Below are 106196 nucleotides of genomic sequence, written 5' to 3' on the forward strand. Positions count from 1 at the left end.
AGCGAAGTTATCACTTTTGACTTATAAAGGTGCGTACAGATATACGCGCCGCGAACATGAGCAATTCACTTTTGATCAGCTGATTATATCTGTATTTTTACAGAAACGGTAAGATACAGAAAAAAAAGCTTGGCATCAGCTGATTAAAAGTGAATTGCTCATGTTCGCGGCGCGTAAATCTCTACGCACCTTTAGAGCCCAAAGTCGTTTTCTGTCTGTTTGTATGTTCGTCAAGAACTTTAGCGAGAATTCATCAATCAGCTTCAAATTTTGAACACGAATTCTTCGAACCTTTTCTCTGGTCAAGTATGTTGGGAAAATTGTCTCACTCCTTCGTCCAGGAGCAATTTCTGTTATTTATATATCTGGTTATTTATGTTTAACGAATCTCGAAAACGGCTCTAACGATTTTTACGAAATTTGGAACATAGTAGGTTTATGATATAAAGATTCGATTGCACTAGGTCTCATCCTTGGGGAAACTCGCTGAAGGACATGAAAAGGATAATAAATTCATCCTTGGAAAACAGAAGATATCGTGTCTCGATAACAGAAGATGCGTGTGCCTGTGTGGGAGAGAGACAGAATTATTTCCAGCTGTATAATCATTATCAATCAGCGAGAAATTTTATCTAGCTAGACAATTCAATCGACTTGATCAACATAATCTGATTTGTTGACATGACATGATAGTCCTAAACTAGAGTATATCATAATTTTCTAAGTTGATCATCATTTGACAATTTTAAGTGATTAGTGAGCGTTATTTTATTATTTAATTTGGTTTGTTAATAATCTAAATTAGAATATTTTTGCTTTCAAATGTTTGAACAGAAAATTGAACCTGAATTCAAGTGTATGGAACATAACCTACTTTCTGGACTATTTATAATAGTGTTAGTGTATAAATCAAAATTCGGGGAAGATAAACAGTTTAAAGCTGTGCCTGTTAGCCCTTCCCCAATAATTTTAAAGAATTGTGTTCGGTTTATCAAAAGTCAATAAATAAATAACGAGCAAAGCTCGATGCCCCGATATTAAACATGAAGAGAAATGCCAAACCGTCGACTTGAATTTTAGACCCCACTTCGCTCGGTCAATAATCTAAATTAAAACTTTTATGTTTTCAAATATTTGGACTGAAAATTTGAACGGAATTCAAGTGTATGGAACATAACCTGCTTTTTGGAATATTAGTTTATAAATCAAAATTCGGGAAAGAAACAGTTTTGGACTGTGCCTGTTAGTCCTTCCCCAATCATTTTGAAGAATTGTGTTCTGTCAAAGCCTACTATATAGATTATCTAAAGTAAGCCATGGTTCTGTTTATCAATTAATGAATAACGAGCAAAGCTCGGTGCCCCGATATTAACATTGAAAGTACATCATAAAAAAATCTGGTGTGGCGCACTCACACAACTTTCCTTGCCGTTATTAAAATTGATCACCTGACGCTAGTGTTTACGCGCATCTCAAGTCTACTTATAAACAAAGACAGGACAATAACGCTGGAAACATACGAGGTCTGCTATCTCTTCATAGTGAATCATTTAATAGAATCAACAGTTGCCAACAATTTGCAATTGGATAATCACATTTTCTCAAAATTCGAGCTTATTTTCAATTTTAGGTGAAAATGTTACTGAACATTAGGCCTACTTGTAGAGATTTTCATGCACAATCTTTTCCACTCGAATTTTTTTGATTAAATTGTATCAGAAGCCTGATAATTAGGAATCTAAAATCAAACTTTGCATAGATGGGGCGGAACTCCTGAAATTTTCACAGATATGGGACTTGTGGCAGTTGATAGAGATTATCAATGACTATTTTAGGTATGAGTTTAATCAAAATCGTTGGAGCCACTTCCGAGAAAATCGCGAAAAACCCTGTTTTTAACATTTTCGCCATTTTAGCCGCCATCTTGAATTGCGTCTGATCGAAATTGTTCGTGTCGGATCCTTATATTGTAAGGACCTTAAGTTCCAAATTTCAAGTCATTCCGTTAATTGGGAGATGAGATATCGTGTACACAGACGCACATACACTCAAACACACACACACACACACACACACACACACACACACACACACACACCTACACACACACAGACCAATACCCAAAAGCCACTTTTTTGGACTCAGGGGACTTTGAAACGTATAGAAATTGAGGTACCTTAATTTTTTTCGGAAAGCAATACTTTCCTTATCTTTATTGGTAAAAGGGCAAGGAAAGTAAAAATAATTGTTCTGATTGATAATTTATCCTGTGCAATATAATGCTCGTGATAAATTGAATCAAATGAAAAATGAGAAGCCGAAGGAGAAAAGTGAACCTTCACCTTCAACCTCTCATTCTCCCCGTTTGAACATGATATTACCTCCAACTGAAATAAACCGTTTGATGGCTCTGATATTTCAGACTGGCCTAGATTCAAAAACATCTTTTCATCATTGATTGTGGATGATAAATATTATTCTCCTGTTCATAAATCTCATTTTTGCATAATTTGTTGAAAGGCGAAGCAGCCAGAGTAGTAAAATCTTTCAGATAAGTAGTGATTTTGATTTGGCATGGAGACTCTATGCAAGCGTTATGAGAGTGATAGGGTGTTAGCTAACTACTACGTAAATGAGATTTTGAAAACTAGTTCAATCCCATTTAAACCTTCGTTACAATCGCTTCAAGATTTTCTTGTTAAAGTAGGTGATAGTATTACCACTCTGAAATCGTTGAAAGTTCCTGATTTGGCTGATTATATCTTGTACTCATTAGCTATCGTCAATTAGACAAAATATCACGTGAATCGTTTGAGCTCGAGGTAGCGATAAGAGCTTTCCTTCTTGTCAACAGTTGTTGATTCGTGAATAGAGAGTTAGATCTTACCATTATCTGCATCTGATGTGCCGTCTGTTAATGACAAAAATCTATCGAAAAGCAAAAGCCGAAAAATAAGTCTTTTCAGAAAAAGGTTGTCTTATCTACTCAGGCTGATAACAGCGTTCGAAATAAAAGCAGCCCAGTTACTTCTGAATTAAATGATAGTGCTGAAACAAAATGCTCATTTTGCAACTCAATGAATCATCGTTATTCAAATGTCCTGCTTTCTTGAAAAGAGATCAAAAGCTAGGAATGAATTTATTAAATCATTGAGAGTCTGTTTCAATTGTTTCTCCAAATTCACGCTGTAAACCAATGCAAGTCTAAATCGTTGTGTTATTGTGGTCGTATGCATAATAAATTACTTCATTATCCTCGTAGTAGTGATAATAGCCGTTCGAACTCCTGTTCGTTATCAGAAGTCTACTGATAACATCTCTAAAATGCTTTGAAATCGAAATCGTTGATTCGATCACTCAAACTGATAGCACTATGAATGTTGTGAGAATTCAAATTCTTCTAAGCATTGTGGTATCACTGATAATGTTATTGATAAGTCATCAATTGATAGTTTAATTCTAAAACGAGTGTTATCTAGGTACTGCTCAAGCAGTTATTAAAAATTCATCTGGTTCGTTATTGGTGTTCGTTTAATGATGATTCTGGTAGTACTGCCAATTTTGATCACTCAAACTGATAGCACTATGAAGTTGTTGAGAATTCAAATTCTTCTAAGCATTGTGGTATCATGATAATGTTATTGATAAGTCATCAATTGATAGTTTAATTCCTAAAACGAGTGTTATTCTAGGTACTGCTCAAGCAGTTATTAAAAATTCATCTGGTTCGTTTATTGGTGTTCGTTAATGATTGATTCTGGTAGTACTGCCAATTCATCAAAAAGATCTTGTTATGAAACTTGGTTTATCTGTTCATGATTGTCATCAAAATTTCTCTGGTTTGAATTCCTCGAGTGTAAGGAATCTTCTGGGTTGTGAAATGTTTGTTGAAACCTAAGGGCTCAAATCACCCTCGTCTAGAAGCTGAGGCTTACGTGATTGATAAAATAGTTGGTTCATTGTCCCCTATTTATCTCAGTTCGAAAGTGCAAAATGTTGAAAAATTCAACCTTGCTGATCCTGTGTTCTATGAACAACGCTCCGTTGATCTTGTATTGGGATGTCAGTTATTCAACAAAATATACGTCATCATAGTCAAGTCTCATCTAGTGAAGAGTGTTCGTTTGCGTGATTCCTACCGTGTTTGGTGACATTATTTTGGGTGAATTTCCAATCATTCCGGTCTTCTTAATCAGTCATTGACTGCATTAATGACGTGTCCCACCTCTGAGAACTCGTTGAATAATTTGGTTCATAAGTTTTGCAAAAGTGAAGAAATTCCTAATCATAAATTTCCTAGTCCCGATGATGAGTTTTGTGAGAACATTTTGCTGAAACTCACACGCGTGATACTGAAGGAAGATATGTTGTTCGTCTCCCTTTTAAAGTTGACACTAATCAACTCAAGTTTCATGAATCTCATGATGTTGCTTTAAATCGTTTTCTGTCGTTGGAGCGTCGTATGCTGCGTGATGCTCGTTTGAAATCTGATTGCGTATCATTTATGGAAGAGTATCTTCTTTGGTATCATATGGAAGTTGCTAAAAAACCAGGTAAATATTTATTCCTTATTTTGTGTATTCAATCCGTCATCACCACAACAAAGGTTCGTGTTGTATTTGATGGGTCTGCTAAAAGAGTCACATTCGTTGAATCAAGTTCTTCATTCAGGTCCAAAATTGTTAAATGACATATGTGATGTGTTAACTAGATTCAGACTTCACTCATTCGTATTCACGTGTGATGTTACGAAAATGTATAATGCTATCCTCGTTGATGAAGAAGATCGTTCTTTCCTTCACATATTGTTTCATGAAGATCCTTCCGATGATATTGTCGTTTATGAGCTCGAAACAATCACATATGGTTTAAAACCGTCTGGTTTTCTTGCTCAACGTGCTCTCATTCAATTGGCGAAAGATGAAGGAGATAAATTTCCGTTGGCAGCAGCAGCTATTCGTGATGACATATATCACGACGATTTTCTCACAGGTGCTATTCGTTGGAAGAAATCAGTGAAATAAAATCACAACTTTGTAATCTTCTAAACTGTGCTTGTATCTTCTTGAGAGTTGTGTCGTCAGAATCTACGGTGAAATGCTTCCTGTGAAAGCTAAAACTAAAGTTGCGTCGTTGAAAAACTCTGTCTATTCCTCGATTAGAGCTTCAAGCTGCGTGTTGCTTTCGCTATTGTGTTTCAGTTTGTCCTTCCTTCACTAAAAAAAATCAATCTTCAATCTACGTTTCTTTCAGTGATTCAACTATTGTTTTATCTTGGTTGCATATACCTCCTTACAAGTTGCAAACGTTTGTTGCAAATCATGTTGTGAGAATATTAGAGTTGACTAATATTTCAGATTGGAATCACATTGGTACTGATTTCAACATTGCCGACATTGGATCAAGAGGACTTTCTCCCCAAAACTTGTGCAATTCGCAAGATTGGTTCAATGCTCCAACGTGGTGTTCTAATTCGTTGTCATGTTGGCCGTTGTCATCTATGACTTACCCTGCTACTGAAATTCTGCCTGATGTGAAACAAAATAAAGGTGTTGTTTTGAATATCACTGAAGAGACTGCTGTAATTCAGATAACAAGTTTCTCCTCATACATGAGATTGTTACATTCCTGTGCTTATGTTTCACGTTTCTTGAATAACAGTAAAGCATCAATTAGTGGTGTCTGTCGTAAATCAGGCGCACTTAGTGTTCAAGAGTTGGAATGTGCACAAATTTATTGTGTTAAAATTGTTCAAAAGTGTCATTTCAATCGTGAACTCGACCTATTGAAAGAGGGTAAACCTTGTGATAAGAGTTTCCAAAAATTGTCTGTATTCTTGGATTGTGATGGTGTGATTCGTGTTGGTGGCAGATTGGTTAATAGTGCTTTAGGATATGAAGCCAAGCATCCTTGTTTGATACATAAAGATAGTCATTTTACTAAACTCCTCATTGAGTATTATCATATTTCTCATCTTCATGCTGGACCAAGAATAGTGCGTGCTCTTATTCAGCGTTATTTTTGGATTGTTGGAGCACACAGTGTTATCAGAAATGTGATTTTCAATTGTACTCGTTGCCGTTTATTCAATGCAACTCCTGTTGCTCCCGTCATGGGTGATCTTCCCAGCTCTCGTGTGTTCCCAGTGCTCCCTTTCTGAAGGCTGCGGTCGATCTAGCTGCTCCGTTCACTGTCAAAGAGAGTATTCGGCCCAAAGCTCGTACGTACAAGGCATACTTTGCACTGTTTGTCTGTCGGCAACAAAAGCTTGTCACATTGAGGTGCTTACAAGTCTTTCATCCGAAGAGTTTATTAACACTCTCCATCGTTTGTTTCTAGGCGTGGATTGCCTAAAGAAATATTCTGTGATCAAGGGACGAATTTCAAAGGTGCTGGGCGACAATTGAAGGAAATTGTTGAATTTCTCAGATCATCAGAAAATCAATCCAACGTCTGTGATGCGATGTCATCTGAAAGCATCCAATTTCGTTTTAATATTCCACATGCTCCTTTCATGATGGAATCTGTGAGTCTAATATTAAAAATGTGAAATTCATTTGTTTCGTGAAGTGGGAAATTCGGTCCTAACTATTGTTGAGCTTTCCACTCTGTTGGTGAAATTGAGGCGATACTCAATTCGAGACCGTTGTATGCGCCTCTCATCTCCTGATGACTACGAGGCGCTGACTCCCGGACATTTCCTTGTTCATCGCCCTCTGTTGGCGGTTCCTGAAATTGACATGAGTGATGTCAATGAGTACAGACTGTCTCATTGGGAAAAGGTAATCGCTTCACTCAGAGATTGTGGAAGAGGTGGGAGGAGTGAATACCTCCACACTCTTCAACAGAAGAATAAGTGGTTTGAGAGTGACACAAACCTTCAGGTAGGGCAGTTAGTATGGATTGAAGAGGACAATTCATCACCCTTATCATACCCGTTAGGTAGAGTCACCCAAATCATAAGTGATGCTAAGGGGTTGTGCGCTCAGCTCACGTGAAAACTAACTCTGGTGAGTATGTTAGGCCAGTTAGGAAACTTGCCCCATACTTCCCTATTAGTTTAACCCACACCCCTCCTTCATCCTCCCCGTTTATCTTTCTAACCACCACTTCAAGAATAGTGCTCGAGAAGTCAGCATCGTTTTTCGTTTTTGTTCCGTGGCGTTCGAGCTTGAACGCAATTAATTACCTCGTTTCGTTTCGTGATATATGTACAATATCATATAGGACTACGCATAAAGACAGGATATCGTCAGCAGTAACTTCTACACACGAGATACAGTCCACTTCCTCGCCAGTTCCAAGGTTAGTGCAAATTGAAGACTTACTTTTGGGGTTGTCGACGTTTTCGTGAATTAAGTCTTAACTGTACCCCAATCCATAGGTTTGGGGACAGGACGGGATTACCAAGTAGGTTTATGATATGAAGATTCGATTGCACTAGGTCTCATCCTTGGGGAAACTCGCTGAAGGACATGAAAAGGATAATAAATTCATCCTTGGAAAACAGAAGATATCGTGTCTCGATAACAGAAGATGCGTGTGCCTGTGTGGGAGAGAGACAGAATTATTTCCAGCTGTATAATCATTATCAATCAGCGAGAAATTTATCTAGCTAGACAATTCAATCTACTTGATCAACATAATATGATTTGTTGACATGACATGATAGTCCTAAACTAGAGTATATCATAATTTTCTAAGTTGATCATTATTTGACATTTTAAGTGATTAGTGAGCGTTATTTTATTATTTAATTTGGTTTGTTAATAATCTAAATTAGAATATTTTTGCTTTCAAATGTTTGAACAGAAAATTGAACCTGAATTCAAGTGTATGGAACATAACCTACTTTCTGGACTATTTATAATAGTGTATAAATCAAAATTCGGGGAAGATAAACAGTTTAAAGCTGTGCCTGTTAGCCCTTCCCCAATAATTTTAAAGAATTGTGTTCGGTTTATCAAAAGTCAATAAATAAATAACGAGCAAAGCTCGATGCCCCGATATTAAACATAAAGAGAAATGCCAAACCGTCGACTTGAATTTTAGACCCCACTTCGCTCGGTCAATAATCTAAATTAAAACTTTTATGTTTTCAAATATTTGGACTGAAAATTTGAATGGAATTCAAGTGTATGGAACATAACCTGCTTTTTGGAATATTAGTTTATAAATCAAAATTCGGGAAAGAAACAGTTTTGGACTGTGCCTGTTAGTCCTTCCCCAATCATTTTGAAGAATTGTGTTCTGTCAAAGCCTACTATTATAGATTATCTAAAGTAAGCCATGGTTCTGTTTATCAATTAATGAATAACGAGCAAAGAACGGTGCCCCGATATTAACATTGAAAGTACATCATAAAAAAATCTGGTGTGGCGCACTCACACAACTTTCCTTGCCGTTATTAAAATTGATCACCTGACGCTAGTGTTTACGCGCATCTCAAGTCTACAAAGACAGGACAATAACGCTGGAAACATACGAGGTCTGCTATCTCTTCATAGTGAATCATTTAATAGAATCAACAGTTGCCAACAATTTGCAATTGGATAATCACATTTTCTCAAAATTCGAGCTTATTTTCAATTTTAGGTGAAAATGTTACTGAACATTAGGCCTACTTGTAGAGATTTTCATGCACAATCTTTTCCACTCGAATTTTTTTGATAAATTGTATCAGAAGCCTGATAATTAGGAATCTAAAATCAAACTTTGCATAGATGGGGCGGAACTCCTGAAATTTTCACAGATATGGGACTTGTGGCAGTTGATAGAGCTTATCAATGACTATTTTAGGTATGAGTTTAATCAAAATCGTTGGAGCCACTTCCGAGAAAATCGCGAAAAACCCTGTTTTTAACATTTTTGCCATTTTAGCCGCCATCTTGAATTGCGTCTGATCGAAATTGTTCGTGTCGGATCCTTATATTGTAAGGACCTTAAGTTCCAAATTTCAAGTCATTCCGTTAATTGGGAGATGAGATATCGTGTTCACAGACGCACACACACACACACACACACACACACACACACACACACACACACACACACACACACACACATACAGACCAATACCCAAAAACCACTTTTTTGGACTCAGGGGACTTTGAAACGTATAGAAATTGAGGTACCTTAATTTTTTTCGGAAAGCAATACTTTCCTTATCTTTATTGGTAAAAGGGCAAGGAAAGTAAAAATAATTGTTCTGATTTATCATTTATCAGTCAGCTGGAATTATTTGCATGCTATTTCTGTATTTTTTTCTATTCATTCAAAGAAACTGATTTGGCAGTTGTCATACACAAACAGACTTTATGAGTGTATGTGCGTCTGTGTACACGATATCTCATCTCCCAATTAACGGAATGACTTGAAATTTGGAACTTAAGGTCCTTACAATATATAAGGGCTTGTTCACATGACAGCGACTTACGCTCGGTTGTCGCGCGGTTGGCAAATCGCTCGATTTGCCAGTTTCGTACACATGACAGCGATTCATGAGCGATTTGCCCTCGGTTAAGTCTGAGATTACAACCGCCGCGATTAGACGGCGACTACTAAAACCGAGCGATGCATGTGTACGGCACCATGTGTTTCCCTATACCTGGCAATCGCTCGATTGTAAAAAACAGTGTTTTTTGCGATTTTCTCGAAAACGCCTCCAACGATTTTGACCAAATTTATACCAAAAATAGTCATTGATAAGCTCTATCAACAGCCACAAGTCCCATATCTGTAAAAATTTCAGGAGCTCCGCCCCATCTATGCAAAGTTTGATTCTAGATTCTCAATTATCAGACTTCAGATACAATTGAAACAAAAAAATTCAAGTGGAAAAAATTAAGCATAAAAATCTCTACAATTAATGTTTTTAACATTTTCACCTAAAATTGAAAATAAGTTCGGAGTTCGAGAAAATAAGATTAGGTACCGTATTCAATTTGCAAACTGTTGGCAAGTGTTGATTCTATTAAATCATTCACTATGAAGAGATAGCAGACTTCGTGTGTCTGCGTTATTGTCCTGTCACCAGCTGGCTTAGATCTTTGAAGAGTAGACTCGAGATGCGCGTGAACACTAGCGTCAGTTGATCAATTTTCATAACGGCAAGTAAAGTTGTGTGAGTGCGCCACACCAGATTTTTTGTTCAGAGTGTTAACATGCTAGTAGAGGCTACTGCCCCGCAAAGTTAGTCTTCTATTGTTGACACACACACATAGATTTTTGACTTTTAAATCTTTACTCATAAATTTCTTATCTCACTGACTCACTGATCACGATTTCTGGAAACCTACTGGACGGATTGCAACAAAACTTGAAATATAGCTTCCTTATAAGTCCTAGGTGCTTACTAAGAAATCTTAAGGCGATATTTTAACTCTAAAGCTGCGTTTACACTGTGTAACTTTGTTATATGTAACTTTTGTTACAAAAATAAGTTATAAAACTTATAAAACTTTTGTTATACAACAAAAGTTTGATTGACAAAAAGGAATTTGTTACATGTTTTAGAACAAAAGCAAGTTTGTGGGTCTCTACAGTAACTATATATTACTCAAAGTATGGCCATTGACTGTCACGTGGTACAAATCCGCCATTAAGATTATAAACAAACTTTATAGTCCTATCTTATTTATTAAAAATTATTTGGAAATATATTGGAAATTTGAAACTTATCACTTCTTTTACCGATTGGAAACGTATTTTGAACTTCCGATGAGTTTGGTATGAAATTTTCTAAGGGAAACTGATTATACTTTGATAACATTAATAACGCTTAAAACATCAATTATTCTTCCCTCGGGCGCGCATGAGTAGGGTACACCTCAAGGATCTAAATTTCAAACACTCATAACTTCTGTCACAATGATCGGATGTCATTGTACCACAGCTCATTATTCTTGTCGGCTGGTCAAGGCGGTTCAAAAAAATGCTTCATGAGTCGAATTCGATCGAAAAATATGAAATTCATCCCTGAGTGTAGACTAACCAGTACTTCAATACACAAAGAAATGACAAATCAAAGCTATGTATCTCGGTAACCCATTATTATAAAAAAGACTTGATCTTGAATTTTAGAATTGAATTTGAATTTTTCCTACCAGTTTCAGTTGCTGCACACGGAAGAATATAATCGTAATGTAAGATTCGATCGTAAAAAATCAAGAAATCGAAGATACTTTTCTCATAAATTAACGGTCTAGGCAGTGCTAAGATAGTGAACAGTGATTCAAGATGAATTTTAGGCAATTATGAGCTCGTAGAGGATGAATTGTTTACAATTTGGAATCAATAATGAGTTTCTATGATGTATCAGACTCTTGATTAACAGAAAAATCGCGAAAAAATGAAAAACTGGAATCGCCCTTTTTAAAATCGGTTGTAACTGACTAATAATACTGGAATCGAGAGTATATTCTTTATTGTAGTGGAAAGAGGAAATACTTTTCCACATTTTGAAATTTTATCCGAAGTATCTCACAATATGCAGCTTAACTGTTTAAAGTACACTCAAGGATGAATTTCTCTATTTTTGGTCGAATTTCACATATAATGCGTGATTTGGAACCGCTCTGACATGCTTAGAAGAATGAGCTGTGGTACAATGAGATCTGATCATTGTGTCAAAGTCAAGAGTTATGAGTGTTTGAAATTTTGATTCTTGAGGTGTCCTTATACGCGCCTCTCCACTAAATTAAGAGCATATAACGGGTGATTCTCATATAGAACATGATCTAATGAACTTATATCATGGTGCGAAATCTGAATGTGATGACAATGGAGTTGCTGATGATGAATGAAGATAAAACTCAGGTGTTTTCCAAAATACAAGGATCATTGTTGTCAGGTTTATCTGGAAATCCATATATAAGATAGAGCCTGTAGAGCACAAAACAACGCTCAGAGGAATCTTGAATTATACATCTCAGAGGAATCTTGATTGTGACAATCGGAAGATATTGTAGATCAAAAACTAAAATTCATCAAAATGATTTTTTTTCTAATTTTACTTATTTTTGAAAAATTGTAAGTCAGTACTCATTGAGGGTAGAAAGTTCCGAATAATCTCATTTTATTAGTAATTTAATAATCTAAATAAAAGGCGGGAGCAAATTTTTCTGATTGATTACAGGATTTGGTGGAAATAACATAAAAAAGACTGGAAAATGAACCGAAAATACAAGGTTTTTGGGCCACTCCGTATCTAGTACAAGAAAATTTATGTACCCAAACAATATATTGAAAATCAGAACTGCAATATAAAATGCAAGAATAAATGTATATTTAAAGTACTATAGTTGCAGAAATAAGTATCATGACTTTAGCATTTAAATGAACAAGTTCAAAAATCTAATCAATTTCAACAAATAAAGCTCTCAAATGCTGTTTTCGATTGAAAACCTCAACAATTTTCAGGTGGGGGGTTCCCTGGACGCCTCCCCCCACCATAAGTCAGGGTCCTGGATTACGCGCCTGTAATTCAGCTACTTCCCCCACCACCTATTTCAACTCCATTCTATAACTTGTAACATGTTATAAGTAGTAAAACGTTCTTATAACACATGTAACATATAACAAAAAGTTATACTTTTTCTTTGATCTTTACCGACGAGTCCGACGTCGTGCGGGAAAGGAAAAACTTGTTATAAAACACGAAGTTACATGTAATAAGTTACATGAATTCATAACATTTTTGTTAAAGTTGTTATATAACCATAACGTTTTATAACAAAGTTATACAGTTCAAAAGTAGCTAAAGGAAAAACTTGTTATATATAATTATATAGAACACGAAATTATGTTTTAAAACACGAAGTTACAAGTAAAATGAATTCATAGGTAACATTTTTGTTAAAGTTGTTATATAACCATAATGTCTTATAACAAAGTTACACAGTGTAAACGCAGCTTAAGGGTGGTTTTAAAGGGTTTAAAGTTCGTCTTTTAGCATGTATATTTTTCTTATTCCAATCTCTTAATTATAATTGAAATGTCCATACCATATATGTTAATATAGAACTATGATCTAGAGAGAGTACCTCTTCGAAACAGTTGTTAACTGGTAACCAAATTAATAATTTTGTCAGGTTGGCATTAAGTTGAGTCAAATTTAGACCGAAGCTCCTACAGTATATTTAATAATAATAATAATAATAATCAGAGGAAACAGAAAGACAAAGTATGAATGGAAGAATGGAGTTAACAATGAGAACATAAAAAATCATGGGAAACTACTAGGAGCTCAGCTGAATTATTTGAAGCCACATAGGTCTACACATCATGAATAATAGTTCTTAGAATTTAATTCAGAGCAAGATGTTGATCAACAAGTACTGTAATAATAGTACAATAAATTATTCTTAGCCTATTACTTTTACCTCAATGCAATAACAAAGTATGTTATTGTATTAAGATTAACTCCCAAACAATATAAGTTCTTATAGATTTTCATCAATCTCTGACAAAAAAAAAATCGAAAAATATTGAGTACTGTACATATAGAATGACTTAATATCCAGTAGAACCAAAACTTCTTCAATTATGATTATTTTTGATAGCCGGGAGGCCAGCCACGTGACTAATTTGGAGGCGCTGAATCCGAATCTGAAATCACAATTTCTCGATCATAATTTTTACGCGTTTTAGGTTTTTGAAGTAGAGAATGAAACGCGGCTTGCCCGCCGTGACGTAAAGAAAGTGGCGTCCGGAATGCGTCAGCAGAGCGTACGCAAAGCGTAAACGGGCGTGCGACGCTGTAATGTGAACTGCTCCGTCCGGAACCCATATACTTCTAACAACTTTTAGAACGCCAGTGAGCTAGTTGTCGCTCTGGTCGTAAAACCGTGACTAGAAATGACGCAAGTGTGCATCGAGCCTTAAGGTCTTTGAATTGGTGGAAATATTAAAACTTAAAAAACTCAAATCATGATGTATTTGAGACAATCAATAATATCGCTAAAGTTCTTAATAATTGCTAAACTTATGCCGGTATTCAAATCTGGAAGAATCATGGCAAAAAAGTTAATACGGTATGGTATTATACGTTTTGATTTTTTTCCCCAAAGAAACAACTTAGGCTACCTGTTGTACTGCATGTAGACTAAACATTAAGTTTTATCATTTTTAATCATGATTGTGATAGGGACACAGAATAGGTACAGAATGGAAACTTGTAATCAAACGCCTATCTAAACAATGCTTTTTACATGACGCAAATACTAGACACGTCACGTGACCTTGGGGAGTTCCAATCCTGGCCTTCTGATTGGCTCGTGGCAGTGAATGAGATCAATTAATCCGGATCATTAAAGTGATCCGAACCTACCATCAATACTAGTACAATGCGGCGCCTCCTAACAAGATGGCGTATTTTTGCGTCAGGGTACTAGCCAAGTTTCCATAAAGTATGTATACTGTGATAGGGATACGATATCCTTCTATGATTTAATATCTAGATATACTAGAGGAAGTCGAAATATGAAGTAGGTAAGCATAACAGGATGTTTCAATATAATTTATATTATTTTTATTTTCTACTTTGCTCACTTACTTACTTATTTACTTCTTACTTCTGTTGTCTTCGCCGCAGTCTGCTGACTGGGGAATTGTCATTGGTAATCCCGTCCTGTCCCCAAACCTATGGATTGGGGTACAGTTAAGATTTAATTCACGAAAACGTCGACAGCCCCAAAAGTAAGTCTTTAATTTGCACTAACCTTGGAACTGGCGAGGAGGTGGACTGTATCTCGTGTGTAGAAGTTACTGCTGACGATATCCTGTCTTTATGCATAGGCCTATATGATATTGTACATATATCATGAAACGAAACGAGGTAATTGCGTTCAGCTCTAATGCCACGGAAACAGGAGAAACGAAACGAGGATGAAGGAGGGGTGAGGGAGAGAGGTTATCTTGCCTCTTTGGGAGAGGGGGAAGGGGAGGAAAGCACATACTAATCAACCCACAATCAAGGCTGCCGATCCTCCGTGAATCCACCATCTCCACCCGCCTTGGAATGCCCCATTTCCAAGAACATAAAAAAACTAAAATTTAAAAGTAAAAGAAAAAACAGAACAACAAGCACTGAATGGTAGGAAAGGAAAAACTAAGGGAAAAAGAATAGGAAAGGAAAACGGAGAACTTGGTGTGTGGGTTAAACTAATAGGGAAGAATGGGGGCAAGTTTCCTAACTGGCCTAACATACTCACCAGAGTTAGTTTTCATGTGAGCTGAGCGCACAACACCCTTAGCATCACTTATGATTTGGGTGACTCTACCTAACGGGTATGATAAGGGTGATGAATTGTCCTCTTCAATCCATACTAACTGCCCTACCTGAAGGTTTGTGTCACTCTCAAACCACTTATTCTTCTTTTGAAGAGTGTGAAGGTATTCACTCTCCCACCTCTTCCACAATCTCTGAGTGAAGTGATTAACCTTTTCCCAACGAGACAGTCTGTGCTCGTTGACATCACTCATGTCAATTTCAGGAACCGCCAACAGAGGGCGATGAACAAGGAAATGTCCGGGAGTCAGCGCCTCGTAGTCATCAGGAGATGAAGAGAGCGCATACAACGGTCTCAAATTGAGTATCGCCTCAATTTTCACCAACAGAGTGGAAAGCTCAACAATAGTTAGGACCGAATTTCCCACTTCATGAAACAAATGGAATTTCACATTTTTAATATTAGACTCACAGATTCCATTCATGAAAGGAGCATGTGGAATATTAAAACGAAATTGGATGCTTTCAGATGACATCGCATCACAGACGTTGGATTGATTTTCTGATGATCTGAGAAATTCAACAATTTCCTTCAATTGTCGCCCAGCACCTTTGAAATTCGTCCCTTGATCACAGAATATTTCTTTAGGCAATCCACGCCTAGAAACAAAACGATGGAGAGTGTTAATAAACTCTTCGGATGAAAGACTTGTAAGCACCTCAATGTGACAAGCTTTTGTTGCCAGACAGACAAACAGTGCAAAGTATGCCTTGTACGTACGAGCTTTGGGCCGAATACTCTCTTTGACAGTGAAAGGACCAGCTAGATCGACTGCAGCCTTCAGAAAGGGAGCACTGGGAACAACACAAGAGCTGGGAAGATCACCCATGACGGGAGCAACAGGAGTTGCATTGAATAAACGGCAACGAGTACAATTGATAAACACATTTCTGATAACACTGTGTGCTCCAACAATCCAAAAATAACACTGAATAAGAGCACGCACTATTCTTGGTTCAGCATGAAGATGAGAAATATGATTGATAAAATATGCGCCTGATATCTATCAAAATAACTTTTCTGGTAGCAAAATTAATGGAGGACCAGGTAGGCTGAGTCCTGAATACAACTCGTCCTACCAAAACAATAGGTAATGCGAATAATTGCAAAATCAAGTAGTGAATAATTGTTATTTTTATTGTTGAATTAATTGTGATGTAAGTTTCAAAATACATAAGTTGAATGTGATGCCAATTGTAAAGACTTTCAAATTGTAAGAAACAAATTGTAAAGAAACAAGATTCAAAAAATAAAATGATTTTGTATTCAAAATTTTGAATATTATTCAATGTCCTGAAATGACAAACTCTTTGATTGCCTTTGTAGGCACAGCTCATAAGTAAGATAAATCTATATAAGTAAATGAACAATAGCAGTATGAATGATAATGAATGAATGAAAATAGATAAATGAATGAATAAGAATGGATGATATTACAAATTTATGATGAATATACAATTACTCAACCTGAGTATCTTGAGGATGTCGAAAGCTGTCGAAGATTGTAGGCATTTGTAAGAAATGCTCTGGCAATGGAAATCATCATCACCATACCGGCCAGAGAGTGGGAGGGTATACGTAACCCCAAAGTGGAATGCTGAATTGCACAGTCGACCAAGTGAGTGGGAGGGTATATGGAACCCCAAAGTGGATGCAATTCGACTGTCAATAGAGACTGCAGACCTTATCGGTAGATTCGATCGTAGGTAGAATTGTAGAACAGATTCGGTAGCAGATTGATTCGAGAGATGTAGAGAGATTGATTGAGTTTCCCAAAATCCAAACTGTGGACAGAGGAAAAGAAAATACCCTACGGTAAGAAAATATGTTGACTGTAGCAACAGCGCTCTGAACTACACAGAGTTCAGAGTACAAAGAGTTTGAAAACAAGAATATGAAATAAAGATTTGTAGAAACATCAAGCAATCTTGATGATCTTGGATTTTTGCAGAAATGCAAATAATTGAATGCTCTTGAAACGTAATGTCCGAACAAAGACAAAATCGGAATAGCAACTTGACAAGTAGATCACTGAGAATTCAATGGAATCAAAATGCTAAATTGACATTTTTTTAAAAAGGATTGAAAAAGATGAACAATGTAAAATTGGAAAGAGCTTTAAACTAAATTCTAAAAATTGAGTTCAGAAAAGCGTGTTCAAATGGAAAGTGAGGTTACACCTACCAGAAGTTTGAGATTCAAACACAATCCATGAAGACATACAAGTTGTTTGATTGAATTAGGCCAATATTTATCGCAAATATGCCAATGAAACATGAAAGTATTGAATATTCAGCTGGAATAAATTCAAATTCGAAAATGAAAACAAGAGTTGGCCAATTTTTACATTTTGGAATCGAGTTGAAAACAAAGAAGCAGCACACCAGCGCCACGGCAAGCCGAGTGGAGCAAAACCTACCTACAACGATTTCCGCAAGTGAGAAATGCAAGAATAAAGATACAAAACACAAATATTATTCAAAAGCAAGTGAAAAAGGACAAATTAGAAATTAATCAAATAATACTAGACAACAAATTGAAAAGATACAAATATTGAAAACAATGCAGACTAAATCTGCCAAACGTTGGCTATACTGGCAATGCGCTAAGTTCAAAAATCAAGGATGATGCAAATTGAGTTTTAACAATGATAATTCTCAATGAGGAGTTTAGTAAAATGACTATCTTTATGTATCAAACAAGGATGCTTGGCTTCATATCCTAAAGCACTATTTACCAATCTGCCACCAACACGAATCTCACCATCACAATCCAAGAATACAGACAATTTTTGGAAACTCTTATCACAATGTTTACCCTCTTTCAATAGGTCGAGTTCACGATTGAAATGACACTTTTGAACAATTTTAACACATAAATTTGTGCACATTTCAACTCTTGAACACTAAGTGCGCCTGATTTACGACAGACACCACTAATTGATGCTTTACAGTTATTCACGAAACGTAAAACATTGAGAGCACGTTGAGCAAGAAAACCAGACGGTTTCAAACCATATGTGATTGTTTTGAGCTCATAAACGACAATATCATCGGAAGGATCTTCACGAAACAATATGTGAAGGAAAGAACGATCTTCTTCATCAATGAGGATAGCACGATACATTTTCGTAACATCACACGTGAATACGAATGAGTGAAGTCTGAATCTAGTTAATACATCACATATGATATTTAACAATTTTGGACCTGAATAAAGAACTTGATTCAACGAAATGTGACTCTTTTTAGCAGACCCATCAAATACAACACGAACCTTTGTTGTAGGTGATGACGGATTGAATACACAAAAATAAGGAATAAAATATTTACCTGGTTTTTTAGCAACTTCCATATGATCCAAAAGAAGATACTCTTCCATGAATGATACGCAATCAGATTGCAAACGAGCATCACGCAGCATACGACGCTCCAATGACAGAAAACGATTAAAAGCAACATCATGAGATCCATGAAACTTGAGTTGATTAGTGTCAACTTTGAAAGGAAGACGAACAACATATCTTCCTTCAGTATCACGTGTGTGAGTTTCAGCAAAATGTTTCTCACAAAACTCATCATCGGGACTAAGAAATTTATGATTAGGAATTTCTTCACTTTTGCAAAACTTATGAACCAAATTATTCAACGAGTTCTCAGAGGTGGGACACGTCATTAATGCAGTCAATTACTGATTAAGAAGACCGGAATGATTTGGAAATTCACCCAAAATAATGTCACCAAAAACGGTAGGAATCACGCAAAACGAACACTCTTCACTAGATGAGACTTGACTATGATGACGTAATATTTTGTTGAATAACTGACATCCCAATAGAAGATCAACGGAACGTTGTTCATAGAACACAGGATCAGCAAGGTGGAATTTTTTCAACTCATTTTGCACTTTTGAACTGAGATAAATAGGGGGCAATGAACCAACTATTTTATCAATCACATAAGCCTCAGCTTCTAAACGAGGGTGATTTGAGCCCTTAGGTTTCAACAAACATTTCACAACACCAGAAGAATTCCCTACACTCGAGGAATTCAAACCAGAGAAATTTTGTTGACAATGAACAGATAAACCAAGTTTCATAACAAGATCTTTTGTGATGAAATTGGCAGTACTACCAGAATCAATCATTAAACGAACACCAATAAACGAACCAGATGAATTTTTAATAACTGCTTGAGCAGTACCTAGAACAACACTCGTTTTAGGAATTTAACAATTGATGACTTATCAATAACATTATCAGTGATACCACAATGCTTAGAAGAATTTGAATTCTCAACAACATTCATAGTGCTATCAGTTTGAGTGATCGAATCAACGGATTTCGATTTCAAAGCAACTTTAGAGATGTTATAAGTAGATTTCTGATAACGAGCAGGAGAATTCGAACGGCTATTATCACTACTACGAGGATAATGAAGTAATTTATTATGCATACGGCCACAATAACACAACGATTTAGACTTGCATTGGTTTACAGCTTGAAATTTGGAGAAACAATTGAAACAGACTCTCAATGATTTAATAATTCATTCCTAGCTTTTGGATCTCTTTTCAAGAAAGCAGGACATTTGAATAACGAATGATTCGTTGAGTTGAAAAATGAACATTTTGTTTCAGCACTATCATTCAATTCACAAGTAACTGAGCTGCTTTTATTTCGAACACTGTTATTAGCCTGAGTAGATAAGACAACCTTTTTCTGAAAAGACTTATTTTTCGGCTTTTCGATAGATTTTTGTTCATTAACAGATGGCACATCAGATGCAGATAATTGATAAGATCTAACTCTCTTATTCACGAAATCAATCAACTGTTGACAAGAAGGAAAGCTCTTATCAGCTACCTCGAGCTCAAACGATTCACGTGATATTTTGTCTAATTGACGAATAGCTAATGAGTACAAGATATAATCAGCCAAATCAGGAACTTTCATCGATTTCAGAGTGGTAATACTATCACCTACTTTAACAAGAAAATCTTGAAGCGATTGTAACGAAGGTTTAAATGGGATCGAACTAGTTTTCAAAATTTCATTTACGTAGTAGTTAGCTAGCACCCTATCACTTTCATAACGCTTGCATAGAGTTTTCCATGCCAAATCAAAATCTCTACTTATCTGAAAAGATTTCACTACTCTGGCTACTTCGCCTTTCAACAAATTATGCAAAATATGAAATTTATGAACAGGAGAATAATATTTATCATCCACAATCAATGATGAAAAGATATTTTTGAATCTAGGCCAGTCTGAAATATCAGAGCCATCAAACGGTTTTATTTCAGTAGGAGGTAATCATGTTCAAACGGGGGAGAATGAGAGTTTGAAGTTGAGGGTTCACTTTTCTCCTTCGGTTTCTCATTTTTAATTTGATTCAATTTATCACGAGCATTTATTATTGCACAGGATAAATTATCAATAACGGTAAGTGATTGATATTCAGGTTCTTTAGTAGGTTCAACTTGAATAGAAAATTCATTGATTTCATCTAAGAGTGCAGAATATTCTTTCACAGTATTTTCAATAGATATGCTTCTTATAAAAAATTGAGATTGAATTTTAGGATCATTGATATCCTTCAACAAGTCATAAGCTTGTTGAACATGGCTAAACAAAGTTTCTTTCTTCTTCACACAAATAGTAAGCAAGGCTTGTGGGCTTGCCATTGTAACTAAGTAACTGATTAGATAAACAAGGAGATTTGGAAAGGAACTTTGCAACTGGATTTAACATGGATATCAGTGCATGTATCAACAAGTAACTCTACTATTAACGAATTGAAATTTTAATTGAAAAATAAATCTCTTGGAAATAGAACATATCCCAGGCCTGGTCGGACCATGTGGTAATCTCGTCCTGTCCCCAAACCTATGGATTGGGGTACAGTTAAGATTTAATTCACGAAAACGTCGACAGCCCCAAAAGTAAGTCTTTAATTTGCACTAACCTTGGAACTGGCGAGGAAGTGGACTGTATCTCGTGTGTAGAAGTTACTGCTGACGATATCCTGTCTTTATGCGTAGGCCTATATGATATTGTACATATATCACGAAACGAAACGAGGTAATTGTGTTCAGCTCGAACGCCACGGAAACAGGAGAAACGAAACGAAAACGATGTTGACTTCTCGAGCACGCTTCTTGAAGTGCTGGTTTGAAAGATAAACGGGGAGGATGAAGGAGGGGTGAGGGAGAGAGGTCATCTTGCCTCTTTGGGAGAGGGGGAAGGGGAGGAAAGCTCAAACTAATCAACCCACAATCAAGGCTGCCGATCCTCCGTGAATCCACCAGTTATTGTCCCTTGAACGGGGTTTTCCACGGCACTAGCCGCTATCTGAGGTGGGTGTATGTATGCTCCTCGATTTATTCTGCAACGGTATAATAAGGCCGGTCCATTAGGTACCTCTTCAAACCCTTTGCTAGCGCGTTGTTGTTTTCTAGTAGTTTTAGACTCTCTGGGAGCAAGTTGAACAGGTATGCCCCTGCATAAGATGGAGAATCACTGAGCTTTTTCAATCTATGTTGTGGGAGGTCTATATTGTGATTATGTCTTGTCCCATAGTGTGCCTGTCTTGTCTCAAGATTGGATTTGATTTCTTGATCAAAATAACGACTTCCAAGATATATATGGAGACTGCCGTTAGGTAGTATTCCTGTTTTTTGAAGAGGGGTTTGCAATGCTCAATATAGTTGGTTCTTAAAATATTTCTTATTGTTCTCTTTTTGATTTTCAGAACTCTCTCTAGATTTTCTTTTGCAGACGATCCCCAGGCAGCTATACCATACCTCAAGTGTGAGACAAATAGCGAGTGGTAGGCAGTCATTGCTGTTTTTCATCGGTAATATTTCTTATTCTCCTAATGATAAATGTTGCTGATGAGAGTTTTCTACATAGACTCTCTATATGCTGTTTCCATGACAGGTGATTGTTTAGAATGACATCTAGAAATTTGGTGGATTCGACTGTTTGCACAGTGCTGTTTTGTTGTTTGTGCTGTACATGGTGAGTCGGCATGAAATTTATGCTACTAATTACAGTCCAGGCGCTGGCTTACATTGAGGCAGAGGCAGAGAATTCGACTTCAGATCATTGTAACTTTTGTGTCTTGAGTGTATATGAAACTCGATGTCGTCACGTCCCAGGGTGGTTGACCGGGATATACAGAGTTTTCGAGGTAGCGATGTGAATAAATCAGCTGATTGAGTAGCATTCACTTTATCATGGTTTCATTCTTGGACCAGTTATAGAATAGACACGCTGGGAAGTCTAGCCTCTGAAGCCAACATCCACTACTGCCAAATCCACCCATCTTGAAGTCACAACAGTGACGTCACGCATCGTATGGAAAACTTTCAGATTGTGTCTATTTCAGATTCATGGTGTTTTTGGGTTATTTCTAGCTACGGGCAAAAACGATATATTATGTTAATTTATGATGTGTTATGTGATATCGGCTTCGAAGTTATAATGTGTTTTAAAAATAATAAGGTACGGTAGCCTACAAAACTAATTTATTGTCATGCTGCAATGCTCACCCTAAGGAACTATAAAGACTTTATAGTTCCCTAGCTCACCCGAGGCAAACGTACCGTACGTGTGTACACCGTTTAAGGAATATACAATGGGCCGTGTCCATTCTATAACTGGTCTAAGCTCTAAGGTTTCATTCAGAGTAGCTTCTCTTTGTCTCAGATACAGAGTACCGGCCAGCAACGGTCACAGTTATCACATAGTTATTCAAAAGTATTCTTTGAGTATCTATAGTGAGGTCCACGTTATAACGGCAGTATGTGATTTGCTATGGTGTTGCTATCCTTGTGTATCATTCAACAAAGCAGATGGCAGATCTCTTACACGCATTGCAAGATTGCCACATCGTATATCAACAATGTAGAAATTCAACTAATTGACAGAATAGGGTAAAGGGTTAGGTTTTATTAGGTTATATTTAATATCTAGATATACTAGAGGAAGTCGAAATATGAAGTAGGTAAGCATAACAGGATGTTTCAATATAATTTATATTATTTTTATTTTCTACTTTGCTCACTTACTTACTTATTTACTTCTTACTTCTGTTGTCTTCGCCGCAGTCTGCTGACTGGGGAATTGTCATTGGTAATCCCGTCCTGTCCCCAAACCTATGGATTGGGGTACAGTGTTAAGATTTAATTCACGAAAACGTTGACAGCCCCAAAAGTAAGTCTTTAATTTGCACTAACCTTGGAACTGGCGAGGAAGTGGACTGTATCTCGTGTGTGGAAGTTACTGCTGACAATATCCTGTCTTTATGCGTAGGCCTATATGATATTGTACATATATCACGAAACGAAACGAGGTAATTGCGTTCAGCTCGAACGCCACGGAAACAGGAGAAACGAAACGAAAACGATGTTGACTTCTCGAGTACGCTTCTTGAAGTGCTGGTTTGAAAGATAAACGGGGAGGATGAAGGAGGGGTGAGGGAGAGAGGTTATCTTGCCTCTTTGTGATAGGTGGAAGGGGAGGAAAGCACAAACTAATCAACCCACAATCAAGGCTGCCGATCCTCCGTGAATCCACCAGTTATTGTCCCTTGAACGGGGTTTTCCACGGCACTAGCCGCTATCTGAGGTGGGTGTATGTATGCTCCTCGATTTATTCTGCAACAGTATAATAAGGCCGGTCCATTAGGTACCTCTTCAAACCCTTTGCTAGCGCGTTGTTGTTTTCTAGTAGTTTTAGACTATCTGGGAGCAAGTTGAACAGGTATGCCCCTGCATAAGATGGAGAATCACTGAGCTTTTTCAATCTATGTTGTGGGAGGTCTATATTGTGATTATGTCTTGTCCCATAGTGTGCCTGTCTTGTCTCAAGATTGGATTTGATTTCTTGATCAAAATAACGACTTCCAAGATATATATGGAGACTGCCGTTAGGTAGTATTCCTGTTTTTTGAAGAGGGGTTTGCAATGCTCAATATAGTTGGTTCTTAAAATATTTCTTATTGCTCTCTTTTTGATTTTCAGAACTCTCTAGATTTTCTTTTGCAGACGATCCCCAGGCGCAGGCAGCTATACCATACCTCAAGTGTGAGACAAATAGCGAGTGGTAGGCACTCTAGGCAGTCATTGCTGTTTTTCATCGGTAATATTTCTTATTCTCCTAATGATAAATGTTGCTGATGAGAGTTTTCTACATAGACTCTCTTTATGCTGTTTCCATGACAGGTGATTGTTTAGAATGACACCTAGAAATTTGGTGCATTCGACTGTTTGCACAGTGCTGTTTTGTTGTTTGTGCTGTACATGGTGAGTCGGCATGAAATTTATGCTACTAATTACAGTCCAGGCGCTGGCTTACATTGAGCATACATGAGAGAGGCAGAGAATTCGACTTCAGATCATTGTAACTTTTGTGTCTTGAGTCACGGAAGAAGCATAAAAATTGTAGTGTTTCTTTCATCTGTGCTTGAGTGTATATGAAACTCGATGTCGTCACGTCCCAGCCTCCCAGGGTGGTCGACCGGGATATACAGAGTTTTCGAGGTAGCGATGTGAATAAATCAGCTGGTTGAGTAGCATTCACTTTATCATGGTTTCATTCTTGGACCAGTTATAGAATAGACACGCTGGGAAGTCTAGCCTCTGAAGCCAACATCTACTGCCAAATCCACCCATCTTGAAGTCACAACAGTGACGTCACGCATCGTATGGAAAACTTTCAGATTGTGTCTATTTTCAGATTCATGGTGTTTTTAGGTTATTTCTAGCTACGGGCAAAAACGATATATTATGTTAATTTATGATGTGTTATGTGATATCGGCTTCGAAGTTATAATGTGTTTTAAAAATAATAAGGTACGGTAGCCTACAAAACTAATTTATTGTCATGCTGCAATGCTCACCCCGAGGCAAACGTACCGTACGTGTGTACACCGTTTAAGTATTGTACACCGTACAATGGGCCGTGTCCATTCTATAACTGGTCTAAGGTTTCATTCAGTACTGAATCCTGAGAAACTGAAATCCTCCCAGCTGATTTTATAAGCAGCTGTTTCCTTTCAATTTGTATAACCTCAAAATACTTGTGTGTTTATTTAACCATTTAACGTTTATTTGTAATTTGAGTGTTTATTTTCGATTACTGTCATGGATTAGATTTCAAGTAGCTAAACCTGATCCAATCTTCTTCACCATGAGTTTGATAAATACTAATCTTTTCAAAAATAATATTCTGGTTTCAAAAGCGTGTCGTCATTTATATCAGAAACATGTTTGGAGGGATGTATGGGGCTATGAACAAATGCAATTCAATGACAAATACAATATTCTCCGGATAGTTCCCAATCCAGTTGAAGTTAGAGTTAACTATTCTAACAATAACTTGAAACGTTGCTGGAAATGTGGCAGTTCCGTTATGAATCATAATTTATTTTGTGATAAATGTAATTGTATCCAAGGACCCAACAAAGAAAGTAACTATTTTGATTTGTTGGATGTAAGCTCATCTTTCGATGTTAGAAATGATGAGCTTTCTAGGAATTACAGAAAACTGCAGTCTGTCCTCCATCCAGATAAATTTGGTAATAAAAGTGAGGTGAGTTTCTAAGATTTCATTTACATTGAAAATAATCATGTGAATTTTTTAAATTTCTGTTGCATAATACCATACCCTGATGATTAGGGTAAAAACTAACCTAGAGCCTATCCTCAATAATTAGGGCTTCATGGAAAGCGATTGGCTTAGTTGTCTTGTTAATATGTAAGTTTATGTACGCCGTTTTGGGTGTATCCCGTGGCTTAATTTTGATATATATTGTATTTTAAATATGTTTGGCGATTAAATAATATAAATATTCTGTCATTCAGTTAAAGGAGATGAGCCTTCAAGTCATAACCTCAGTTCATAAACGGGTAATAATAAACTCAGTTTCAAATTTATTTCAATTAGCCGGTTGACCACTTTTCTAATTTCTCTGGGCTTACTTGTACCAACTCCGTTATAAGCTTGTCATTGAGTTTGCATGAGCTTTTTGCTTGTGAGTGGGGAATGGCAATTGCTAGGGTGATTTGGTGAGAAGATCAAACGTGCTTGCTTATTCGATGGGATTCGAACATGCGACCAGGTGGCATTAGAAGACAGAAGGTTGCAACGCCTCAGTCGTCTCGGCTATTTTGGCCGGCAAGCTATGTTATGTTGAAGGCCCTGAAATTGATTAGGTTTGACCAGATAACTCTGACTCCAGACTGAGCCAGCCAGGTCACACGATTTTTTTTTTATTAAAAATAAAATGTCCCATGTACTCATGTTCCATGAGCTTTTGCTTGTGCGTAGGTAGGTATATGATAAATATCCATGACTCGTGCAGCCCATGTCCAGACTCAACGGTAAGGTTGAAGTTGCCATTTCTCAGACCACTTGGCTATAGTAAGATTCACGTTATAAAACCTCACTGATAGATCTGATCTGATATTAGGTAATTCTAGATTCTTGTTTATAACTATGAATTCTTCATCATATGTATTTTATTCGTCAATAATGTTTTATTATTAAATTATAGATTGTGAGGAGATAAGCAATTTTGTCTCTTCATCATAATTATTTCAAAATAGTCAAAACAAAAGATTTGGCTTGTGCCAATCAAACAGTGCAGAGTTGGAAAAGGTAGAGCTATCTTCTTCGTCTACTGACAGACAAAGATAGCAAACCAATGCTAATCAGCTAACTTACTGACATAACGTGAATCTCACCACTGACCAGCAAGTTGCCGACGATTGTCCCGAAAAGTGGCCCCACTATGTCCAGGGTATATTCCAAGCTGAATACAACAAAATTATTATCTTATAAATGTCTAATTTCATTCTGTATTTGCAAACACAACTAAACTAATCCTGTGGATAATAACTTACATGATTTTCATTTTTTATTAATAGATCATGATTCTATCTATGGCAATTATTTCTATCTATGGCAATTATTTCTATCTATGGCAATTATTTCTATCTATGGCAATTATTTCTATCTATGGCAATTATTTCTATTTATTGCAATTATTTCTATTTATGGCAACTATTTCTATCTATGTCAAAAATCAGCTTGGAATATACGTACCTTGGACATAGTGGGGTCACTTTTTTGGGACAATCGGCAATGAAAAATTCTATCTATGGCAAGAACATGCCTGTCAGGCCTGCTAAATAGGGATTCAACATTATAAATACAATTAATGCAATTGAAACCATTATCACAATTCAAAAGCAATTTTGCTGCCAAAATGATATTATTATAGTACTTACTGTAACTTGAGTACCTATGTTGTAAAACTTGAAAAATACACGGGAGATGTATAAATCAGTCTCATGCATTTTTTCAGAAGGAAAAAAGTATTTCCGAAGAATATTCGTCGTTAATCAATAAAGCTTACAATACTCTTCAAAATCCCCTGGATCGTGGTCTGTACATGTTGAAGCTGAAGGGCCTGTCAATCGAGGAAGAAAATACTGATCTCGATAAAGAATTTTTAATGGAAATGATGGAACGGAATGAGGCTCTGGAAGAAGCGACGCAGCCCAAGCAAATTATCCAATTAGATGCAGAGAATAAGAAATGCATTGGATCATTAGTTGCGTAAGTATAACTTGTTTTCTATAGGTTTCTCAGAATTTAAAATTCTTGTAAAAATTGAAACTAGTTTTTATAACAATATTGTTTTAATGATGACACAGGATGCCAAACTTTTCATGAGTACGCTTAATTCAATTTTACATCTTCTTTAGATAATTTTATAAATAATAAATAATTTTTATTGGTTAAAGAAAATTTTCAAGCTATAAAACAAGTAAGAAAACAATAGTTTCGTACTGTTACATACATGTGGTGTATGAATAATATACACATTATCGAGCATTAACATATGGTAGCAAAAAATACTGTCGCTGAATAATGTGGCTGATATTTTTGTCCATTTAGAGGTTTTGTTTATCAGTATCATAATTGACCGAGCGAAGTGTGGTCTAAGATTCAAGTCGACGGTTTGGCATTTCTCTTAATGCTTATATGTTGCGCATTCACGGCGAAACGCGGTAATAGATTTTCATGAAATTTAACAGGTATGTTCCTTTTTAAATTGCGCGCGTCGACGTATATACAAGGTTTTTGGAAATTTTGCATTTCAAGGATAATATAAAAGGAAAAAGGAGCCTCCTTCATGTGCCAATATTAGAGTAAAAATCAGACTATAGAATTATTCATCATAAATCAGCTGTCTAGTGGACTACCCGTTCAAAAACATCGAAAATCTTGTAAATGTATATTTCCATCAACGTTAGTAGACAGTTGACTATAATACTACCCGTTCAAAAATATCGAACATCTTGAAAATGTATATTTCCATCAACGTTGTAGACAGTTGCAGCCAGACCTGATAACTGCGCTCACACTCACATTCCGGGAAGACACGTCACGGTACGATAGGACAGAAAGCTCTATGTTTATTTAGGATTTTTTCTAGACATTTTTAATTGATAAATTATTTATTAAATTTTGAGAAACATAACAGGTCAATGTAACTTACTGAGCGCGAGGTCTACTGTTCACAGAACTACTAGTATATAACTTATAAATAAAAAAAATTATATTGCTATGTTAGTAATATACGAAAACATCTTAATTTATAAAAATTCAATTTAATAAAATTATAAACTCAATTTATAGAAAATATGAGTTACCGTGAGATATGTATTTGCCAAACTCCAAATTTTTTTATGCTTTCATGATTGTTATACAGAATTTTTCCTAATTATTTTATCAAAGCATAATATACGATGTACTCAACATTATCCTTCTCTTTTTCAGAGAACTGTCTGCTGCATTTGAAAGGAAAGATTTGAATACAGCCATTAAAATTGTTTCCAAACTCAAATACTTCACAAGTATAGATTCGAAGATTAAGGTGTTGAAACATAAACAAGGTATTTCTAGTTGAAAAAACGTTTCTGTAAATAAAATAGATTATTTAATTTTTTGAAACTTGTTCATATTATTAATCAACTGAGTCTTTAGACTTGTTGAATAAAATTTATTTGTAATCTGAATTCTTATTTTATTTTTGACCGAGCGAAGTGAGGTCTAAGATTCAAGTCGACGGTTTGGCATTTCTCTTAGGCGGGATGCACACCGGAGAAACGCGTTTCGTGAAAAAAGTTTCAGGAAACGTGAAACAAAAGTTGCTCGCAATCGACTGATAAGATTAAGCAGGGAACGTTTCTTTTGTATGCATGCGCGAGTAGAACGGATTGCATGAAACAAGTTTCATGAAAGAGGGCTTTACGAAATGCGTTTCTCCGGTGTGCATCCCGCCTTAATGTTTAAATGTTTATATGTTGCGCATTTACGGCGAAACGCGGTAATAGATTTTCATGAAATTTGACAGGTATGTTCCTTTTTTAATTGCGCATCGACGTATATACAAGGTTTTTGGAAATTTTGCATTTCAAGGATAATATAAAAGGAAAAAGGAGCCTCCTTCATACGCCAATATTAGAGTAAAAATCAGACTATAGAATTATTCATCATAAATCAGCTGACAAGTGATTACACAGATGTGAGGAGAGGCCAGTCTATTGCTGTATTTCCATAAGGTCTATAGTTTCAATCAGGTACTTGTGGATGAGAATACTGCGTGAGGTCTACTGTTCACAGAACTATAGTTATCTAGAAATATATAGTACGCCAATGGCCGGTTTCACATTCACAATATTGTCCTCTAAATGGCTATATCTCACCAATAGTGATTTTCAGGAAAATAATTCTGAGTGTCGGCTGAGGTGAATAGGAAAACAGCTGATGTTGGTTGCCTTGTTATATCGAACTCTAAAGGCCGTTTGTACAGTCAAAGCTTAAACAGAATTCAATCAGCTGGTGGCTTAAACTCAAAATGAACCACATTATAACAAACGAGACTTGATACGGATTTAATCCAGTTTAAAATGAAATTTAGTTTGAACTGTCACTGTGCAAACGGCCCTTAGCTTTCCATTGAGAATCAATTGTATCAAAAATAAAAAATATTGATTTTATGATAAACTAAATTAAGTTTGTGCACCACGCGTTTGGAAACTTTTTACTGGGAAAATGTTCAGAGTATTTGGATATTTCGAATAAAATGAAATGATTAGGAGCTCTCTATCTCTTTTGACTCCTAAGTTAGGCTGACCACTAACGGTAGAACATGCATGATACTCATGAAGTCATACACTGTTGTGTCATCACAGCGAAAGGCTCAAGCAAAATTTTTTGAGCTTAGGTTCATGTATCACCGATTTCTTGTTTATTTTATCTTCGCTGCTCTATTTGAGGTTTAATTTGAAATGTATGGTCTAATTATTACTGTTGTATACTTATATAACTTTAAAGTGAAAAACACTCACAGTCTTTGGTGTGGCGACGCGTTTCGTGCTGGTTTTGCACATTCTCGAGCCAAAAATATTTAAGGTTATGAGGGTGATTATTTGGTCAGTGTGGGGGTGGAGGGGAGTTTTGGCTGTTGATAAAGGAGGATTTAAATACTTTAGTTTCTGTTTGGCTTGAGAATGTGCAACACCAGCTCAAAACGCGTCGCCACACCAAAGAATGTGAGTGCTTTTTCACTTACAAGTTATATAAGAATACAATAGTAATAATTCCAGTGAAAACAAGATGGATAACCAAAAACGAATATTCTAATTACTTGATCAAGTTATAATCAACCTTGTTTGTCAGTAAAGTTTTCAAAAAAGACATTTGAAAGCCAGCGACGCTTTGCGTTGCACAGGTAAGGCTGTGCACCTCACTTTTGGAAACGTTTTACAGGTAATTTTATTTCTAGAATTTCGAAATGGATAATATCAATTTACCAAAATGAAAAAAAATTCTGAGGAAAAACTTTTTTAATATTTCAAATTTTTGAGATAAGAGCCTAAACTCTTGGGGGAGATTCAATTCCGAATCGGTAGCAATATAGCCTAGTCCAGTCACCAGATAAAACTTTGAACTCGCTAAATTTTTATGCAATGTATCTGGATTATTGGACGGCTTGGATTGGAAGTTGACTTTCTAGCCCAAAAACCTTGGATTTTCGGTTTTCAGATACTGTAATAAAAATTAGAATAAAATGAAATAATTCAAAGATCTTTTTATCCATTTGCTACTGAGTTACTTATTTCAAAAACGAGAAGTATTTAAATTTATAGGAATTTTCGTTTTTAATCGACTTCATCTTCCGATTTCCACTTTCTATGAGTCAAAGTCCCTCTGCGCATAATTGTTTGCTCTACAACCTGAGACCAGGTGAACAGTTTTATCTTAGATTTCCAGGTACACCTGATAACGATGTTCTTGTATTTCGAAAAATACCATATTTTTAGCTTCAACTATCTTCATTGTTCTCACATTGAAATTTCTGACAAAATGATCGGATCTTCTCGTACTACAGCTCATTCTTCTCGGCTCGTCAAAGCGGTTCAAAATCACGCATCATAAGTCAAATTTGGTCGAAGAAAACTTATTCTTGATTGTACTTTTGAGCTACATTTCCATACAGAAAAAAATGGCTAATTTCTATACCGTATTCAAAGATGCTTATTTCGAAAACCTATGATGATAAAATTGTAGAGCAGAATCTTCTCTTTCATTTGACGTGAATTATTCATAGCATAATCTTCTCTTTCATTTGACTTAAATTATTCATTCAAAATAAATTTGAAAAGTTCAATTAGCTCGTTACAAAAAAACTAGAAAATGAAGATATTTTTCTCATTTTCACGTTTTTGGTAGTTCTTCGATGAAGAATCGTGAAAAAAATAGAGAAAGAAATTCGCCTGGACCCCCCTGAAGTTCGAAACTGCATGGGTTTATTAGAACGAGTATATCTAGACTCCAAATGAAGATAACGAATCGAATTTGATTTCATCGTTTCAAGGATCTACTATTAATGTTCGTTTTAATTTTTTCGTATATCTATTGATTAGGAAGTTATTCCTACACAAAGTCAGAAAATGATTATATTTACGCCCCCTAATTTTTGTCGAATAAAAGTTAAAGTTTACGATTACAGAAAATTTCAGCTTGTTTTAAGAGCTTCAAAAGGATGTATTATAAAATTAGGTTACTACCATTCTAATGCCAATGCCCTATAATCTCAATTGATCAGTTAGGGCCAAGTCATAAGAAGGGGGTTTTCAGGCGTTTTTAGAGTCGGCAGGGCAGGAAGGTCTCTTGATTGGTTGGCGTTCAGGAATGAGCTGATAATCAGCCAATCTGAGAGCTTCTGCCCTGTCGACTCTTGAAAAACGCTTTGTATAGCTTGGCCCTAAATCTGCATAATGTACGATTTTCAGTACTTGATGCCTATTCAAGTGAAAGTACCACCAACCGTTGGTTTTATGGAAACCAACTGGTCAAATGCAAGAAATTTTGTTATTGGCTGTACCTGGAAATCTATGTGAGGTAGTACTAGTCACAGGTTGTAGAGTACAAAATTACGTCCAGAAGGATTTTGAATAATAAATTTGAATAGTGAAAATCGGAAGTTACAGTTGATTTAAAATAAAATTCCTCAAAATTTCGGTTATCCCGAAAATTTGACTTGTTTTTACATTCCTTGCCCTATACCATAGGTAAGGAAAGTATTGCTTTCCGAAAAAAATTAAGGTACCCCAATTTCTATACGTTTTAAGGTCCCCTGAGTTTAAAAAAGTGATTTTTGGGTATTGGTCTGTAAGTGTGTGTGTGTGTGTATGAGTGTATGTGCGTCTGTGTACACGATATCTCATCTCCCAGTTGACGGAATGAATTGAAATTAGGAACGTAAGGTCCTTACACTATAAGGATCCGACACGAACAATTTCGATCAAATGCAATCAAAGATGGCGGCTAAAGTGTTGTCAAAAACAGGGGTTTTCGCGATTTTCTCAAAAACGGCTCCAACGATTTTGATCAAATTCATACCTGAAATAGTCATTTATAAGCTCTATCAACTGCAACAAGTCCTATATCTGTAAAAAGTTCAGGAGCACCGCCCCACCTATGCAAAGTTTGATTTTAGATTCTCAATTATCAGCCTTCATATACAATTTAAAAAAACAAATTATAAGTGGAAAAGATTGAGCATGAAAATCTCTACAATTAATGTCTTGTAACATTTTCACCAAAAATTGAAAATAAGCTCGAAATTCGAGAAAATGTGATTATTAAATTGCAAACTGTTTGCAAATGTTGATTCTATTAAATCATTCACTATGTCACAAAGTGCATTTTTGTGACGGATGGAGAGCCGTCATCTAGTGTAAAATTAGCGAATTTATTCTATTTTAGAATAAGAATAGGGTCGACTTCCAGATATATTTTGTTGGACTTGTAGTTGTGTATGTACATCATCACCATCAACCCCTATAAATCATCAGCAACAGATTCATCATAACCAGAAATTTCCAGATCTTGTTTACCACTCTGAGCGTTCTCGTATCTAGTATTGCATTAGCAGCAGCTGTATCATCAAAGCGATAGGCAACTACCGAGTTGAGTCGGAATCGTTCTTCTTGTAATTTCTGGTGAGAAATATTGTTTATCGGCCTAATCTGCTATAGGAATTAGCAGTATTGTCATGGATGCACGCTTAGCATCAGCATTAGTGGATTCATACCCTGTCGTCGATGTCACATGGCCAGTGGCGTGATCGTCTCCTGAGACTCCTATTGGTCGGCAATCTCTTTTCCCCCAGCCTCCCAATTTTCCACGGCCCCTACTCTGCGAGGAGCAGTTGTTCGGTGGTTGAGCGTGTGAACGGGTCGCGAATCTCCTCTCCTTACGACATTCCCGGTTCTAGCTATTTCTAGGGGAATTATTCTATTTTGGTGTGTTAATATAGAATATTGTAGGACGAGTTCCAGACAACTCGAAGATAGAACTTCCTGGGGGATTTTCTCTCTAGTCGGTTATTTTTCCTAAATTCGTATCACTGGGGGTGAACGAGTTATCCTTGGTATTGAAACCTGTAAGGGATCTTAAGTTTGTACTACAAACAGTTAAGTGGGAAATGTAACTAGGCTCTTGTAGCGAGTTATTTTTGAGTACTTAATTTATAAGTCTCGACTCTGTCGCTTCACGACGTTCATGTTTAATACGGAAAGTGGGAATCGGTTCGTTATTCTCTGTATCAGTATCCACGTCGATTCAGGTAATTGTATGTCAGGACTGGTAGTCCGTATATTTTTCCTTCTCTGTAGTAAGGTGGCCTTCAGTTTAAAGAGTAATTTTTCTCAATTGAATTTTTATTCTTGTAGGGAAATCCTTGTCCTTTTTAAGAATAGTTTTTCTCAATTGATTTTTATTCTTGTGGGAAAATCCATGTCCTTTTTGAGAATAGTTTTCTCGATTAATTTTTATCCTCGTAGTGAAATTATTATCATTTATAGTAAATTATCCTTGCTTAGTTTTCATACTATAGAGTGGCCCTGTATTTTAACTTTTCCTAGCAGTTTCTGACTTGCTGTAATTCCTAGTAGGAAAATTCCAATCCTTTTCCCAGAGAACTCAGGTGCAGCTTGAGTTCGTCCTGGTCGAAGTCACAGACTGCGACGCTTCCAGCTCTCAGGTCCAGCTTGAGAACGTCCTTGTCGAAGTCACAGACTGTGACGTCCTTTCTCTTTCTTCCTCTTAACTTTTCCTATTCTAAAATCCTTCTAGCTCTCAGGTACAGCTTGAGGACTTCCTCGCCGAAGTTTCTAGACTGCGGCATCCTTTCTCTTTCTTTCTCTTAATTTTTCCTAATCTAAAATCCTGTGTTAAAATCCTTCCAGGATCTCAGTTTCAGATTCGAGATCGTCCTAGTCGCGGGTTTTCAGACCCGCGAATCCTTTCTAAAATTCCAAGTTTTTAATAGCAAATATTATTTGCTGGTTTTCCCTGTGGAAAATTCACGAATTCTCCCGTGATCTCAGTTGCAAATTAGAGATCGATTTTGTTGTAGTCCTTAGACTGGCAACCACTCGGAAAATCCTATTGAAATCTTTTCCTGAATTAGGAGTCTCTGACTCGATATTTTCCTTGTGGAAAATCCTGGAAAAATCCTTTCCTATCCTGACAACGACAGACTGTTGTCTCCCCGATATTATTCTACAGACTGTGTCTGTGAAAAATCTTTTCTATCCTCTCATAATAGTCGACATACTGACTATTAATTTAAAAGCGTTTCGGACGATTGAGAGTGATTCCCATACCCTTAAGGGCTGTCACAGATTAGGATAAATCCTATTTAGCAGTTTCAGAATTGCTGAAAATCCTTTCGCAGCTGCAGGCTCGCGACTCAGAAATCCCACACCTCAAACCTTATCCTCTAAATTTTAATTACCACATAATTGAAATTGATATACAGTATTTAGCTAGCAGGTCCAGCTCGCTGAGAGCTAGAGCGCAAGTCTCAGATTGCGGATTATTGAGCAGATATTTATTTGCTGTAGAGAATAATAGAGCTTATTATCGATTCTCTGTACTGTATACCCTATACCTCAGACCCTGTACCCTATTCTCTATAGCTTACCCCCTATACCGTGCCCTATTTATCGATATCTTAAATACCACTAACAACTCCATAGTTCCGCCATACTGTTACTCCATAGTCCTCACCTTAAACCCCATAGAAAAACCTCTTTCCGGGCTTGCAGGTACAGCTTGCTCGCCGTCAATTCGCAGTTGGTTCAGATTGCGTACTACCTTTATTAATAGAATTATTTGTAGGGATCTGATAGTCAGATCCGTCTCCTTGTATAGGGTTATCTTAATCTCCCTTAACACCCACCCTGTATTCCAAAGGCCGAGGGCCGAATCGGCCAGCAACGGCACGGACAAATACTCTTTCCCTGAAATTAAAAATCTCGCGAAAGAAGCAGAGGGTAAAGAATCAGGATAGAAGGAGAAGTGTAGGTCAGGTAACTCCACCTGTCAGTACGGCTACTGACCCCGACCCATATCCGACTGTAGCTAGTCCGCGTTGTAGCAATACTTCGCAATTATTAGGTAACCTAGAGGGTGGAATAGGGTATCCTAATAACTATGAAGAGATTGCAGACCTCGTGTCTCCAGCGTATTGTCCTGTCACCAGCTGGCTCAGATCTTTAAATAGTAGACTTGAGAAGCGCGTGAACACTAGCGTCAGGGGATCAATTTTCAGAACGGCAAGGAAAGTTGTGTGAGTGCGCCACACCAGATTTTTTAAAAATTGTAAGGAATACCACTAACGGTAGTACATGCAATAAGCATGTTTATCATGCACACACACATTTTCATCATCAGCGAGAGGTTTCTAACATGAAATAAACCACGAAAATGACCACAAATTATAATGATGAATTTTTTTTTCAAAGTGCTTATAAAACTTGTACATATATAGGGCCGCCATCGTTTGGTTTGTAATAAACAGAATTTTATTTGATCCAGTAAAACTTGTACAGAGACTGCCAAGTTTGGAAATGGTCTCTATTCGATAGATGTAAAGTATAAATTATGTAATCACTTGAATAGGTGTTGAAGAAATGTGAAAAATAAACTAGATCCTATAAAATATTTATTTTTAAACTTTGAAATACAAGAAACTAACTATGTAGCGTGATCTTTCTGCCATTGGTCTATCCACTTCACTATTCTATCAATGTTATTGCTCATGTCATCATCATTGTCACTCTGAAGTTCATGCACTATTTCCTCCTGATAAGAATCTCGTGCTTCGTTCAGAAGAACTTGGAAAATCTCACATTGCACATTGTCCTCCAGTTTCTTCTTGTTGTAACCTCTGAAAATTGGAAAATAATTTTGTAGCATTCTAATTTTAAGGTTATATTTTGTTAAAAAGTAAAGTTCAAATTATTAGTTGTAATACGTAATTTGATCCCTAAAAAATAAGAATGTTTCTACTGTTAGAATCAGCAACTTCAAGGAAATAAGAAGATACCGGTATCATATCTTCATAATAGTATTATTATAAATATGATATTAATATTACATTTAATAAATTATTATATTATTATGATAAGATGTAACACGTTCAATCAATTTCTTTGAACCTGCAACAAGCTAAGAAAATATTTGTCACAAGCAGTGATATTGTATAATTACTTTTTACCAATTATTGCAGTGATAGTCGTTTTAATTTTTCTGCTCAAAATTTTCAAGTTTATTTCAATATTATTGAAACTTTCGGATTGTTTAGTATTATTTCCGGCTCTTATCAACCCTTCGAAATTCAAAATTCATGAGTCATATCTCGAATACGTATTCTCTGAGTGTTAATCTTTGGTGAAAACAGAAATTTTAAACTTAACCTCACTTTGGACTATTTATGTGCCAAAATCAAGGAATTGAAGAAGTTTTGGGCAATTGCCTGTTTCTCTTTCCAAATATCGTGTTTGTGACTGTTCTAATAAATAAATTGTTTTAAATTTTTACGAGATAGCATTAGCGCCAATGTAGTGAGATTCACTTTAACTGTCAGCATTGGTTGTATGTGGAGCATTGATGTTATCCATAAGGTATATGCTGACACATTGAATTGAACTATAAACATAAAACGGTTTTTATTTTTCAGTTTCTGCCGAGTTCAACGCAGATTAAATTGAACAATGGAATACATCATTTCTTGTGTATAAATAAATCTATAGAAGTATCAAAATGTAGAGCTAGATTTTCAAGCTCATTCATCTCTTGCACAAATCGGAGATTATCTTGTGATGCCTTTAACATCTTGATTTTAAAATTTGGAAAATCCACCACTTCCCAGAGGAAAATTATTCAAAATTGAGGATTGATGAAGATGGAAGACCAGCGAAAATATTAGATTCAATGTTGTTAATTTATAGATTTCTTTGTTGATGAAGATGGAGAAGAGAAATAATATTAAATTCAAACAAAACAGTTGTTTGGGAGGGTTCCCAGATCTATTAAATATCTTTAGTATAGATGGTTCAGTGATGAGAAAAAGCTCGATCCCCATAAGGCAGCTGCAATTTAAAGCTATTTTCGTGACTGAACCACAGAATAGATACAGAATGGAAACTGTCAATCAAACGCCTATCCTACCCATGCTTTTTACATAGCACAAACACTAGACACGTCACGTGACCTTAGGAAGTTCCAATCCTGGTCTTCTGATTGGCTCGCGGCAGTGAACGGGATCAATTAATCCGGATCAGTAAAGTGATCCGAACCTCCCATCATTCCCATCAATACTATTACAATGCGGAGCTTCCTAACAAGATGGCGGATTTTTGCGCCAGGGTACTAGCCGAGTTTCCATACTGTATGTATACTGTGACTGAACCATCTACAGGAAAAACGTTCTAAGATAGATGATAGCAATTGTTCAGGCTAATTGATTGACATGAATACTTTTTAGATCGGTTGTCAAAATTTGTTTCTTATGATTGTTAAGAAGCTCGCCTATTAATAGGTGAATGGATTTCAATTATTACCTTTGAGTGAGACGATCATATAAAACAGTGTTATCTGTTCTGAGCACGAACACAATGTCAAACCATCTTTCCGGGAAAAAATCACTGCCGTGATAATCAACTACTTTTCCCCCTTCGGCCATTCTGTTCTCCAATTCATCAAGAAGCTGAAAATTGAATGAATAATAAATTATGAACACATTATTATTTTCAACAATTAATTTTCATTATTATTACTAGTGATCCCCTGGGTTGGAGAACTCGCTCATGAACTGTTGTATTGATATCTAAAATCCGCAACTTGTAATTATACAGAGATGGTGAGCATTATAATGGAAACAGCAAAATATTTCTTTTACAAGTATGATATGACAGTAGAAGGTTCCATGGGGATCCTATTCCAATTGAAAAAAAAACTACTTTATGTCGCTTCAAAGCTTTTGTCCGCCACCTTGGATCTGTCATTTAAATCCAACTTCATTTCGAATCCAGCTTCATTTTGAATCTAACTTCATTCTTTCAAATGGGAACTTGGTCATGTGATACATGATTTTGATACAGAATATCAAAAGAAAATTAATGGCGAACCCCGCACATTGATATCTCGAACCTTTTTTTCAATGATCCCAACATTTACAGATACTAATAAATATTATACAAAAATGGAATAAATGAGTACCATTATTTGAGTACAATTATAATTTTGTGTCAGGCAAGAATTGTGTCACATATTATAATCAATAATAATTGAATAATCTAGTGTTAGTGAACAACTAATAGTAGTTCTACTTACTTATTTAATACTTTGATCAAAAAAAAAAAAAAAAAAAATTGTCAACGTCATAGCAACTGCTATCACAAGTAGTATTATTAATTACGCGTATGTTACAGACAGACAATAGACAGGCAAAAATACGTTAACGGAAGTGAGTTAATATAATTATAACTTATAAATTAAATATGTTGTTTATTGATCAGCTGAAATCATGTGTCGGCGCATAAAGTATGTCAGTCTGTGTGATAACTCCCACATACATCAGCTTTTTCAAATGAATGGAAAAATAACAGAAATAGCATGCAATTAATTTTAGCTGACTAAATATATAAATCACTTTTTTTTTCTTATGCACTTTCAATGTTATTTTATATCCCGAAAAAGGATGAAAGAGTGAGTTAATTTTGTTGTCCAACGAACTTGACCTGTAAAAAGGTTCGAAGAATACGTGTTCCTGATTAATCAATTCTTTCAAGTTATTGTAGAACATACAAACATACGGACAACTTTGGGCTTGAGTGAGTAGGATGTGAGAACTCTCTAACACTTGTTGAACAATGTGATTATTACTATTTCAACAGTAGGTGTAAACTCTAAGGTTCAACTTTAAGAAATTTATATTGATTTTAAATTGGTAATCAATAATTTTGATGTAAAGTGGACTGTATTGAATAGAAAAGAAACAAGTGATATCTCTACAGAAACAAGTACATGCAATGAATATATAAAAGAACAACTCACCGAAAATCTGCAGAGTACCTAATGTAATATTTATATTATTAAGCTTACAACTCCCAGGTAAGGTATTCAGGTGTCCCCGAGGTAGGAGATGAATCAAGGATGGTGAAAAGGCAAGCTTAATTGTCATCTACTGTTGGTAAATTCGGCTTCCATCATATAACGTTGCACATATATTTCTGACGAGATATTTACAATGTCTTTAAAGACTATAGATCGGTGAACTTTCCAATCGAAAAATAATAGTTTAAAACTTTCAACTAAAGGGAGTTTGGCAAACACTCTTCCAAACGTAGGTTTATGGTGTACGATATAACATTAACGAAAAAATAATAATTTGAAGAACGATTTTCTTCTGGGAATGATCGACGAATAATAATTATCAATCCCGACTCGAGGCAAGCTATTACGAAGCGAGACTGAACTGAAAGAAAAAACCTACCGGCTAGTGAGCGCGACGCACTCAAGTGAAAGAAATACGAACTGAACGAGGAGCGCGCGTCCAATTCAAAAACGAAAAATGAAAACTAGAGCTGGCTCCAACATCCCCCCCGGCTGAAAAGCTATTTTCAGACAAGGCTAGAGAACAAAGAAACGAAAAAACAATGAATAAACGACGAAAGAAATAAAAATAAAACAAAACGAGAATAAAACAAAAATGCAAAAGGAAAATTATTGAATAGGCAACGGATACAACATTGTAGCCGGCCTTTTGAAGCGACCATTGGCGCACCGCACCATAGCCACTCGAACGACACCGTCAGCACCGGGAAATACTTCCTCAATCACCCCCAGAGGCCATTTCAACGGTGCGACATTTGGTTGATCCACTAGGACGATTGTACCAACCGTGAGAGGGGTGGAATCCTTACACCATTTCACACGGGTTTGTAATTCATGTAAGTATTCTTTGCGCCAACGACTCCAGAAAGACTGAACCATTTGATTGACTAATTCAAACCGATCCAATCGATTCATTGGACGATCTTCCACATTTAACATAGGAAGGTACTTAAGAGGTGTCAAAGTGAGAAAATGAGCCGGTGTGAGGGCGAGGGGTTCACTCGGATCCGCGCTCATTTGACATAACGGGCGTGAGTTAAGTACAGCCTCAATTTGAACTAAGACAGTGTTCAATTCTTCGTAAGTCAACAACTGGTTACCAATAACTCGAAACAGATGTGACTTTACTGATTTTATATTCGCCTCCCAAAGACCGCCGAAGTGAGGTGAACCTGGCGGGATGAAATTCCACTCAATGCTATGATCAGCAAGTTCATTCTGGAGCAGGTTTTGATATTCCTTGGAGTTCAGCATCCGTGACAATTTTATTAGCTCATCGTAGGCGCCGACGAAGTTGGTACCATTATCGGAATACATGACCTTACAAGGACCTCGTCGAGCAAGGAAACGGCGAAAAGCTGATAAGAACATTTGGGTCGATAAGTCCGAAACTAATTCAATGTGAACGGCTTTAGTTGCCATACAGACAAAAAGACAAATGTACGATTTAAATATGAAAGGATTCCGACGCCTGGCCATGGTGATTCGAATGGGTCCACCATAATCAACTCCACATTGGACGAATGGTTTAGACGACAGAGTTCTACAGGCTGGCAGATTGCCCATTTTCGGCGGTGTAAGAGTGGGACGATAGTGAAAACACTTGTTACATTTTCGTACACGACTCCTTATAAGGACACGGGCTGATAAAATCCAATATTTTTGTCTCAAAATAGACGTCAATAAATGAGGTCCAGCGTGACAGTGCTTTTCATGAAAATAATCAATCAAAAGCGTGACCAATGGATCATTTTTCGGTAATATAATCGGATGACAGCTGTCATAATTCAACTCAGAATTTTGTAAACGTCCACCCACACGAATAATATCATGATCAAGAAAGGGTGACAGTTGTTGAAGATGAGAAGTACATTCTTTCCCAGCTTTCAATTCCAGTAATTCTTTCGAAAAATGATTTTTTGTACGACTTTACACAGATGTTTTTCCGCCAAATCGAAATCTAATTCATGAGGTTTAGGCAATAGACGAAGTACTTTCAATATTAACACCATGATACGCAATAGACGTTGGTAGTTGGAACAACGAGCAATTAAAAGATGAATCGAATTAATAGATGAATTTTCCGACTGTACTACAGTGACAATTGAGTGAACCTTGACCTCAGGTAGACACTCTATAGGTTCCAGATCGACCTTGACGGGCCAATCACTCTCTTCTAACATTAGCCAAGAGGGGCCAGACCACCACAAATCATGATTAATTATTTCAGAAGGGGATAAACCTCTCGAAATGGGATCAGCTGGGTTTGAATTTCCTGCCACGTGTAACCAGTCGTTGATAGGACAGTCTTGAATTTTCGTAACTCGATTAGCGACGAAAGATTGCCATCTAGATGGACAGCCCCTGATCCAATGTAAGACAACAGTAGAATCCGATAATGCAACAACGCGAGTCACGTGACAACGAAGGCTCAAAACAGAGACAACAACCTGTATTAATTCAGCGAGCAAGAGCGCCGCGCATAATTCAAGCCTAGGTATGGATAAAGTCTTAGATGGCGCGACTTTTGATTTAGCGCACAACAATGTGATAGTTGCAGGTTGCATATCCATTTGAGATTTTATGTAGATCACACCACCATAACCTAAAGTCGATGCATCACAGAAACCAATGACAGTAATTTTCGAATCATTCATCACTCCTAAATGACGTGGTATGAAGAGATTGGACAATAAAGGGAACTCCTTCTGACATGTCTCCCATTGAAGCGCAATAGAGGGAGGTACTGAATCGTCCCAATCAAGACCAGCATTCCATAATTGTTTAATTAAACATTTAAGAAACAAAGTTAGGGGTGACAAGAGTCCCAAAGGATCGAAAATGCGTGCTACTACCGATAAAATGTGACGTTTGGTAGGAACAGACTGATTAGGATTCACTGAAAAACAAAACGAATCACTACCAGGTTGCCATTTCAAACCTAGGACAGCCAACAAATTTCCCATCTCGAAATCTTTAGACAAGGCCGATTTTTCATCTTCCGAGAAATCATTCATCAATTCAGGTGAATTGGAACTCCATTTAGTAAGTTCGAATCCGCCTCTCTCGAACAATTCTTTAGCCTGACTACAAAGACGATTTGCTTCACCTAAAGAAGACACACTTGTCACCAAATCATCCATAAACATGTCACTCGGAATACGAGCTTTAGCATCAGGGAAATTTTCACCTTCTTCTTGAACAAGTTGATGGACAGTTCTGAGAGCTAGAAACGGTGACTCACTCAGACCAAATACGACAGTTTTTAATTCAAAAATTTGTATGGGATCATTGGACGAAAATCTCCATAACAAACGCTGAAATTTGCGACACGATTCATCGACAAGAATCTGTCTATACATCTGCTTTATATCAGCAGTTACAGCGATAGAAAATAACCGAAAATTGACTAACAGAACGAAAATATCCGTTTGCAACTTGGGGCCGATATGAAGTATATCATTCAATGATACTCCAGTAGTAGTTTTCGCGCCTGCGTCAAAGACAATACGCAAAGGCGTTGATTGACTCTGAGTTTTGATTACAGCATGATGAGGTATAAAATAACCACTTTTATCACTCTGATTTTTTATCAATTCCATGTGTCCTTGTTTGAGATAATCCAAGAGGACATCGTGATACACTAAACGCATGTTTGGATCACGTGCCAGTCGTTTCTCCAAACTGATGAGTCGACGTTCTGACATAGCATAAGAATCACCAAGACAATCAGGGGATTTTGAAAACGATAATGAGACAACGAATCTACCCGAATTTTCACGACAAACGGACGATGCAAAATCCTTCTCGCATTCCAACTCATCAGCAGTGAGTTGTTTTCCTACATCTGGAACGCTTTCCACTTCCCAAAATTTTCGAACTAACTTATCCAACGGTGATGTTAGACAAGTCATCAAACACGTTGAATTTTCTGAAGATTGAGTTAAAATAGGGGCTCTACCCATCAAAATATAACCGAAAACACTTTCCAAGGCCATCAAATAATTCGAATCAATTTCCACACGACCATTTCGGAAAATATGGGGCACTAATTCAGCTCCTATAATAGCGTCAATTTCGCTGGGAATGTGATAACTTTCATCAGCAAGTCGAAGACCAAACAAATTTGATAATTTAGAATTATCAATTTTACTAGTGGGAAGCTGTTCCATGATTTTTTCGACAACTAATGGTTCAATGGAAAATTTAACACTAGAATCGAGTCGAGATTGAAGCGTGACAAAAGTACGACCAAAAACTGATTGTGAATTTCCGCCAAAACCATTCACAATTAATTGGAAAGGAGAAATCGATAGTTGCAATTTACGACAAAGTTTACGAGTAATGAAATGACTTTGACTAGCTGAATCAACTAAAACTCTTATTTTGTGCAATCTACCTCTCTTATCAGGTACCTCGACTTGAGCAGTTGATAGTAGAACACTATACGGTGCCGACTTCGAATCGATAGAACAACAGGTAATAGTATTATTTTCTACCTTTTTCGCATCCGAATTTGATGACGAATTGAAGCATTTCCGAAATGTAAAAGCGAATTATGCTTCTGACTACATTCCTCGCAGTTGGAAGAAGTACAATCTTTACTACAATGGGCTGGCGAGAAACATTTCAAACAGCAACCCTTCTCCTTAACAAAACGAAAACGGTCCCAAGGTGATAACTGACGAAAAAGACGACAATTGATCAATTTATGATTTGTCATCGAACATTTCAGACATTCTGATATTTTTACCGGTGATTTGGTCACTTGCGAATTCGATTGAACAACCAACACTTTGGATTTTGGTATTGGTTTCACTACTGGCTTGCATTGTTTAGACGATTCGTCATGCGGTAACGATTTAATCTGCCTTTCGATGAATGAAACAAAATCAGTATATGTGGGGTCATCCTTAATATGAACTGAAGCTTCAAATGCCTTTCGAGAAACAGGATCTAAAATTTTCAACGCTTGGAACAGAAATATTGCATCAGATACATCTTCACCTCGTAGGCGTTTTAAAGCAGTAATTGAACCACAGAACTGATCGACTATAGAAACTAAACCTGCACGAGACTCAGATTTTAGACAATTGAATTCGAAAATTTGTTTCAAGTACACATTTGAGAGTGAGCGGGGGTCATTGAACCGCTTAATTAATGCATCCCAAATAATTTCATAATTATTAGCAATAGGTGGTAGATGACGTGAAATATTAGCCGCTTCTCCAGATAGTTTGGACACCAGATATTGGACCTTTTGTTGATTTGGAATCGATTTGTTGTCATGAATCATGCATTTAAACATTTCGTAGAATACCGCCCATTTTGATTGATCTCCGTCGAACACAGGAATTTCAATTTTCGGTAAAATATTAGACGAATCCTTATTGGAAGATACAGGTTGAGCCGGGGTAGAAACACTAGGTACAACCTGACTGCGTTTTTTCAATTCACTAGCAATTGCTTCCATATGTTCGAACATTTCCATATGTGAACTACTAAATTTGGGTACAAATTCCGGGTCTTTTTCCATTTCAAGCTCCTGTATTTCCATTTCAACAGCTTCATAATCCTGAACAGTTTTAAGAGTGGAACTATAGAGAATTAGAAATTGTTTAGCACTAGCTTCTTCTTTTAAAGCCTTTTTCGACAAATCGAAAGTACGTTGAATACGATAGAAATATTGCTCAAGTTTAGCTCGTTTGAGCTTTAACTTCTTTTCACTCATGATTGGATATTGGAAAGGTCTTAATGATTTTCATTTACTAATTTTCGAATAAAATTACGAATGCAACAATGAACGATTTTCATTGATGATTCAAGCAAGCAAAATGATAATGTTAGTACAAATTGAACAGAGAAAGCTCAATAGACGAAGCAAGCTAAGCGATAACGTTATCAGCATTGCAAAGTAACGGTTCCGATCGGACAATAGAGATAAGAGTGAACCAACTTGATCGGCTCAATTCATAATGTACAAACAGGTTTGAACCCTAGCATGCACAAACGATTTACAATAAAATTGGATAAGTGCTTGCCAAATATTTGAATAAAAAATAGCCAATAAAATCTGGCCTGGTGGACCAGTGTAAACTCTAAGGTTCAACTTTAAGAAATTTATATTGATTTTAAATTGGTAATCAATAATTTTGATGTAAAGTGGACTGTATTGAATAGAAAAGAAACAAGTGATATCTCTACAGAAACAAGTACATGCAATGAATATATAAAAGAACAACTCACCGAAAATCTGCAGAGTACCTAATGTAATATTTATATTATTAAGCTTACAACTCCCAGGTAAGGTATTCAGGTGTCCCCGAGGTAGGAGATGAATCAAGGATGGTGAAAAGGCAAGCTTAATTGTCATCTACTGTTGGTAAATTCGGCTTCCATCATATAACGTTGCACATATATTTCTGACGAGATATTTACAATGTCTTTAAAGACTATAGATCGGTGAACTTTCCAATCGAAAAATAATAGTTAAAAACTTTCAACTAAAGGGAGTTTGGCAAACACTCTTCCAAACGTAGGTTTATGGTGTACGATATAACATTAACGAAAAAATAATAATTTGAAGAACGATTTTCTTCTGGGAAAGATCGACGAATAATAATTATCAATCCCCGACTCGAGGCAAGCTATTACGAAGCGAGACTGAACTGAAAGAAAAAACCAACCGGCTAGTGAGCGCGACGCACTCAAGTGAAAGAAATACGAACTGAACGAGGAGCGCGCGTCCAATTCAAAAACGAAAAATGAAAACTAGAGCTGGCTCCAACAGTAGGCTATATCTATAATAATTGCAATACTTGTAATAATCAAAATAAAGCAGCCAAATCAACTTTTGGAGACATATAACTTATCCATTCTAATTTTTGTGATGCTGTGATACTTAAATCAACAGAAAATAATTGAATGTTAGTATTTAAAAATAAAGATAAATTCTACTGAGCTATAAATTACATTCTTGCAGAAAATTCATAGAAGTTGAGATGAATTATTATTTACTTGAGAAATATACAAGTTGTATAAGAAACTTTAAGAACTTTTACTTCAGCAGAGCACAATATTAATCAATAGATTTATTGTAAATAACCTTTGCTCAGGAACTCTGAAAGACGTATTACCACTTATGCTGATGACATAGCTGAATCGATTAAAAATATTAAAACACATACTTCTGAAGATTTAAAAGCGCTCATTTACTGGTTCGATAGAAATTCTCTTACACTCAACATAAACAAAACAAAAATTATGCAATTTAACTTGAGACCAAATGAAAATGACAATCTAAATGCCATAGATCATTCTCCAATGTGCTAAGCAACTGCAACTGTAAAGTCGTGGAGAGTACATCTTCAATAAAATACCTGGGTGTTCTTCTTGATTCAAGGTTGCGTTGGGAGGAACATATTAAGGACGTGAAAAAACAACTCTTCACAGCATGTAGAAAGTTTTTTTTTTCTTATAAATTTATGCCCAAATGATGTATTAAAAATGATTTACTATGCCACTGTAGAAAGGAGATTGTCATATGGAGTGGTGGCTTGGGTAGGTACTTATTTTTCCATTATCAATCCTTTAATAGTTGGACAAAAGCACATTGTTAAAGTAATGAATAAAAAACCTATGATACATTCGTCTTTGGTTATATTTAGAAGCTGGAATTTGCTCCCTATCAGATATCTATATTTTTTCAAAACTATTCTAAGATATGGAAGAGAAAGAGAAACAAATTTAGAAATAGAGCGGGGCAGGAGACAGGACTTGAGATCAGGGGACATGCTTATACCTCCGCAACCATATAAGGAAAGATTTTACTAGTATGTAGCCCCCCGAACATTCAACAACTTACCGGTAGAATTGAAGCAAATCGATAATAGAAAACATTTTAAGAATGAAGTGAAAGATTGGCTTCTATTACAAAATGATGTGGAGAGTTTATTTCCAAGACTAGAATAGATATGAATTTGCGGGTTTCATTGGATGAATGGATGTCTTCTTTCTCTCTTGGAAATTGTGTGAAGATACATTAGTTTTTAATTTCCTTGCCCTACTAGGTAAGGAAAGTATTGCTTTCCAAAAAAATTAAGGTACCCCAATTTCAATTTTTCTATACGTTTCAAGGTCCCCTGAGTCCAAAAACATGATTTTTGGGTATTGGTCTGTGTGTGTGTGTGTGTGTGGTGTGTGTGTGTGTGTGTGTGGTGTGTGTGTGTGTGTGTGGTGTGTGTGTGTGTGTGTGTGTGGTGTGTGTGTGTGTGTGTGTGTGTGTGTGGTGTGTGTGTGTGTGTGTGTGTGTGTGTGTGTGTGTGTGTGTGTGTGTGTGTGTGTGTATGTCTGTGAACACCATAACTACATTCCTAATTAACCGATTGACTTGACATTTTAAATTTAAGGTCCTTATACCATGAGGATCCGACAATAAGAAATTCAATAAAATTCAAGATGGCGGAAAAAATGGCATATAATTACTAAAAAACCATGTTTTTCACGGTTTTCTCGAAAACGGCTCCAACGATTTTCTTCAAATTTATATCATGGATAGCTATTTATATGCCCTATCAACTGACATGAGTCTCAATTCTGGGAAAATTGCAGGAGCTCCGTAATATTCTTGAGAAAAATGGCGGATAATTACTAAAAAAGTAAAAAACCATGTTTTTCACAATTTTCTCAAGAATAACTTGACCGACTTTTTTCAAATTCATACCCTGTATAGTTATTTATCAGCTCTATCAACTGGCATGAGTCTCCTTTCTGGGAAACCAAGGGGGTCTACCCCATCCTTGAGAAATGGACTTAGTAACCTCCTTCTCGTGCCTGAGGTAGGTAGGTAGCGCAGTTCATAAAAAGAACACATAGTCGAGATATTTCATCTGTAGAGCAGCTGTTTTTACGACTTTAAAAAAATGACGACTAAAAAAAATCATCGAATTTCACAATTAACCCAAAGAAAAAGTTCTCTGAAAACAATTATATATATACATCGTCTGATCGTAGTTTTAAATAATAATATGAGCAAGGAAAGTTGTGTGAGTGTGCCACACCAGATTTTTTTCGTATACCGGTAATGTTGATAAGTATGGAGGGAAATTTTATAAAATGAAATTTATGAGTCTGCTAATTGCTTGGAATGTGCATCAATTGGTTGTTATTCTTTTCAAATGAGGGAAAGTGGATTGAAATGTTAATATACCAGTATTATCTAAACTAAAATTCCTTACCCTGTCATATAATGAAAGTTCCGACTCAGCAAAATAATTCATTTTTTATTTTTTTTCTTGATTAAAAATATGATGGTGCCCCAAACAGGACTTTTAGTCCTCGGGGTACTTGAAATTATTTATTCTTCTATTGATGTAGATGAGTTATTGTGATTTCATTGTACAACGTGTAATTGTATTATTTTATTATATTTATTTTTATAATTTTCAATATTGTTGTGATGTACTCTACTTTTCATAATTTATGATAATGTGTAATGTATCAATTGGAAGAATAAAAGAAATTATTATTATTTTACATTTCTGTAAAATAATATCTCGAAATTCACATTTGGGAATTTTATCTCAAGTTTATAAAAATAACTTGTAATGTTATTGCTGTTATTAGGCTATTTATGTAATATTGGATTCAACTTGGAACCAATATAAAAAATTGATAAAGCAAAAAATGTATTTATACCATTATAATAACGCTGAATACACTTGAAAAACTTACTTTATCTTCATCCAGAACATAGCTTTCATATTTTTCATCATAATCTGTCAGACAACCACATTGCTTAGAAATTTTGCTCACTTCCAGCCATTCGAATCCTGTGCGCTTGGAAATTTCATCACTCAACGTTGACTTTCCAACTCCAGGTGTTCCTTAAATAGAAAAATACATTAACGGTGTGCTTATATTAATCATTAATGACGAAAACTGAACCAATATGTATGTTCTATGTATTTTCTGCAATTTAATGTACATAGAGCAATATGAGCTCTGCACTATAACGACTAAAAACGTCAGCCTTTCTGAATGCAGGCACCAGAATTAACAGAATAATGAGAAACATAGCTGAAGTAATGCTTCTAGCAGCCAGCTATTCAAGTACCAGTTAACTCAATATTTCCAGTGAACTATTTTAATAAAATCATTTAATTTATTACCAATCATTACATCTGAGAATTCAATCTGTTTTCTTTATGAGAATGATCACAGTGCAGCAGAAACTAGTATATTTGGAATGACTTGAGGACGTTGTTAATTCCATCATCAACGACTATAGGCTACAGGTAATGGTTTCGTTTTGAAACCAATACAATATAGAAGGATACAGGACATGGAATTTTCATTAGTAGGATTAACAATGTTCACAAGTTATTTCAATTTTGTAGAAGCTCCACAATGTCATCGTTGTTTCACTGAAATACAATGTCATGAACTCATGACCATCAGTCCTGAACCCATGGAAATTGAGGAAGTAGAAACGATTCTTGACTCGCATAATGACTCAATGACCACACGTCCTGAAAATTTTGCATTGATAAAGAAATTGATCCATGAAACTTTTCGAACTGACCACATGAATGACGAAGAAAAAAGAGAGATATACGATTTAATTATCAAATTCCCTGCGATAATAAAGCTTGATAATATTCCTCTTGGTTCAACAAACTTATTAAAACATAAGATCAATACTGTAGATGACAATCCTGTGTACACACGAAACTATAGGTACCCCCAAATATTCAAGAAAGACGTACAAATCGAAATTGATAAACTGCTGCAAAATAAAATCATTCAACCCTCCAACTCTCCATACAATTCCCCAATATGGGTTGTTCCAAAAAAACTAGATGCTTCAGGGAAAAAGAAAATAAGAATGGTGATAGACTACAGGAAACTTAATGACAAGACGATAGCTGATAAATATCCTTTACCAAACATTGAAGATCTTTTCGGTAAAATTGGGAGAGCCACTTATTTCTCCACAATAGATTTGTACTCAGGTTTCCATCAAATCGAAATGGACCCAGAATCTGTTCCTAAAACTGCTTTTTCAACGGAAGATGGTCACTACGTGTTTCTTAGGCTCCCTTTTGGGCTGAAAATGCACCCCCATTCTTTCAAAGAAATATGAATATATTGTTTGCTAAAATGCCGAATGTATTAGTATATATGGATGATATAATAGTATTCTCTGACAATTTGGAAGAACATTTGAAACATTTAAAATCTGTTTTCAAGAAACTACAAAATCACAATCTCAAAATACAGCTTGACAAAACCGAATTTTTCAAAGGAGAATTGTTATACCTTGGCCACATTGTTTCAGAACGCGGTATTCAACCCAACCCAGCCAAATTGCAGGCCATAAAGGATTTTAAAATACCTAAAACCGAAAAAGAGATCAAACAATTCTTAGGGTTAACAGGCTACTATAGGAAAATGATACAGAACTATGCAAAAATCGCAAAACCTCTGACTAAGGCATTGAAAAAGGATGTAAAGATCGATATTTTTAATACAGAATATGTAAACGCATTTGAGAAATTGAAAACAATGTTACAGAACAGTCCAATATTACAACTCCCTGATTTCTCTAAACAGTTCATTGTCACGACTGACGCGAGCAATTATGCTATAGGAGGGGTATTATCCCAAGTTTTTGAAGGAAAAGATCTACCAGTAGCTTATGCTTCGCGAACTTTGAATAAACATGAGATCAATCTCTCCACCATAGAAAAAGAGTTATTGGCTATTGTCTGGTGCTGTAAATATTTCAGAACTTATTTATACAGACGGAAGTTTCTCATTCAAACTGATCACAAGCCTCTCCAGTGGCTTCATAGCATCAAAGAACCGAACTCGAAACTCATTACATGGAAACTATTATTAGACGAATTTGATTTTGATATTATTTACATAAATGGGAAGACCAATTACGTAGCGGACGCTCTGTCTCGTCCTAATAATGTTAACATGATGGAAAATGAGGAAGATGATTTTTTAGGCTTTGAAGATGGCTTTCGCGGGTTTGCGAATATTGCTACTGACCCCCATGTAACTGGTCTAGAAGATGGCTTTCACGGTTTTGATAATTGTGTAGAGCTAGACTTGATCTCTCAGATGAAACGACTGGATCCTTGAAAAGTGGTGAATATTGATATGAATATATAGTTTTAAAGTTATTTTAAGGTTAAATTGATGAACAGTTTCATTCTATTTACTGGGCTGCTAATCGGATCTGCTTATCTCATCGAAGTTAGACAATCATTTCTTTCGAGTTTCTCAGCTAGCGGAGTCAGAAAGTTCTTTTCCTTCATCTTTATCAATTCTCTCTCGCTTCTCTCTTCCCATCGTTATCAGTAATTCTAAATGCATCTGTGAACGCTTTCTCTGCTATTCTTCTGTCTTCTCATCGTGGCTTATCTGTTCAGTAAATATTGTATATACCTATATTCTTTCTCAACTGAACAACGTTGTTCTCGATGAACGAAGCTAGTATGCTATAGGATTTGATAAAGGAAATCTTTTGTCGGATTACACTGAAAGATTGTTTTGCTTACTTATAGCATCACCATAACATCCACGTTAAAATGGCTGTTGATATTAAAACTATGGAAGCTATGTTTGAAAAATTCAAAACAGAAATCAATACTAGTACGGAGAACATTATCAAGAAAGAAATAAGTGCGCTCAATATCCCTTCAATCATGGCTGAGCAGAATAGTAAAATTGAGAAACTGGGCAAAGAAAATGAAGAATTGAAACGAGAGCTACAAAAGCAGAGTGCGTTGATTGAGAATATGAGAAGAGAAAATAATCTTATATTCTTTGGTGTTGATGAGGCAGATGGTGAAAAATCTACACAATTGATGGAGAAAACTTTGGATATTTGTAATAAAGTTCTGAAGGTTGAACTAAAAGCGGGTGACATTAATTTGGTGAGGAGGATTGGCAGGAAAAAAGATAAGGGTGCGCGTCCGGTTATGTTATCCCTAGTATCTGTAATCAAGAAAAATAGTATTATGCAGGAATGTAGAAAGTTGAAAGGCTCCAAGATATTTCTGACACATGATTTGGATTGGCAGTCTCGCCAGAGACAGAAGATATTGAGGGAGGTAGGAGGTGAGCTTAGGGATTCAAAGAAGAATGTGAGAGTGAGGAGGGGAGGGCTAGAAATTGATGGAAGATTTATTACGTATAAAGAAGTTGAGAGTGAATATATAGAAAAGAAACAGTCAAGAGATGATGAAGACCACGAGGGCGTGGAGAGGCAGGATCGGGAGGAAAATCTGAAAAAGCGCAGAAGAGAGGCTGAAGGGCAAAACGCAGGAAAAGGAAAATTGAGGCAAGGGAAAGCATCAGATATCAGCTCGTTTTTTCGTTCCTCAGGGGGCGACAAAAGAAATAATTAGTAAAGCCTATCAACAAAACTGTTGTTCAGAACAAATCAATCTGAACGACAAGCTAACTCTGAATGTAGTTGCATTTAATGTGGCTGGAATACAGAATAAATTGAATGATGCAGATTTCTCAAATTTCCTTCAAAATTACGATATTTTCCTCCTCTTTGAGACGTTTATCGAAGATGAAAATAGCTTTCTTCTAGTTGAAAAAAAGTTTCCCCAATATGAAATGATTTGGATTCCTGCAATTAGAGCTACATGCTACGGTAGAGCAAGTGGAGGAGAAATTTATGGAATAAAAAGAGGAAATAATTGTTCGATTCATCCCAAGTTTGTTAAAGTCGAAAATAATTATATTGTGAGAATCAAAATTGAATCTTGTATTATGATTAATATATTGCCAGTTTATTTGAATTGTAATCACTGGATGCGTGATTTTAACATAATCCAGGAGGTATTTGAGCAACTGGAAGGACAGAATATTATGCTTATAGGTGATGTAAATGGGAGGATAGGCAATGAGCAAACACTAGATGAGGAGCTGATTATAGGTACACATTGTCTGCAGACCTTCCATAGAAATTCCAAGGATTTACTCCTAAACCGAAATGGGAAAATGCTGCTTGAATTGTTTGAGAACTTTGGTCTGATTATTTTGAATGGACGCTCGGTGGGCGATAAACATGGTGAATTCACATTCTTGGGTCATCAAGGATCTTCTGTGATTGACGTATGTGCTGTATCTTTGGAACTGCTGAGCTGTATATCGGATTTCTCAGTCATCCCAGCCATATTTTCTGACCATCAACCTATACAAGCAACTATAAAAATTGCAGGAGCAGGAAGACAATCCAAAAACATATTGCCAATTAGACCGAAGCTGAAATGGGTCTCATCAAAAAGAGCTGAATACCGGAGGCGGCTTGAGGAAGTGATTAACAGGAAAGATATCTGGAATATTGACTTGGAAGATGACTGGTGCTATCTTATTGAAGCTATTAATAAAAGTCATCACTTGCATGGGTGGCGGGGAAATGTTCAAGGAAATTCAAGGATGCAAGCTGAGTGGTTCGACAAAGAATGCCATAGAAAAAGAGAAGAAACCTTCAAATTACTCAATGAGTACAGAAAAACTGATTCAGATGCTATAAAGAGGCAGTACATTCACGCGAACTCGGAATACAAAAGACTCTGTGGAGAAAAGAAAAAGGCTTACTGGAAGAAATGTGCAGATAGTTTTCAGACGGTGAGAGACTCCAGAGATTTTTGGAAACTGGTTAGGCAACTGAAGAAGAAGCAACATATGGCAGGAGCAAGTATTTCTTTGAAAGACTGGGTGCAGCATTTCAAGGTTTTGTTGAATCCAATAGTACTGGCTGATAGAATGTTGTATCCTGAACCCTATGTGCGTGATGACTTTCTAGATGCACCGTTTCGAAAGGAGGAACTAGATAAGGTGATTCTTCACGTAAAGGATGGCAAAGCCCCAGGCGAAGACAGAATTCCGTACGAATTTTACAAGAATGCTCCAACAGTATTCATGAACAGATTGTTGGAGGTCTTCAATAGCATCTACAACGTTTCTCATGTCGTTCCACAGGACTTCCATACTTCGATTGTGTTTCCAATCTTCAAGAAAGGTGATCCAGAGGATGCTTCCAATTATAGAGGAATATCGTTTGGTAATACTGGAGCAAAACTGTTTACTGGTCTCATCTTGGAGAGGCTGAAGACGTGGATCCATCATCACAACATCCTCAACGAGTTCCAGGCAGGTTTCAGACAGAACTACTCAACGGTGGACAATATCTTCAGTTTGATGGCCATTATTAAAATGCACCTAGCAGTTAAAAGGCAGAAAGTCTATGCCTTTTTTGTCGATTTTTCGGCTGCATTTGATAGAGTGGACAGGCATGCGCTATTTTTCAAACTATCAGAAATAGGTTTATCAACAAAGATGTTAAAGATTATCCAGAAGATATACAGCAACACATCAGCCAGGGTATGGAGCTCTGAAGGTCTGTCTGATAGATTCTTCACAAAGACAGGTGTCAAGCAAGGCTGTTTACTTAGCCCAATTCTGTTCTCCCTTTTCCTCAATGACATAGAGGACGATATGGAAGGAGGAATAAGACTGAATAACGTGTGCATTAAAATGCTTGCCTATGCTGATGATGTTGTCTTGTTGGCATCCGATAAACTGAGTATGACCAGAATGATTAGAGTACTGGAGGATTATTGTAGAAAGTGGAACTTGCTGATTAACCTGGATAAGTCCAAAATCGTCATCTTCAGAAATGGTGGAAGGCAGGGGAGGCTTGAAAAGTGGTGTTTTGAGGAGAGGCCAATAGAGGTTGTTAACTCGTATAAGTATCTGGGAGTAAGATTGTCCACAAAGCTATCATTAACAGAGCATTTTAGAGAAAAATCACTCTCAGCAAAGATGGCTATGAATCACTTCAATGATATCCTCCTTAATGATGGGATACCATTCAAATCAAAGCTACAAATTTTCGATGCAGTGGGAAGGTCTGTAATTTCTTACGCAGCACAGGTGTGGGGAGGAAGAATCTATGATGTGGTTGAAAGTATCCAGCGTTTCTTCCTTAAGAAGGTATTTTGTCTCCCATCGTACACCCCGAATCAGGCTTTGCTTCTGGAGACCGGAGTCTGTCCAATCTTCCTGCATACAATAAGGCTACACCTTCAGTTTGTAAAGCGATGTTTGAATCTGCATGAAGGAAGATATCCATGTATGCTATTGAAATTGATGATTCGAAGAAGGCTATTTCTGTATGATGACTGGAGGATGCTGGATGACTTATTTGGCATTCCATGGGAGGGGATAGCAGCAGGTAGTTTGAACATCGACCAGACGATTGACAGGATTGGAAGTAAGCTGCGAGATCAACAGATGCAGCGGGTCGCCATGAGCCAGCGGTACACCATTCGCCGAGAGCTCAATCACTGGAATGATTACATTTTTCAAAATTCCAGCTTTCAATTCATCAAGTGGTTCTTCAAAGCAAGAAATGAATTGATCCGACTCAATAAGTACTCATTCAACGGGAACAGACTCTGCTCATTGTGCAATAGGAAGGAGGAGGAGGATGTCACGCATTTCATTGGAAAATGTCCCATACTTGTCGAGTTCAGATGGCAACACTTTGGCAGAGCAGCATTGTCACGGGAAGATCTGAAGAACTACCTAAACGGAGATGACTGGCTAAAGATAGGTGCATACTGTGTTGGTGCATGGAAATACAGACACTACTTGATTTCAGAGTTCAATGGATAGTGCGTTGTGAACTGTTGAATGAACACTAAGGGAAAAGTATTTTAATAACAAGAATGTGTAATTCTGTATGGAGTCTACTCATGACAAACCTCACCCTGACGGTCGTTGACCAAGGGTTTAATGCTTTTTATAATTAAAATTATGTTCTTGTATAATATTATCTAGGAAACAATGTTAAAATAAAAGCAATTATTCATTCATTCATTCATTCATTCATTCATTCATTCATTCATTCATTCATTCATTCATTCATTCATTCATTCATTCATTCATTCATTCATTCATTCATTCATTCATTCATTCATTCATTCATTCATACAATACAGCAAAATTAAAGATGAATTTACATAATATAGACTAAGAAAATAATTATTGAACTGTATATGATATGAAAAAGCAATTTGTAATATAAACTATAGATAATTATATTGTTATGCATCTACATAAATTGGCGGAGCATTGGACATATCAATAGCCCTTTTGTAAACGGAATAACAGAGAGATTAGTAACTGAACAGCTGTCCCAACAGTATCTTGACGAGTCAACCTAGTACATAAAATGATTAAGAATAAAATTGAAGAAGAAAAACAAAAACGTACTGAGAAATTGAATGTTAATCGTGAGAAGAATGTTGAAATGAAAACGAGCCACACATAAAATCGACATTTAATAAGAAAACAAAACCGAAATTCATCAAAGTAAATTACGATACAACACAGCAATTAGCTAGGAATCCTAAAGCTATCCAAAAACGCCCTTTTAAATTTCACCCTAACAGAATGAAACGGCCTAAAAAACCGGTGGAGGGTAAGAAAAAGGATTTATTTGTTACAGGACGTGATGGTACTGCCCCTAATTCTCCTGTTGCTTGCCCCAGCAACGTCTTATAAGATGGTAGATTTGAGCAGAACATCTGGAAGTATAGCACCTGAAGCTTTAGACCTTGCATAAAATTTTCTCAGGTTTATTTGAAACTTTTTGTAGTTAAAATGTTTTGTTAGTATGTTTTAAGTATTCGCTATATATTTTAAGGGTGGGGACTCTCCCCCCCCGTGGGGCGGTAACCCCCCCCCCGTAAACCATAACCGGAAAATAAAAAAAAATAACGGAATCGTATTTTACATATTATTTGAAGAAAAAAACTTCCTTACGACTTTTCCTGAAAATGCTTTCCCTTGGAGTTACAGCGGTTTGAAAATTTGAATTTTCACCCCTCAAATCCACGGTTTTCCCTTAATAAATCGAAAAGTACACGTCAGAAAATGAAGTTTAATGGCTTAAAAGAAAGCTAATTGAAACTGGGAAAAAATCAGCTTTTTTTGCGGCTATTGGGAAAATAGTTACAGTTCATTTTTGGCCGGAAGAAAATGGCCTGTGGAAAGCGAGGGAAATTTCCGAACTGAAAATCCAAATAGCAGGTGCTTAAACATATAATTTCACATACTCACACAAATTTTGATGTACTTGCTAAGTACACTTTTTGATCCAGACAATTTTATGTAATTCGAAACGTGCATTTTTTCAACGATTGTTACAGTTTTCCAGAGAAAATAAGAGTGGGAAATGTATTCAGTATACAATAAAATTACACATATGTTTGCCGCCATTTCCACGAGTTTTCCGAAACTTTTTTTCCCCGTGCAGGACCCGTGTATCTTATAACATGGCCATTTTTAGCCCAAACAATCCACAACCAATCCTCAAAAATAACGCTGACATTCTAGAACAACAATTAGCAACTACTATGGGAGACGATAATACTGTTTGAATATTTTAAATAATGTAACTTTTTAAACAATTTAAAAAATTGTAAAAATATTTTATTTATTATAGAGTGTACTTTGGTTTCATTAATTATTGTTTCAAATTATTTTTTATATCGGTACCCTTTAAAATAAAAAAAAAATTCATGAAAATCGAATGCAATTTAGCACTTTTGCCCTTAAGGGTTGCCCTTTGACCCATAAAATTGCAGGGAAAATTAAATTTATAAAATTTTTGTTCTAATTCTTTAAGTTGCTTGCTTCCCATTAAAACAACATTCAAATAAATTTTTATGATAATTTAACGCTACATACACATTTTGCCCTTAAGGGCTGCCCTTTGGGTTTTGGATGATGGAATATATAAGTTTCAAACATTTCAATTCATTTTTTAAATCGCTGCCCTTTTAAACACACGCAGTAAAAATTTTATTGAAATATAACGAAAGTTACCAAATGTTGCCCATAAATGTGCCCTTTTTAACCCTTCCGTTGGGCTCATTTTGTATCTCACATTGGTATTTAACTAATTTTTAATATTTCAAAAAAATTTGGGCCTTTAATTAATTATTTTCGCATTTTTTTCGAAATTTTATAACTTTTTTTTATTTTACCCATTTTACCCCTTTTTAACCCTTAAAGGGTTAAATTCAATTTACCCCGCCCTGAAAACTTATAGCGTTTTTTCTACACATCCTAACGAACAATTTGAGCTATTAAAGATTAAAATCGAGGCTGTGGTTTTTTTTTTGTTTCACTTTTCGATATTTACGGTTTCAGGTGCTATACTAGTATTGCTCCAATCAAGATACAAAATTCTCATAAAATTAATGAAACTTTTACCTATGTTCATAATATCAATACTAGTTATTTACGTTTAGAATTAAGTAATATTGAAACATTTGTTGATATTCTCGCTAAAAGGAATAATATTGATAAGAGTCGCTTAAGTATGATGAAATTGAATTTGAAATACACTAAGAATAAATTGAATGAGATTCAATCAGTTAATTATAGGCAGAAAAGAGGTCTTTTTAATGGGTTAGGATCCGCGATTTCGTGGATCACTGGGAACATGGATGCTGATGATAAGGAAGATATGACAAAATTTTGCAGACAGTCCAATCTAATGAATATCATCTTAGTAACAATATAGACAAGCAATTTGCTGTAAATCAGAAATTAATTTACGAATTCAATAATGAGATGAAAGTAATCAGAGCGAATAATCTAAAAATCAGCAATTACTTTAATTCTTTGTTCAATGAATCCAACCGAATGGAAATGAATCAGCAATCCTCTTTGTTATTCGACTCGCTCCTACTTCTGAGTAATAAAATATCTGACATTGTAACTAGTCTCGAATTTTGTAAATTGAAAATACTCCATTCTTCTATTATTTCTCATGATGATCTTTTTCTCCTACAAAAAACTCAAATGTCAGCTTTATTTCAAATAAAATTAGTGTGTTATGGAAACTAAGCAAAATACATTGTGGAATATTTAAAGAACATATTTCATATTTTGTGGACGTACCGCTATTGTCAACTGTTTATGAAACGTTTTTTCTATTGTCTTATCCAGTCATTGTCGGTAACGAAATTTTAACAACTATTGCGCATCCTTCTTTTGTTATTCGAAATGACAAATTATTTTCTGGAAATTGTGAACTCATTTATGATGATTATTATTGTAGTGCAGTAAGCGAACTTAATGATATATGTATTGAGCAATTATTAAATGATAGGAATCTAGACGGATGTAGTAAGGTAGTTTTGAAAGACGGAGATTCTTTCATAAAATATGTAGAAATAGTTGATAGTTTTATATTATTTAATTTTAGTAAATGTATGGTTCTGAATACTGATGTGAACAAGAATATTACTCTTTTTCTTAATAAGAAAACGCAATTGTTGAAAATTAATAGCTCAGAAACACTGATTGGTTACTACAAACCAAATATATTTTGGGAAAACGAAATAATTGTACTTCCAACTGAATTTGTAGAAAACAAACGACTACCCAACTTCAACTTTGATCAAGTACATACTGCTAATATAAATTTTCAAAAACTTGATGTTCTAGATGAGTTACCTCTGACCGATAATCGAAACCTATGTATTATTCTATTGCTTATTTTTACTGTAATTTTATTGATTGTTATAATATTTCTCAAACGGCTGTTTATCTGGCACAAACTTTGTAACTTAGCCCTTTTGCTGCCGTATAAATGTGAGCTCAATGTGTCTGACAGACCGAATTAATGTTGACATGGAATGAATCCATCAGTAGCTTCTCATATGAAGCAGCAGTAACTTATAGTCTATTTCACTTTATGTACCCAATACTTATCCAACTGCACTGTATTTTTTCTTAGTTGATAATAAGAGGAAATATTATAATAATAATATTGGAAGAGGAAAAGATTGACTGTCTTCTCCACTATCACTACTACCCCAGGAAAATTCCAGTTCGACTTCATTAATTTAAGGATCTGAGCTAGGTAAAAAAGATTGAATTTCATGTTCAGAATGAATTTTACTTGAATTAACCATAACAAACACAAATTGACATCACTTCACAAACAGAAACAAGTCTACACTTTTAAATCACAACATACAACAAAGCTACACACACATGGCGCTTCACTGCAGCTGTTCACTGAAACCTAGATATCTTCGTTGAATGAAATCGGAATCAAATGGGACTTGGCTTATTATGTTGGCAACACTACAGACTATGTCTGTATTATGAACTAAAGGTGAACGAAAATATACGTGGATGGCACAGTGAGCTCAAAGATGGAAACGAATATATTCGGGCTTGGTGTGTCCAGACATACTTTTCAAAAACGAATATTTTCGTGCTTGGCAGTGAAAGGGTTAATGTGTTGTAAATCTGAAGTTGAAAATGATACTGTACAGCATGAACCAGAACAAATATGCCCCAGACTACCATGTACTTAGTTTATAATACTTAAAATATAATATATGTTTTTTATTTCTTTGAAGCTGAGGGCAGCTTCACTCTTAGGGGGGAGGAGTTACATCTGGTAACACCTAATATTATTGCTGACGCTGTATTCCATTGTAATGCTCGATCATAGTACTTTTAGTCAGTCTACTGCCAAACTTCACCGAGAGCACTTCTCTCTTTTTCGATGTATATTTTATAATTATTATGTGTTTGAAAATAAAGTTTTCTTTTTAAAAAGGTGTTTGGTTACCCCAGAACTATAACTTATGACAAGACTTTGATGAATTATTCTGCTGCTAGGTTTAAGAATGCCCTAACCATTGATACAGTGTTGAGCATCATTGCCTTTTACATCAAGTAGATCGTGTTTCTTGAGGCACCCAGAAGAATTAGGATTGCAGTCACTTTTTCCCCATCAATCCAACTTTAGATATTATGACTGGGACGATTTCCACTTTCTCCACTTTCTCTTGATGCCAGATATCCTTTATCTCAGCTGCCAGGGGGAGATACTTGGAAATCTGTTCACTATAGTAGTGTTACATGTTATGGCAGCATAGAATGCCAACATCTATTAAGGCTGTTTCCCTGGACAGCTTATTAATCAGGATTAAATGTGGCCTGTTATGTGGAATTGCTCTGTCAGTCAGGACAGATCTGTCTCAATACAGCTTGTGGGTACTTTTTTCTACTATTGAAGTTGGGGCATATTGATAGTAAGGGACTTCTCAACAATCAACTTATACCTTAATGCCAGGTCCTGGTGCAGTATGCCACAATACTGCATCAATCTAATAATAACTAACAATAAACTAATAATATCATTTTATTGTTATTTTATTTGAGTGGTTTAGACTCTGGCTTTGTAAACCAGAGGCCCCGGATTCTAATTTCGGCGAGGACAAATATTTTTCTTGGACCATTCCCGTGTTTCGGAAGGACACGTTAACCGTTGGTCCCCGCTACCTGAAAGCAGTCGTTATGTCATGTCTGGAACTGATCAGGTGCTACCTGAAAACTCTGAAACACCAGACCTGATCCAGCTAGGACCATCTGCATTTATTTATTTCTTTATCAACAAGGTTAGCTAGGAACTCCCCAGAGTAGTTGTCTATCAGTCTATCTGCCTGAGTGATGTTATTTCAATTATGTCCATATTTTCTTATCACAAGAAATGACCGCCTGCTAATGTACCACGCCACATACATCAGTATGACATCTTAACATATTTATGGGGCATTCAGCACATGTAAAAGACATATTTCGCTTTGTGTAATAACAATTAGCGATTTTGATACACACTGCCAGCCCATATTACGTTTTCTGGACATCTATCAGTTTATGGCTAGTGCATTCACATGGAACTCAAGGAAGGGTAGACTTGATTTTACCTTGCTGTCGCCTATTAAAAGTGAAGGACTGCTTTCTAGTGCTAGAAGTGAGAATGTTCAACTACTTGCCAAACTCAGTTGAGTGAAGCCCAGTGAATGTATTTAAGGTATTTAAGAACTCATTATTAATAGAATTTATCAACTGACAAGGAGTTTTTATAAAATCTGGCTATGACGCTGACAACAGCTTTTGTATTGTGTTTGTTTACAATGTTTAAACTAACCTACTTGACCTAATATATTCAAACAAGCCTGGCTATTGATCACAACATTGAATATGTTCAATCTCATGGTTCCAGGTCAATGCTAATACCTTTAATACCTTCTGCTTCATCCATTATAACCCACACTTGTGGAATCGATGGCGCCAAAAAATCAAAACACATTTAATAAAAACTGTAACAGTTCAGATGGCAGTGATACAGTGCTCGCGCTCTCAGTAAAAATTCGAATTATCACCCATAAATTCATTCATGCTAACAATACTCTACTTGACACTTGAATTGTAACAAAGACCTCATGCTGAGGTGTGATTTGCTGATTACCAGAAACTGCTGGGAATTTGCTCAGCTGAGCTAGCTCAAGATGTCATATTAAAAAGACCAATCACACCAAAAGACTATTAACACTTACAGAACCATTGGCCAGTGCTATAAATAAGTGTCTGGAGGCAGATTCCCAGATATCCTGAAAACCTCAAAGACTAGACCAATCTACAAGAAAGGCAATATTGACCAACCAGCAAACTTCAGACCAATATCCATTCCACCCACAATATTCAAAGTAGTTGTAACTATAATGTAGCAACAATTACAATTGGAAAATTATTCAGTCTTATATACAGACTTATCCAGTCTGTGTGTCTTACCACCCAATCTATCAACCTTTAGTCCAACAATGACACGGCATATTTCGAGCAATAATTTCAAGAGGTTCTGTTCAAGGATTAGTTGTGTTGACTGGTCTCTACTCCTCCAACACCAGAATGCAGGCTCAGATTTCTCTACTTTCTTCTATCTTCTACTGAATGAGTTTAACGAGTGCTTCCCACTTAGGACGCAGCCAAAGAAGAAAAATGTGCATCACCCTGGTTAAGCCAGGACCTGCTAAACCTCGGGGACTTGGTTCTAATGTTCTATCATAGATTTCGTGTTGATGGCTCCACACTCTCCAAAGCAACATATCTGAATTTGAAAGATCAATATCGTAGGGAGGCTGTTAGGGCAAAGCTTTCGTATAATGCAAGCCTTATAAGTGGAGCAGCAAATAGATGTTTGGCGGCATGGAGGGTCATTCGTACTGAGACGGCTTCTGCAGCTCCAAGAAGTGTTCCACTGACTGTGGATACTCTCAATGACCACTGGATTGACTCCATCCAGCAGATTAGGTTTTTAAAAGGTATTATTAAGCTTATTTTAGTTCCCTTGACTCAGTGTATAAACGAGTGTCTGGCTCAAAATATTTTTCCTGAGGAGCTGAAACTGGCAAAAGTTGTGCCAATTCTCAAAAAGGGTTGCAAAATGGACCCCAACAATTATAGGCCCATATCAATATTGCCTATACTGAGTAAGATTCTGGAAATTGTTATGGCTAGCCAATTGTATGAGTTCTGTGAGCTGAACGGTCTGTTTGCCGCCACCCAGTTTGGTTTCAGGTCGGGGAGGTCGGCTGATGGGGCTGTAGATTTAATTGTGAGAAAATTTTTTGAAAGCTTTGAGAGCGGTGACCTTGCTGGGTTGACCCTCTGTGATCTCAGCAAGGCTTTTGATACCCTCAACCATGAGATTTTACTAACAAAGGTTTCCATGTATGGTATTACTGGTGGTCCCCTGCAGCTTCTCCGTTCCTACCTCGAGGGCCGCATGCAGGCCGTTTTGGCGAACGGGGCCCTGTCACGGGTGAGGTGTGTGGATTGTGGAGTGCCGCAGGGCTCAATTCTGGGTCCTCTGCTTTTCTTGCTCATGATCAATGACGTAGCTCTTTCTAGGGACAGAATGGTAGTGTGTTATGCGGATGACACCTCCCTCCTGGATGTTGGCAGGAGTCTGGATGATGTGAGCACACTAATGCAGGCGTCCATGGAGGTGGCGGCTGACTGGTTCTCTGCAAACAGGTTTCTCCTAAATGCAGAAAAGACACAGACGATTGTTTTCAGCCTCAAGAATGATAAGCAGCATGATTGTCCTTCAGTAAAGCTCCTGGGTTTTATGTTGGATAGGAGACTTTCCTGGGATGAGCATATTCAAGGTGTCTGTTTCAGGCTGAGCAGGATCCTGTTCCTACTGAAGGATCTGAAGAGGTGCATTCCCGCGGCCTATCTACGCATGTGCTTTTTTGCTTTCTTCCAGAGTGTGATGGCTTATGGTATCACGCTTTGGGGCAGTTCCACCCATGTGAGGAGGGTCCTGCTTTTGCAGAAGAGGGCACTTAGAATCTTGTGCAATGCTGAACACCTTGTCCATTGCCACCCACTGTTTATAGAAGAGGGTCTTCTATCTGTTTATGGCCTGTATATTTTCAGATCTGCTGTGAATGCATTTGGTGACCTGGAGGTCCAGCCTGTCAGAGGAGACTCCCATGAGTACCGCACTCGAAAAAGATTAAGGCTGGATCTCCCATACTGCAGGTTGGGGAGGACGGAATCCAGTGTGGTCTACCTGCCAGGAAAGATTATAAATAAGCTGCTCATTTCAGTGAGGAGACTACCTGTGGCTGCCCTAAAGCGAAGGTTGAAGCACTTCTTGCAGGAGAATCCTTTCTACTCACTTAAAGAATTCTTTGAATGTGACAGTGCACTGGTGAGTAGATATTTTGACTAATTTTGGCGCTGTGATGTCCGCTGCTGGTTTTTGCCGTCTTTGGCTTTTATATTTTTCTCCTGACTTGTCTCTTGTGAGCATGCCCTGCATGGTCACTTTATGGACAGAAAGTTTATTATTATTATTAATTATTGGAATACTTTAAAAAGAACGACCTCTCCAATAATGATCAACATGGCTTTAATAACAAACGATCAGCAACAAGTGCCCTCATTACTGTGCAGTTTGCACTCTCAAGAGTAAAATTCAGAGTGATTATGAGTCGGGTGATGCACTGGTCATGACATGTTTTGATCTCAGTAAAGCCTTCGATTGTTAACTTTGTTATTCAATTTGGTTTGTAGAAAATCTAAATTCAAACTTTTCTGTTTTCAAATGTTTGGACTGGAAATAAGAAAATCAAAAGTGATCAGTGAACATAAGCTACTTTTTGGACTACTGTATTTATTGTGTATACATCAAAATTCTAAATATAAACAGTTTTGGGCTGTGCCTGTTGGTCCGTCAATACTATATAAAATAAAGACTATAAAATTTGCTCAAATTCTATGCTTTTGTACTTCAGAGCAAAGCTCGGTGCCCGGATATTTATAATATGTAATACAAACTGCAATAAGTTAACAACAGTTGAAATCTGGAAGCCACATGGTAAAGTCGGATTTTAAGCAGAGTAATTTACCTGTAATAAGAATATTCGGTTTTCTCCTTGTCATCTTCAATTATTACAAATAAAATAAGTAGTAGTAGAAGTTATTAATAAAATATAAAATAAATCAGTTACTTTCATAAAATTTACTAAAATATAAACAAATATTTATTAATACACATTGAGGTTATTTTAACATGTTGAACGAAACATATGATTGTCATGTCAAAATGTACTCACTGGTCACTGCCTTCTTAATAGTAATCTATGTTGGAAAATATCATGTAACCGAGAAAAAATATCTTTTAATAATACCAGTTCAACTAATTTGAAAGTTATTTGTGGATATAATTTGAATTAACAATATCCTTCAACAAATTGGCATGAGTATCATTTTTATTTTTCACTAGTTGGCTTACCTGATACAAAATACCGCCAGAAACTGCCAGCTGCATAAAACGTGAACACAAACGCAAACTGCAAGTAAAACATAGCCTGCAATTTACATTTTACAAAGTACCTACAAAGAAAGAACACTTGAACAAAGGGAACAGGAAAGCCAAGTGTTATTTCATTTTTATGTTAACTCTATAATGTGTGTTGTATAATTGTTTAACGTTGTCGGTTTTGTTCTACAGAGATGTCTATCAAGCTATCAGAAGGATGTATCCAGGTAGGTGTTTCTGTTGAGTAATATTAGGCAAAATAAGTACAAAGAGAACCGCAGAAAGCTTTACACGTTTTGGCTAAAGTGCACGTCCAGTGCCAACATACCTGTCATCAAACTTTTAGTTGGGATCGATTTAGTATGTTATTTTGAGCACAAAATCACAAAAATTAAACGGCGCTCACTATTGTTTTTAAAATAAACTAAGTTCAAAGTAGCAGAACTTTACATGCATTTAACCTATAAGTAGCAACCATAAGTAGCTAAGGTTAGGAAAAGCTTTATGTTAGGAAAGCTTAGGTTAGGAAAAGCTTTGGGTTAGGAAAACTCAGATTAGGAATATCATAATTTGATGATTTCAATAATCAAAATGGCTGCTACTCATAGGTTAAATGCATGTAAAATTGTGCTACTTTGAACTTAGTTTATTTAAAAAACAATAGTGAGTGCCGTTTAATTTTTGTGATTTTGTGCTCAAAATAACATAAATCGATCCCAACCAAAAATTTGATAATAGGTATGTTGGCACTGGACGTGCACTTACACCCAAGTTTTCATTGGTTTCAAACATGTTAAGATTCAAATATTTATCCTGCAATATGCAAGAAATACTTTTAAAAACTATCTGTTGGATATAGCTAATAATTATGTTCTTTGATAAGCCAACCTGTATGTTGTTTTACTTCTACATGACACTCATGTCATATAGGCTAACTTGGGTCTAGTTGAATCAGTTTCATTTTTTATATCACCGTATGCTAGCTCAATGTTATAATATTAAAAGTTGAAAAATTGAAAATAAGAATATTATAGAATTTGTTAGGTTATTCTTTTTGTTAGACTAAAAATGAAAGAGACTTGAAACACCCTAAAAATTGTAGGTTATCCGTACCATGCTTACTGAATTCATTAAAAGCACCGGGTTTGCTTAATTATTGTTAGGTGATGATGATGTGTTGAATGATAATACAATGAAAGTAGAGTCTATGTATGAATAAAAATTGTAGGTTATGTTATCTACTCTAATTGAGTTGAGTCCACTTTTCAGTCCAGAAATAAACATTTCCTATTAAGTTATCTGGTGTGAGTATCATTGATATAAGGCTATTATTGAAACTATCAATAGTACATCATAATATTAAATCACACATCCTTTCAAAACCTAAGGGTTTTTGCTTTTAAATGACAATTTTATTCAAAATAAAGTTTACAATTATGAACGTCTTATAGATCTACGTTTGATATATTTTCAATATCGATAACACTAACACTAGATAAGGAACTGTCATCACCCTTATTTTAAATGTGATAAGCATAAATAACAATTTAGCAATCCAACCAACTTGATAGTTGACGATTTTAAAAACTTAAAGTATCATCTGACAGGTTAATTTGCAAAAAATACATGTAAAAGTTATGTTAATGATACGATTCTTCAAATATCAATTGACTTTTCCACGTTTTGTGAAGACAAGTGTTGATAGTGGTAAGAGATCATTCTTGTTCTTAAGTTGCCTAACGTTAAAATTAGAGCAAATGTAAAAAGAGGAACTAAGGAAACTAGCCCTATTAAATATTTACCGTGATATTAAAGTTACTTGGTTTGCCAACCAAAAGTTTGTTATCTGTGCAAATATGTAGACTTGGCATGAAGTTTTGGAGTTTGATCTTAAACTATTACCTGATTTAGCCACATCAGGATACACCCTAATTTGGATATCCAACCTTATCCTATCATTGTTATTCTTTTCCAACTTTCATTAACCAACAAATCATCGATACCATTTACAAATTATTTTCTAGTATCATAAAAAAGTACTGACGATTGAAGTTTATTTCATTTTCAGACGATCATGAATGGAGGGGAAGTACTTAATCCTGTTCTTCAAATTCTTGTAAGTACTAAGTAGATTATCTTTATAAGTCGATTTCATAGCAAAATGTTCAAATTGACGATCATCTTTGTAAAGGGTAGGCTACATTCTCTTAGATTTACATTAATTACTATCATTTAAAATATCGTATTCTCAACTTTCGATTTATTAAATTACCTCCGTACTCTGATCCAATAACTGAGATATTCTTATTTATTTAGTTAACTCATTTTTACCACCATTAACATAAAACAACTTGAGGATCCATTCCCTAATTTGTTGAATAAAGTGAGGATCTTCAGGATAGTGCCACTCTTCAAAAATATCGTTGATTCAAAAATATCCTAAAATCTATCATCAACGATCTGCCCTTAATATAGTCGACGACGATTTTGAACATATTTTATCTGTAATTTAAAACATAATGTCATTGTCTATTTAATTCATTATTATTTTTATTAAATTATGATGGTATATCATGCATTACTTTAGCTTTGCTTTTGAACGTGTGATTTTAAGTGAAATATTTCATTAATACATCAATTTACTCAGGAAATTGAGGTACAATTAGTTATTTTGTTTCAATTTGTTTTTTGTTTCATATAGCCTACTATTTTAATTTTGTTCGTTGATACATACTAACTTAGGTTAGAGGGTTTTAAACAAAGGTTTAAAAAAACAAAACAAATAGTAACTCATTCTTTCAATAGTATGATAAACCTGATAAGAAAAAGCTTCAATTCAATTTAATAAAAAACCATTTGATTCTTCACAGTTTCTGCTGAGCAGAAATTCATTTGGAGAAAGACTTCGGAGACTACGCCTCAAGATATTGAATTAGTTGATAAAGTTTGATAATATTTTTGCCGGCGTGGCTTAGTGGTCTGGGCTTGCAACTTCAGCCCACTCTCTGCCTGGTCGTGGGTTCAAATCCTGCCGGTAGGCATGAACGTTGATCATCCCATCAATCACCCTCGCACTCATTCCATTCCAAGGAAAAAACTTGTGCCTGTGGACGTCAACAGCAAAAAGATTATTGAACTCATTTAATTTATTTTTTATCAAGCTGGAAACAGTTTCAAATCAATCATTTCCTTGTGCAATACTTTCAGGGTCATAAAAAGATAGCTGGGAATTCGTCGACTGATCGATACAGACTTCTCATTTCGGATGGAGTGCACTTGAATAGCTTTGCCATGCTGGCCACCCAGCTCAACGATAAAATAACGGCCGGAGAGTTAGCCGAGTACTCGATTGTACAAATAAATCGGCACGTGGTCAGCATGGTCAACAGCAACCAAGGCAAAACTGACAGGTGAGACTCAATCAGTGAACATTATTGCGCGCATTTATAACATACTAGTTGAATGTTTTAAAATAATTTGTAAAGTACTTGAAAATCTTGTAAGTGTTATACAAGTTGAAATGGATTGTGAGTAGAAATTATATTTCAATGATTGTGGCATGTGCTTCGTCATGACTGGCTTCTTCAGACTACATAGCCTAATAGTTCTCTGAATTCTCACTCGTATCTCCTTCAGATTGCTTCTACTGTCTTATAGCTCACTTGAGCCATGTAAGTATAATAGCTGACAAGCTTTTTTGCATAATTCATAAAATAACAGTGTGTAAGAGTTCATAAATCCCGTCATGTACTACAATGATAATTATTCACTCGTACATAATTGAAAAACAGCTACTATCTATTGTACTATACTAACATTTTATTATATAAACACCATTAACAACATTAGTATTATGTAACTAACATTGTATTTTACTAATATTCTATTCTAATATACTGCATCTATCACAAATTTATTTCTAGGTTCAAATTTTCATGTTTGCTGTAATTACAATGATAATACTTAGGAATCAAACGTCAAACTCAAATCACAATTTGATTCAAGTTCCTGTTCCTATCATTATCGTATATTCGAATAATATCCATATTTCGAATAATAATAGAGCTTTTCGCTCTGCTCTCAGTTGCGCTCTGGTCGAGGGAAGATGTCAAACCAGTATGTGCCGTGTTAATACACGGCATTCATTTTATAATAGTGTTCCTTGGCTCAATAGGGACAACGATGATAGTAGTGACGATGATCTTCTTTTGCTATACTCTTGTAGTAGTAGTGGTTGATCTCATTGCGTTCACGCAAGAAATAAGAAAAGAAAAATTTATGGCGAGTTCCATCACTTGATGCGAGATCTCCAAGCTGATGAAGACAAATTTAGGGGTTACTTTAGACTTAGTAAGGACCACTTCAGTGAAGTTTTATAATTTATTAATGATAAAATTGAAAAAGAACATACCAACTACAGAGAATCTATAAGTAGCAGAGAACGACTAGCTGTCTGCTTAAGGTGCAGACAAAATAGTGATGTTAGTATATTGATAGTTACTGTTCATTTGTCATTGTATTAATTATATGCTAGAAGTAAATATATTATTGTAACATTTTTTGCATCGTTTGTTATATGATAGAAAAATTATATACAATCTTTCATATTCAATCTATATTTCTCTAAATTTTCCTAATTAATCCACTGTATTGTAGTTTTAAGTACTACTTAGTGAGTTTCTCGATTGTTTGAATTAATTGGTTATTAGTAATTCATAATGATCGCAGCAGTCAACAAGTAATTGCTGACTAGCCTGCAAGACAGCAATGCAACAGATTTTTTCCGTGAATTGTTATGACATGTTGATAATACATTAATAATAATAATGATAATAATGAAAAAACGTTCATACAAAGAAAATTACATACAGTTGAATAAGTGATTTTATTATGTCTATTATTAGATACCATTCAGATCTGATACGATAGACAAATTTAGGCTGTATCGATCTCCATGACATTAAAGGAACGAATAATAGAAATAAATCAGACCCCAACTAACAATTAATGTGAATATATATATTTCTTGTAAATTTTTAATTACAATATAAATACAAATTTATAGCGCCCTTTAAATATATATTTTAAAACAACATGTTTCGAAATCTGTCATTCTCAAGTGATTCACACTCTTAAGAGTTCAAAACATGATGTGTTAAAATACATATCAATTGAGTGCTACAATTTTTAATTTTTATTGTACATACAAGTAGCCCTAAAAGGCAAAGTTAACCTTCAACAATTAATGACTAGAGGCACAGCACGGTTAGCTACATCCAAGGCAACAGAGCAGACTGATTTTGATTTTGTTCTAGTGAAGTTCTGAGCAAATTTCTCTATTAGGTGTTTTAGGTAATGTTTAGAAGGCGAGATCTTGAAATCTCTGCCGATTCCTAATTTTTTATTTTTTCAAGCAAACGCGAGCCAAAATATTAATTTCTAGGCGCCGAATCCGAATCTGAAATTAGAATTCTTCTATCCCCATTTTTATGTGATTTAGGTTTTTATCGAAAACGTCCGCTCGGATGCCTAGAGAAAATCGCTCCCAGACCGATTCGAAAACATGTGCATGCCAGCAGAGTTTTGTTGGAAACGTCGGCTGGTAGATATCGGCAGATACGCAGAGGGCGATGTGAACACCTGCCTTACTTAAGCCGGCACAGACAGATCTTTTTCCGTCCATCCATCCACAGACTCTGCAGAGCTGCCGAGTTTGATGTGAATACTACTTTAGCCCCTGTAGAATTAATTTTATTATTTATTTTACCGTATGATATACGATTCCAATTTTCGAACTGTTTTGTTACTCGTCGCTAGCACACAAACCAATATTAAGATTTTGCTGGTTAATTTTTTGATTAATTTTAAGATATCTAACATGATATTTTTTGTGATTCAAGTAATTATTTATATATACTATGTATCTTTTATCTTTTGTGTATTATTTTGAATGAATTTGATTTGATTTGTTGTTTAATAATAGGAGGCGGATTCGGTCGGCAGACGAAGACGCCACTGCAGTCGGGCGTGGAAATGTCGCCGATGTCCGGGCAACGCACGCACCCCATCGCCTACCTGAGCCCCTATCAGAACAAGTGGGTGATCAAAGCGCGCGTGCTCAGTAAGTCGGCCGTGAAGACTTGGAGCAATGCGCGCGGAGAAGGCAAGCTGTTCAGCATGGACCTGGCCGATGAGAGCGGAGAGATCCGCGTCACCGCCTTCCGCGACCAGGTCGACAAGTTCTATGACATGATTGAGGTCAGCAACATTCATCCACCAGCACATTTCAATAACACCAGTACATTAATAAAAGCTCAGACAAATATTTGGGAGAGAAACAGTTTTGGGCTAATCCTGTTGATTCCATCCATATCATTTATATTTTTTTGTGAATGAATAAGAAACATTTTCATCAGTATAGATATTATATAGAAATATATCAGCTGGCAAATAAGATGAATGTAAAGGCGATTGGTTATTCACTATGGTTCAGTCACATGAAAAGTGTTGTAATCGTAGCGGCTTGAGAGTAGATAGAGTAATAGTTATTTTTCGCTCGCCATAGTGCAGCCAATCTGATTTCCTCTTCACTAGCCGATCTTTACCTCTTGATTCAACCATCTATAATCAATAATATAATCATGTATAATCTTGTATCAACTATAATCTGGGTTTCACCATCCAACTATAACAGTAACTTAAGATTTTTTAAATTAGGGTTGTACTGGTGACCCTCTGGGTTGGAGAACTCGCTCAAAATCTGTTGTATTGTAAATCTGGGTTACATCATCTAACTATAACAGTAATTTACGATTTTTTAAATTAGGATTATACTAGTGACCCTCTGGGTTGGAGAACTCGCTCAATATCTGTTGTATTGTAATTTTTGGAACCCCTAACCTTAAATTATACAGAGTTGATGAAAATCATGGAAAAAGCTGAATATTTCTTTTAAACAAGAATAATTTTCCGGTAGGTTTCATTGGAGAGCCTATTTGAAATGAAAAATTACTCTGTCGCTTTAGCTTTAACATCTTTAACCGACCCCCATATGAATCCAAATTCACTTTTTTTAATTGAGGTGGTCATGTGATACATGATTTCGATACAGAGTTCCAAGATAAAATAAATGGCGAAAACCGCATATTGATATCTCAACCCTTATCAGTTTGTTGATGTTAAAGTGGTAAATTAGGTTGTGTATTAACCAGCTGAAATCATGTGTCAGTGCATGAAGGACTGTTTGTGTGATATCATAGAGAAACAAGCTATTGTTTCTCTATGGTGATATCTCCCAAATAGCCTCAGCTGATGTTATGAATGGAAAAACTGTTAAACTGTTGTAATTATTACATGTAATGAATTTCTTCAGCTGACCAAGTCACAACAATTTTTTTTCATGCACTTTCAATGTTATTTTATATCCAGAAAAAGGACGAAGGAGTGAATCAATTTTTCTGTCCAACAAACTTGACCTGTAAAAAGGTTCGAAGAATAGGTGTTCAAAATTTGAAGCTGATTGATCAATTCTTTCTAAAGCTATTGTAGAACATACAAACAGACTGACATTGACTTTGGCCTTCAGTAAGTCAAAAGTGAGAACTCGCAAACACTCGTTCATTTAATCAAATCAAATTTATTGTTAGTTTTACAATGTACAATGCACACAAATTTTAGTCAATATTATATTGAAAATTTGCTACCTAACCCTCTGTGATATTAGTTGTTTATTCATCAAATGATTACTTCTTGATGATTAGGTGATAAAAAGAAATACTATTTTTATGAATTTGGGAGAAATCAATGATGATATGAAAAACATTTCTTAATTAATCAAAATAATATTTCAGTAGATTGGATTCAGATTATTTAAAAGCGATGGCATTTGAAAAATTTGCCAGAACATTACGCTTTGATGGATAATTAAAACTTTGTGGCTCCGCTAGTTACTAATTATAAGCTTCTCGCTGATTCGGAGCACAACTGGGATCGCATTCCATTTAGAATCGAGCACTAGTCCATTCTCATGCTCACCTTTGCCCCAGCACAAGCCTGAGATATGTGGACATCACATTCATCAAACCAAATCTATAAATCTTATCTTCAACGCCACAAACTTGGAAACAAGTGAAAAAAGCAATTCCTTTTCACATTCATCTCTATTATTTTTCGAAAAATGATTTGGAAATTTTGGGTGAGGTTAGCTTATTAAATAGGGTATTGCTGCCTAGAAAATGGGATTGTCTGTATCTGTTAAATTACTTGTCCGAGAAGCTCTTGGATAAAACGCAATTAAAATTGATGATTGGTGATTCACATTTTGTGTATAGAATTAAATGAGATTGAATTGGATAACTTTTATTACTTCAAGCCATGAGATTAATTGCTTTGATATTTCAGTAGACAGATTTACGCTTTATGCGTTTAAGCAATAAGTCTTCATTGATTTTTTATGTAATTAGAAAATGCTTAATATAATATTATTATCAATTTAATGGGGTTTCCAGTTAATTAAATAATAACTTTCATTTTCCACAGGTAAATAAAGTATATTTGATCAGCCGTTGTCAGCTGAAGCAGGCCAACAAGAAATTCACCAGTTTGAAAAACGACTACGAGATGACTTGCACGTCAGAAACCAGAATCGAGCCCTGCACTGAAGACTGCGGTGACATCCCCAAAATGAAATTCAACTTCACATCGTTGGTTGCTCTGCAAGAAGCACCTTTAGAGAACTCTGTAGGTTAGTATCCTTTATCCGTAATAGGAGGGCTATAATTTGTAACAGAAATATATCATTTTTTAGCTGAAAAATATGAGTATATGATACTTTCTAAATGTATTTGGAAGTATGCCGAACTGCTTCGACAGCCAAATAATTCAGACTTGAATTTTTAAATTCAAATTATCAAAAATCATTAGGCCTCAGAAATAAATTAGCATTCTCCCATCAAAATTGTTTACGTTCATCGTGTTATATTTACTTGAAATCGTCAAGAAATGTATAAGTGTAGTGCTTAATAAAATGTTTCAGAAATAGGCCAAGCTTTAAGGGGGTTAACTTGATTATTTAAGTGATAAATTGGTAATACAATCGTTGAAAGATTTAAATAACTTAATACTACAGATGAAATGTTGAGTAATTCAATGCATTTTTAAATTCATGAACACATAAGAAGTCGGGGTCTGATGGGTCAGATTGGGGGTTAAATTACTAAATTTGCATAATTTTGTTGAATCAATTATTTTTGACTAATTGTATTATAGACTAGAACTGAAGTTGAAAGTGATTTCTGTATGGTCGGTCTGCTTTGTGACCAATCATCACGTACAGTCAAACGCGGTTGTTGCATTATTAAGCGGTTTTGTTGTGTGTTATCAGGAAATCAAATTAACGTTTTTGTTTTACATAGGTTCATTCAATATTTGTGGAACATTAATTACTGTTACAGATGTGATTGGAGTTTGCAAGAGAGTTGGTGATCTCGCCACAGTAATCCAAAGAACAACCAACAAAGAGCTGAAGAAGAGGGATATTGAGTTGGTCGACAACTCTCTCTCATCGGTGAGTCTTTTCTCATCATTCAATACTCACCTTTTGATCAAATATTGCGTTCTAGTGAACGGTAGATGGTTGAGTGAAATTCAACAAGGTTAATCGAGTGATTTCTTCCAATATTGTATAGAGAGTCTGATTTGTATACGATGATGAGGCGGCAAGCTAAGAAAGGTCAACAAGCTGTTCACTGTTCACTTACCAAAATTGAATAATCAAATAGTCTATACTTAACTTTAGACGTCTAGAGAGTAACCTCTTGAACTCCAGCTTACAATTTGAGTCCAAGAAATATTTGCATCAGTACATTTCATGGCTAAAGACCTCTGGCTAGTTAAGCAATAAGGTGCACCATAACAATTTCTAATTTGTAGTCTTCAGTCTGAACACAATACCACATAGATTAAATATCATAGTTGTTTGGGATCCACATAGATTAAATATCATCATAGTTTGGGATCCAACTTTGGGGGATGTGCCTGTAAAAGTAACATCAATATGATACAGAAATTTCAAATAAAGTTTTTAGGGATATAGTGAACGCTCCTCGCTACACCAGAAACAATGACTTGCGTAGAGATCTACGCATTCCATTTGTGTCCAGTCGATTTGTCCTGCGGCATGAGTCGAGACTCCATCATCATGTCAACCCTGAGGCAAGCCAGCTACACTACAGAATGAAAATCTTACCAGGAGGGTGATGAGAAGGAAACCTGTTGAACTAGTTTAAAATCATTCTGTTTTAGTGTATGCTGACTATTTTATTTTTACCGCTCTCATAATCTCAGAACTATTTGGGTCATCAATGGATGAACTCAAGTTTTATAGTTTTTCAAAATGTAAGATTTATAGTGAAATGAAAATTAATGGTTAATCTCTAAGACTAGTTTTAATGACAATCAACATAAAAAATAATTATTATTATAATTGTTCAGACATGAAGATTTTAGAAATACCCTTTCAACCGTCAACATTTAAAAATCCTAGTTTTTGTTGTTTTTGAGTGAAAATGAACTTAATTTCAGAAAATTGAAAAATAACCCTATTTCGGACCTTTGAAATGTAATCTAAATTTGGGAGAGAAATAGTTCGAGGAATACCCTTAGTTTTTCTATCCTGGTCAGTGCTTTCTTGTAAAAATAATAAATTAATTAATTGTACAAAAATTATTAACAACTTGTTAATAAAAAATATTTAGACAAAAGAAATCTTCTTTTTTCGAATAAAATAAATCTTTAAAGTAACAATATAAAGCTTATAATAATATCGAGTGACCTGGCTAGCTCAGGTCTGGTGTCAGAGTTTTCAGGTCGCAACTGATCAATTTCAGAGCTTCTGGCATGACCTAACGACTGCTTTTTAGGCAGCCGGGACCGACAGCTTAACGTGTCCGTCCGAAACACGGGAGTAGCCCTAGAAAAATATCTTGCCCGGTCTGGAATTCGAACCCTCTAGATCATGAAGCCACCTTCTAATCAAATCGACTACGGCCACTCCCGTAAAGCTGATGATTGATTGTTTCAGATAAGTGTTACATTATGGAACAATGATGCGGAAAACTTCGAAGTTAACGGCGGCGAGCCGATTGTAGCGATCAGACAGGCGGGTCTGTCGGACTTTGGCGGCGGCCGATCGCTGAGCGTGCGCGCCAGCTCCAACATTCAGATCAACCCCGACATTCCAGAGGCACACAAACTGCGAGGCTGGTACGACGCGCTGTCTCACGACGCCAAGTTCAACAGCCTGTCTGCCAGAGGGGGAGCTATGGATGGTACGTACCATCATTTCCAATTATTTATAAATTCATTAAATTGTTTATTGATGCATTCATAATGATGCGCAAATCATATGAATAAATGGGAAAGGTAAAAGATAGTCTCTACCCAAAACGGTAGACACTATCAATCTCCTCGGTAGCTGATAGTGAACTCATTAAAGACTTGAAATAAGCGTTGTAACATTTAAATAATAAATCAACAGATTTCTTTCAAAATGTAGTTTTATATATTTTTTACAATGGTAAACCCTTCAGCCAAAAGCTATTTATTTGCGGATGATGTGTGTGTTTTTGTGAGCTTGTCCACAGTAGTTCCCTTCCCAGTAGTCAAGCATCCCAGCACTTTGCTAATTATTTGATTGATAGCTGGTGTAATACAAATTTATTATGCATCAACTCTTGATTATCAGTTGGTAGTTCATAGTCATTACACTAGAAATAATGGTAATTTGACTACTTATCGGTGTACCTATTCTAGTACACAAAAAAAATCTATTTTTCCGTAAAATTGTTTAAATCACTTCCTGAACATCTCAGAAATATGGAGAATGGAACTTTTAAAAATCACATAAAAAGTTTATTAGCAGCTTACCCTTTAAACAAGATTTCTATACATTAGCCAGGAATATTGGGTTATAAGTTGAAAATCAGGTAACATATTATTATCATAGGGTACTGATAGTGTATTATTTTGTTTATACATTTAACTCTTTTATTGTATCTGAAGACCTCAGATATGGCTGCAATAAAGTTTCTATTCTATTCTAATCGATACATTTTATCGTCAGTCGCTTTTGATTTTCGCCAGTTTCGAATAATCGTTACAATGTCATCACAAGTTCAGATTTAGTGAGAACCTTCTACACATTGAGATTTTGCTCAATATTCTAATCAAGTTACATTGTTTCTATTTCATTTGTTGTTTCGTTTCACAGGAGGAATGTCTAATAGCAAGGCCATTACCCTCAAGGAAGCCAAGAATCAAAACACTGATTCCGATAAAGCTGAATTCTTCAGTGCATTCGCCCATGTTATGCACATTCGTACTGAAAATGTTTGCTACAAAGCTTGTCCGTCTTCAGAATGCAATAAGAAAGTGAGTATGGGATGTCATTTCTACTTGTAAAAAATAGATCGTTACGGTTAATTGAGAATTGATCATAAGCTGTACAGATTGTATTCAGATTATTAGATGCATTAAAACTCAACCTGACGTTGGATATCTGAAAAAGTAAAAATGCTACTAAATTAACTAAAAAAGTGTTGATTTAAAGAACAAACTCGAATAATAGGCTTCTCATTCTCAATTAGAAATGAAAATCACTTACAGTTTCTATCCAAAATAATATTTTTTTATGTTAGAGACCGTAATGGCAACTTTATACTTGTAAAATTAAATTACATAATTGTAAAATTCAGAATCCGAATGAATGGAGATGAAAATGGGATTTCTCTAGACTTGCGTTCAACTGTCTGTCAGGTTGGTTTGCTTCTTATTGTATTGGATTAAATATGAATGGTTTAGTATTAAAATTATATTTGATTATTTTTATTACAGGTTGTTGATTTGAATACAGGAGAATATCGGTGTGAAAAATGTAACAGAGCATCTCCAAACTTCAAATACCGTCTACTGATCAATGTAAGTGGAAGCCTGATGCTTTAGTCTCTGCTTCATTCTTGCCATCACCCACCTACAATCGCAGTCATTTGGGCAGACAACATCAACTATGTTCAGTACACAATGATTTTAGAGCTCTTACTCTAGTGCTTTCATACTCTAGTGGCATATTTTTCGAAAAGAATAAGTCATCCAACTTAATTATAGTGTATAGATTATTAATCAGATCGGATCTTGATCTGAGAATCAAAATAATATATTCTATTCAAAATAAACTGAATCGGCTGTTTGAAATCCATACATGCAATAAGTAGTTTTTATTCAAAAGTAAGTAACTTATTCTGAGTCTAAAATGATTTAATGTTGAGTACAATATTAAGCAAAGGTATTCGCAGACTTGAATATTCAGGCCTCATTTATTTATGATCAAGCATGCTTACTCGGATTGGTCACGCATACTCGGATTGCCTTACAATAGCAGTATGCTATAAGAATCATTACGTTAGATATCAATAAGCTAATCGTTAACCTTTGCTATCAACTACTTGAAAATAGTTTATGAATGAGTTTCTGTAAGTATTGCTTCTGTTGTGTATTTAAGTATTTGTATGTTCTGTGATCTATTATTTTAGTAGGCCTATATATTATGTTTATATTACAGATTTTCTGATGTATATATTTTGTAAATTGTTTTTATGATAGAATGCATTACTATTAAGTATCACAGTCTGATCAACTACTGATCTATCGTACAAATCACAGACCCTACAGTCGTTAATGGAAAGGACAGAAAACATTTACATGTAATTCGCGGTAGTATGCTTATAATAATGACTCATAAATCAGCTATTAATTACTGCTAGACTCGTAAAACCCAGTCCACAATGCTTCAATTCAAACTGAATCTCGTACTGTGATTTTTTAGTTCAGAATTGATTTGCTACTTTTTCTAGTGCGACAAAGGTCTGACAAAGACGTAAGGTGACTTCTGTGAATCGGCCTTGTTGCTCCAACATTCATTGTCACACGCGCAAGTTTGTTTAAATCGTCTCTCGACTCCCAGTATACATTATTGGTGAAAAGTTGAAACTTTTTAATATCCCTTTTACAAGGATAATTCGACAATATCTTTTATTGGGGATCCTATTTATATAAAAAACTACTTTTCTGTCGCTTCAAAATGTTGGTTCACCATCTTGGAACCGCCAGCTTGAATTCAACTTCATTTTTTTAAATGGTAAGGTGGTTGTGTAATACATTACGAAACAGAATTTCAAGAGAAAATGAATGGCGAAAACCGCACATCGATATCTCAAATCGTTTCATCCACATTCAAAAATATTATTAATAAATCATACAAAAATAAAATAAATGAGTACGGTACATAGAAAATAGAAAAACTCTAAACTATCAAATTTCACTTTTTTAAGTGTCAGTAAACACTTATAGTGTGTTATGTTTTTGAAGGGACGGATTTAAGAATCCAAAGATTCAAAGAACCTCACACATCAACCGAAGCTTATTGTGTGTCCCAAGTACTAACTTTCCATATACTAACATCCCATTCATCATCTGGTTGCTTGCAGCCAAACAGAGCCCTTCTCCTAGCCGCAAGTCTTTTGCAATTCTGTATCAATAGTAAAATCTACTCGCATATTTAACAGTTTGAACAGAAAATTTTGATCTGTCTGATTTTTATGTGCTAATTTATTTAATTTTTGTATGGTTCATTGGCATTGTTAAATGCGAATAACTTTGAAACTGTTTGAGATATCGATGTGCGGTTTTCGCCATTCATTTTCTTTTGAAATTCTGTATCGATATCATGTATCATATGACCAACTTCTCATTTTAAAAAATTAAGTTTGATGGCGGTTCCAAGGTGACGAACTTTTGAAGCGACAGAAAAGAAGTTTTTATACAAATGGGATCCCCAATGAAACATATTGTCGAATTATCCTTGTAACAGAAATGTCAAGTTGTTTCCATATTTTTCACCAATCGCCATGTACAATTGATGAATGTTTGGTGTATGCTTGTTTTGATTGAATGTTGATTTGAATTGCAGATGCAGATAGCGGACATCTCGGATGCGCAGTGGGTGAGTGCGTTCCAGGATGTGGCCGAGCTGCTACTGAACACAACAGCTGATGACGTCGGTAACATGCTCAGTGACGAGAAGGCCATCGAACAGCTGTTCCAGGTGCCGCTCTTTTCATGCTACAACATTCGCCTGCGATCCAAGGTCGAAACGTTCAATGTAAGTTACATTACACTATTTTCGAATTAACTACTTACTCTTTGCATTATAATAATTATTGTATCGTAATTTTTAGCTACAGTCGCAGATCGAATTTAATTCATTTGAATAATTGCCTTTATTTAGGGCGGAGTTAGGACTCTAGGTCCTCTCTGCCACACAACCCTAAAGATCTGTGAAACTATGGCCTATGATTCAGTTGCTATCAGACCTCGACGAAGGACGGTCGTGTTTTTAGACTCTCTTATCGCAGTTAGATAAGTGCGGAGTGAACTGTACAGAATATTGGTTATGTTTAAGATGGTATTCTGCTAGTTGTTTTTCGTGTGTCGAAACCCGTTAATTATTTTGAAACTAAATTCTCTCAATCAATAATTTTTTGTGTTCCTGTCTCAAGATGTCCATGTGTTCGAAGTGTGAAGTGCAATTTACAACAAACGAAGGTATTAAATGTAGTAAGTGTAAACTCTGTTTTCATGCTCATTGCACTAGACTTGGTAACATAGAAAAATTCAAAAAAATGAACTCTCAAGTCAAAGCAGCCTGGAAATGTGATGATTGCGTCGGTAGTGCTGAATACGTGAATGCGGGACTTGAAGCTAAACTGAGTCAAGTACTAGAGGAAATAACTGCGCTTCGAGCTGTATTCGAGCCAAAGATTGATGCATTGAGTGCAGATGTTGAACTATTAAAGCAATCCAAATGTACGTTAGAAGAAACATCCGTTAAACATGAGGATAATCTCACTAATTTGAATAAAATTTCCAGCTATTTGAGTGAAAGGAATAGCAAACTGGAAGATGAAATCAATTTCCTTTATCAACGCTCCAGATTGGATAATATTGAAATCACCGGCATTCCACTGACGGATGAGGAAGATATCTACGAAGTTTTGGAGGCTGTAGCTCGAGTGATAAAGGTTCCTCACCGACTAGAAGACATCTCGATTGCGCATAGAGTTCCTAACGTCAAGGGCACAAGCAACATTGTAGTCAAATTTGTGGCGAGAAAATCCAAGATAGCGTGGCTGGATGCAGCTAAAAAGAAACAGGGTTTGAAGTCTACGGAAATAAAGAGCACCCTCCCGGATTCCCACGTTTTTATTAACGAACATTTGGCTCCTCACAATAAAAAACTTTTAGGTTTGGCTAGAAATCTCAAAAAGCAAGGTAAATTGGCCTTCGTGTGGGTAAAAGATTGTAAAGTACTCGTTAGAAAGGACCTTTCATCTCAGGTTGAGCGTATTACAGGAGTAAATGACCTGGAGAAATATTCAACTAATGATTAAAACTATGAATAATAACTCACTTTCGATAAGACATGTCTTCTTTTAATAAGTTTTAGTAGAGCATTTACGTTTTGATTTTGATATGAATTCAGTATTTCTATTTTACAACTATATTCCATTTTTCGATTTTTTCATTTTTTTCTGTTCGAATTGTGTTAGGAAGGATATGTCTTTAATTGTAATTAAGATCATCAACGTTATTGTATTTACCGTCAATGAACAGTAAAATTCTAGTGATAAGATAAAACTATTCCGAATATTTTATCAGTTATACTTTCTCGGTTATAGTACTGCAACAGTTACTCATTTTTACTGATAAATCAGCTTCAATGAATGAAGTTTAATCGAGTATCGATATTTCGGTCTTTCTACATAGATTTTATTTTAGCTTATCTTTAAGTGAATGAATTGATTGGAGATGGTAAATCGTCTCAATTTTCTTCTTCAGAATACGGAGTTTCGACATACTTTTTTTTTCTTTTTTTTTACTTTTTCAGCTTTCTTAAAAAATTGAGAAAACTAGTCTCTTAGTTGAATAATAATTATTATTTTCCTTATAACTTAGTATTGATCAAAATCATACATTTCTATATTTTTTCTCATTTACAAACTTTAGCATATTAGAACGTTTCTTATCAATAAATTGTTTTATTCAGTACTCTTTTTTCAACCTTGTTAACTTGTCTTATTTCAATTATATTATTTCATGGCTATCATTAATAATTTTGAAGATGAACTAGCTAATGAATGCTATGACACTTTAATAGAGGATTTATTTACTTTTGATCCCTGCAATAGTGCAAACCGAGCATGCATTAATGATATTAATATTCTCCAAATGAACATACGTAGCATAAATAAGAACTTTGATGAATTTGCATTTATGATTCAGAATAGTAAAGTTAATTTTCATGTAATTATATTAACAGAGACATGGATTAATGAGGAACATTCTTTCGATTTCTCTCTAAATGGGTATTCATCTATTAATTAGCCAGGGAATTTGAATAAATGTAATGGAATCTGCATATTCCTGAAAGATTTCTTGAGGGTTAAAAAAATTGATTATGTACTTGATGAGTCGAATTCTATCATACTTGATGTTCAATTGCCTAATCAGGCTGTTCAGCTGACTATGTTTGCCATTTATAGGTCTCCGTCTACAAATATTGATCTCTTCATCGATGGCTTAGATAAATGTTTACATAACTTTCGTGATCATAGGAATATCGTGCTACTTGGTGATCTGAATATAGATTTGATTTCCAACAGTAGAACAACCAACGAATATTTTAACACCATGTCCACATATGGTTTTAAATCGTATATAAACAAGGCTACCAGAGTACAGCTCAATTCAGTATCATGCTTGGATCATATATTCTTAAAAAATACTACATTCGATTCAAATGAAATCCGTGGTATTATTTTTGAAACTAATGTAAGCGATCACTACTCTACATGTCTTCAACTAAGCACGCCCAGTTCCGTGGTAACCGAAGGAGTTCCAAATCACAGAGTTATGATTGATTTTGAATCTCTGGTGGAGAGATTGAATTCCGAAAAGTGGTTTGATGTCTACTGCGGTGCTGCTGAAGAGTCCACTATTGTTTTCATTAATAAAATAAATACATACATACAAAATGCCTCTACAAAAAAATCAATACCTCACAAACTCAGACCATTAAAAAATTGGATTACTAAAGGACTTATTAACTCAATTCGCACTAGAGATAAAATGCACAAGATGCTCACTAAACAACCATTTAATACCAGGCTCAAAAGAGAATATACCAAATACAGAAACTTATTAAATAATTTGATAAAACAATGTAAACTGAAATATTACAAAAATAAAATCAAAGAATCTAAGGGTAATAGTAAAAAAACGTGGAACTGCATAAATGAGATGATAGGCAGTAAACAGAACACATCTAATCCTGTAATTGACCCAGAAGTCTTGAATAATCATTTTGCTAATGTAGGTAGAATCTTTGCAGAGAGATTGAAAGCATCCAACAGCAACAATCGCACACACTCTGCACACAGAAATACTAATTCACCGCATTCTTTTTTTCTATTTCCTACCAACGAGGAAGAAATTTTACAATTCATTGCCTCACTTAAAAACAGTTCAGCTTCCGGTATAGATGGAATATCAAACATGACTCTCAAAAGAATAGCTAATTCTGTAGCTAAACCGTTAGCAGCTATTATAAATAAGTGTTTTGTGGAGGGTGTTTTCCCTAAACATTTCAAAGTAGCCTCTATCGTCTCACTGTTCAAGTCTGGTGATCCTCAAAATCCATCAAATTACCGGCCGATTAGTCTCTTAAGTGTTTTTTCCAAAATAATAGAAAAAGTTATTAAAAGCCGTCTGCTAACCTATCTAAAGAAACACAATATTATTCACAAAAATCAGTTCGGTTTTCAAGAAGGTAAATGCACAGAAGATGCTATTGTCAAACTTGTGGAGATCTTATATAATAATTTTAATAATAGGAAAAAGACATTGGGAGTCTTCCTGGACCTGAGTAAGGCATTTGATACTATTCCACATTCTATGCTTCTGGAAAAACTGCAATGCCTAGGCATAAGAGGTGTACCCCTGGAACTTTTCAAGAATTATTTGCAAGGTCGTTCCCAATTTCTGGCTATGGATGGTGTTACAAGTAAAGCTAATTTATCAGACTATGGGCTCCCGCAAGGTACAGTTTTATCACCAATTTTGTTCCTCATCTATATTAATGACATGCTTAACCTGGAAATAGAAAATTGTGAAATTTTATCATATGCTGATGACACTACTTTACTATTCACCACTAACTCCTGGAACGACATGAAAAGAGTTAGTGAAAATGGTCTCAGTAAAATTAAGGCATACTTGGATCACCACACTTTGACATTAAACACCACAAAAAGTACTTATTTAACTTTCTCTCCAAATCAAACCGGCCAACCTAATCAATTCAACAATATTAAAATTCATTCACATACCTGTCTTAGTAACAGATTGGTGAACTGTGACTGCCCGATAATAGCGAGTGCTACAAAAACTAAATTCCTTGGCATAATTCTTGACCGCCATCTTAGATGGGATATACAGATAAATAGCTTATGTCGAAGATTGAGGTATCTAATTTTCAAATTTCACAATATTGGTATGCTAAAGAATAAAGATATTTCTCGTCTAGTTTATTTTGCTTATGCCCAATCAGTACTGCAATATGGTATAATAGCCTGGGGAGGAGCCAGAAACATCCATCTCAATAAATTATTCACCATACAAAAATTTTTAATCAAATCAATTACTTCCAAACCAAGACGTTACCCCAGCAGTGATCTTTTCAATGAGTTCGAAGTATTAACTGTCAGACAATTATATACTAAGAGTCTTCTCTTATATATAATAAAAAACAAAAATAACTTCAGACTTCGAGAGACTATGTATGATTTGAGACCATCTAGCATTACTTTTCAGAATGATCGTACAGTGTTGGACGTGTGCTGTAGGCAGTTTGTCTTTGTAGCTAAAAGACTACTGAATCATATACCTTTTGATTTTGTCAATTTCAGATTAAACAGTAGAACTAGGCATGAATTGGATAAATGTATTGTAGCATTCAAGCTCAATGAAAAACTATTTTGATACAAGTAAAATTCATGTATTATAGATCCCATACTTTCTGTATTGATCAAAGATTTTCTCCTTCCAAAGTTATAATAACCTTTAGAAATAACAAATATCAAACTTTTTTGTAACTATTGAATCATGTATTATTTTGTAGTGAATACCTTTCCCTCTTATTTTCAATGTTTTTTGAACTGATTCATGAATTAAACTACGTGATTTTCCATTTCTTTTTATATTGTATATAAATTTCAAATTGTTAAGCATAGTGGATACTGTTTACATAAATTATATGCTATGATTATCATCATTTTATAATCATGAGTTGTGCTGCTGTTCAATATTTGTAATTTATATTTTGTACATTTCTATTTTCACGAATTATTGCAATTAACTTTAACTGTCTGTATATTTAATATTAATTTCTTTCATTTTATAGAGTAGTTTTTCAACATCCTGTTTCCCTCGATATTGTTATTATGTTATTTATAGCGACTCATTCCTGCGCTCAGGTTAAACCTTTGCAGGGATTTTTTCTTCTCAATGTGTCTTGTAAATTGTCATATAAGGATTAGGTTAGACAAGTTTTGTGAAAGTGTTGTATTTTATACTGTAAATTTGTTTTTTGAAGAATAAATGATTTTGATTTTGATTTTGATTTTATGGAGATAGAAACGCAAGATAATCCATTGTCATATTCACTTTGAAAAGTCAGCTTTGGTTGGAAGAAAAGCATTCGTGTTACTATTATAATGAATGCTGACCCTTTGAACTGAATCTCACTGTACGAAAGAATGTATTACGAAGGTCATTTTTGTCAACCTCCGATCGGCCATAAATAAAAGAGGAATATATATATATAATATATATATATATATATATATATATATATATATATATATAGCACTTAACAGAAAACACTTTAAAGTTAGATAGATTAAAAACACTTGAAAACTTACATTTAAACGAGAATTTTCGGGGGCTGGGCCCCCTTTGTCAATCAACCGAAAGTGAAGTGCCCAGTGCCTAGGGGTTGATTGACAAAGGGGGCCCAGCCCCCGAAAATTCTCGTTTAAATGTAAGTTTTTAAGTGTTTTTAATCTATCCGTGTCGTGGTATCCTGTTTATATATATATATATATATATATATATATATATATATATATATATATATTATATATATATATATAATGGAATAGTTTTTACACTAAAGTTACTATGTGTCTCAACGATAAAAGCCTAATGAAACATAACTTCCATTGTAATTCTGTGGCGTTGTTGGTAGCACGCGTGACACATGAATAAGAAGTTGCGGGTTCGAGACCAATCAAACTTTTTTGCTAAGATTTTTCAACTCAGATGTAGATTATCCAGGAAATTTTGACGATATAATAAATAATTATTCTACTTTTTATGTTTCCTGGACACAAGGAGATTGCATTTTACAACACTAAATCATCCCCGTTTTTGCTAAGATTTTTCAACTCAGATGTAGATTATCCAGGAAATTTTGACGATATAATAAATAATTATTCTACTTTTTATGTTTCCTGGACACAAGGAGATTGCATTTTACAACACTAAATCATCCCCGGTGCAAAGCTGATGACCTGCTAGTACTGTATAATTATAAATTGTGTTTCATGGCAAATAAATCTTTTTTGTATTTAGTTTTTGGAAAATAAAAAATACATTCAAATTTTAAATATAATGCAAAATGCATTGTGTCGAAGACACAAGCTGTAAGACTCACGTAGAAGTAGAAGGTGATGGAAAATTTCTATTGCAGCTAGCCCACCAAAGCAATAAGCAGCTCACAACTAGCAACATTGAATAAGCAATATTTATAACAGTGTATTAATTTTTCCAACAGATACCTTGAAAAGTGACTATTAGGCCTACTCGACTGATTACAGTACGCAAAGAACTATTTTATCGCGCTAGTGCGTTGGCTGGCAGAATTACTAAAATGATTTATAGGATTCCATAGCTTTCGTGAACATTATTAATAAATTATCATTAACCTGACTCCTGAGCATGACTGATGAAGAGAATGAGATTATTGGTAGAACGAAGTTTGCCGGGCCACCTACTATTTTGATGATTATTTATTATTTACATTTTTGATACTTTCAATACTAGACTTAATAAATCGAGATCGGTCTGAATGATTTTCTATGAAAGATTTTATCAAAAAATGCATTATTATATTAAATATTCTACGTTCATTAAAAAAAACTTGAATTGATAAATTTGAGAAAACAATCATTAACTTATTATTTCTTCATCTAAAATTAACTCACCACTTCAAATATTTTTATTTATTTAGTCTCTTAATCCAGTCTTTCGTTGACGTAAAATAACGATCTATTCCTTTTATTTCAGGACGAAATGAGACGGAAAGTGGTTGTTGTTTCCATGAAACCAGTAGATAATGGAGAGTATGCCAAGTTCTTATTGAAAGAGCTCCACGAAATGACAGGTGTTAGCACAAGTAATTGAAAAGTGAAAATAACTCTTCCAAAGAAAAACATTTGAATTCACTACATTTGATCATTTCCTCAATTCAACTCTATTTTTTCTTGAATAATGCTCATATCCTATCTTTCTCTCTTTCTCTCTCGCGTCATAATTGTTAACCTTGTTTGAAAGAAAGGGGTTTTAAGTTATACCTTTTACAGTCCTCCTTTTTCTTGAGTGATTTTTATTTTTCTGTAGTATCCAAGTAACTGAGATCTCAGTTCTGTAACCATGAAATCTGGATTCATTTCCTTCGAAAATTGTATGTATGCCACGGAGAGGAATTTTATTATTTAATAATCTTATTTGTAATATCGGGACAAGAAAGAATCTCACCCTCTATTGTCCTTTTACAAAATTGAAAATAAAGTAGCATAGCCTCAAGTAAGATAGGTAATATACTCCACAATGCCAACTAAATAATAAATAATAATTGAAGAGAGAAGGACGAGAAGAAGCTATTGCTTTATTAGAACATTCTATAATTTTTACATACTTTAAATTTTACTTGAAACTATTCACACGTTATACCCACAAGTTGAAAGTTACTCTTGTATGTTTCTATATATTTTTCAGAACTCATGTACAACATGGGATTAATAGCAGTTACTGTAGCTGCATTGCTTAAACATTTAACTACTGTATTGTTATTATTGGCATGTTGATTCAATTTTTGTATTCAGTACTTTATTCAATATTTTCAGTATCCAATTATATTATAGATCAAATCAATATGACTTTGTACATATTTTCAGAATCGAAACTATATTATAAGCAAGTCATATTTTGCATTTTGTATTTGTTAACATTTATTATGTAATAAAATATAGTTTCACAAATTAACCAATTCAGTGAGATAACCCTCATTTAAAGATTTACAAGTATTTTGACATCAACCGTCGATTATTTTGATTAGTGTGACATTTTCAGTTAGCAGTTGACGTCATAATCATGATCGGCGGGCATAGACTCATACCAATACCTACTATTACTTCAGGCCCCACAACTGATCTCTAATAAACTATGACGTCATCACATGTAGATCATCGATGATCTACTGGCGGTAAGCAAGCGAAATAAGGGCGCTGATGCTTATTATCACATCTGATATGGTAATCAACAAAATTGGAATAACAAAATTGGAATTACAAATTCAATTTTCACGGTGTTCCATTTTAATGAATATGGTTTGTTTATCATTCTTCTAATATTTGTTTGTGAAAAGTAATAATGAATTTGGGGTTTTAAATCATTGGGATACTGCTGTGTACCTAATTGTTGCGGGAATTATAACAAGATTCCAAAAGTTTCCGTACGGTTTTAAAGTTTAAAACGGTTTTTTTACTTTTTCGAAAGATGATACTTTGAAACGAAAATGGATACGAGCGATAAGAAGAAAGAGCTTCAATTCTACAAAACAATGGTTTACATGAAGTGTAGAAGAACAGTGTAAATAAAGTGTGAGTGGAAAATTTAATTAAAGTGTGAAAGAACAGTGTAAATAAAATGTGAAATAACAGTGTAATTAGAGTGTGGAAGAACAGTGTGAATAAAGTGTGTGAAAGAACTTTTGAATTAATAAATTAAAAAGTAAATGCAAAGTGTTGGAACTGCCCATAACATCATAATATTAAAGGTTTTACCTAACTGAAAAACATCTCCTGATGGGTTTCTTTGTACTACAGATCAATTGTGATCAAGTTTGTGGGAGCCTCTTTCCTAAAAAAGAGTTAGGAAATTTGGTTTATCTTTGATTTACCTCTCCTTCGACTCTGATACAGGCTATTATTAAGTATTTTTGGTTGAGATGAATCTATCAATAGCTCTATCACTGAATCGAGTAGGCCTATGTCTATCAATCTGAAAATATGGATAAATTATTGCATTTGTGGAATAAAGTGTTTTTATTTCAATAAAATTTCTATTTATTAAAATACAAGTGTCTTTAATTTAAAATTTAGATAGTATTCCATCCAATAAAAATCGATACAGTAACAAAAGTTACATTGATAAGCTAGTAGAAACTACTACGATCTAGGAAGAATTAATCTACATGTTATTTCGTCATTAATTAGTTGTGGGGCCTGAAGTAGTAGTAGGTATTGGTATTGCTCATACTATACGGATCAAATGTGTCGTTATAGAAAGGACGGCCTTTCAAGGCGCAGCGCAGACTATACGAGTCTCATTTTGCTTATATGGTCTGCCCCATAAGAGGCCGTGCGTTCTATAACTAACGAAAGCGCGACCGAAAGGATCTGATTGGCTCTCGTGGCATTCAGCTGTCATTTAATCACAGTTGAAATTTGACAGACTTGTGGCTCCCGGCCCAATTTAATCATGTGGGCATTATTTAGATAAAAATTAATAATGCTCTATTGCTCTTGTGCAAGTGGTATACAATAACTCTTGTTTCTCAATTACGTATAATAAGATAATAACGCGTTCAAGATAACTAACCAACAAGAGTAGACAGCTTCTAAATTTCAAGAGGCATTCTTGCCTTTTAATGTTCATGAGCTTAAGTGAGATAGAAGTGGGGTCACTATATATTCGTGGGGTCAAGTTCAAATGTAAAAAAAATGATAAACTCGTAAAGTTTTTCCAATTGTATTAAAAGTAAGTGACATTTAAGAAAAATATCTGGCTGACAATATTATTGAATGTTTTTAATTCAATCATTTGTAGACTTGACAAAATGTTAACATGCATCACTTAAAGCAGCAACTCCTGGAAGTATTTTACCTTCAAGCAACTCTAAGCTTGCTCCCCCACCAGTGCTAACATGGCTCACTTTATCCTCAGTATTCCATTTTGCTGTACATGTAGCCGTATCCCCTCCTCCTATAATTGTTGTGCTTCCCTTTTTAGTGGCCTCCACCACAGCATCCATCAGAGTTTTAGTTCCATTTGCAAAATTATCAAACTCGAAAACTCCAGCAGGCCCATTCCACACAATTGTTTTGGCTCTGGAAATGGGTTCTTTGAATAATTTGCAGGTTTCTGGTCCAATATCCAGTCCCATCCACCCATTTGGAATACCATCTTTAGCAGTTGTTGATCCTACAGTAGCATCTTCAGCAAACTTGTCAGCTGTTACAAAGTCAACTGGCAAATAAATTTTAATATCCTTTTTCTGTGCTTTAGTAATTAAATTCTTGACGATTTTAGCACCTTCAGCATCATAAAGAGAAGATCCAATATTCATTCCTTCCAATTCTTTTAGAAATGTGTAGGCCATGCCTCCACCTATTATCATTTCATTAACTTTATCAAGCAGGTTCTCAATCAAAAGAATTTTATCAGCAACTTTTGCACCCCCTAATATTGCAAGGAAAGGCCTCTCTGGGTTATCCAAAGCCTTTGAGAAGTAAGTAAGTTCTTTTTTCATTAGAAAGCCAGCAGCTCTCTGTTGATACCCTTCACCCATCATGGAGCTGTGAGCTCTGTGTGCCGTACCAAATGCATCATTCACATAAACATCACCAAGTTTAGCTAGAGATTCCCGGAATTTTCTGACATTGGAAGGATCAGCCTTGATCTTTACTCCTTTATCGTTCTTTACTGAGCCTTCTTCTTCAATGTGGAAGCGTAAATTCTCCAATAGAATTACTGATCCAGTTTTAGGATTAGCACATGCATCTTCAACTTCTTGTCCCACACAATCATCGAGAAATTTTATATCCTTATCTAGTAACTTCTTCAATTCTTCAGCAACTGGCCTCATAGTATACTGGGTGTTTTTTTGTCCATCTGGACGTCCTAGATGGGACATCAGCACAACAGACTTAGCGCCATTGTCAAGAGCGTATTTGATACTGTCCAAGGCGGCAACAATTCTTTGGGGGTTTGTAATATTTCCAGATTTTATGGGCACATTAAAATCCACTCGCATTAAAACTCTTTTCCCCTGTAAAATCAATGACTCGATTCCCAATTTATTTAGTGCCATTTCAAAGAAAATTTTTGGATGCTCTTAAAATTCAATAACTTATTGATTTTTAACCCTAATGAACAATGTTCAAAATTCGTACTTGAACTTCAAATTTGAAATTTGTTGATAAAAACGCTCATTCAGACCTACAGTACCCCTACCTACCAGTACGTGATAAACATTGTAATATTATCAATTGTTTGTATTAACCTCGAAATTTATTTTGAATCTAATCTTCACAACTGCAGACGCAGACAGCTGCAGTTACCACAGAGAACATACAGAAAGTAAACATTATAAGTAGATAAGCAATATTCATTTCACAGGTGATCAAGACGCCATCTCAAGTAATTGGATTTGCCGCCAATTTCAAATCACTCAGAATTATATGAGAACAAATTAAAGCAATTTGAATATTATATTTTTGAATTGAATTGAATTTATTGTTTCACAAAAAAAGACTTATAAGACTTATAAAACATATGTAAATGTACTAAATTTAAATAAAATCATATCTATGTTTAAACTATTTCACAAAATAATAGAAACTGTACTCACATGGACCTGTCGGTCTGTTCGTGAGTAAGAGTTCGCATAAGTATATTGAAATTCAATTTACACAGATAACTTATATATGATACAGAGAAGTAATATTACTAGTCTATTACAGATAGCTACCAATATTAAATTTTAATAGTATTGAATAATACAATATCAAAACTATTTAAATAAAAGATAAAAATACTTATTTAATTTTAATATTCGAGCTCAACTATCAACATTCGCACGGGAAGGGAAACACACACACACACACACACACACACACACACACACACACACACACACTACGCACACACATGAGTGAATAAATTCCAAGGCGTTACACATACATTGATTTGATCAATCTACCACACTGATAGTCATTAAAAGATGCCAACCATTCATGTAGCACTTTATTGTATTTTAGTACAGTACAAGAACCAGGATGACTTATATGGGGGGGGGGAGCATTCCGTAGAATCATATTAATTACATAAGAGACATTTCTGTCGCAAACAGCTCGCGAATTTCTCTCTAAATTGGGATGCAGAAGAAGTCCGCTTCTTGTCCTATGTTCTTGTTGTGCTGGAATATTTAAGTTCATTTTATTCTTGAACGCATACATTAAGACAAATTTAACATAAAGCTTCTTAATAGTTAGAACATTAAAATAAACAAATAAACGTTCGGAAGAATATGTTCTTTCCAGGCCCAGTCCGGCTTTGATAATAGCTTTCTGAGTCACTGAAAGTTCTGCAATCTTAGTATCACACGCACCTCCCCAGACAATAATTCCATATGTAAGGATTGACTGCACAAGTGCGTGATACACTGTCCTCAATTCCTTCGTGTTAAGAATGCCCTTCAGTTTTGAAAAAACAAAAATCAATTTCCGTAATTTTTTTTTCAAGTAGAAAATGTGTGGATGCCAAGATAAATTATTATCAATGATTATACCCAGGTATTTGAACTCGTTGACCGATTCAATCACCTGGCAACCACAGTTATCATTACACACCTGACCACAAGAATGTAGTTTTAGCAGTAAATTATCCGGAGGGGCACGGTTTTTATGAAGGAATATTGGAAGAATTTTGGTCTTCTTCGCATTCATACTAAGAATGTTGTCGTCAAACCAATTTTTGAGTGTAATTAAGTCTCTGGATGCCTTCTCGTAGACTTCCATCCAGCTGTCTGCCTCAAAATAGACTGCAGTGTCATCAGCAAACAGTAGCATTCTACCCGATATATCAGATTTGATAATGTCATTGATGTATATAAGGAATAAGAGGCCCAAGTGTGCTTCCTTGGACAACCCCAAAATCGATACTTCGCACCTCACTATTGACAGAACTTGTATTGTTATTATTTATATTATTGCTATTAATTTCATTGTTACCACTATTGTTACTATAACTGAATGGACTATTTATGTTTACTATTTGTTTGCGACCCGACAAGTAGCTTCCGATCCAATCATGAGAAGCGCCAATTATCCCAATATTTTTCAATTTATTAAGCAATATTGCGCGATCGATAGAATCGAAAGCCTTTGCCAGGTCAACAAACAGCAAAAGAATATATTTGTTATTATTAATGCCTTTTCTCAAGTAGTCACTTAGTTGATAGAAGCAGTTGGAAGAGTTGCAGTCGTTCCTGAATCCAAGCTGGCAATCAGATAATAATTTGTTCATTTTTAAATATTGAGACAGTTGGTTTTTGTAGCATTTTTCAATAACTTTTGAAAATACACTCAGTAAAGATATTGGACGGTAATTATTTTTATCTCCCTTATCACCTGACTTGTATAGAGGAATAACCTTAGCCAATTTGAAAATATTGGGGAAAATACCTGAATTGAAACTACAGTTAATAATATGACAAAGTGGAATAGTAATAAAATTTATGCCATTTTTCAACAAATAACCCGATACATCATCGCAGCCAGGAGCAGAACCTCCGCGCATTTCCGCCACACACTGTCTAACCTCCTGCTCTGACACTTCTCTTAAGATGAATTGCTGGACAGGAGGACAGACAGGGCGGACTGGAGCTCTAAGTCTCTGGTTTCTTTGCTTAATCTCATCAGCTAGCCTGGCTCCAACATTAGAAAAGTAAACGTTAAATTCATTTGCTATATCTACCGCAGACTTGGGATTGTTGTCGCTATTGTTACATTTTGTGTAATCATGAATAGGAAAAGAAGCAGTTTTGTTGCTAGACCCTGATATCTCGTTTATTGTTTTCCAAAAATTTTTGGGGTTATTTTTTGAATCTAATAGTTTCCTTTTGAAATATTCTTTTTTGGTTTTTTTTAACAATTTACTCAACATACTGCGATACTCATTATATTGCTGAATGAGATTGGGGTTGAAGGGCTGACTTTTAATTAATCTGCTTAATCTATTTCTTTTTTCTATGGATCTGATAAGCCCATTTGTGATCCATGGCTTTAATTTTTTAAATTTATTACTATTATTACATCTATTTATAGTTGTAGAGCAGGTCTGATGGAGCAGAGCTATAAGCTCCATGAACTTCTCAGCACAAAAATTAGGATCCTGTGAAGAGATTACTTCATCCCATGACTGTTCGGCCAGAAGTTTAAAGAATTTTTCATTATCAATTTTCTTGAATTTGTTGTTTTGAATATGAGAGCTATTGTTATTTTTATTATGCTTTATGGTGATGCCTATTGCGTAGAGATCCGTGATATTGGACTTAAATACTTCTGGAAAAAGAGAATTAGTATCTGGGTGTCTAACAAATAAATGATCTATACATGAAAAAGAAAAAGGAGTTTTCCTAGTTGGAGAATCAATGCAGCAAGCAAAGCCGGCTTCATAAAGAAGCCGGCGTCAAGATATCTGTTGCTTAGGCTGCTAGTTTGTTCATTGAGAATATCACAGTTGATGTCACCGACAATTACCTCTATCTTATTATTATTATTATTATCATCAGTACGATTGTATCTTTCTTCCAATCCATCGATAAAACCGGCCATGTCAACATCATGACAGCGATAAACACAAAGTAAATTATAGCATTGGTTTTCTTTATCGCACTTCAAGTTTTGTACAATTTTATACATTACTATAGTTAGGTTCACGTTATAATGGCAGTGTTTGATTAGCAATGGTATTGCTATCCTTGTGTATCATTCAACAAAGCGTATAGTCTTATCTCTTTCTCGCTTTGGTCTGTAGCCAGATCGTCATTTTAACAAAGTGGAATTAATAAATAATTATTAACAAAATATTTTATAAAAATTCAATAAAAATATAATTTCTTGCTTAATAAAATATTCATTTCTCGCTTTGCTCTGTTGCCAGATCAGCTTTTAAAAAAGTAGAATTTTAATAAATAATTGACAAAATATTTCATATAATATTTTATAAAAATTCATTATAAATATTATTGAGAAATATAATTTCTTGCTTAATAAAATATAATTGATAATTTTAAACGAGAATGAACAGTTAATATTACATAAATAAACTAAGCGAGCTTAGTTTATTGATAATATTTGAGAGGGGTTTGCTATCATTTCAAGGATTGATGAATTTATTTATCAAAGCTGAAACAAGTGTCCGCTATTTTGTCATTAATGTGTTTCTTTTTTATATTATGCTTCACTATTTTCTTTTTTCATTGTTGTTATTTGTATACAGCCTATATTATGAACAATTGCTCGACCGGCTTGAAGCTGGATGGTAGTCTTTTTATTGTAATATTATTCTCTCCTTCTTTTCATCATCTTTTGTTTGTTTATAAATTGGAACTTTGAATGGAAATCAATAATGATAGTGTACCAGTATTTATATCCTCAATTCCAGAGTATAATAAACTTTTTACTTTCCTTGCCCTATTACCATAGGTACTCCAATTTTTATACGTTTCAAGGTCCCCTGAGTCCAAAAAAGTGGTTTTTGGGTATTGGTCTGTGTGTGTGTGTGTGTTGTGTGTGTGTGTGTGTGTGTGTGTGTGTATGAGTGTATGTGCGTCTGTGTACACGATATCTCATCTCCCAATTAACGGAATGACTTGAAATTTGGAACTCAAGGTCCTTACAATATAAGGATCCGACACGAACAAATTTCGATCTAATGCAATTCATGATGGCGGCTAAAATGGCGAAAATGTTGTCAAAAACAGGGTTTTTCGCAATTTTCTCGAAAACGGCTCCAACGATTTTGATCAAATTTATACCTAAAATAGTCATTGATAAGCTCTATCAACTGCCACAAGTCACATATCTGTAAAAATTCCAGGAGCTCCGCCCCATCTATGCAAACTTTTATTTTAGATTCCCAATTATCAGGCTTCAGATACAATTTGAACAAAAAATAATAAGTGGAAAAGATTAAGCATGAAAATTTCTACAATTTATGTTCAATAACATTTTCACCTCAAATTTAAAATAAGTTCGAAATTCGGGAAAATGTTATTATTTCAATTGCAAACTGTTGGCAACTGTTGAATCTATAAAATCATTCACTATGAAGAGATAGCAGATCTCGTGTGTCTCCATCGTTGTCCTGTCACCAGCTGGCTCAGATCTTTTTTATAAGTAGACTTGAGATGCGCGTGAACACTAGCGTCAGGTGATAAAATTAATTTTCATAACGGCAAGGAATGTTGTGTGAGTGCGCCACACCAGACACTGATAATCTTACAGTTTTTCATATGAACATTTGTAGTACCTACAAGAATTTTGATGTATTTATTTTGTACTTGAATCAAATGAAGAAAAAACCAGATGTTATTGTATTATCAAAGGCATGGATATAAGAACTGATTTCAATACGAACTTGTTTACTATTCCAGGTTACAAATCAAATTTCTCTTGTAATGACAACAGATGTGGTGGACTTGTAGTTTTTTACTAGTAGTTCTGTGAACAGTAGACTTCGCGCTCAGTAAGTTACATTGACCTGTTGTTATATTTTAGGAAAAATCCTAAATAAACATAGAGCTTTCTGTCCTATCGTACCGTGACATTTTGTCCCGTAATGTGAGTGTGAGCGCTGTTATCAGGTCTGGCTACAACTCTACAACGTTGATGGAAAGATACATTTTCATGATGTTCGATGTTTTTGAACGTGTAGTATTAAAGTCGGGTCGCCGGAGTTCCGTCTGCCCTGAAAACCGCCACTTACCAAAAAAGTGGTCAGTTTTTACGGACGCTGCCAAAGTGGAACAGTGAAAGACAAACTGGGTCAATTCCTATTTTACATCTATCATTTTTTGGCAGCACTGAAACTGTATTCCTCCTAGTTTGTAACATTAGAAAGGCTGAAAAGTAAATAGGCCTATTAAAAGTGTTTTATAGGAGTTATCACTAGTAGTTCTGTGAACAGTAGACCTCACGCAGTATTCTCATCCACAAGTACCTGATTGAAACTATAGACCTTATGGAAATACAGCAATAGACTGGCTTCTCCACACATCTGTGTAATCACTTGTCAGCTGATTTATTGACGGAGCGAAGTGAGGTCTAAGATTCAAGTCGACGGTTTGGCATTTCTCTTAATGTTTGAATGTTTGTATGTTCATATGTTGCGCATTTACGGTGAAACGCGGTAATAGATTTTCATGAAATATGACAGGTATGTTCCTTTTAAATTGCGCGTCGACGTATATACAAGGTTTTTGGAAATTTTGCATTTCAAGGATAATATAAAAGGAAAAAGGAGCCTCCTTCATATGCCATTAGGGGTATTCACAATGTTGTTTTAGCCAGCTAAAGTGCTTTTTGATAGCTCTGGATTGTGAACGCCCCATCTAGAACCATCCGCTATTAGTTAACTGCAGTAGCAATCCAAGCGGATAATTTCTATAACTTGAAGTTAGTTTGAAAAAGTGAGATTATAAACATATGGCTGCCATTTCAAAAAAGATAGCTAGAGTTAGCGGACTCAAACCTGCGCCACAGTATACATACAGTATGGAAAATCGGCTAGTACCCTGGCGCAAAAATCCACCATCTTGTTTGGAAGTTCCGCATTGTAATAGTAGGCTATTGATGGGAGGTTCAGATCAATTGATTTCGTTCACTGCCGCGAGCCAATCAGAAGACCAGGATTGGAACTTTCTAAGGTCACGTGACGTGTCTAGTATTTGCGCCACGTAAAAGCATTGGTTGGATAGGCGTTTTATTGACAGTTTCCATTCTGTATAATAATTATATTCTGTGCCTGTGCTATCTGCTATCTCATCTGTTAAGTTTTTTCTAATGTACCACTATAGCATTGAGTTAACACAGACTTAGCAAATAGCTGGAGATAGCGAATAGCTCGACTTGGCCAGCCAACTCCAACATTGTGAATACCCCTAATATTAGAGTAAAAATCTGGTGAGGCGCACTCACACAACTTTCCTTGCCGTTATGAAAATTGATCACCTGACGCTAGTGTTCCCGCGCATCTCAAGTCTACTATTCAAAGATTTGAGCCAGCTGGTGACAGGGCAATAACGCTGGAGACACACATGAGGTCTGCTATCTCTTCATAGTGAATGATTTAATAGAATCAACAATAATTTGCAATTGAATAATCACATTTTCTCGAATTTAAAGCTTATTTTCAATTTTAGGTGAAAATGTTACTGAACATTAATTGTAGAGATTTTCATGCTCAATCTACTCCACTTGATTTTTTTCGTTTCAATTGTTCTGAAGCCTGATAATTGGGAATCTATCTGCAATGATGGGGCGAAGCTCCTGAAATTTTTACAGATATGGGACTTGTGGCAGTTGATAGAGCTTATCGATGACTATTTTAGGTATGAATTTGATCGAAATCGTTGGAGCCGTTTTCGAGAAAATGTCAAAAAACCCTGTTTTTGACATCATTTTCGCCATTTTGAATTGCATCAGATCGAAATTGTTCGTGTCGGATACTTATATCGTAAGGACCTTAAGTTCCAAATTTCAAGTCATTCCATTAATTGGGAGATGAGATATCGTGTACACAGACGCACATACACTCATACACACACACACACACACACACACACACACACACACACACCACACACACACACACATACAGACCAATACCCAAAAACCACTTTTTTGGACTCAGGGGACCTTGAAACATATAGAAATTTAGAAATTGGGGTACCTTAATTTTTTCGGAAAGCAATCACTACCTCCGTAAACAAAGCCATAGTGCATGACAGGTGGTTGATGGTAACGTCAGCACAGGTAGGGCTCCTACACCAATAAAAACACTAGCTGATATAGATCAGCTGAGATCAACAAATTTTTATTGGTGTAGGGGCCCTAACTTTGCTGACGTCAACAGAATGCACTATGGCTTTGTTTACGGAGGTAGTGAAGCAATACTTTCCTTACCTATGGTAATAGGGCAAGGAAAGTAAAAATCAGACTATGGAATCTTTCATCATAAATCAGCTGACAAGTGATTACACAGATGTGTGGAGAAGCCAGTCTATTGCTGTATTTCCATAAGGTCTATAGTTTCAATCAGGTACTTGTGGATGAGAATGCTGCGTGAGGTCTACTGTTCACAGAACTACTATTGATTAATAATTTATTCTATAGTCTGATTTTTACTCTAATATTGGCATATGAAGGAGGCTTAATGTTACAGCTGGCATCTTATCTTATCGATATTGCTGCTCGCTACTATCAATTTGAGCTATGCCAGCCCGCTTATGAAATGTGATGTCACATAAAAGCCCCAAATTTGCAAGAGGTTGAGTCTCAAGGTCTTGCCAATTTCTCACCCATACAGCACATTTCAGCCCTCACATTGGGTCAACTGCAGCAAGACTAGCCATCATCTCCAACATTACACCATTACACTGTGGTAGTACCAGATGGGAAACAATCAACCATCAGTACAAAATTGATATAAGTCTTGGTCCAAGCCCTTCGACTTAACAAGTGGAATTCTCTCCACAGCAATTACAATAATTAGTGAAGTGGGCAACAAGCCCCACTCACCTAAAAAAAAGAAAAGAAAATCCCAAATAATACAAGAAGATGCAATACTAAGTTTGCTGGCCCGCCATACTCCAATATCTCCAACATGACTTCTGTGATGCCACATAAGTTTGCAATGACAATTCCTACAAACTAACTACATTTAGAGCATTATGTCACATTTCTGACTCACTTAATTTGTCTTTGATTTCTCCAATTTCAATTATAACTGTTTGCAAATCTTATATCTGTGTTTATTATTCATTCCATAGACAACCTTGTCTTTTCAATTGATTATTTTTCTCTCTCTTGGACGTGTTCATTTTGTGTTGGGCTCTATTCTTCCATTTCTATCAAATGTTTAATCTTTCTCTACTTGCTTATCTCACTTGCCAGCTGTTCTTCATTTCTTTCAACCTGATTCTGTTTATTGGCTGTGTGTATCTTCCAATCGTTTCACTTTCTCATTTTCCTTACAGTGGGGCATGCTGATAATAACAAATAATATACATTTAAATAACATCTAACAAATATAATAATAATCTTAACAATGATACTAATATTAATGCTAATAACAATAATAATACTGAGTTTACAATATATCACAGACATTTTTCTTTGGTTAATTTTTGTTATTTTTTTTTTTGCTTTGTTTTGTTATTTAATTTTATTACTTGATGTTTTGTTATTACAGCACATTGCTGCTATTGATTTAATAATTTTTTTCAACTTTTAATTCTAATTTTTTTTGTCTGTGTTGATAATATTAATCAATCAGTGTGAATACAAGATCAGTTAGTATCAAAATTGTCCTTTCATGCAACTATGTGCAGTGCATGTTAATTTAACGTTTTGTGCAGTTATCTTATGTGAAAAACTCTAAAGTTTAATTTGAAAATTCAAGTTCCAAATTTGGAATATAGCTTCAAAATATTTCGTCTTGAAGATCAGAAGGGCTACTCATAACAGTGGAGTGCACTTAAGGTGCTGATAACTGCACTGGCACATGAAGAAATACATATAATATTTTACATTTAACACAAATTTATCACATTGTCCTGCTGCACCATCACATAACATCAAGTGGACACAAAACTCAAGAATAGAGTACAGGGAACTCTGCTCCAATTGAGAAAAATAAGTATTTTCAAATAGTGAATTATTATGATATTCAAGTTCACAAAAAATATATCTCAATTAATTAACATGTTATACATTTAAATGGGCAGCAGGAGACACAACACACAATTTTCAAGTTGGTGACACAGAAATATAACATAAATTTGCCTTTGGGATACATTCACATGAATATAGGCTTAAAATATAATGCAACAATAATTAAATACTTGAACTAAATGGTAATATGAGCATAATATGACAGCAATATGACAGCAATAAACAAAAAAAAATAATAATAAACAATTTGACTATAATAAATGTGAGCATATTATGTGACAATAATGAACAGATAAATTCAAAAGTATATGCATTCAATATTATTGTTATTACAGTTTACTATGTGTTTCATGAGGCTCATAGATTGACAACCCTTGAATCATGGAGACTCTCCTGGTGGACCATGACAATGAAGACATCAAATGAAGTAAATTTTCGACATAGTGAGAAACGATGTGAATTTCTTAAGTTGAATGATGAGTTGGCATCATCTTCTACTTCTTTCCTTGATTCAAATCTTTGAAAGCTGATAGATTGGCATAAGATACTTGAAGGATGAGTTGTCAGCCACTGATGGAGAAAGAGTCTCGTGAAAAAAGTCCAACCGCTTACAGACAGCTTGGCTCGGCCTACATCACCTTGGCTTGAGATTTGATGAACAGTGTATGGCCCAGTACAGAGATGAAAGAACCCCTTCGTGAATCTCTGAATAGCAGCACAGGCATGATGGAATTTCATGCAAATCTTATGACCAAGTATAAATCCTCGGAGAAAAATAGAAGTTCTGCCTTGCAATCGGCCCGTCAAGTTGAATTTCCGCGGTTTTCGACCTCCATCATTGTTTTTCACATTCAACAAGCTCTGGTTCAAAACATAAGGCAGGATGGTAGTGTTTGAATCTCCAGAGTTGGGAGTGGGATTTACAAGTTGTTTCAAACAATTGTCCATTGATGTGCCGCTCAGATCAACCAAATTGTTATTGATCTCACATAGTTGATCTTTTTGTGTTTGAGCTACTTCAATAGTGAGTTCTGAACTGGTGAATGCAGTCGGATGATTGTTAATCAGCATCTCAATTTCATTGATTCCATTGACATTGTTCTTGGTGACAACATTTTTGTACTCTATCTTCTCCAGCTTCAGATCGGCGACCAGGCTGCAATCGGCAACAGTGGAATCAAGTTCAACTTCAACAACATTCTGAAGGACGGGTAGGTTGTCTTTTGGATCAGGAGTTTGTGACTCTGTTATTGCTTGAGTCAATATCACTGAGTCACTATGAGTCATCTCACTGTAAGTCTGCATCTCAATATCAGCATTGTCCTCACTTTCCTCAATCATCTCTTTCTGTGAACCTCCAGCAATGCTTAATACATTTAATTGAAAATTCTCCTGCATTCTATCTAGTTTCAAATTCATGTTCACGTGTGCTTCTTCTAATATTCCTATCAGACGTTTTTCAAGATTTTTTTGATGTGCTCTCCTTTCCTCACGAAGTTGTTTCAGAAAATCCAGCATAGTATCTTCCATGACCGATGAAGGTGGTGTTTGATTATACTGATGACCTCCTATATTGGCAACTTTGGTAAGAGAAGGCGAGTTTCCATCATCTTCACTGCTTGGCTGTGTTGAGATGGCTTCATCTGTGATATTCGTCTGCTGAGCAACAGATTCTGAAGTTATCGGTTTGGTGGGTGACGCTCCCTTCTGCCGTACCTCTGTCGCGTTGAGATGTGTGGATGGCAAATCATGTTGCACCACTTGAGAGAACGCCTCGGACGTCAGGCTGCTGGACTGCCGATGTCCGCTGGGTGAATTGTCAGTGGCTGTATTGGAATCGGTTGTCAACCCATTTCCCATATTTTTACAAAGGAGAAATCAGAGCAAAGATCACAGCAAAATATAACCGAAGAAAATAATGAAGAAGTTTCCAACTGCAGTGGAGTGAGATAGCTGATAAGATAATGATCAGTCAACAGAGATTATAATGTGTGATGGAAACATCGGAAACTACCTGGTTATTACTCATTACTTGAAAACTTGAAAAAATAACCGAAAACACATAGTCTTCTGCTGAAATGAAACACAAGTAATATGACCTACTCAAAAAATAATATACTATTGAACAATAAATTAATAACATAATATGCTCAATCACTGTTTGCAATATTCGGCTCCTCAAAAAATTCCTAGTTTATTGAAGTATGTAGGGCATGGCATTAGATACCGTATTCAGTAATCAAAGATGATCAATATCGACATTAATCAATAAAATTTTCAATAAAATATTATCATCAATTTTGATATAAAAAATTGCATTATATGTCAATAATGACAGCATGAATATAAAACAATAACTTCACTTGCAAAATTTGATTATTAAAATTATTCCAAACTTGTTGTAATATGATCTTATAAAAATAATATAACATCAAACAATAGAACCTCTAATAGAATATTGAAATTAGTTCTGATAATTAATATTATTCCTTAATATGCCATTAATATTAGCATAAACAATAATTATTAACTCAATCTGCAACATTCAGATGAAAGATTCTTGAAATGTTGAAGCATGTAAAACAAGAGATGTAATAGTTGATTGTAGTACTAGGCCATACGCATAACAATTATTATCATATAAAGGTGCGTACAGATTTATGTGCCGTGAACATGAGCAATTCACTTTTAATCAGCTGATGCCAAGCTTTTTATATCTGTATCTTACCGTTTCTGTAAAAATACAGATATAGTCAGCTGATTGATCTTACCGTTTCTGTAAAAATACAGATATAGTCAGCTGATTGAAAGTGAATTGTTCATGTTCGGGGTGTGTATATCTG

General features: G+C 35.4%; 4 protein-coding genes across 4 annotated transcripts; 2 read left to right on the top strand and 2 right to left on the bottom strand.

Annotated features, from left to right (window-relative positions):
- The first annotated feature begins 25268 nt into the window (after positions 1-25268).
- Positions 25269-29319, top strand: LOC111058665 (iron-sulfur cluster co-chaperone protein HscB). Its single transcript, XM_022346217.2, has 3 exons — positions 25269-25887; positions 27665-27918; positions 29146-29319. Exons 1-3 carry the CDS (start codon positions 25486-25488, stop codon positions 29273-29275), a joined length of 786 nt encoding a protein of 261 aa, XP_022201909.1. The 5' UTR covers positions 25269-25485; the 3' UTR covers positions 29276-29319.
- A 7553-nt stretch (positions 29320-36872) lies between these two features.
- On the bottom strand, positions 36873-66904 carry LOC111058666 (adenylate kinase isoenzyme 6). The gene is made up of 4 exons (XM_022346218.2): positions 66687-66904; positions 50077-50228; positions 38790-38935; positions 36873-37114 (listed from the first exon to the last, which is right to left on the bottom strand). Exons 1-4 carry the CDS (start codon positions 66718-66720, stop codon positions 36922-36924), a joined length of 525 nt encoding a protein of 174 aa, XP_022201910.1. The 5' UTR covers positions 66721-66904; the 3' UTR covers positions 36873-36921.
- A 204-nt stretch (positions 66905-67108) lies between these two features.
- Positions 67109-90599, top strand: LOC111058664 (replication protein A 70 kDa DNA-binding subunit). Its single transcript, XM_039420097.1, has 12 exons — positions 67109-67326; positions 69168-69215; positions 70307-70509; positions 71184-71215; positions 73083-73357; positions 75638-75842; positions 76552-76664; positions 78180-78426; positions 79368-79528; positions 79991-80074; positions 82122-82313; positions 89618-90599. Exons 1-12 carry the CDS (start codon positions 67294-67296, stop codon positions 89732-89734), a joined length of 1710 nt encoding a protein of 569 aa, XP_039276031.1. The 5' UTR covers positions 67109-67293; the 3' UTR covers positions 89735-90599.
- A 1054-nt stretch (positions 90600-91653) lies between these two features.
- On the bottom strand, positions 91654-93960 carry LOC111046992 (probable phosphoglycerate kinase). The gene has a single exon (XM_022332650.2). It carries the CDS (start codon positions 93702-93704, stop codon positions 92454-92456), a length of 1251 nt encoding a protein of 416 aa, XP_022188342.2. The 5' UTR covers positions 93705-93960; the 3' UTR covers positions 91654-92453.
- Between the last annotated feature and the right edge of the window lie 12236 nt (positions 93961-106196).

Source organism: Nilaparvata lugens, chromosome 2 (genome assembly GCF_014356525.2).
Source record: "Nilaparvata lugens isolate BPH chromosome 2, ASM1435652v1, whole genome shotgun sequence".
Taxonomy (NCBI): domain Eukaryota; kingdom Metazoa; phylum Arthropoda; class Insecta; order Hemiptera; family Delphacidae; genus Nilaparvata; species Nilaparvata lugens.

What these genes read in the sequence shown, in the direction of transcription:
- LOC111058665 (XM_022346217.2), top strand. Translation starts at nt 25,486, where the DNA reads ATGAGTTTGATAAATACTAATCTTTTCAAAAATAATATTCTGGTTTCA. An exon ending in AATTTGGTAATAAAAGTGAG is followed by an intron (nt 25,888 to 27,664) that starts GTGAGTTTCTAA and finishes GCATTTTTTCAG; the next exon opens with AAGGAAAAAAGTATTTCCGA. An exon ending in TGCATTGGATCATTAGTTGC is followed by an intron (nt 27,919 to 29,145) that starts GTAAGTATAACT and finishes TCTCTTTTTCAG; the next exon opens with AGAACTGTCTGCTGCATTTG.
- LOC111058666 (XM_022346218.2), bottom strand. Translation starts at nt 66,720, where the DNA reads ATGACAAGGAGAAAACCGAATATTCTTATTACAG. An exon ending in ACCGAATATTCTTATTACAG is followed by an intron (nt 50,229 to 66,686) that starts GTAAATTACTCT and finishes TTTCTATTTAAG; the next exon opens with GAACACCTGGAGTTGGAAAG. An exon ending in TATGATCGTCTCACTCAAAG is followed by an intron (nt 37,115 to 38,789) that starts GTAATAATTGAA and finishes TCCAATTTTCAG; the next exon opens with AGGTTACAACAAGAAGAAAC.
- LOC111058664 (XM_039420097.1), top strand. Translation starts at nt 67,294, where the DNA reads ATGTCTATCAAGCTATCAGAAGGATGTATCCAG. An exon ending in ATCCTGTTCTTCAAATTCTT is followed by an intron (nt 69,216 to 70,306) that starts GTAAGTACTAAG and finishes CAATACTTTCAG; the next exon opens with GGTCATAAAAAGATAGCTGG. An exon ending in CGAGGGAAGATGTCAAACCA is followed by an intron (nt 71,216 to 73,082) that starts GTATGTGCCGTG and finishes GTTTAATAATAG; the next exon opens with GAGGCGGATTCGGTCGGCAG.
- LOC111046992 (XM_022332650.2), bottom strand. Translation starts at nt 93,704, where the DNA reads ATGGCACTAAATAAATTGGGAATCGAGTCATTGATTTTACAGGGGAAA.